General features: G+C 40.6%; 6 protein-coding genes and 1 long non-coding RNA gene across 11 annotated transcripts; 4 read left to right on the top strand and 3 right to left on the bottom strand.

Annotated features, from left to right (window-relative positions):
• Positions 1–780: 780 nt before the first annotated feature.
• On the bottom strand, positions 781–13,276 carry gclc (glutamate-cysteine ligase, catalytic subunit). 2 transcript variants are annotated; one of them, XM_082557269.1, is made up of 16 exons: positions 12,595–13,276; positions 11,184–11,296; positions 7,609–7,791; positions 7,352–7,465; positions 7,028–7,086; positions 6,678–6,814; positions 6,489–6,563; positions 5,834–5,950; positions 4,554–4,692; positions 4,343–4,455; positions 4,147–4,239; positions 3,926–4,030; positions 3,738–3,819; positions 3,545–3,654; positions 2,089–2,209; positions 781–1,989 (listed from the first exon to the last, which is right to left on the bottom strand). In XM_082557269.1, exons 1-16 carry the CDS (start codon positions 12,742–12,744, stop codon positions 1,808–1,810), a joined length of 1,893 nt encoding a protein of 630 aa, XP_082413395.1. In that variant the 5' UTR covers positions 12,745–13,276; the 3' UTR covers positions 781–1,807. The 2 variants fall into 2 exon arrangements, with proteins under 2 accessions (XP_082413395.1, XP_082413396.1); XM_082557270.1 differs by lacking the exons at positions 11,184–11,296; positions 12,595–13,276 and adding an exon at positions 9,656–9,895.
• A 581-nt stretch (positions 13,277–13,857) lies between these two features.
• On the bottom strand, positions 13,858–15,383 carry LOC309720799. Its single transcript, XR_014280566.1, has 3 exons — positions 15,143–15,383; positions 14,731–15,012; positions 13,858–14,594 (listed from the first exon to the last, which is right to left on the bottom strand). It is a non-coding gene; the product is annotated as an uncharacterized lncRNA (long non-coding RNA).
• Positions 15,384–20,259: 4,876 nt separating this feature from the next.
• On the bottom strand, positions 20,260–24,666 carry klhl31 (kelch-like family member 31). 2 transcript variants are annotated; one of them, XM_082557408.1, is made up of 3 exons: positions 24,584–24,666; positions 21,898–23,103; positions 20,260–21,812 (listed from the first exon to the last, which is right to left on the bottom strand). In XM_082557408.1, the coding sequence occupies exons 2-3, from the start codon at positions 23,070–23,072 to the stop codon at positions 21,080–21,082; spliced, it is 1,908 nt and encodes a 635-aa protein (XP_082413534.1). In that variant the 5' UTR covers positions 23,073–23,103; positions 24,584–24,666; the 3' UTR covers positions 20,260–21,079. The 2 variants fall into 2 exon arrangements, with proteins under 2 accessions (XP_082413534.1, XP_082413535.1); XM_082557409.1 differs by having other exon boundaries at positions 21,898–23,100.
• A 1,284-nt stretch (positions 24,667–25,950) lies between these two features.
• Positions 25,951–31,920, top strand: eloal (elongin A, like). 2 transcript variants are annotated; one of them, XM_082557152.1, is made up of 11 exons: positions 25,951–26,096; positions 27,029–27,085; positions 27,181–27,293; positions 27,375–28,182; positions 28,259–28,355; positions 28,431–28,607; positions 28,694–28,791; positions 30,290–30,470; positions 30,711–30,825; positions 31,398–31,501; positions 31,677–31,920. In XM_082557152.1, the coding sequence occupies exons 1-11, from the start codon at positions 26,019–26,021 to the stop codon at positions 31,736–31,738; spliced, it is 1,890 nt and encodes a 629-aa protein (XP_082413278.1). In that variant the 5' UTR covers positions 25,951–26,018; the 3' UTR covers positions 31,739–31,920. The 2 variants fall into 2 exon arrangements, with proteins under 2 accessions (XP_082413278.1, XP_082413277.1); XM_082557151.1 differs by having other exon boundaries at positions 28,256–28,355.
• A 3,558-nt stretch (positions 31,921–35,478) lies between these two features.
• LOC309720343 (leucine-rich repeat-containing protein 1-like) lies at positions 35,479–57,616 on the top strand. Its single transcript, XM_082557182.1, has 14 exons — positions 35,479–36,335; positions 45,026–45,143; positions 45,570–45,648; positions 46,458–46,547; positions 48,914–48,970; positions 49,063–49,126; positions 49,600–49,674; positions 49,866–50,010; positions 50,987–51,105; positions 52,197–52,280; positions 53,745–53,860; positions 54,380–54,546; positions 55,576–55,718; positions 56,188–57,616. Exons 1-14 carry the CDS (start codon positions 36,177–36,179, stop codon positions 56,344–56,346), a joined length of 1,575 nt encoding a protein of 524 aa, XP_082413308.1. The 5' UTR covers positions 35,479–36,176; the 3' UTR covers positions 56,347–57,616.
• A 2,538-nt stretch (positions 57,617–60,154) lies between these two features.
• On the top strand, positions 60,155–65,639 carry LOC309720709 (disks large homolog 1-like). The gene is made up of 8 exons (XM_082557846.1): positions 60,155–60,601; positions 60,850–61,092; positions 61,277–61,366; positions 61,614–61,691; positions 62,724–62,996; positions 63,144–63,242; positions 64,667–64,765; positions 64,796–65,639. The coding sequence occupies exons 1-8, from the start codon at positions 60,584–60,586 to the stop codon at positions 64,817–64,819; spliced, it is 924 nt and encodes a 307-aa protein (XP_082413972.1). The 5' UTR covers positions 60,155–60,583; the 3' UTR covers positions 64,820–65,639.
• A 4,443-nt stretch (positions 65,640–70,082) lies between these two features.
• Positions 70,083–116,190, top strand: mlip (muscular LMNA-interacting protein). 2 transcript variants are annotated; one of them, XM_082557801.1, is made up of 12 exons: positions 70,083–70,236; positions 76,853–76,978; positions 85,013–85,138; positions 85,672–87,216; positions 87,869–87,940; positions 88,384–88,464; positions 88,542–88,625; positions 88,750–88,785; positions 91,130–91,177; positions 92,189–92,251; positions 92,366–92,488; positions 113,038–116,190. In XM_082557801.1, exons 1-12 carry the CDS (start codon positions 70,207–70,209, stop codon positions 113,257–113,259), a joined length of 2,556 nt encoding a protein of 851 aa, XP_082413927.1. In that variant the 5' UTR covers positions 70,083–70,206; the 3' UTR covers positions 113,260–116,190. The 2 variants fall into 2 exon arrangements, with proteins under 2 accessions (XP_082413927.1, XP_082413928.1); XM_082557802.1 differs by lacking the exon at positions 76,853–76,978.
• Positions 116,191–121,176: the final 4,986 nt, after the last annotated feature.

Raw genomic sequence — 121,176 nt, 5'->3', positions numbered from 1 at the left:
TATGCCTTTAAGAAAAGCCTTACTCTTTGTTGTTACAATCACAGGATAGAATGTTGTTGTATTATCACAACAGGAAGGCTAGAAAAGCTGCAGTTCAACCGATGGCCACTATGATTACAGCTTAAAACATCTTTCGTCATCATTATGGTCCCTTTTAATTTAATCCCCCCTAATAATCATTTTAGAAGTTTTTCTGTTTAATCACTGGTCAACCTGTAATATTTTGAAAACCTGCTACTGGTTACTGAACGACCGCTGTTTCCACAAAGAGACCTAACATTGATTGCAGCACATCATCATGCCAACAGCACATTAGCTGCAGATTACTGTCAGAAGAGCATGATTGTCCTCTTGTTATGAGTACACAGTGTGAACCTGATATTTGTGCACAGCCTATAATCATGCATCAATTCAGACCAGGGCATTTTATTTTAAAGAGAACATTGGGTCCTAGGGCTTTGATTTCTTTTGCAGGATAAGTAGGCCTGTACCAACCACAATCGTTATCTTTATCCTGGAGGTCAAACCGAGGTAATGCTCTCATCTGTCACTGTTGTGTGAAACGCTGGTTCAATACCACCATCTTGTGGGTGACAAGGTTCAGGACTTCTACAACAGAAGGTGACCAAAACAGAAAAAATATTGAAACACGCACTATTCCTTAAAAGGTCAACTCTAGAGCCGTTATTAATTCACTGCAAAGTGTAGGTTGGTTCCAAGGCTTCTGCATCATATTTGAGCAAAATGAAATGGGACTCCATTAAATAGAAACCCATGAGCTTACTGTTGCACAGATTTATTTTAAAACAGCATCAGATTGCAAACAATTGTTTACCACTTGAATGCAACACCAAATTTAAAGGTCCCACTACAACGTCAGCCAGTTCATTCTCATTCCACGGGGGGAATCTGATAATGAGGTTTTTGTCAAAGTTGGCGGTGTGTCACATGAGACAGGTCAGTCACATCCAGTCCATCTTTTTTTAAAATTTGCCTCCACATTGCAGGATTACCACTGCAAAGGGATTCACGTCCTCCCAACACAAAAACAGTTTTTAATGCCCGCATATGATCAAGTAGTTTCACTTTAGTGCCTATATGCGACAGAGTACTGATTGGTTCTCACTCAAACACATCCCCCAACCAACAAGTGATAGTAAACAAAACAAAAACAGAAACAAGTGAAAACAAAGTAATCTGAGTGGGGGGGAAGAAAGTGAACTTCATGATCTCCAGGCTGACAAACCTGCCCCAGATGTTGTAGATCTCACGGTCCTCTCACATTGAGTACCACCACCAAACAATACATTGTGCGTTACTATGACTGGCAGTCAACGGTATCTAATTTATGACCTCCCCGGGATGAGAACGCATTGGGTCAGCAGCGCAAAGCAAACATGTCATATAAATGTATTTTAAAAAGGCAAAAAGAAAAAGTTGTGTTAATGTTTTAAAGAGCTGAAGTACAGTATTTACAGGAGATTAAAAGCAGACTACTGTACAACTCTTTGCTACATTTACATTCTCACAGATAGGCTTAATTTCCAGATAAAAATAAATACACATCTGATTTCTATTACCCTTTGCATGTCTTATTGCTCATCTATTAAAATAACATTGTAATCATAAAAATCTCATACAGTATATACACACACATATGTCTGAAGCAGGTGCATTTCTTTACATTACACACATGCCGGTTTGCATTCTCATATGATTGGACCTCTTCTGTTCCGAGCCACACCTTTGGTCTTTCTTTACATGCATGTTTGTATCATCTACAATATGTTTTGCCCTCCTCTCTCGTTTACTGGGATCTGTTAACTGGGTTGCCAATGAGCTCAGGGCACTGCTCCTCTCCTTTAGCAATCCTGTCGCACTTCCTGAGCAGGTCGTAGTTGATCTTGTCGGTTATGATGCTGTCCTGCTTGTAGTCGGGGTGCTTCGCGACAAATTCCCTCATCCACTTGGCCATGGTCATCAGTTCACCTATTTAACATCAGGAGAAGTCGTTTAGGGAGCGTTACAAGGAGAAAAATGCTTTTGCTTATGAGACTACTCAGTATTAACCTTTTAATGACACTTTACCTGAGGCACGTTTCTTTATGAGCTTCAGATAATTCAAGATGGTGCACCTGGTGTCCACATCCACCTCCATGTTTTCCAGGTAGCAGTTAAGTATTGGGATAAGCCCTTGAAATACTCCCTCCTGATGATTGAAAAAAGAAAAGAAAAAAAAGAAACAAAATGCTGAAGTCTCCTCAGCAGGATAGAAAAAGAAAACTTAAACTACTGCAACTACAAACCCTTCCAGATTATTTCAAGAGATTTAAAAACAGATACCCTTGCGGCCAAAACTTTTAATATTGTAAATGTCTCTCTTTTATTTGTATAACAAAGCTCCTTTAAAATTGGATAACTCAAGTCTGCGGGTTTCATTTCATCTACATGCATCTGCAAACAATGTTTTCTTCACAGGCAGAAATATTGTTCCTCCATCTCCATCCCAGAGTTTGGCTACTAAAATACATCTGCATGTTAGTTTTAATCAATACGATGATAACTGAGGGCAGCTTTATTGTCTTATCACTTGTATAGTGCTCCATCCAAAAGCTGGTTCATGAATAATGACAACTTATAGTTGAGAACATCATCAGGTTTTAAAATCAATAAAATTCAACTCTGTTCAATTCATTTTTATTTGTGTAATAGTCAAATCAGTGCTCTGTATACTCTAAGGTAAAGACCCTATCAGAAAGAAAACCCCAATAATCCTCTAGCACTTGGCGACAGTGGGAAGGAAAAACTCCCTTTAACAGGAAAAAACCCCTCTGGCAAGACCAGGTCATGGAAGGGACAGACATCTGCCATGACCAGACCAAGGTGAGGGGAAAGAAGAGAAAAGGAGAGCAGACGGGAGTGTACATCTGCTTCTGCCAAATATTTCTTATGTTAAAAGATTCCCAACACACCACTGCCAACTGCTGCTGGATGAAGATCGTTAGGTTTCTATTTGTTAAATTGCATGGCCTGACAATATTAAGTGCCTTGCAATAACTGCTATTGGAGTTTGGCATCGTAAATCTAGGAATCCCTTTTCTAATCTTCTGAATCAACTTCTCAGGGAAATGGCTAATTTACTGGGTTTGTTGTTGAAGCAGTGGTTATCGAAGCAAAAATGAACTCTTCTCTCTGCAGGTCCTCATTTTTGTCTAGAGATACAATCCCCCCCAGCTCAGTCACGGTCTGATGAAAGTCAGTTGTCGTCTAATGCATTTTTGCTCTTCACAGCAACGGTTAACCTGCATGCAACTAATGCCTCAAACGTGACTGGCCTATACTTGCACTACAAGTATAAATCTGTCATTACAGACTGAAAACAGGATTTAAAAAAAAAAAAGTTAAAAATAAAAAGAAAGAAGGGATCGTGACTTAAAAAAGGTGAACTGAAATAAAATGACAGATACGGTCGTTCAACATCATTTTCCTATTGAGTCATTACTACCAGCATAGCTCACACGTCATGTGCAGGAGAATGACTCACCTTTCCATTGATGATTGTGTCAATGCTCATCAGTGTGTACTCCTCATTGGCACCATCAGACTCCAAGCCGTTTTGAGCAGACGCGGTGCCATCGAGCACCGGGTTGCAGCCTGCAAAATAAATATATCAGCTGCTTCAGTCTGAGGCCTTGACAACAAGCGCAGATCCAAAGATAAACTGTTTTTTTAAGCACCTTTAAAGATGTCCTTGCGGAAGTAAAACATGCCTTCCTGGACAGCGTTTCTCTTCTGCGCGACCTTCATGTTTTCATCCACCTAATAAAAGACACTTCCTGTATCAGATCACTGTGTACAAAAATTCACAACCCTACTCACTGGTTAATTTCCTTTTTTAGAAAAAGAACTGTGGGGTTGTTATCACCTTTGACAGCGGGATTATGAAGTCCAGTTTGTAGGACAGGATCACACGGGTCAGCAGGACCACAAACACCACATATGCAGCGTTTTCAAAGTCAGTGAGCTGCACCTGGAAAGAAAGGGCAAAAATAAAAAAAAAAAAATAAAAAAAAAAATAAGACAACTCACCACATCACTGAATTTGAAAGCAGATTACAACAAAACAGTCAAAGAGGTGAGCAGTACCTCCATGGGGCGGAACTCGACTCTCCAGCCGATATCAGAGTTTGGAGGGGGAGGTTTGAACCTCATCGTCTGCCAGTTGGTTGATTGGAGGTTCTGCAAGAAGTCTGAATGAATATTCGTGTACACTGCAGCCATGTGTATACTGCATTTTTACATGCAGGTGGCCCTCTTCTAAAAAAATCATTTAAATTCTCACCTCAAAGTGATCGGACTCGTTCTCGTCATCCAAGTGTATTTTCTCCTCAAAGACAGAGAGTGGGTCTCGTATAAAAAGATGCGCTATGTGCTGGGCCAGGAGCTTGTCGATGCCTATTCACACAGAATGCATTATTCATTTCATTACTGCGCGATCATCTCGTTTAGAATTTCCCCCGTGGCTAAAACGTTTGTATTTTCAGAATCAGTACCTGCACTCAGCAGCTGCTTGTAGATCTCCTCGTCTATCGTCAAATCAATGTCATTGTACTTTTCCCCACAGCAGGACAGGTAGCTGTCAATGGAATCATACCTCGACTTGAAGATCCTGTATTTGTTGTTTTTTAAAGGCTGCAAGGAAAGAAAAACATTTCGTTACTGCTTCACTTTCACTTCAACAAACTATAATAAAAAGTAACTTAGTAATGAAAATAAAAAGTTGGCTCTTTACAAGGTTAGATGAGAAGCATCATAAGCATAAGAAAAAGGGGGGAAAAAAGCAGTTAGTAAAGTAGTAGTTGATGACAAGAAATTTACGGCAGAAATTTGTGTTTGACTAAAACCTATTTTAAATCCACTACTGCCACTTGATAGGACTCAGCACAACACTCAAACTGCATAGACCATCAGTGGTCCTCTGGCCATTTTACTATACATATTTATCATTTAAGTTACAACAGCCATCATTACAAATTATTTTTAAACACATGTAAGAAAGTCTGTATAATCTGAAATCTGAGCATACTCAGTCACTGCAGTGGTTATAATACAACTTCCAGTGTTTTGTTCCTTGCACCTTTATGCAAAAGCATTATGCAAAAGCAGAAATGCATCTTAGTTTGGCCTCTACACACAGATGTGACACTGCACTTCATTATAGGAGGAACGACGAGAGATTAGTTTCCAGGAAGCATGAAAGCACATGATGCAACACATGACTGACATAAACTTTACAAATAAAAGGGTCAAGCCATGATGTAGAGTGCCTACTGTCACTACTGACACCGGCTGGACTAGAAATACTAGAAATACAGTGAGTAAATAAAGCTACTCACTTTCATTCGAGGTTTTTAAATCTGATCAGTACCCTGAACTAAAATGACGGCCTGAACTGGGTTTTCTGAGCTCAGCTCATCTGGCATCATCAAGCATGAAAAGGTTATGCTGACCTGCAGCTCACGCACTCTTTGCAGTTAGTTTCACAGTCTCATATCATATTAAACTGCTTGAAAGCACTGTCAGAAAACTGCACTCAAAAGAAAAAAAAAACATTCAAACTTTGTTGGGAAATCTCCCTAGTAACTTAGTTTCACCATTGCACTCGGGTTACTTCCGTGGATCTCAAGAGCTAATGACTTTAGATGTCAGAAACAGGAACACAAAAAGCCCCTTTTAAATCCAACAACTCACCAGAAGTCTGCCTCTACAAATGAATAAAACACATTTATAAAGTCATGGCTACTCCTGGCCGTTTTCAGGTCCACCTGCTCACCTTTAGCCCGCGCTCCTCCTGCGTCCTGTCGTCCACCGAAGCAGAAATAACTCCCCAGCGACAGTCGATGTCTGACACATGGCCTCTGTAGAAGGGTGAGGCTGCACTCAGTGCCATCTGGTAAAGAGTGAAAACTCTCTTTAGTGCGTTTAAAGGAAATGTGGGTTCAAATAAATAAAATCGATGCAAATTTGTTAAAAAAAACAAAAACAAAACAACCCAACAAAAAACGAGCAACCTCTTTAAATAGCTGTTAAGAACCCAACAGCGCTTCAGAGCTTCTAACAAATCAAATGAATGCATATCAAAGAGGTGACTGCATCAACAAAATACCAAAAATTTGCATAAATATGTATTTATAACACTTGGTTTGTTTGCAGGTTTTACTATTTGCATTCCCCTGCATGGAGTGTGCATCTACTGTAGAGCCACAGACAGTGTTTATTTACAGCATCCATTATGTCAGTGTGGTCTGTTTTTGGCTTCTTAGACGTCACATCTACTATAGCACAGCAAAAACTGCAGGTTCTAAAGCTGCTACAGCATCAAGCACATAAATAGCTTGATAAGCAGTTGAAACAGTCCTGCTGAGAATGAGGTCAGTTACGGAAACATAATATATGACAGGAAGCAAGTGTTTTGTTTATCCACTCACCACAATGGGGCAGAATGTTGCTAGTTGGTCATAAAGATACCTTGCCTCATCAATGCTGCAAGCCTGGAATGTCACCTGCAAAAGCATCGTAAAAATAGGATGAAGTACACTTATAAGTTACTTATTAGGAATGTGAAGCTGACAAAGACAACCAGACGTGGCACGCTGCTCGGTCAGTTCATTCACTACCTGCAGACAGCAGTTGCCCATGCCGAAGCCCATGGCATCCATGTAGATATGGTCAGGCAGAGCCGCCCTCGCCGCTTCGCCATCATCCTCAGGAAACTCTTCCACAAACGGAGATGGAGTGCACTTGTCTTTGAAAACTAAAGAAATTTGGTCACATGCATTTATTCCACAATGTCTTAAAGGCAAATGAATCACATAAAAAAAACAAAAAAAAAACCAACACAACTTTAACTCCATTTACAGTAGCTTACAGATGTGTTCGACTCTGACCACATCTACAGGTCGCAATTGTTGCTTATCACAAAAAAAAAACAAGAATATAAAAATATCCTCAATTCAGTCAGACTTACTTGGCACATTTATTACAACTTTTTCTCCCCTTCTGTGACGTATGTTTCTGGTTAGAGTGCTGAAAAAAACCCGTAAAAAATGCAAGTAAAATGTATTTATTTATACAGCACTTTTCACAGATTAAAAAAATAATAATAAAGTGCTACACAATAAAAACACAAGAAGCAAAAGTATGACATCACAATCTAAAAGGTAATAAAAATCACATGTAACCATGTGGATATTTCCTGCCCATCAGTTTCTGATCCATTTTGCTCAACTAACTCCAAAATTTCTAATTAAACACATCTAAACTGTACTGACATTACAACCATGAAGCCTACCTGAATCTCGGGTGTCTGTTGATGGCTTCATCGGGGAAAAACAGCGACTTGGACACTCCTGTTTCAACAGGAGTTGGTCGGTACTCTGGTTTGGTGAAACCCGGGCAGCCTAACCTGAACAAAACCATCACATAACGCAACATTAAAAAGCTGCGGCTGACATTTATTAGAACAATCCCATATCAGCTTATAGATTCACATTTGTATTGACTTCCTTTATGAGGGTAAAAACCTTTGATCAGTATAAACTGAAGCACCTTGGAAATGCGGTGACGGTGCAGAGCGTTTCTCTGGGGTTCAGGACAGACGACGCCTCGCGCCGCCTCTTCCTCATGTTGCCCTCAACAGTGTTGAACTCTGACATTGTCCCGCCGTATGGCTGACCTGGAGTTCCCTCGATCATGTAGCTACCATACTCGGGTCTCCACAGTGTGGGGTGACTGCAAAAACACACAAAGTGTATTATTAAGCTACAACACTTAGAGGTCAGGCTGGAAAAAAAGCCCCTGGTTTCAGTATCACGATGACCTTTCTGATTAAATAAACGGACCGCTCTCCCTTTATCATACGTCGGGCGTAATCCTGGCAGGGGCAAATGAACGCGACACATTTGTGCTTCTGAGCCTGCTCTTTGGTGTGTGCGACAGAGGGGCAGTAATGAGGAATGCATCGGCTCTACTATTCCCACTGTCACTGGTATTTCCCCTGGGTGAAGTTGGCTACACAGATTTAGACCGATGTCATGGGCTGCAAGCAAACATAACACTCAGGAGCCTGTACAAACACATTTACAGCGACTGCAGAGATGGCACTACAGATTAGACATGCAAACAGTATTCCCAGGAGGAGCTCATCAGGGGGGAAATACCTTGGCATCACCTTGGAGATGTCAGTCAGTCATCAACAAAACTTTTGTAACAGATTAATTTCCGCGTCACATATTTTTAAAGCCACCTAAACGACGCTAAAAAAGGGCACATCACAGAAACACTGTGCTGTACATTTTTTTGTTTTTAACAAGTGTGCTACGCACCCTTTTCTTGTGCTGCAATATTAATTGAACTATTGAGCAGAAAGACTGGAAGATTCAAGCTTTGGTACCATGTGCAGGGAGCCTGTGGGGCTGTGCCAAAATCAAACAGAATAACTCAAAGCTCTGAGTCGGGGAGATGTGTCTCTTCCAGTTAACTGCTTGTGCAAAGACAATGTGATCAACAGAGAGTCTCTGTGCATGTTCTGTATGGACACTTTTTTTTTTTATAACCTTAGGTTAAAAACTTCTGATGAGATAAAACAAGACAACCATGTTTGACTGTTTAAGACTGTAGTTTTTAGAGTGTATAGTAAAAAAAAAAAAAAGTTAATCTGAGATCATATTAGTAAAAAAAAAACAAAAAAAAACAACTACTGATCTCAGGAGCGTTTCACAGCAAAAATACTCAAGATTTCTGTTAATGGCACCAACTTGTGTGATTTGAGGAAAAACAAAAACAAACAAATACTCAAATACAGTGAATGGAAACAGCTGATTGAGAGTGAAAAACAGGATGAGACAGGAGGGTCTGACTCCTGCCTGCACACTCAGAATGGGACATTCAACTCAACTGCACTTCTCAGGTGCTTTTGTTTAAGTGTGTGTGTATACATGTAAATAAAAAACATGTAAAAAACGTTTAGCATTTTATTTTTGTGGGAATAAGCTGCCACAGAACTCTGTTGAACATTGCACATTAAACTAAATGTTCTGCAACAGCTGGAGGAATAGGGAGCTAGAGCAGGGCGATATGGCCAAAAATATTTATCACGATATAGATTTGAAAATTTGCGATAACGATATAACTGACGATATAATTGATGCGAGACAAAATACAACTCCACAACATTACTAGCGCAAAAAGACAACCTTCCATTTATTTTCACTTAAACAAGAAGCTGGTTTTTATGTACATTAAAGCTTTATAAAAATGTAACAGTGCAAATGCAAATTCCTTGCTGAAAGTTTAACCAAAAGGCATTTCCAGTAGAAACGGGCTGACATATCCTGAGCATAACCATGTATAATATCCACTGAAGTTAAAAAGAGGTGCTTTGCAACATTAAACTGCAGTGTGCAGTACGTATTTTTCGGACCATAAGGTGCACGGGATTATAAGGCACATTAAGCGAAACAAAGCAGTCAGATAAATCAAACTTTATTAAACTCATTCTTCTTGCTTCCTCCACTTCTGTACCATTGATTCATTAATGTTGAATTCTCTGGCAGCTGCTCTATTCCCATGTTGTTGCAGTATATGAATGACTAACCTCGTATTGTGGATGGATTATCTCAGTTGTTCTCCTGACTGAAATTTGGTCCGTTTACAGCATCCTGCCATGCGATTGCATTTGTCTCTAACCATGAGGAACCTTCACGTTAACTTTTATAAGTGGAAAAGTGTTAAGTGTTCGTCCTCCAGCTTCACTGTTTATGTTATGCTAACATAGCTGTGTCGCTAGCGATCACGTAGCACATCATTATATACCAGCTAGCCCAACTTCAGTAACCCTACAAACGTCACTGCTGTTTAGTTTCCTGTCTTCATTTATGTTGGAAGTGATAGCAGAGCTGTACGTTTGAATTTTTTCAGAAATCTCTCAGTCAGAACGTGCAATATCATTCTTGGGTAACTAGCGAAACTAGCGAGCTAACTTCCGCTAGCTTCCTGTTAACTTCTAACTCCGTTAAATGTAATAAATTTTGTTTTAATGGATGCCTGGAAGTTAAACTTCATAGTTACACCTGGTAAAGCAGCAATGCTGATCGTTTTATTAAAGATGAAAGACTTTAGACAGTTTAACTCTCAGTGATGCTGCAGTGTTCGTTTGACCTGAAATATACGGAGTTTAGGACCCAGTTTACTCCCAGATTTAAGAGCATCTTAGTCCGACAAATACGACAATAACAACGGCCGCTTGCATGTTCTGCAAAAAAAATGTGCTTTGTCGTGTATCTGACGGACAAACACAAAACCAGTTCCACATCACTGAAGTTGCACCATTTGTACAAACCAATTCTGGTTCATCTGTTTCACTCAACAATCGGCCATGTGCGTATGAAAACAAAGGCACTGCGCATGCGCGTTTTACTCATATTCTATCGCGATATTTCATTTTCCTATCGTTGCCTAACATTATACCTGTATTACCGTGAACGGTATAATATGGCCCAACCCTATAGGGAGCTGTAATTTCTAATGCATAAGACCTCCACTGAGCAGCTATAGCATCTGTTACTTTAAGTCACATTGATGCATATCAAAAAGAAGTGTTTTCTCTTAACTGCTGCACTTCCAATTTAAGTTATAAAAAAGCCGCCATGCACCAACTCAGGAGCTTTCACTGAGGCTGATAACAAAACAAATACAAAAAGAAAGTGTCCACCTGCAATGCATGCTGATTTAACCTTTATACAGCATCTCATCTCACTCCTCCTCTTCTTATTATCCCACTGTGTCATAAGCAAAGCAAAATCCGCCATTAATCTCTCAGCTTACATTTATTCAAAACAAACCGACAGCCTTTTTGTCACAGCTCCTGACATTTGAGGTGTGGCATTTATTCAAATGTTTTTCATATTCTAGTTTTGTGTGTTGCCATTTCAGTGCAACAACACAGTGTCTCCTCCACAGTGTAGTGGTTTACACATTCGCCTAACGAGTAAAAGATCCCCAGTTTAATATTGGGAGGAGACACAAAGGAGAAAACAACACTAGCCAAGTAAATTATGAGCATCTTTCATCTTTTAGTAGCATATGCAACTGAACACACACACACACACACACAGTGTACCTACTTGGGGTTTATGTTTTCTCCCTGGTCCTGCAGAGTTGCTAAAACATCTCCACCATTCAGGACGAGGCGAACCTTCTCATCCTTGTCGTCAAACTCCACCAACATGTATTCAACCTAAAAGCAAAACGATCAAAGACAGAATTAGACAAATACTGTATTTAAAGTACTTGCCTGATTTTTTTTTATTTTTTTAAATAAACACCAGACTTTCCATCGGCGCTATAGATGCCATCACATCAATTCCAATTCATCAGTTACATTTCCTTGACTTTTGACTCTGCTACCCTGTAATCCCCTGTCTGAAAGAGGGATTAATCTATAACAACAGCATTCCACATGGTTTGAAATCAAAATACTTTGTTCAAGCTGTACAGATTTTTGTGGCTGGTGACGGATGAAGAGATGTGAAGTTTTGAATGAAAATGTAAGAAAACCACAGCGAGCAACAGACAAACCCACATACATTGCATAGTAGCCATTAAGTTACCATCCACACAATAAGGAGTGTCCTCATGTGGTAGCAAGCATGCCAGCAGTGTAAGCAGTAAGGGAAAATAAATGAGTGTTGGACCACCACCAGTGACAAAGCTGGACTTCTGTTTTGTCATGTTTTTTGCTCACGGCTCTTTTCAACTCTTATTCAACGCTCCCCAACACCTGACTTAAAAGTCAAAACTGGCTCCATGGTTACGGCCTTGTCATGTCAATAAACTCAAACATGCTGGGAATTACATTGCTTCACATATTGCAAGGAGGCCAAACTAGTTTTACATCGGGGCCCATATACAGCTGCCGGAGCGGTTGGTGCAAAGAAGCACGATTTCAACAAGCACATCTTGGTTTTTCTACACGATAAAGAAATGTCTAAAATTGCTGCCCATAAAGCAGGAAACCTTTTCTTTTAATTTACAGAAAATGTCCTGCTTTATTTATTTTATGGTGGACACATGAAAAACTGAAAATTCTATATCAGACAAACACGAACTTTTCTGTCATTTAATTGTTTATCTATTACTTAATTACTTGTGTGTAGGCAGAGTAGGGCAAGCTGTAATATATGTAAAAATACAGTTAAAAGTCCAAAACTTATGCCTTCCTTTGAAATTTTCCAAATATGGCCAGAGGGTCGGATTGGAGTCTTTGCCTGGCCAATTCTGGAACCCGGGCCTTATGTTTGCCACCGTTGGTATACAGTATCAAAGAGCTGCAGGATTTGTTGCAGTTACATGTGTATGTGCTGCAGTCGGTCAAGGTGCGCACACACACACACACACACACACACACACACACACACACACACTTAATTAGTCTATCAACACAGGACCACTGTTGCATCATGCCCAGCCGCATTACTAATAGATTAAAAGCATTAACAGACAACACCAGCATTAATATTATTCCACAATCCTTACCTCATCGCCCCACTTTAGCACATCTTTCTGACGATCCTTCAGTTTGTTGTAGATGTTGAGAAACTGGATGATACCGTGTTTTCTAATGTGGTCAGCATACTTTCGGGTTTCTTCCCAATTCAGTGGAGATCCCTGTGACAGTAGACCCATCGCACACGCTGACTGCAGGTATAAAGTGACCGCTGTTCGGCTCTTGCTGCCTGCTTTCTATTTAAACGGCACGCCGGGCGATAGCTAGCTAGCTCGTCTGTCCAGGTGGGAGAGCTCGCATGAAGCGTCGGTTAAAACAAGCGGCAGAGTATGGAGGGCTTTCAACAGAGCCGCGGGCTGAATGAAGGATCTCTTGGGGTTTCTAAGCAACAACGTGCCCTGTCGGTAACCTCAGCTGGACGTCCAAAAGAAACAGGCCCCTGCTCATCACTTGCTAATGCCTCGTTAGCTCGGTACCGTGAGTTAATAACTCCGCACCCGCTGCTAAACGGACGACTTAGTGCCTGGTGACACCAGCTCGGTAAACAGCTACGGACTGAAGCCAGTAAAAGCGCAGCTATATGGGGGGGGAATGACAGCGACGTGCGCCGGTAGAGAAGTCTGTGTTTCGGAACCACTCTGCCGCACGCAGTCGCTCAGTGTTGTTCATATGAACGCCCTCCTACTTCAACACACGTGACATCTTCAGGCGGAGCGTAGCGTGGAGTTGCGTCACTATGACTCAGCAATCTTCGCTTCGAGTCTCCGCCCACCAAGCCGTCAATCATAGCGAGCACCAGGGCACGTTCAAGAGCGAGATGCCGTAGATATAACATTCGTCCATATTACAGTTTTTCGCAAATGCTAAAACAGATTTCACAAACGTTTCCACCATGTTCCCCAATGTCTAAACACAACACCCTTTTCTAAAGCTACATAAATACAACCACACCTTCCCACTGCAAAACTCAAACTTTCACGCCAAAAGAGCAGCTTGAAGCTTTCAAAAAAAATGTAAACACTATACACATCATTACCCACTACAGCAAAACAATTGAAAACACAATGCTCAATTTGTGAAAAGGTTCTTTGTTTCATAACTGCCAATGCATATTTTTTATAAACCATACAGTAACGGATTGTCGTAGATCTCTGCAGAGGATTAGGCATTTAGATTTGTGAGTTTCATATGAAGAGTATAAATCTATAGAAAATCCTGCATGTACGTACACTACTGTAACACAACTGAATGCAAAAACAGAATCTATTGTACACAACAGTACTCCTGAAAACATGATCAGGGTGTGAAGCTTTTGGTTTTTTTTAAAATTTATTATTATTTTTTATTTACATTATTCACACCACAATCACTGTGCGGCATCATGTCGCTGAGCTGCATTGGGCCACATCACCTCACCCACATCGCAGGCTATATTGTCTCTTGCCAGGCACCGCAGGAAAAACGCCCTGGAATGGCAAATCCATCCTTGGAAGGCCTCCGCTGGGATGTCAACACAGGCCAGCTCCATTGCCCTTAGGAGGTTCTCTCTTGTGTATGGTTGTCTGTCATAAACCTTCCATCTCCACGATGAGAAGAACTCCTCTATAGGGTTCAGGAAAGGGAAGTAAGGTGGCAGACAGACGTTTAAAAAGTGGTCACAGTTGGTGGTGAACCGCTCTCTGATTTGGTTTGTTCTGTGGAAGCGGACATCGTCCCAAATGATCACATAAATGTGATGTGCGGGCCCAGGATGGTGTTGGTGGTGGTCCAGGAGGATGTCTTTTAGTTCTTCTAGGAAGGTGAGGAGACGTTGGGTGTTGTAAGACCCAAGGACAGCATGCCGGTGGACAAGCCCCTCCGACCCATGGCTGCACAAAGGGTAATATTACCCCCCCGTTGGCCAGGGACCTCAGTGATGGCTCTTTGGCCAATGATGTTACAGCCTCTTTCGTTTCTGCAGGCTGAAACCAGCCTCATCCAGGAAGAGGTACTCATGAGGTCTGGCCATCGTTTCCAACTGTAATATCCTCTGTGAAAATGTGAAAGTGCACAGGTGTTCAGAACAACATTCAATCAGGTAGCACAGTATTGTCCAGAAGTAATGTAGGCCACTGAGCAACACAATATGTCCACTAACTGTACTGTTAACATGGATGTATACTTACTTGCACATACTCGTAACGTAGGTCTTTGTGTCGCGCAGAGTTGCGCTCAAAGGGAACCCCATAGACCTGTTTCATCCGCGTCTTATTGCGCCGGAGAACTCGATCCATTGTGGCCAAGCTGACATCGTCAATGCTCTCAAAGTTGACATTATCGGCAATGACTTTGTCTCTGATCTCCCGGAGTCTGATGAGGTTGTTCCCAGAACCATATCCACAATGAGGGTTTCTTGTGCCGCTGTAAATATGGCAACCCTCCCATCTCTATGTGGCATTCTTTCAACTCTAAAGAAAGAAACATGTGTTGTCAATTGACATGTGTTACAATACAGTCACAACTGATATGAAACCAATAGACTACTTTCACAGGTTTGTAAAACTGTATTGTGACAAAGAAAGCAATCGAGTACAATACCTATTGTGTTGTCTGAATGCCCTGATAATGGTGGCCACGGTGAACCTACTCAGGTTTGGACGGACTCTTAGTCCTGCTTCAGCCATTGTCATGCCATGGACAATGACATGGTCAATGACTGTTGCTCGCATCTCATCTGTAAAGATGGTGCGAGGTTGTCTTGCTCTCCCTCCTGGGCCTGCTCCTCTTCTTCCAGGGCCAGCTCTTCTTCCAGGGCCAGCTCTTCTTCCAGGGCCAGCTCTTCTTCCAGGGCCAGCTCTTCTTCCAGGGCCAGCTCTTCTTCCAGGGCCAGCTCTTCTTCCAGGGCCAGCTCTTCTTCCAGGGCCAGCTCTTCTTCCAGGGCCAGCTCTTCTTCCAGGGCCAGCTCTTCTTCCAGGGCCAGCTCTTCTTCCAGGGCCAGCTCTTCTTCCAGGGCCAGCTCTTCTCCCTGCTCTGCATCAAATTCCTCTTCCCCTGACTCTGCCTTCATCCAGTGTGTTCGCTTGACCTCTTCAGCATACTGTGCACTCTGAACTTGCTTTTATACATGTAGTCACAGCATTAGCAACAGGTGTCTTCAATTTTGAGTCGTTGTGTGTAATGAATGACGCCAGGTGTGTTCATTGTGTTCAAATATTGCTGACTGTGGCAAGCATGTTGCATCACATGAGCTTTCATTTGAGAATATGAGCAGAGTTCTTTTGCAACTTGTGTTTTAGCAAGGAAAGATGTGTTTAGATTTATGACAACGGAGGATTGTGTTCTGTGAATTGTGTCTGCATGTGTTTATGATATTGGTAAATGATGGCTAGATTTAGTAAATGTGTTTAGACAACTGGTCATTTGGTTTAGAGGACTGGCTTTTGTGTTTTAGCATATGAGAAAAACTGTAAAATACTTTAATAATTTAAAAATTATTTTTTATTTCTAATTTTAAGATTTTATTTTAGTTTCATTTAAAAGAAAAACAAGCTACACAAAGAAGAAGAAAAAAATACCATGACAGTGAGCAACACCAAAATAATCAAAGAACTTATTTAAGAAGGTCTATTTTTTTCTATAGGGTCATCGGCGAGGCTCCACAGGCAACGTCTTTCATCCTCTGTGTTTCTAGCCAGGAACAGATTTAGCCACAGTCTATAAATGGTAAAATGATAATGGAAAAATGGGGCACTGAACTTCAAAGAGAGTGAGTCCTTCCTTCCTGTGGAAATCAAGTTAAGCTATTGAATTACTGTTATTGTTGTTTAATTTAAATGTAATTATCTAATCGCGCTTACGCTCGAGCAACTGTTAAAAACAATTGACTATAGGGAAATCGTTCATATTCTCTTTACATTGACCTTTTCTAACGCAGATTACTGTTTGCCATTGTCTTTTCCATAATTATGAACTGATTATTTTGGTAAGACCAGAATCCACGCCAACTTAGGTTAACCTGCTGTATGGCAAAGTATTAAACATTCACTTTAGGCTTAATTATCAAAACTGGTATTATGTGACTTTCTGTCTTGACAAATAAATAATGAACATATACATTTACATGGAAGATTTGGTTTATTCTTATATGAAAAAAGAGGGTTATTACATTAAGAACAATGACTATTAAAGACAAAATATCATTTTGCCAGAGTAAATGTGCCTCCTTGTATACACAGAACACAAAATAAAAACACTGTTGTTTATCTGACATAAGGCAAGCTTTTCGTTTCTTTAGTTTTTTGGTTTCATGTTCGTTTGGAGTTTTCTGATTATTGGCTCCCTCTTTGTTTTTGTTTTTTAAAGTAAAGAATAGTATGAGGAAGACTATGGAAGACAAAATCAAAAGCAGCCATGTCCTGTTTGTTTGTTTTTGCAGGGTAACTTATTTACCCTTAGTTTCCACAGCACTAAAATGAACGAGTCATGTTTAGGGTAGAGTGTTCATACTAAGGCAAATTTGCAAAAGTAAATGTAATAATGATACAGCACTCTCGTGAGAGGGCGAGGATAGGCCTATTGTATATGCATGAGTTGACAAAATAGCTTGTAGGGTTATTACACTCATAGCCAAATAAGGATTTGAGGATGTGGTTTAACCAAACACAATCGACTGCTCGGGTCACACCCCCTCTGTGTCGATAAAACCTGCACAGTCACTTAGAGGCAATCACTACAAGCGATGTCACTGTCGATGTAATGTTTTTGCCCAAATATTAAGAGTTTCTTAAGTTTTATTCACAAATATATAGTAAAATACATTTGTGAGACTCGGTTTACAGCTACAACCCACATGTATTTAAATTTAAATACATGTGGGTTGTTTAACACATTCTCCACGTGTATGGTTACATACTTATATAATAATTATTTTGTCTCGTTTGTTATATTAATTACTTGTTTCTTCTTTTTTGAGTGTCTGGAAAGCAAAAAGGTGTGGCAAAGGCTGGAGGATTGTGAAGTACTGCAGCTAGATTATAAAGATTAGATTATTAAGCCAAAGCATGTGCTGCCACTGTATGGGGTTTAGAGAGGTTAGGAGAGGGTGGAGAGCTCCCACTGCCCCCCCAAGAGCACAAGGCAACGTTAAAAACAACCATTCAGACTTTCTGTTTGAATTGCTGTTGTCTTCAGGCAGAAGTTTTAGGACATCAAAGATAAGGACAAACATATTATAGATAAGTTTCCAAAAACCACTAAACCACTTCAGTTACACTAAACTCTGCTGGAGAATGACTCATGTGATCAATGGTCAGGGAGACTTTCACTGTATATTGTTTTCCGTGTATGTGCAGAGATTCAAAATGATGTGTCAAAGACATTGCAAACATCATGGGACCTATAAAGACTGAATTAAGACCAGAAACAAAAGGTGCATGTCTCTTTCATATTTTAGAAGACAGGAATGCCGCTTTACTAATCCAGCCAGTTTACCAACGACGCTGTGAAAACCACGCACTACTAAATCCCGCTGATAATCATTCAATTTAAGGTTTGTACCGTCAAACAATCCAATTCAATGTTATTTATGAAGCATTTCTTTTTTTAAAAACAACAGACTTTGACAAAGTGGTGTACAAAGCACCAAAACAACACAATAAAACAATAAAAACATTAATAATTACAAGATAAGAAAACACCACTCTCATTCTCAGTAAAAGCCAAAGAGTAAAAATGAGCTTTAAGACGTAGTTTAAAAACAGGCAACGAGGGGACCGATTCTAAATCGGGCAGGGAGATTGTTCCAAAGTTTGGGGGCTATAGCTGAAAAAGCTCAATCGCAGCTGTTTTTCATTTGAGTCTTTTGGGACTAGCAGGCCTCAGTGACCTCGAGGGGACATATGGAGTCAACAGCTTAGATATTTGAGCAAACTCACAGCTAGTTTGGAAATAAGACATTGTGCTACAGGCAACGTAGATGAGCATGTCATATGCCTAACTAAGGGCTTGTCATAAAGGCCAGTGTGACTTTACAGACTTAACAGTGAAATATTCAAGTTATGAAATCAGTTCTCTTCATCAGCTTTTGACTGTGAGTTATGATCTCTTATCTTATCAAGTTACGCTCTGTTCAAACACATTCTACTTTTGCTTCCATGTGAGCTCTTTGTGCTATTGTATTACAGTTTTTTCTGAATGCTTAAACCCTAACTGTGATTCCTGTAGCACAATCTCTAAAACTATTCAGACTTATAGCAAAACCACTCACTGAGTTTGCAAAACTAAAAGCACAAAAACTGCTTTGCACTCAGTTTGCAATTTTGTAACACACACTTTGCAAAACTGTAGGCACAATTCACTGCACAACACTCAATTACCAAATTTCCAACACACTCCTAGCAAAAGTATACACATGTATGGCTATCATTAACACTAATTTGCCAACTGTCTGGCACACTTTCACATGTGAAAACTTTTTTAGATAATTAGTTCACTTTGCAATCAGCCTAAGCACTATAATACAGGTAAGCTGTGTGTGCGGAGTACAATGGAGGGAGCAGAAAGAGTGAGAAGTAGAGGAGGCCGAGGAAGAGGACGTGGAGGTGAAGAAGTAGGATGAAGAGGACGACAAGGACAAGGAGGAGCAAGAGGAAGACGAGGAGGGGGGAGAGGAAGATGAGGAGGGGGGAGAGGAAGGGTAGGAAGAGTAAGAAATAGAATTGCTGATGACATCAGAGCTACAATAGTGGACCATGTAATCAACCGTGGAATGACCCTGAGGGTAGCTGGCCAACGGGTCCAGCCTAACTTGAGCCGCTACACTGTAGCAAGTACCATAAGGACATCTTGAAATGAGAATCGGTTAGTACAGTCACTTCGCACAAAGATTTGTAGCACTGCCATATGCCAATGAGAAACACACCAATACCATTGATGTAAAAATACTGAAATTGTTACTTTACAGAATTGCTAGATGACCAGATGCTGGGGGCAGAGGAAGCATGTTCACTGCAGACCAAGTAACCCATATAGTCATTATGGCGATTGCAAATAATCCTATACTTGGAAATAGACACTTGTGTTCGTTTTGATGTGTTTGAATAAACACCAGTACTTGAAGTTTGGATCCCTCTATGCTTATGGATCTATGACAGAAGTATGAGCTCAAACTGACATAGCCTACCTTGTGCACAGAGAAAGCAAAAGCCAGATGTGTTTTGTATTCATACCATCAGTGTGCAGTTGGCGCATTGTGTGCTTAGTAGATGATGGCTTGTGTGTACTGTTTGATACGGAAACACCATTTTTACGAAGGTGTGAAGAGTTAATCCAGCTGTGTTCGCTTTTGCAAGAGAACTACAATGTTTTGATTATTGGGTGACAGGTTTTCTTATTTGTGTGAAGAGTTTTGCAAAATTAGCCAATAGTTACAAAAAATGTGCTTAAGCAATCAGAAAAAACTGTAATGCACATGTTAGCCAAGTTTTGCTGTAATACTTGCAGATGGTGCCCACCAGTTTCTGACTCATAAATTCAAACTTTATGAGTTGTATTGAAAGGTCATTGGACTTTTCAGCCCAGTTACAAAGCACAGAAAGCTGTAAATGCACATATAAATTTGCAAACACAACACATTCTGATTTGTTGATTTATGCAAAGTGTGCCCAAGAGTAGCAATAAAAAATGGTTTTCAATAAATGACCACAGCTCAGACTAGCTTATCCTTATTCTCTTTAATTAAAACAAAGAAAAAAAATGGAAACACATGAGCAGTCAGGGGATCCATAAATAACGATTTCCAGCAAAGCTCAGGCTCTGAACATCATTCCCGAGTTAACTTGTTCCTTTTTTTTTGTCCTTTTTACAAAAACAGTGTCTCACCATCACATCTAAACTCATTCAACCCTCATTGTTCCAACACGTTCCTAACCCCAACCTGTTTTCTTTGCTGCAATAGTGTTTATGGTGATCACACAACATACAGAGCAAAGCTGCAGAATGCTGCACGTGGCACACAAGCAGAGAATCTGCAGTCTTGCTCCGTGGTGCGTTTCAACACCAGTCACGAGCGCCTACTCCTGGTAGGTGACACCAACACTTATTCCAGCTCCAGCTTCTTCTTCTTTTCAAGTATCTGAGAATCACAGTAGCTATAATCACCATAAACAAGACTGTCAGACCATACATTGTTTCCATGGCACTGGGCCAAATAAAATTGTTGTGCTGCAAGTGAATTTTAACAGGAATCTTGAAATTTATATCTTATATTTGATTTTTAAATAGCACTCCATTTGCTGTAGAAAAAAGGCTAACAAAATTAGTCTGGCTGAATTGGCCCCAGAGTTAGATTTGTCAAAAAAAAGGAAAAAATAAAGAAGATAAATTAATAATTTACTACATCAATTTATCTCTTTCATAACCATTACCTGGCTTTACTGATGCCAAATATAATATGAAAGCTAAGGACCATTTTCAGGAGCTTGGACAAGTTGGAAACCTCCAGACATGTAAAGTACAAGGTTGTTATGATCTAATTCTTTATATACTGACAGGTGCAGATGAAACTGAACTGGCTCTGGACTCTCGTGTTTTCCGTGTCGGTATGGTGACGACACAGCATGAAATTCCGACTGTGGCTTCTGGCAGCTCATCATCCTCAGTCCATTCATTGAGGTCAGGGTTGTAAACCTGAATGCATTTCTTGTACTTCTTCTCGCCCTCGTTCCAGCCACCGAGGAGATAGATCTTGCTATTCAAAATGGAAATCCCTGCTGTGCTCACCCCCGTGTGAAGAGGTGCGCAGTAGCTCCACTGCCCACTATGAGGGTTGTAAGATTCGACAGCAAGGACGTCCACCCTCTCCCCGCGCCCTCCTAGCTGGCTTCCGCCGATCACATAGGCGCGGTCTCCCACAGTGGCGGCACAGTGCCAGCCTCGAGGCGTGCTCAGACTGCTCTTATCCTGCCAGGTGTCAGTGGAAGGGTCGTAAGAGCACACAGACCTGGAGTAGGCGTTATTAATGTAACCTCCAGATACAAGTATTTTTCCGTCGATCACAGAGCTGCCGTGGCAGCAGCGGGGGACCTCCATGGGTGCTTTCATCTGCCACTGGTTGGAGGAAGGCACGTAGCACTCCACGGAGGCCTGCACACCATCAGCATTTCGCCCTCCGATGGCAAACAAGAGGCCATTGAATGTGTTGAGGCTGAAGTGGGTGCGCCTCTGGATCATGTTGCTCAAGTGAATCCAAGCATTGAACCGGGAGTCATACCTAAGGAATGCAAAAGGGATTATTTTATGCTACACATACACTAACTAAAATGACAGATGGTGGGCTTACCTGTCTTAGTTCTTACCTGCAGAAGTTGCTCACGGCATGTTTTGCCTGGTTTCTTGCATCATTCTGGTCCTCACCCCCCGCAACATACAGGAATCCGTCCAGGACTGCAACACACTGATTGAAGCTCTTTGCTGGCATCTCCGTCAGCTTATTCCACACATTATCTGAATCTCTGTAGAGAACGTCTTTGCTGAGAGATTTCTCTGTCAAGGCAGGGCGTCCGCCAACTGTGAGAATCACTTTGAGACCACCACGTACTTTTGTTCTGCGTGACTGGAGGATGTTCTGTTGGTACGGAAGCAGATGGTAATTCATAGCATCGACGAGGAGGCGGTGGCACTCGGGGTCCTGCATCATTCTTGGCACACCTTGGACATGATTCACCAGGTCTTGGGGAGTGATAGTGCCAAACCTGATGAGAGTTAGCAGATCTGCCGCATACTTTAACCTCTTCTCATCAAAGTCCAGCCATTTCATGGCAATCTGGAAGGCTGTAACTTCAGAAGGTAGCTGCAGGGAATCATCTGACAGAAATTCGCTGATCTGCTCATAGGTTAGCTTCAGGAACTGCTCCATCTCAGAAAACTCAATGAAGTTCTCTCTCATGAACTTCTGAGTCGCTTCCTTGGTTTCTTTGAGGTCATAGGCATCAGCGATATTGGCTACGTACATGCAATTCTCCACACTGAGCTCCTGCATGAGGAAGTCACTGCACATCTTCACTAAGGTGCCAATCTGCAGCAGCATGGCTGCAGCAATAGTGCTGCCAATGCTGTAGAGCGACAGAGTGAGCTTTCCTGAGTATGCGTACGTAATTGCAGTAGCGAGGCCAACCGGTGAGAGGTCGTTCAGGTCTATCTTCTGGAGGGTCGAGTCCTTCTTCAAGATGTTTCTAATGTACTCACTGCAAGAGGCCATGACAACCTTGTGCACATCAAATGACTTTGATTTGGTGGCGACTGTTAGATCACAGAGGAAGCTTTCGTTTCTCATGGTGCTCAGACCTTCAAGGAGGTTCGGGGCATACACAGAATCAGTGACTTCAGTCGAAATGCAGCTAAAGCCATTTCCGCCTTCAAGCAGAGTGTTCAGCCCGTTAATCTTGTTGATGGGGCTGTTCTCAACCATCAGGGCCATATCATTTATGTCTCCCTTGCTCTTTTTGGTTGCCTTGTTCTTTTTGGGTGCCATGGTTTTAGCAGCAGAACACAGCCCGGACCTTCTGAAAAATGAGCACATAAATGTTAGCTTTTTTAGTCTATTTCAACTTGAATGGATAAAAAAGTGTTTTATGAGCGAACTAGATAAAACCAGCTGCAGATAAAGTGCGACAAATGCAACTTGTGACAGAAATTAATTTTTCTGGGTTATCTTATTGATGAAAGCAACTCATTTTAAGCAGTGGGGACAGGGGCAGCAAAAGACACAGCTACCCAAGCTAATAGGTAAAATAACTGGGTAAAAAAGAGCACCCGAGAAAGCAACTGAAGAAAGTGTTCAGCTCTTTGTGAAAGACCATAAGGACAAATAGTTATAGACATTCAAAGACTTTAAGGAAGATTCAGATAACCCTCAGAGAAATTCCTGCACAAAAGGGACAGGGCGGAGGCTAAAATGAACTGAGGCAAAGCAGAAAAACTGATTGTTAAAGATTTGAAATTCTGTTTGGAACTCATTGGTGCCCCGTCCCCAGGGCTAAAGAAGAAAAGGGAAAATCTAGCTTAGTGTCACAGTGTGGGGTACGAGAGCCAGCACGTGTGAGGACATGAGGGTTCAGGAGGTGCACATGGCACCCTTTATCCTGAAAATCACATAGTCAGGCTTTTAGGGCAACATATATTGCCATCCAGCCAACTTGTCTTTTGGTAAGAACCTTGCTTATTTTAACAAGACCATAATGAACTGCACTGAGCTCACCATACCCTGTGTGAACACTGAAAATGAGCTTATATTTTTCAATGAACAATAAAGTTTTTACAGTTTTAAAATGTGATGTGTTGTCCTCATAGTATCATCAATGAGCGAATAATTGCTATCTGTTTTGTATTTATATTTTATATTATCTTATTATATTTCTAATTTATATTAATCATTTTCTTGTCAAATATGTAAGATGTCTCCACCTTCAATGTTGGTTTTGTTTTGGAACTGTTCAGATTTCTTTTGGCAGATTTGAAAACGTGTGCTACCAGGTGAGCCAGGAGTGTTTAAGTGCATCAGCATGCTCCCTCGTTGCATCTGTCACAATTTATCAGCAGCATGTCCAGGAATAGCAACACTGGCCGGCTCACCCATGACGTTCCTTTTATAGACTTTGAGACATGAACAGCAGGCCTAATGTCCTCTGACTGTTTGCTTGTTCTTTTCTTTTTTGACACTTTTCTTTCATAAATTGTTTCAAGTTTGTCTTAAAGTCTACAATGACGACCGTATACAAGACAAAACACTATCAGAAACGTCATTGCTGGCATTATTTACCACAGGCCTAGCAGACACAGATAGTTCTTTTTCCCATGCCTATGTTTGAAAAATGAAATTACAAGTTCTACTCATCAGACATTTTTGATATTTTGAAGCACAATATTTGGAGCGAGAAAGCAGATTTTCTGTTCTGTAAAAGCTTACAAATGCTGATGTACGAGCTTCCTCTGACTGCCTCCTGCTTTGTTATAATGCCAAACAATCAAGCTTTAGAAACTTACCTAAAAAATGAAGTTGAGGCCGGTGAAGAGGGAGCTTGCACCTCCAGTTACTGGAGCAGGAGAGAGACCAGCCGTCACCCCCGTGGAAAGGGATATGCAGTAAACTCCTCCTCCAGGGGAGTGGGTTCCAATCAAGTATTGTGCAATACCAGTGGCAGAAGACCCTCAACGTGAAAGTGTCCCACAATAGCCTGTAATCATCTGATAACAACATACTGCCGGGTGGCTGTGTATCCTCAGTGGGATGCCATGTGTTACGTGATTAGTGCAAACAACTTTGTACACTTTTACAATAAAACTATTAAAAGTAAATATTCATTTGCAGACACGATGTCGCTGCCAAATAAAGGTTTAATTATAGAGAGGCACGTGCAACATTTAAGCAACGTTAAAAATGTAATTGCAAAATTCACAGTGACCATACTGTCATTTGTTTTACAGCTTTTTTTATTGTAATATTTTTTTTGTTTTACAGAACATTCATGTATTCCTAAAATACAGCCAGCTTACATTAAAATGATGTTGTAATATTTACAGCAATTAGTGTCCCAGTACAGCACATTTAATGATCTGCATGCTAAAAGGCTACAGCAAAAGACAGAGACAGCAGAAGTCTGAGGAGATGTTGAATAAAGGTGAATTCTGCAGCTTGAGAAAGCATAAAGATGAAATATTTATTAATAATAATAATAATAATAATAATAATAATAATAATAATTATTATTATTATTAAATACTCATTAAAACATCAGCATGTAATTGTGGGGACTTTCTCTTGTCAGGTCTTAACTTTACAGTATAAAGTGACTTGAGGGGATTGTTGTGATTTGGCATTATATGAATAAAACTGACTTGAATTGAATTGTTCTGAATCAAATAAATTATTTTTTCAAAACTAACCTGTTTATAGATACAAAACCTTCACTTTTTTAAATCACACCAGCATGGATTATTGCTGTTTGCTGATTTGAAGGGTGCTATATCCATTTTATTGGCCTTACACGTGTGTTCAAAAGGCCAACAGCTTCCAGATAGGCGCCTGCAAATGACCAAAATTGAGTTAAGTCAATTTTAATTTAATTCAGTCAGTACCAAATCTCCACGATAGCCCGTGGGCACCTCTGATTGTAAGACCCACACAGTAAAAGGTCCCATAGCAATAATATTCTCAAGAAGCACTATATGTTACCGGTTCATATACACGTATTTATTATAAATTGTTGTAATTATAGGACCCCCCTCCCAGTAAATGCTTTAAGAAGCAGCTCTTTAAACAATAGGCTTAAGATGATCCAGCATTAGTGGCATCATTTTAAAAGCCACACCTCACATACCATTATATCATTTGTCACTAGTTCCGCCCATTACTATAATAGTGTCATCAACGAGCGCGCGCTGCCCGCTGTGTGTAGACGGCTTCACGTGAGTCACCGTGATGGCCAGCAGCTCTGATGTGGTGAAGAAAATCATGAGGCTCAAACGTCAGCTCTCAGACAAAGCAGATCCTGCTACGGTAGTTATCGTTTGATTTAAACGGTTTAAAACGTTTTTATAATCCCAAAAACCCGGAAAGTTTTGAAGAATTATTTCACCGCTGTTTTATTACCGGCTGAACAAATCCCACCTGCTTTAGTCATGGCTTTGTCTAATCATTGGCTCACAACACCTGCTGCCACATCGGGCGCTATTTAAAAAATGACTTTGTTCCCTTAATGAAAATTATGAAGCTCAATTTGATTTTTGTTTTTGTATATATTTTGTATTAGTATATGTGTGAACAGAAGCTGAGCTGGCAGTGTTTCCCTGCCGCTTTCACACAGCACTGAAAATCCTTTGATTTGGAGTGTGTGTGTGTGTGTGTGTGTGTGTGTGTGGGGGTGGAGGGTCAGGCTGTTTAAACTGGAGGCGCTTGGCTGCTGCTAAAAATGGCAGCTCCTGCAGTTGTTCAGCTTATGGCTGCTGTCCATCATCAGTGCACTGCAGGCAACTTTAACCACCTATGCCTGTGCCGTATAAGCCTTCTCATATCGTCTTTGTATCCCGTGGATCAATTTTCAGTTGAGGAATTTACACGCAAAATCTGTAAATGACCAATTTAGCTTTAAAGACATAAGCTGGTGCTACTACTACTACTACCACCTCCCATCAGCCAGCCACGGCTATATCCATTTATAGTTCAGGGTAAAAGGAGCAGTCTAAGTGGGTGTGTAAGGTCCCCATAGGTTCTGCTCTAAAATGCACAGTCAGCTACTGTGGCAATCCAAAACCAGGACTGCCATATTTGGCAAGTCAGTTTATCTTCGACAGAGGTCCCATTCTAGGTACTTTTTAACCAAAAACAATCAATCGAATCACCTTTATGTTGACAAAAATGCTTGAACATTATGAAATGCACCACAGCATGGCTGCAGGCAGTGGGGATAATATGCTTGTCACTCTTTCCAGGTTCTAAAAATCTTGCAGAAACTCAAGGATCTGGATATCACTTTAGATGTTCTTGCCGTGAGTCTCTTATTCACAGACTGTTTTTTTTGTTGATGTACATTGTGGTTGATTTTCATTTTTATTCCCCTGATAATGGTCTGATCATCAATTAGGAGACTGGAATTGGCAAAACTGTTAACTCCTTACGCAGACATGAACAGGCTGGAGAATTAGCAAAGTCTCTAGTAAAAGGTTGGAAAAAGCTGCTCTCCAAAGAATCCACAAGGTAAAGTGCATTTAACAATAAAACATTGCTTCTTAATTTTATGTGTTTAGCGGCTTAATCTTGAATTTTCATTCTCCGCAGCCGTGGAGAAGATGGGACTTTCTCTGAGAGCCTTTCTGTGAAAGACAAACTAGATGATCAAAGCAGTCCAAATAATGGAAATTTGGAAATGGAAGATGTGAACAATAATCTTCTAACATCTCATCACAGTAAGAATAGTGATTCTTCAGATGACGGCAACTTTAAAACAGGGAAAAGGAAAATGGATTCACAGAAAGGACAATGTGAGGGACGGAAAAGAAAAACAGACTGTGAGAAAAGTCCAGAAAACCAGTACGTCTCCCGGCACGACGTGTTGACACAGAAGGACAAAATGGACAAGAAGAAGAAAAAGGATCGGAGCGACCGAAAACCTGGAGACTGCGATCGTCTGCTCGGAAACAAAAACTTGAAGGAAAGCCAACAAAGATCCAGATCTGATTCCAGAGAGAAATGTAAAAGTGCCTCTGAGAGTGGGAGGTTCGGGTCAGACAGGGAGAAGAACACAAAATCAAAGCTTTCGAAAGAGTCGAGGGGAGGCAAGGAGGATGACAGAATGTCAGGAATGTTGAGAAGCTCCGACGCCCAAAAGAGAAAAACAAAGCATATAACTTCGCTGGAGTCTGAAAGGGAACATTCAAAACACAAGAAGGCGAAAACGAATGAGACTAAAAGTGATCCAGAGGAGCCCTCTATGTCTTTTGAGTCCTACTTGAACTATGATATGACTGTTTACAAGAGAAAGGAGCGATCTGGAATGAGAAAGCCGCCCAAAAAACCCAAGATGATTCCCAGTGAGCAACAAATAAAAGATCCTGTAATTAAAAATATGGAGTTGGCCCCAAAACAGGTATATTTGTCAAGAATCTTTGCTTACGGAGAAAAGGCCAACTTGCTGATTAACAATGCCTCATTATTTATAGAAGTTTCTGGAGCCTGTAATGCACCTGATGAACATTCCTTTGCCTGCTGCTTTACCTGAATGTGACAAGCCCTCCAGCTTTGACTACTATGAAAGGAAAGGTACACGTTCAGTAAATGCGGGTGTATTTTCAGCTTTATCATTTGGCTCTTGACACCTCTGCTTTCGTTTTAAAGTGGAGAAGGAGCCTGTGGAGCCTGATTTCTGTGACGTCTCTGAGGAGTCTGCAGTCTTCACCGGCCAGCGTCTCAACAGGAAGATGCAGGTGTACTCTGGTGCCAAGACCGTTTTTCTCCCAGCCATGCTGAGCTTGTACCAGCAGTGTATCCGCACCCTCCAGAACAACATTAACTGTGAGTGAAGCCCAGGAAGACATTTTTTCCTAGGCTCTGTTGGTTTATGTCTGATTTAATAATTAGGTGCAGGCATCTCTTCTTAGTGCTTTATGAAACTGGCGGGGTCCCGTTTGAAATCCTCGAGCCTGTGTTGGAGAAGTGTACCCCAGAGCAGCTGCTACGCATCGAAGAATGTAACCCAGTAAGAAAGTGACACGCCAACATGTTTAGTGCAGAACAAAACCTTGTGGCCACTTTAATAGGTCTACCTGACCAGCAGTGGGTTTACTCCTCCCAGTTTGTACCTGTAAATCTGGGTTGAAAGCCTTGTTTATCTGCTTTTCCTTAACCACCTAATCATTACTGTTTGTGATATGGATTAAGAAATCAGTTTTAAGAGTTTCATGCCCCTTTCCCAAAAAAAGCAAATATTTACCCAATAGGAGTCAGGTGATCTACCACATAACCTGAATATTTGTGGATATAATTTTTATGATAATGATCTAATGATAAGTACACAAATATAAATCTGGATTTAAAAGGTTAGCATTTTTAACTGCACTACTTGAGGCAGGGCTGTGAGGAACTTTGATTTTCATTATACTTCCTGGTTGGTTATTAATTTATTAAATACTTTTCAGTCTATCTGGTATCAAAAGGTGAGAAGTGCACAATTAAAGTTCCCATTTTTACATCTTATGTTTGTTTAGAGAAATGGACCCTACAATAATGTGAAATTGGAGAAAAGCAGAATACCCATGAGCTGGGATTGTGAAATTGGGCAATCGGTTTATATTTTATATGAAAGGACAGTTACACAAATTCTTCCAAATTAGTTTTTTGATCCTCTAGTCAAAGTTTTTTTTCAGTCGTCCTCCTTGGCTATCAGTACAACAGATGATCTTTTTCATATAGGCAAGATTCAACATGTTTTTGATACTGCCTATGTGTCTTCTCTGGGCTTTGGCTAATAAGGTGTACACCTTCAGTCAACAGAGAAGTCTAAACTTGCGTGCCAATGGAAAGTGCATCTTTGTGAGAGGGCTCCCACACTTGGCATCGATGATCGAGCCACATTCAAACTTTTAGACTGCGCACGTCATGCAGAACAATGTTTATTTGAATAACCTAACCTTCTGACCTCATTATGCTTTATTTATTTTGTTTTGTTTGGTTACAAAGTATGTAGAGGATGTTGTCTCCTCCAAGGAGGTTATATTTTTCATAGCGTGTTTGTGTAATACTGTAAACACAATAGCTTGAAATATTCTAAGTGATTTCTAATAAAACTTTGTAGGGGTGTAGATTTGGGGTCATGTTAACAATTCATTAAAATTTGGTTTGGCCACAAGGTCTTCAAGGCCTGGACAAAAAAAGGACTTGGAGACGTGATTGTGACAAATGTTGTTTTGTCAATTTCACATCTGCCGTTCTTTCAAATTGACCCCAAAATGCTTCTTATCTTTAAAGTATTGTTGAGAGAGAATGAGCTGCCTAATTAGAAATACACTGAAATATACTGTGTATACTGTGGTATATTATAGTTTAATAAGGTCAAGGTATTTATGTGAAGTTATTTACAAAATTAATGCCCATCATCTATTAATTATTCCAATGTAATTGTGTAAACATCTGTCGTGGTACTCTTACTGTACTACAAATATCTTAATTTTTCCCCCCCCCATTCATTAATTTTGCAGATCTATGTCGGCGTGACAGACCATTTATGGGGCAAACATTGTCAGAGAGACTTCAAAGACTCCAAACTTCAAGAGTATGAATCATGGAAAGAGATGTACATCAGGCTATCTGAAGAGAGAGAAAGGAAACTGAAAAGACTGACAAAAACTATTGTCTCAGCACAATCTCAGAAACCCAAAGGTGACTGCTCTACACTGAATGCAACTCGGGTCATTCCTACTGGTGATAATTCAGAAATAAAACAGCCATATGGTCGATGTAAGACATTTTATTGATTGATATTCATCCAGAAGTTCTGTATGAATTAAAACTCTGAAATTTGTAAAAAGTAGAAGAAAAGTAGTCTCTAGTGAGGTTTGTTTTGTGTACTGGCTTTCATTAGACCTTTTTTTTTCTTTTTTTTTTTTTGGCATCTCTTAGGTCGGCAGGTGAAGATGGCATTTATTCACACGGTTGCCAAGCCACCGAGAGATGTGCGAATTCAGCAGGAAATTCATGGAACTGCTGTTCAGCAGCCTCATCAGCCCAGGAGCAGGTGGGTTTCAGCCTCCTACATACAGATGATACATCTTCTGACCAGGTTTTCGTAAAATCACATTAGAGCATATTTTTCTAATGTTTATATATTCATGACATTTATATTATTGGTCTCAATATTAAGTACACGAACAAAAAGCCCATAAAAGAGCTTTTCTGGGGGATTTATATGCATCTGTTTATCTTTGGCAAAGTGTGGACACCTGGCTCGTTCTGTTCCTTTTCCACATAATAGCCCTTAACCACAACGTGATCACTAAACAAGAGCAGCTTAGCGGGGTCATAACCCATCAGAGATTCATGTGATAACGGTGGGCGAAATGCTTTTTGGGTGAGCTTGGCTAAACACAGGAATTAGAGCAATGTGCTGGATAAACTGGTTTTATTCTAGTTGTAGAGAGCCTTGGGTGCTTTTGTTGTGAGTTGTTGCAACATGGGATGTGCTCACCAGCAGTGTGTAACACCGATCTTTGGAGGTAGATGGACACTAATTTTGTAGTTTCATCTGCATTGTTTTTTTGTTTTTTTTTTTTACTCTTTTAAATAGTTCAGTTTATTTCCTCTGTTCAGTGTCAAGATTCAGGACAATCGATCGAAGCAGAGTTATGAGCCCAGCAGGCCCAGCAGCACCAGTTCAGGGGGAAGCGGAACACAGGACGCGCGCAAAAAAACAAGTGAGCTGGTAGTTTATGGCTTTCCAAGCCTCCCAGATTGATTGCTTCAGTTGTTTCTTTTATGCATATTTTTCACTGATCATCAGGCTGGAGGTTAAATGAATACATGTGCCATGTGCATAGTAATCCTGACATCATTTTACCTGATGATTTATACTTTTCTTTGTTCTCACAGGAGTGGCTCCAATGATGGCGAAGTCCTTGAAGGCATTTAAGAAACAGCTCGGACGTAGATAAGTGTTTATACAATGCTACGGTGTGGATGTGCACAACATGAACTCGATCAATGATTAACTCTGGGCAGTAATAAGCCTGTGTTCACTTTAGATTATTCTGTGTTGCTTGTCTATATGTACTGTGATCAGGCAGTGCCATGTTTCTTTTCTGCAAGTTGTCTTCACTATTAAATGGGCCATGAAGTCAGCAAATTTACTTGGCTTTGATTTTGTCTCTGTTCTTTAAGGGGAACAAGGTCATCCATTTAATGGCATTTGGTGCCCTCTAGAGGATATTTTGTTAAATATTTTTCTCTTTTGAAATTGGAGAGTTCATAGTCATATTATATGGGCATTTTGACATTACTGATATCATATCTCTCAGCTCTTGCAGGACTATAAATTCAAAACTGAATCCAAATGTAGCAAACGTGTCAACTTTATGTGCGGTACTGTGCAGTCTTGAGATATCCCTGATTTATTAATATTTTGCTCCAAAGAGCTAAAGCTGGACTCTGTTCTAGTTTTTTTTTTTTTTCTTTTAAAGTGGTCTTGAGCAATAGTTGACAGAAGCCATTTCAACAGACAAAAATAATGGCTGCTTTCTTTGCTCATTTTGAATCCAGTAACCACTTTCAGAGGAATGTTTTGTCTAAATCACTTAACGCTGACCTGTGACTCATCCAGTTACAAAAAAGGCAGAAAACTCATGGGATGAACCAATGTTGTGCCTGCACATAACAGTTTTAATTTGGGTCTTTAGGCACTTTTCTTTGGTCAAATCTGCAAAAAATCCAAAGATGAGTGTGATGGGGGAAAATGGTATTTATGCACAAGCAAAGGTTTCCAAAATATTCTTTGCTGAAAATGTGGTATATCACTGCATGGCGTTCTTATAAAACACACAGGATACTGGACAGATGGAAGATGGCCCTTCAGTTTGATTCATCTGTTTACTGAAGCCTCACTAGGCATGTCTGTGCAAAGGGTGTCTGTCAAGAAGTCATTAAGAAAGGGAGATGGGGAGAAAAGTCAAGAATTGGACTGCAACAGGTCTTATGGTGAGTGCAAATGTGAAACTTTTGGATTAAATGGTCAGTATATACGGAGGTCAAAGAGGTACGACAGTTACTACAGTCCTCTGTAAAACAAGGTGGAGGATCTATCTTGGTTCAGGGTTGCATTTCAGCCAGTGGTGTTGGATCTTGTCAAGGATGAAATTTTCATCACAGCAAAGTGCAGATTGTGATCCACCACGACCAATGATCCCAAACATACTGCCAATACGGTGAAAGCATACCTGGATACAAAAACACACAATGGAGCACTGAGTCAGGAATTTACGTCCCCAGAACCTGGACTTTATAGAAGCAGTGTGTCAGTGCGCCCCAGGGCAGCTGTGGCTACAATGTAGCTTGCTATCGCCAGTGTGTGAATGTGCGTGTGAATGGGTGAATGACTGAATGTAGTGTAAAGCGCTTTGGGGTCCTATGGACTAGAAAAGCGCTATACAAATGCAGGCCATTTACCATTTACCATCATCTTGGCAGAGAACGGCACAAACGGAAACTCTGAGGGTTAATGAAGCAGTCCTTCCACAAGAGGACCAAATAAATAAGACAAATGGAGCTGATGCTGACCCTTAGAAGGATATAATCAAGGGATTATTTGTCGTACTCCGCACATTCCTCAAGTCTGACCTCGGCGAAGTAGCAGAGGGCAAAAGATGGCTGCAGCACAATGATTCACACTTGTGCAAACAAACTGTTAATGTTTCTGCATCTTCATCAAAGTCAAAGTGCACAAAGCCATTGTAGTTGACCTAAACCAGGTATATAGCTGTCAGTGGGTAATTGGTTGAACAGGGTTTATATCCTATTGGGTAAGGCAAGGCAAGGCAAGTTTATTTGTATAGCACAATTCAACAACAAGGTGATTCAAAGTGCTTTACAGAGACAATACATTTAAGAGTGGGAGTTGCCAAAGTCAGTGCATTAAGTGTCACACCTCCAAAAGTACAAAATGACAAAATACAGCAAGTACAACCACAATTCCAAAAGTTTGTATACTGTGTGAAATATGGGGGGGAAAAAAAACCTGGAATGCGATGATTTGCAGATCTCACAAAACCACATTTTATTCTCAACAGAACACAGAAAATATAAAACGAGAATATTGTTTTATTTCTAAGAAATAAACTTCAAATTTCAAAATAAGCTACCTTTTTTTTTTTTTTTTTTACAAAATAGTATAAAAATGTCTCAGTGTAAAGATTTTTCTATGCCCTATTGTGAATACAACAATCAGTTGCCCTCCAATTTTATTTACATTTTACATAGTATCCCAGCACTTTTGGAATTGGGGTTGTATAAACATCTGCCCAGTGTGACAAATTTAGATATTTGTTTTAAGGCTGCAAAGTGTTTAGAGTATAAATCCCAGATGTCTCTTTATGGAGCAGTGACTTGCGGTGACATGAAGAAGGTAACTGCTTTTTAATAATACAGTCTGTGAATAATGCTATCCAATATTATGATCTATGTTTTTTATACATTTTTCAGTCTGCATGTCTTAAAAGTTGCACAGGGGCATCTCAAAGTAGATGTTGTGCAGCTGCAGTTGATAAAGATGTAATGGAGGACTTGCCCAGTATGTGGTTGCATAAGTACCTGGTATTTGACAATTAGAACACTGTGCACAGTGGCCATGGCAAAACAAACAACCATGCAGACTGGTTAGACAGCCATGTGAAGGTATTTCTGCATACAGCGGAAAATGCTGAAAAACTCAGTTACTTTTGGTGCTCTCGGGTGGCGCTTCATTAATAACAGAAGTGAAATTTTGATGTCAGTGTCAACTTTAATCTTACAGGAGATTTTGAATGATTGATTGTCAGACTGTTTTATTTCAAACATGTACAGTTATCTGAAATAGCAACAAAATACATTGTAAATAGAAAAAAGTAAAGAAAATAAAATTGCCACAAATATCAATACACAACACAATGTACATGTTTAAAAAGGAGTACGATGATCCGAATCTTTTAAATCTATTTCATTAGATATGAACTCAACACAGGATAAAAAAAACAAAGGCAAAAATAATAATAGGATTTATTATTAGTTATATAATATTTATATTAGTTATTGTGTGTAGGCTTGTAAGAATAAAACTGTTTTAAGCTCGCTTTTGAATTTAGCTGTAACTGACCTCAGGTCAGCTGGCAGCTTGTTGTGAAGAACAGGATCAAAGTAAGAAAGTCAAGACACTTAGATTTAATTCAAGGAAGGAGTTAAAAGATCTGCCCCTGATGACCTGAGAGGTCTGACTGGGTAAAGATACCGAGATGCACTGGGATTTTATCAACTATAATAAAAGGATTTTAAAAGGTAAGTCTGTATTAAACTGGGAACCAGTGAAGTGGCTTTGTCAGTTTTAAGACATTGTATTTGTACCATTTTAAATGAGATCTAAACATTGAATATATTATGTGAAATTCATTGCTTTCTGTTTTTATATTGAGTTCACACAGTATTTCCACGCTTTTTTTGTTGAATGAAATTGAATGAAATAAAATAAAATAAACAAAGCAGGTTAAAATAGTACAGGATAAAACACTGGAACCCTTTAAACCTGAACCATGGACTAATTACCAGAAAATTATATTTTTTTAAACTAAAGTACTTATTGAACCCAATGGCATTTTAAAAAAAGGAAATTAAATCACAATTTGCATATATGAGTAGTACAGGTCTTAAAAACTCATGTATCAAGTATGAGTACCTTGCAAGTGAGTAACAAGTTAAAGTTGTAGACATAATACAGGTTTGAACTCGGATAATTCACATACTTGAGGTCCGGGGTTTACACTGTGGGTGCCCTTCCCCCGCCCCGGGCCGCTGCCAGTCATCTGTGCCCTATCATGGCGGCCCCGTGCGGGACGGGATCCAGAGGAGGGACCGGAGGGAGGAGCAGCCTGGAATGATGACGTAGGATTGGAATGAGGGAGTGAATTTTCCGGGTCAGAAACAGGACGGGAGAGGAAATTAACTCCAGGACGAGACGAAAAAAAAAGAAAAAAACCACACGAGAATGCCGCCCTCCTTTACACTGAGATGTAGCCCGTGTGTTTAACGCTTAAGAGGGGGCTTTAAAAAAGGCGGACGTTGGACGAGGAACCGAGTGGAGAGAAAAAACAGGTGTCTGCAAACTACAAAGTGAACCTACGACGGGGACTGGAGCACCCATGTTACTCGCGACCTGCGGAACGTTAGCTCGGTAACGTTACAGCGGCTGACTTACAGCGGGAGTTTCGGTGTTTACTTGCCTGCGAGTTTCGCCTCGCTTGTGTTTGTCGGTGGCTGTCCCGCCATAGCAATCTGTTGCATCTTCCACCATCTCCTCCTCCCCGCTGCTTCTTTTATCGCACGGGTACGAGATTTATTTCCACCTTCCCCGTGATGTTTAACTGTATACCCCTGTGGCGGTGCAACCGTCATGTCGAGACGATCGATAAACGCCACTGCTCCCTGCTCTATGTGCCCGATGAGATTTTTCGCTACGGACGGAGTTTGGAGGAGCTGTTGCTGGATGCCAACCAACTCCGAGACTTGCCCAAGGTAAGGAGAAAGCAGCTTCCGCTCGTTTAAATTAAATGGCAGGTAACTGAGCTGATCTGGCACCCCGTCTAGGTGGGATCCGGGCACGAAAATTACACAAGATCAGTAAAGTGAGACACCGTAAGGGTGGAAATTTCCCCCAAAGATACACATTTACACCGCAGGGTAGCTAGAATTATGATTCACAATCTTAAAACTTAAGCTCTCAAATATTCATCGCGCTGATACTACTATCTGAACTGCTGAACCTGTTTGGGCAGGTTATGATGACCTTTGTGTTTGTGCTTTTTCCTTACATGTAGTATCTTTCTGCATGACAGAGAGCCATACATGCAGATGATGTAGCTTATGTATATTTTCCCCTGGGAGTATAGAGTTAAACAGCACTGCTGCTCCAGGCTGATATTTATCCATGAGTATGGATGTCAATTTTTAATTAAGAGAAATGCAGTCATCATTTATGTGGATGTGGTTGCCAAGCAGGAAGAGGCATTCACTTCTTTAAACGAAACAGCTGTTTTTGCTCTTCTCTAATGCAAATGCTGAATGGCCTTGGATATATGTTGGCGAATGAAGCAACCTGTCTGCTGATAAAAGCACTGAGACCTCTATAAAAATTCCAGCGAGGAGATCATAATTTTCCGTCTGTGGCAATAAGGTAGCTTGTAATAAAACCAGGAATAGACAATAGATAAATGATAGGACAATCAACACTGTAAGTGGGTATTGTACTATGACTACTAGTCAAGAGACACTGCATGTACAATGAATTGTTTTAGGGCTATCTGATAGCACAACTTGGCAGCACTAACTAACATAAACGGGTACTTTGACATTAAAAATAGCAATCTTTGCTGTGGGTTGGTCATGATCATGGCTGATGCTTCATCTGCTGCTAATACAAATTTGAAAAAAAAAAATAGCCCTATCACAAGCTTGATATCACAATTTTGCAGAGACCAAGGGGATGCTGTCAGATTACTTTTCCAAAAAAAAGGAAGCAGAATTGAGAAACAATCATGCTGAGACCACACATCCACAAAGTTTTACTAATATGTACGTGAATGTAATCACTCAAGTGAGTCACTAATGGATTGTCTTGAAAAGTTCTGTAAAGCCAAACTGCTTTTCCCCCTGACATTAGATATTATGACTAAAGTCCTGGTCCTTCATCCTTTAAGAGCAACCACGTATTTTGATTGCAGGCTTCTCAGTGTGACTTACACTCTTGGTGAAGTTGGGATACACAATCCTAGTCTGTTTACATGTGACCTTAGAGATCTGGATTACTACTCAGAAGATTTACATGTTTTTTCCCAAGCGCATGAATGGGTCATGTAGACTTTTCTGGCTGAAGATACCTCGCCTGACATTAGTATTCTCTTTAGCAGAAAAGTTGGTTTTTAGAAGGTGCCCTTGGTTCAGCTCTGAGTACATTTTAAGGTGGAGAAATTGTTACTCGTTCATGCTGTAACCTAGGAGTAGTAATTCATTGGGTTTACAGCTGTTCCTGACAAGCAAGACCTTCCTGAAGTCACGGTGGGTCAGATGGAAAGCTTTGGTTCTGGAGGGCAGTTTTCTGCTCAACCTTTCTTCCTTGTGTCAAAAAGCTGAGATGTAGCCATTTTTAAAGCTGATGAACGTTATCTAAACAGGATGTACAGTGATTTGGTCTGCAGTTTTCAGAGAGCCACGCAGGAAAGAAAAGACCACAGAAAGAATATTTTTGGGTCTGGCATGAGCATAGAAACGTGATGGAACAGAGATAATGTGAGCAACCTCCCATGGCTGTGCCACACTGCTTACTTTGTCCATCGAAGAAAGCACAGGAACAGGTATTCTGTCTGAAAACAAAGACTGCATTATGTGTTTTGTTGTTGCTTCACTAGAGCAATTGTGTGTTCTAGCATTTTCTAATGAAGTCATAATGAATCAATGACCTGAATTGTAAAGTACAGACTGATAAAGCCCCAAACAAATGCACAAAAAAGAGAAAGGGGAAAAAAAAAAATCCCCAACACTTGACAGACTGGATATTTGCACCAGACAGGATGCAGTTAGCAGGTGTAATCTCACTGTGACGGTGGAGACAGAACTGTGTGACATTTAAGCTATTTCTACACTTAGTTCACAAATATTTTAAGCATGTTTAGGGGATGGAGGGGTTGCATCATTTGCGTGGTGACAACTGAAAGTGTTGTCATCAATGCTTGCCAAGAGAACCCAAGAAACGCTCGACTGGGCAAACTGTTGTATCCGTCCAGTCCAGTGCGCACCTCGCAATCTCATTACATTTGCCTCGGAGGTGGCTAACTGATCGCACTGAAGCCTCCCCAATGTTATCATTGTATTGACAATGGCATTACAGAGCCTTGACAGTAACGTATTTCAAGTCGCTTTTACACAGCAGGCAGATAAAAACATGCACGAGGCAGTTTTAATAGCAAGATACAACGGCAAAGGTGTGTTTTTACTGTGACAAGATGGGGCAAGTTGAGCAGATGGTTTCATAGTTTTACCAAGACAGATCAGCTGACTAAGTCAAGGAACCTGAAGCGTGGGTTTGTGTGAGTAGGGTTAATAGTTAGGCCCTGCTTCTCTCTTTGTTGTTTTAATTGTTTTCTGTGTTATTTGTTGCCCAGGTACACGACTAAGTTGGCAAACTGTAACTCATGACTGTCTGTGTATTCAAAGTTCCCTTTGAGCAGCTGGCTCTTAGAGTACACACATCAGGCTGGCTGGTAAACAGCATTCAAATGAACAAACTGCCTGCAGAGACAGAATAGGAATGCAAGACTAGCTGGCTGTTGAAATGCACTTGCCTGTTTATCCAGTTTAAAAATGAATGCAGTTTCCAGCATACTGAGCTTCACTGAAACTGTAAGACACAGAGGTAGCGGTGACTCTGTTAAAGGTCTTTGAATGTTTTTGTTCTTTACCTGTGTAAGCATCAGTTTGTAATATCGGACACAAAACCGAGACTATCAAGCCACATGTAAAAAAACAAACAAAAAGCATTTAGTAGAGTAGAAACTATGATGACAGCCGTTGATATGAAAAGCTAAGAGCGGTCGATCTGGCCTTTACTGGGAAATTAAAATAACAGTTTTGCAGTTTAACAAGAAAGTTGAGGACAATGCTGCCCTGATGGGTAGCTGAAAATGAACCTGCGAGGACACGTACAGGAGAAGCCAGAATACTTGATGACTTTCAGGCTACTGTTAAATCCGAATAAATGAAAGCAGATCGATTAATAAGTCAGTCAACTTTTAGTCCAGTGAAAATTGGTTCTTGTTTTTGATCACTGTGAATCTGTCACAGTAGCATGGTTCACATGTTTTTTTACTGTACATAATCAGCAGATTGAGTGACAATGTGAAAATAGGCACTAGTTTTTGGCCTCTGTAACCTTTTGGAGATCTGGTGTGCATTCGTTCAGAAAATACAGACACGGTGACTGTGGTGATGGAAGGAAGAAGCAATATCCGGTCTGAGACAGGAAGCTGCAGGGTTTATGACCCGAGTTAAGTGGTAAAGAAAGTTGTGCTCTGAGTATCCTGTGATCTACAGGAAGAACTGTCATAAAGGTAGTGCAGTTGTTGGCTGTCTGACATGCGGTTGAGACGGTTTTAACTCTCGCCTATGCTGCGATATATAATACTATAGCCTACTTTGCAGTGAATTAGACTCCACAACACATTTGACACTCATGTCTTTCACTTAAGCTTCTGTGCTTATAGGATTGTGCCTGGCAGTCAGTTTTGCTAAGTGTGTCAACATGTAATAGTTAAGTTAGTTTAATGCAGTCTGTTGTTTGTATGGACTAGACTAAAATAAACAAAGGTATTGTAAAGCAATTGTGTGATTATGTTTCCCAATTGCAGTCATTTTACCACAAAATCCCTTCAGACTGCTGCTTATGTTCTAACTAGCGCTGCTGAAGGTGAACCTGAGGATTCAAACGTCGGTTTGGACTGCATGAGAATGGTTAATGTTTTCTTGACTTGCCCTGTTTTGGTTTTTTGCGTTTCATACATGGGTGATTGTTTGGGGCGGAGCGTGAAAAAACCAACAGGAAGAACAGGTTTGTTGTCAGGGTTTCAGTTAATGCAGGACTCTGTCACAGTTAAAATAAAAGGTGGTAACAACACTGGTACCGGCTTTGCATTGCTCCCTTTTAACTCTGATTGTCTTTATTGTTAAAAGGATTTCCATGAAGCTGTATCTGTTTTGTCCTTAGCTGTTCTGAATCCTTGACATTGAACCTGTATGTCCTTCCCGTGTCGATTGTTGTGTCATAAAAGTTACACAGGAGGAAGTCGGATAGAGAAAAACACACGCTATAATTGAGTTTAAAAAATGTTTTTTTCCAAACGTGTTAAACTTTCAGTTAGTTTCCTGGTTGGAAACATGACAAATCTCCAGGTGTCCACTTGTAATATAGGAACTGGCTTGGCAGAAAAAAAAATTCACCCACACAAATGTGTTTTTTAGTGAAAGTGAAAAGAAGGGATTTAGGATGCAAAAGATCAGACATATATTGGACATCAGCTTTGTTTGTGTGTTGAAAAGACAGATTAAGAGGTGTTTAAATGTCCTTAAGAGCTTGGAATAACATGTGCATTTTGCAACAGGGTGGAGTTTGACTTTTGGACTCGTGGGTTTTATTTATTGTGCACGGATTATTACAGTGTGATCTGTATCTGGATTTGGTCTGTAGATAATGAGCAACACATTTACACCTCACTGACAGTAACTCAGATCAGATCTGCTGCTGATTTGGCAGCTCAATAACATTATCATTGTATTTGGTGCTGCCTATGGTTACAGCTTTTTATATTGCTTATCCACATAGATAGCATCTGTAGTCTTTATGCAGTTTAAAGGTGGTGGTGTTTAACTTTGAGGAAGTGGCACAATTTATTAAGTATTAGTCAGGAATCATTAAAGCTGGTAATGTGCTGGACAGGTAAGTTTAACTTGGTAATCATAAGCTGCAGGCATTGCAAACAAAGGGGAACAACTGTCTAGTTTCCTCTAAACTGCAAAGACAAATTTTTCCCATAGCCTGCAGGGTTTCTCTTCAAATAAGAGAATTGTTATCCTAAATGTTTTGTTAATGAAATGAGTAGCCAAAAAGTTTGTACTAAGCAGCTGCAGTAAGAATTCATGTAGTTTTCAGTGGATTACAATTGTGAGGCATTTTTACATTGAAGTTCAAATACAGCGAACCTAATGTGTTTGGAACAAACCGGACATGCAGCTCAAAAGAGAAGAAGTGGTTGGTTGATTTAAATGATATGTACAAAGTGGATGAAACCCTCCTGGCCTCTTGGCACACCTTTAACTCACAAAGCCCAGGGGGGAAGATCAAGAGTTATTTAGTTCATGCCAAAACATTAAGAGACCCCCCCCCCCCCCCCCCCCCCCCCCCCACACACACACACACACACACACACACACACACATTCAAGGCTCTGCCTGTTCTTGTTATGGCTGTCAAGTATGTGCCTGTGATAATTGATTTTTGCATTGTAAAGAAGTGTGCTGGCTGGATCTTTCTTTCTTTTTTGACCTCATGTCTAATATCATAGTCTGAAGGACACAAAAAAGATCGGAGGGGCCTGTGGTGAACGTAGCCTGTCGGTATTTTCTATTTTGCTTTAACTGTTTTAAGGTAATCAGTGTTTTAATAGTTGTTTATTTTATTTCTTTTGTTAATTCATATTGTGTTTGGAGTTTTTATTTCCATTCAGTTTAGGACCAGCTAATTCATTACTTTCAGTATTTGTTTTAGTCTTTTGAATTATTTATGTGAATGGATGGTATTTGTTAGGGGTGAGTTGATATTACAGTGCAAACAGGCTTACAGTCACACAGACATCCCAAGTTTCAATAAACGTCTGTACCAAAGCAGACCTGCACCAGAAAGCAAAGTTAACAAACCCGGAGTCTGATCCTGAACTTCTGAGCTCGGACTCTGCTTTTAGTATGATCACCCTGAGTTAAACAGCGCGGGGGAAATTTTTAAAATGGAGCTCAAGGATTGACTGTTTGCAGGTAAATAAACATCAGAGCCTCCATTTTACTCCTGTGAAACTGTAAATGTGACTGTATGTCAGTGGGGACCACAATGTTTATCTTTAAAATACAAGAAAAAGAGTTATATAATTTATTTCACCTCCGGTTTTTTGGTGCAGCTCCCGTTTTGCTGCTAATTTCACCTAATGACAGCTAGCAACCACTCGCCAACCCGCTGGGGATTACACATTTTTCCTTAGTGACCGGACTTTGCCAAGGGTAGGCTGACTGGTCTCTAGGCTTGCGTGACCAGGATTGCGTTACATCATCTTCAACAAAATTCCTACTATGACAGGAATTTATCCAACATGGTGACAGGTCACAGCATGAAAAATGGCTCCTTATCAGTGTTTACGTGTCTGAAGTTTCATATAGGTTTGTATTATCTACACAGCGAATAACACATAGTCGATTGTATGAATGTGTTTGTACACCACTTTGCATTTAATCTTTAGTTATTATTAATCTCTGGCTCTCTGCAGTGTCTTCTGTGCTGTCTTCCTCTCCTCATCCCCAGCCGATCATGGCAGGTGGCTGCCCCTCCCTGAGCCTAAGTGGTTGGTTGATTGCTGGGGTTTTCTCTGTATTATTGTAGCATGTTTACCATACAGTATTAAGCACATTGAGGGGACTATTGTTGTGATTTGGCACTATATAAATAAAACCTAACTGAACCGAATTGAATGAGGAAATAAAAACAGTGGGTCAGACAAATGCATCGGGAGGAGTTCAAAAGAGTTGTAGTTTAAGTTAATACTCTTTCTGGAAAGTCTACAGTTCTCTTGCCAAAACTCAAAGTTTAAGCTAAACCTGCTCTCTGGAGCAGACCTCAGGCAGGTTGTGTTGACAAATGTGACTAAAGTCACTAAAACATAGGCTTTTAAGTTATTTTCATTTTAATTTGATTCAGTTTTGTTACTTTTTCTGTGTCAGGGAATGTTTCTACTATGTAACAAATTTCTAACAATGAAACAATTATTTTTCATTAAGTTGGACTAAAATAATAGTGTAAATAATTTTTTTTTACAGTAGCAAGTTGATGGAAGAGTCATAATGAGCAGCACATATTTTTCATTGTATTTGAGTTCTCCCTCTTTACAAGACTTTTTCTGAGTGGTTGCTAGTAGCCGTTTTGTTTTCGTTCAAGTTTCTTGTCATGTGCTGCTTACTTTTCAAACACCTCAGCTTAAGTAGACACATGACAAACAATAAGCAGACATTTTGATGTGTCATACTAGAGAAAACACAGATGTTAATACCATTAACCTCCTAAGACCTGAACTCTTTCATTGCATGAATTTTTATTTTTTCTTTGCTATTTGGGTTGATTGGGACCTAAAGAATGTAAAAACAAAGAATTACCAGTTTGTTTGTTTGTTTTTTAAACCTAATTTTTGTTTTTGAGAAAAATGAGATCCACATATGAGGACATTCATTTCAAATTTTGATTGAACAGTGGCAGTATAATGTTCTCGTAAGTGGATATCAGGCCCTTATAGAGAAAAATTAAGTATTTTGGTGTAGATGTCTACATATGTGGACACCAGGTCCTAGGAGGTTAACGTTGGCTCTATTCTGTGTCCCAGTAAGCCCCGACAGTGAACCACCATAACAACCCAAAGTTCTAGAAACCGCTAAATATGTTCAGCTTTCTTCATTTTATTATTTACAGCTGTGACACAACCCTGGCAAAGGTCTGTAAAGTTGTTTGTGATAGGAGAGCCGTATATTTATCATGACAGACTTAAGTCATCAAATATTTCAAGACACAGAAAACTACTTGATGTTAAGCGTGGGGGACAGGGATAGTGGCTTTTGTGTGAGTTTCTGCAGTACAAAATCAAACATGTGAAAGATCAGAATAACAGATTTTAAAGGATTTAACAATTGCGTTCTTGAAAATAAAACCTCCTTCAGTATTCAGTTTTTCCTTCCTACAGTTGCGTAGTTCGTCCTTATAGTGATCATCTGATTGTTGAGGTTTTCTCTCTATTGGGGTTGAGGTTTTCTCTTTATCTTACAGCAATTGAGGAATGAAGGCAACATTTGTTGTGATTTGGCACTATACAAATTGAACGGAAGTAAAAATGCATTTAGTCTCTTGTTGTGACATTGTGGCAAAAGTAGCCATCTTCCAAAAATAAAAAGCTCTCTGACTGTTTTTGTTTCTATTAATTTTGTAATCCAGTGTCGTACAGTTTAATCATCACTTATTATTCATCTCTGGCTCTCTTCCACAACATGTTTTTTGTTCTGTCCTCCTCCCCTCACCCCAACCGGTTACGGCAGATGGCCGCCCTTACCTGAAGGTGGTTCTGCTAGAGGTTTCTTCCTGTTAAAAGGGAGTTTTTCCTTCCCGCTGTCGCCAAAGTGCTTGGTCATAGGGGCCATATGATTTTGTTTTCTCTATTGTATTATTAAAGGGTCAACCTTACAATATAAAGCGCATTGACGCAACTGTTGATGTGATTTGGCACTGTATAAATAAATAGAACTGACATGAATTGAATTCATACAAGAATGAATCTTTGACCAGGTTGTGTAATTTGAATGTTAAATATCTTGAAGCCTATTAATAAATCGATGTTTTCCTCCCTTCCATCTTTCAGCAATTTTTCCAGCTGGCGAAACTTAGAAAACTTGGCCTGAGTGACAATGAGATCCACACAATTCCATCTGAAATAGCCAACTTAATGCAGCTGGTAGAACTGGATGTCTCTCGAAATGGTAAGCAGAGTAAACACTGGTATATCACATGGCTAAACCACAAAATAACAACACAAGTAAACATGTTCAGAGACGTTTCATCTGTCACTGCTAGAACAGGTTTTTACACAGAAGAGCTCAGAAAAAGAATTGCACTCACATATTTAATTGCCATTACAAAAACTAATGCCACAAACAAATTTAAAGATTAATTGACTTATTCTTTTTGATACACTGGTGAGGTTCCTTCTGTAACAGAGCAAGCCTTTCTCAGCTGTAGCTGTAAAGACCTCTTAAGTTCAGAGACAGCTTAAACAGCTTTGTTCTACATAAAAACACTTATTATTTCACTTATGTACTTTTCTTTTTTTTTTTAAGTTGGCACATTTTAAGACCCAATTGCAGTCAATGAGCAGTGTTATAATTAACATATTTTCTCTTGTTCAGATATTTTGGGCATTCCAGAGAGCATTTCAAACTGCAAAGCTCTCCAAGTGGCTGATTTCAGTGGAAATCCATTAACAAAGTAAGAATTTGACATACTTTAAAAAACTTTACCTGTGATTATTTTTAATACTTTTACAACAGTCTGCATTCAAGGCTTTTCAAATGGTACATTTCATATGTGTTTATTTTTATATGAAATATATATATATATATATATATATATATATATATATAAAATTTCATTTTCTGCATTGTGTGGTGTTAACCTCTCTGCTGTTAGTAACATTAGTAATATTTATATACCTGGCAGATTGCATATTTCCCATACTCTGCTTTTCCAGATCATGTCTAATTTGCACCTCAGCAGGGGCACAAAGCCACACAAGTTTAGGAAGTAATAGTGACGCTTTGGTGTTCAATACTGTTAAAGTACACACACACACACACACACACACACACACACACACACAGAACACTACTTTCCAGAGTAGTAACCTAATTTCCCACTCTTCATTCTACATCAGCCCTATTTTAACAGGTTAATAGTAACACCCCAGGGATGACTGGACTGTGGACTGTGGCTTTACAGGAATGTGACATCATTTGGTTATCAGTCATAAATTCAATGGAGCAATAAAGCCCAAACTGGTGTGTGTATATTTTGGATATGCATACACATAATAACACCTAAGCTTAAGGTTGCATATGGTCTTTTGTTTAATATAAAAAGAGCCAATCTGAGGGCAGAGATGATAAGCAGCAAACACAGATAATGGCATCAGGGTCATCAATGCTAAACAATACTGTCTGAATGATTGAAATGTCTGGATCAAATTATACTGTTAATTCTCATGGATTCACTTTGTGTCTTGTTGTTTGTTCATCCAGGTTACCTGAAAGCTTCACGGAGCTGAGGAATTTAACCTGCCTTTCCATCAATGACATTTCATTGCAAGTGCTTCCAGAAAATATTGGAAAGTAAGTGATTTAGCACAAGTATGTAAAAGTTAAAGTATATAGATTTTATCATGAAATCTGAAGTGTGTCTAATGGTAACATACTCTGTTAAGGATGAACCTGAATCTTTCTAAGCCCACTGAGGGTTCGATGCACTGGTAGACTGATGTTTATCCAGTTTAAGGGAGACTAGTGTTTGATAATATCTCACCTGCCTCCCTTTGCATTTTCAAGTCACATACCTTGCTTTAGTCTTTGTGATCTTGCCAGAAAGGAATTTGATAATTACTGTAACAAAAGGCACATATTTCTGTTGTTTTAATGGCAACTTCAATTATGGGGTTTGTCAGTTACTCTGCTCAAACAAAGCACTTAGCATAAGCAACAACATTTTTACTTTAAAACACACAAAGCTCCAAAGTATTCCTTTAGGGTGCCACTTCTCTGCGTGATAACTTTGTCTAGTGGCAAATTGTTGAGGTTGGCCTCCTACACAGCTAATTAACACACAGTATGTTCCTTCTGGAAAGCATTTCAAAATCTGTGATGCTCCCAGGTCATTATTCTACCTCCCACTGTTCAAAGGTTACACAGTAAACACCATTAGAAACATAGAAGCAGGTTTCATTTTCAATATCTCCTTTTGCTGTCATTTCGCCTTCTTCAGAATCTCCTCCATCTCACCGTATCTCACAGGCGAACATACCAACCACATTACTCCTTACCAACTCATCAGTTAGCGTCTTTTGCCTTTGTTCATAAAAGGCAAAAATGCTTGTTTGGAGATGGCATATAATCCAGAGTAGTTAAAGGCATGCCTGTCAACATTCTCAGTCCCGTGGGGTCCCCTTTTAAACATTGAGATCAGTTCTAATTGAATTTAATAACAAAGCTATTTGCTTTCAGGTCAGAGTGCCACAGGAGATATTTTAGTAGAGGTTTGGTATTTTAAGGTAAACTGAATTGGAGGCCTGACAGGGATAGGATTATTCCAGATGTGTGAAGCTGTTTGACTGTTTTTCTCAAGAACGGTTCTCTGCCAGGTTTTCATTTTGCATCTCGCTCTGGGTCTCAAAAAAAAAAAAAAACAGACAAGAAAAAAACTTTCCAAATTCCAGGTGGCGCTGTGGTGTCTTCATGCAATTAGTTATTCCTTTAAGATAAAGAAGATGAATGCTCATATGGTGATGGTCTTGGGTCAAAGCCTGCTAGGAGTAACTCTTAAAGCTCCTTTGTGAACTGAGCGGCTTCTGTCATATTCCAGGTCTGCTTATAACACACAATGCCTATGCAGCAACCCAGAAGCTTTTCAAGTGATCAACAAACCGAGTCTTTGTCAATACAGTTCATATTGAGGTGTCAAACTTGTTTTTGAGGGTATAGGGGAGGCAATCAGATGTCATCTTTATGGGAAAAAAGTTAAGAATTGTGATTGCACAAACTCTTAGGATTGCCTCTCCCCCCTCTTTCTGCCTCATGGTACGGCATGTTCCGCACATATGTCCAATATTTTATCTCGCTTAACACAATGGCTTAAGGCCTGCTCTCTGTCAAAAGGAGAAGGTAATGAAAACCATAGCGCAGCTGGAACAGGATGCCTTGGTTTTTTAGAAGTAGATAAGATAAATGTCCAAGGGGTTACACGGCAGCAGCGGTTTATCTTGTGAGATGGGAGTGTTTGCTGATGTGAAATGGCACGCACAGAAATCAGAGAGTTGAGCAGTAAGGTGGCGTGTTTTAAATCGAATCTCAGACACAGTGTGCTGGAATTGGGAAGATTTTCTTTTGTCTTTTTAATATCTGGTTTTAGTGATCTGCTGCGGTGGAAGCAAGGTGAATGAAAACTAGCAGCAGTATTGGAGCTTTGCATAAATTAATTTATTTGCTGCTGTGTCTGTAGTTTTCCACAGTGAAATTGCTAACGTGCAAGGAATGCCGGCTTGGCGTTTCAGTCAAGGGTGTGCTGTAAAAGGCGTCGTCTTCTTGGTCCATCACTAATAACACACAAAGTCTAACCTATTTAGAGTTACTTCTCGTAAACAACATAGACTTTGTACTGTTCTAGACGGCTACTGTTATAAAATCCTGTATCAGCTAGGTGCATGTATAGCACAAAGGCATACATGAATGGCCAGATGACAACCCTGTCCTTTGGTCTGCGATGTCTCTGTTTTTTTGCTCTTCATTTAAAGTATGCAGACGTTGTTTATCCTGCTGCAATTTTACAGCCTCGATAAGATGGACACACCTCCAAACTACTTCCTGTTTTCAGATGTCTGATTGCAAAAAGACTGTCTGTGGCCATTTTTAACTGTCATTTAAACTCATTGTTTTAAAAACACTCAGAGTAACATGTAATCATCTTTCTTTTTTACCTGTCATTGCAGCCTCACCAATTTGGTATCACTAGAACTCAGAGAAAATATATTGCAATTCCTACCAGAGTGAGTACTCATTGCTTTATGTGGATATGCATGCGTTCTTAAGCATTTTTCTATTTTTTTTTTTTAACTTGTCTTGCACGTGTCATCCACAGGTCATTATCACAGCTTCATAAACTTGAAGAACTCGACCTAGGCAACAATGAACTCTACTCTTTGGTGAGGTTTTTTTGTTTTAACCCAGAAGAATGCCAAAAACACAACTTTTCTCTTTGCCTCGTTCTTGTCATGTCCGAGCAGATTAGCATCCCTCGAGAACAGCTTTCACCTCTTATCGTGCAGATGGGAGGATGGCCATCTGTTTTCAGCTTTGGTTTTAAGTTGTAATCTTATGTGAGAGGTTTAACTCCGATGGTGAATGAGGTACTGGCAGATCATGCAAGGATGAGCTGCCAAGAATTGTCTAATGGAGATTGTGTTTAGAAATTTGAATGGGCTCTTTGCTATTTTGCCAAAAAGCAGCATAACAGGTGCAGTCATATTAAAGCAAGCAGCATTGTATCGGAGGGAAACTCATGTTCAGTTTAAAGCAAATAACTGAGATGGCTTTTTCTGCTTTGTCCCTTTTTTGTCTCTTTCTCTTTTATATTTTCCTGGCTCTTATGGTTCCTGCATTTCTTCCTCCCACGCAGCCTAAGTCAATAGGCCACCTTGTCAGTTTGAAGGACTTGTGGCTGGATGGAAACCACTTGACAGAAATACCTGCAGTAAGCTAATCATGCATTTCATGTCTATGTTTTACAGTCTGTTCCAGTCTTACTGCTAATCATAAAACCACTGTCATTTGCATACTGTTACATATATAAAGTTTAGAAAAAGACTGTCTCTGTTCCTACTCCTTGATCAGGTTTGCCGTTGTATTATTTTAACATACACAAGTTTTTGCTGTGAATCTTAGGAACTGGGCAACATCAAAAGCCTGCTGTGTCTGGATGTATCAGAAAACAAACTGGAGAAACTTCCAGAGGAGATGGGAGGCCTGGTGTCACTCACTGACCTGCTAGTATCTCAGAACAACATTGATTCTCTACCAGAAAGCATTGGTATGCATATGAATTTGTCAGCATGATTGTAATAAATCTGAAACATAATATGTGGTTCACAAATGTTCTTGGGTCTCTTATGTTTTTAAATGTATAATAATAAAACACAATTAGCCATGACTTATGATCCACCAGAGGTGTGTTAAAGCGAGCAGAGAAATCATCTTTGCCTGTCGTCGTATTCTTGGTGTGTTTGAGATGTTTCTGACCTTAAACCTTTTGGGCAGTAGGTGTGTCACCAACAGCCAATAACAACTGTAGGTCTAACTCTAACCCTGTCTGTTTGACAAAGGTGGGGCTGAGCTACACACACACGCAGAGCAGGATGAAGGGTGACTTTTGTCCGCATTTATACCAGTTGCCTTAGAGCAGCGGTCCCCAATCTCCGGGCTGGTCCTTGAGTCGTTTGGAACCAGGCCGCGAGAGTTGAGGCTCAGATGTGAAATTTATGGTTATCAGGATTTTTATTGTTAACTCTGTTTCCCTGGGTCTTTTCCCACGTTGTAGTTGTGTGTCTTATTTTGAAAGAAATATTTACACGTTACCATAGCGACCAGAGAGAATTAAGGGGAAGAGAGGAAGATGTTACTCTCAATGTTGTTGGCGCATTTCAGGAGGACGCTGCTAATAAAGTTACACAATTACACAGTACATTCACCTTTATTATTATATTTACCAAAAATACCACAGTTTTTGTCTTGGTCGTATTATTTTATTTTGTTGTATTTATCCGCGACACCTTAAAGGCCACTCCGTGAAAATATTGTCTGACATTAAACCGGTCCGTGGTGCAAAAAAGGTTGGGGACTGCTGGATTAGAACATGACTATCATGAAGATACAGATAAATATGCAAACACCAAGATTGATGTTGATATAAATGCCTCAGTTGACTGACTGCCTTTCAATGCTTACAGGGTTTATATTGTTTAATGTATATCATGTTCAACATATGTATATATTTTCTCTCTCTGTAGGAAAACTACGAAAACTTTCTATACTGAAAGTTGATCAGAATCAACTGGCGTATCTTCCAGAGAGCATTGGCAACTGTGAAAGTCTTACTGAACTTGTGCTCACAGAGAACCAGCTACAGGTTTGTTTGGGGTCTTTTTCAGCTTCATGCATCCTCTTTAAAAACAGATTAATGAGCTCATGGTCTAATGGAAAAATGGCTACAGCCAAGGTTATTGTACAAATGTTTAAACTAAGTATTTACCAATAAATATACACTTAGTGGTCACTTCATTACGTACACCTTGCTAGTACCAGAACTGTCTTAATTCTTCATGGTATAGATTCAACAAGGTACTGGAAACATGTGCCATTGAGATTTTGGTCCATATTGACATGGTGGCATCACACAGTTGCTGCTGAATTTTCAGCTGCACGTCCATAATGAGACTCTCCCGTTCCACCACATCCTAAAGATGCTGTATTGGATTAAGATGTGGAGACTGCGAAAGTCATTTGTCATCAGCCTGAATAAGGCAGGGTGGACTTGTGCTTGTGCTGACAGCCTTAGTTTGCTGTTCTTAGCTGTATGGAGCGGCACCTGGTGTGGTCTTCTGCCGCTGTAGCTCATCTGCTTTGAGGTTCAACCTCAGATGCACTTCTGTATACCTTGTAACGAGTGGTTATTTGAGTTTGTGTTGCCTTCTTAACAGCTTGAAGCAGTCTGACCATTCTCTGTAATCCATAGACATTGGTATGTGGGAAATTCCCAATGGATCTGCAGTTTCTGAAATACAGCCATGCCACCTTCAAAATCACTAAAATGATCTTTCTTCCTTATTCTGATTATTATGCCTGAATGCATAAACCAGATTTAAGATATTTTTTTCTTTGGAGACATGAAGGAGATGGACAAACTGATTACAGTTAGGCTTCTCAGGATGCACACCCTGCACACAGTGGAAGCAACCAGTGAAACAGAAAGTATTGTACACATCATCACCACTGATAAGTCGGCCTGTTTTTATGTTGTTGTTTTGTGTGTAAATGACATGACAACGTGGGCAACACAGTGCATGAAAGCACTACATGGATAATTTGACTTTATTGTCCTTGTTTTATGGATAAATTGATAAGTTGCTTAGTATTGAGAGAAATAAATATTTCTATTTAATGTAAAACCGAGCAGACGCTGATGTTTCCTCTAATTTTTGTTTTGGTTTATAATTACAGAGCTTGCCGAGGAGTATTGGAAAGTTAAAGCGACTGTTTCACCTGAACTGTGACAGAAACCAGCTACTGTCGTTACCCAAGGAGGTAAGCGTCTTTTATGCCACCTGACAATGCTGGCGTTTTAAGAGCAAGCTGGCAAACTGCTTATTCAAGTTTATAGCCGCACTGAAGCACTTCCTTTCTTTGCTGGTAAGTGACACAGATATGGATCTCTTGGGCCTTTGCTGTTACTGGTTTTGTCACTTGTTTGCACAGGTTAGAGTGGAAATTGAAACCGAATCTGTTTTGTACACAATGATGTAATGTGGTTAAGCCAGACTGCCATTATTGTAATATGATGCTTTTCTGCAACTGTTATGAGGGAGTTAAAGCTCAAACCGAGGTTCATTCACATTTGACTGGACAATGCTCTTGCTTGTGGTGCTCTCTCATTTCATTTTTACTGCTCGGCCCCCCGGTTTGTTCAGCTTCAGCTCTGTCTCAGTGTGTCCTTTGTGTTTGCATGCGACATTCTTCTCTAACCTCTTGTCTGCGTAAGTGAAGGCTCGCTTGGTTTAAAGCTTCATCTGAAAGGCTTCTTGAAATGTTGGACAATGCCCCTGTGTCTAAATGATGCAAAGCCTGCAGTGTTTGGGGAAAAATAACAGTAGGCACACTTGGCCTAGATAATGAATCCATGGTATCACTGTTTTGCATTGCATGACATGTCTAACAGGGACAGTGTTACTGTGGCGTGTGTATTGATTTGAGCTTTGCTCAGCTACTTGATCACTGGCTAGGGCTGGACAATTAATCAGATTTTATTTTCAATTAGGATGTTGGCTTCAGTCGAATATAAACACAAGGTGATCGATAATTATTGTGTCACGTTGTGTTTCGTCGTCATGTTCTTGTTTTGCACCGGATTGTGTGTGTGTGTGTGAATAGCTCCACCATTGGCCCAGTTGTATTAACTTTATTGACTCTATTAATTGATTATTAGGTGCACAACCCTTTCTCCTGGATCTGCTTGGATGGAAACCAGCACATTTGGTTGTTTTTGCTTATTCTTGCTCACACATACGCAAGTAGCTCAGTAAATTTGAAAGTTTCTTACTCTTCTTGCGTGTAATTGCTTTTAGCACCTTTAGCCATTTACTTTACCCTGCATCTTTTAGCCCGATTGGTTCTAACCTGTACTGGTTAGTCTGTGCTGATAAATATATTGTAGCTGGAGTTCAGCCGGCACATTGTTTTCTCTGGCTACCAGGCCTAATTGTTCCTAATTTTAGGCCACTCTGCCACATCTTATTGACATGTAATTGTTCTTCCATCAAGATCACTAAACTGGGGACAAAGTTTCCAAATGCTGGCAAAAGATCTATCGTGCTTTTTATTACTGTGGCATTGTTGAAAAACATCAGATGTGCATTTAGACTGGATTCATAAAGCTATTAAGACAAACTTGTATTGGCAGTCTTGTGTGCGTGTGTTTACTTATGATTAACCATTTTAACTTTGAAGTGCCGGCAGCCTAATCACGTTGTTGTTGTGTCTCCTGTTATTAAGATTGGCGGCTGCAGTAGTCTGAATGTCTTCTGCGTACGAGAGAACAGGCTGACGAGGATACCGTCAGAGCTGTCGCAAGCCACAGAGCTGCACGTGCTTGACGTGTCTGGGAACCGGTAGGTTCATTTATCTCGAGCTGGCAAAGTCAGATTGTTAGTTTATTCCATCTCGATTAAAAAAACAAAACAAAAACAAAAAACATTTCATAATAAGTAGCAAAAACATGGTTTGTGTTTCATTTTTATGATGCTGTTTTATAATTAAATACTTGGTTTCGGCCTGCTAATCCCTGAAGATCATCCTGATATTTTGACCATGTTATTCAGTTAGTCAGAGGTTGTTTTGACCTTTATTTCCCTGCCTGTACCTGTATAGCTCCCAGCTTTGTCTAGAATGAAAGCTGCAGATATCTGCAGCTTGAGTCACACAAAGACACGTTCACCTCTGTGTCTGGAGAGTGTTTTCCCTCCTCCACATAAATAAAACAACTGCCATGTACCTCATCCAAATGTGACACCTTTACTAATTCACACTGTGCCCACAGCAGTGTGTATGTTTTGGAAATAATAACCAGGAGGTATCTTGGAGGTGGGGAGGTTGTGTGGGCAGTGATTTATTTCCTGTTTATTTTTCAGGCTCACCCACCTACCGCTTTCTCTGACGACGCTACAGCTGAAGGCCTTATGGCTGTCAGAAAACCAGTCGCAGCCGCTCCTCACCTTTCAGACTGATCAGGACCCTAAGTCAGGCGAGAAGGTGCTTACCTGCGTGCTGCTCCCTCAACAGCCAAGTGATGACAAAGGTAATGTTATTCATCGAGTATAAGCCTGAGATAATTATGGAGGTTTGAGTGTAGAGAAAAACATTTTTCTCACTGGTTGATTGAAATCACTCTGCTTCTTTGCATGTGAGAACTTTGTGTGAATAAACATAGAAGTGGATCAGCGTCTCCGTGCTCTTAAAGTGATGGGCTTCGTCCAGAGTGAAATAACTCTGTGCTCGCTCTGAGACATTTTTAGTAATGTTCATCGTTAAGTCTTGTACAGTCTCCTGCAGTTTTCGTGACATTATCACATGATCTGCTCGGAGGAGCACAGTGTGTTCTGCAGCCTCTGATCCCTTCCTGCAGTATCTGTCGATTATAAGGTCCTGTAAGGGATCACAGCGCCTATAACAGGTCAGGCCCTCTCTTGTCCCTTGAGGCCCTCTTTCAATATGTTTTTCAGAAATGTTGTGGATTGGACAGCTAAAGAGGCTTAAAAGCGCCTGGCTTGCTGCCATTAAAAGCTCACAAACTGGGTACAGACATGCTGCTGACGGCTGGCTCTATCGCTGCCTGATACAGCAGATTATTGTAATTTTTTCTTTTTTTTTTGTCCTGTCATTGACAGATTTTCACACAGATTTGTAAATATTTGTGATATGCTTGCTGATCACTTTATTTTTCATGTTGTTTTCTGCCAGCAAAAATAATTAGCAAATTCATCCATCCGTTGATTTTGAGAAGTGCTGCATGTCTCCTGTCAGAGAAATGCAGCTATAAAGCTGGCGGAAGTGGGGAAAGTGAGGCTGAGGTTGGGGGCAGGGAAGATTGTGTTGCTGTAAGCCTGTGACTAAGCTCAGATTTGAAATGGTGATCTGACAGTTTCAGGCTCACTCATTAGCACTGGACAGCTTTTATTTCTTGTGTTTGCAGATTGCAAACATTGCAGAAGTAATCGTAGCCATACTGATTTTGATCTATTGACATGTTTGCTTTTAGCTTGTACTAACATTTTTATGTGAATTCCAGTAATATTAAATATGCTGTTTGTTTTAAAAACAACCCCAGGCTCTGATAATCTTGCTCGCTGCGGAGGTATGGAGAGCCTGGTGAATGACATTGCTAACGAAACATGGGACAACAACGCCGTGAACAGGACCAGCGTCATTCACTTCGTAGATGGAGATGATGTCGACGATGACGACGATCCGGTGAGTCCATAGGCTGCATATAAAAGATGGATGCAATCTTAGAACTCCCATTTTTAAAGCAAGATTTGAACATTTGAGCACAATTTAATTATTTAGCAAGCTTTACCAAGAAGCAAGCTTGGTTAGCTTAGTTTCCATAGATTTTAATGGGTATATGTCCTCATCTGTATTAAATATGCCATAAATAAGGTTATGGGGATTGCCTCAAGCGGCTTTTTCAGGAACTCTGATCGTTTTATATCCACAGCCTTGGGGTAGGACAGTCATGCTAAAGTGCTACAAATTACTGCAAATAATAATAATAATAATGTTTTTTGGGATATTATTTTGACAAATCATGAATGCAAGGCACGTGCATCGAGCATCACAGTCTGCTGTCATGTAAACATTGTTCTTCAGCTCTCTCCAAGGCAATTTAAGCAGATTTTAAAAAGCATCCCACTAATTAGATTCTGTTTCATCTACACAGGGAACACTACTTCGGCGGGCCACGCCTCACCCCGACCAGCTGAAAAGTATGAAGAGAGCAGCAGAGAACCTCCGCAACGACATGAATGCCGCCAAAGGGCTGGACTCCAACAAAAATGAGGTCAATAACGCTGCGGACAGCGTGACCACGTCTGTGTGACCTTTACTTCAGAAATGTCTTTTACCTCCTGTGTCTCGCCGTGTTGTCCTGCACAACCCAGTTACCCCTTTTCTCCTTTACCTACAAACCCTGGTGTGGCCTACCCCTCCTGTGATTAAACCCTAGGGCGCCTGTAACCTTACTCTATCTCCAGTCCTGTGTAAATCCCACTCAGTCTACCAGGGCTGCTGTGCCTTCAATTTTTAAAAAAATTATTGTCCACAGGAATTTTCTGCACAGAGAGACTCCTTTTAAAAGACATTTTAGAGATTTATTACTTTTTTAAATGGCTCATTTTAAGAATATAATTTAGGTAGTTGCACTATTATAAGTCTTTATCAATGTGGTCAAACCTTTTAAATGTATTATTATATATATGTTCTATATATTTTTTAAAACACTGGGTGAATACTTCTTTTTACCTTTTGGGCAAACAAACCAGGATTTTTTTTTTTTTTTTTGGACCTACTGATTAAGGATTATTGTACATACTCTTGTGAATATTGATACTTTTATACTTTTTGGCAGCTCAGATGTAAATAAAATGTATAGCAAATTTCTTAATCATTTGCAATTTCAAAACTTTTTTTCCCCTTTTGCAAACGTGGTACATTTGTCTTTCTTTGTTTTTCTTGGTTTAAATCAAAGCAATGAACAAAACACAGTCACTTATGTCTTATTCAACCAATATAACTGTGATCGGATGAGTGGATGGCCTTGGATCCTCATATTAATCTATGAAACATCTAGACCCATAATTTTGGAAATAAATAGATTAATTTAGTTTGGATTTAAGTACTGCACACTAAATTTGAATTACGCATCTGCAATGTAACTATGCAGAAGTAAAAATGCTATCTTATTATAATATGTGCTGTGCTTCACTGCTTTGCAATCTTTTTCAAATAGATGCCAAAAACAGATGTATTTTTCTTTGTCTTTAACAAAGAGTACTGTCAAGAATAATCATTGGAAGTTTGAGGTTTTTACCACAGTGTCGGCATTCTTTACAAATGTAGTTGATAAAGTTCCTTTTCAATACACTTTTCAGCTTTGCTCAAATCCTGTTCTTGAGATGGTACACGATCAGCTGTATCATTTTGTTTTTAAACTGAAAAAAGTGGACCAGGGAAATTGGTTCAAATGTTGGTTTTAATGTTTTTAGCTGTTTTCTGATCAAACTGCACAAAACAGATCTCAAATAGGTGGTGAGCCTGGGGATTTGGATGACTTTCTAACCACTGATCAATAAAATGAGTGCAACACTAAACGATATGTTTGTTTTTCCTTTAATTTCATTAGTCACCCTGTATAATTCAGATTACAATTTAATATTTTCTTCTTTTTTTTTTTTTTAATTGAAATACATTTGGTGGGATCCATCTCCCTGTCTGAAAATAATATATTTTCAAAGTAAGCTTAGAGTGGACCCGTCTCATTCTTGGCCCTTTCACGCTTGTTCTGTCTGTCCGGAAGTGCATGATATTTCTGTAATGCTTTGCAGGCATGACTTGTTTATCCTGCATGTGCTGCATGTTGTTTTGCTGCTGGCATGCTTCCACTTCAATGCATATATGTTTTAAAACGTTTAAGGGAATGCTGAATCATCATGTAACACAAAGTCAGGTAAACTTGGGGGGATATCAGCCTGTCTAGTTTATACACTAGTCTAAGATTTATAAACTACTTTGAATCCATTTCATACTTTGGTTCAAATGAAAGTGACGTCAGATGACCTGGAGAGGCAACAAGAATATAACCCCCATTAGGTAATGTCTTTGTAGGTGGTGGCCACAGATCATTTCTCTCCTTATCCCCACTGGACCGATGTTTCTTCAGTTTTGCTTTCTGTGAATGCCCTCACCATGACGGATAGCGTGATATGGTACCTGCAGCCCAGTCATGGTGCACAGATAGACCAGCTCTTCCAGGATGGCATATACGTTGCAAGAAGGTTTAGTGTGTCTCCTGGCACAATCTCAACACCGTAGAAGAGGCAACAGAAGACAACCTATATACAAGAACACCTGGACAGGGGCCATGGAAGGGATCAACCCAGCAGCAAGACCGGTATCTACTCGTACAAGAAGAGGACAGCTTCACGGTCTCTTCACGTTGCACAGGTCCTTGTACAGTGACAAGGACACTAGAAAAAAGCACATCTAGAGAAAAATCAGTCAGGAGGGTAAAGAGTGTCTCTGGTGTCCCTCAAGGGTCAGTGCTGGGACCATTTACGATTTATCTCCTCTGTCCAGAGACAGACTTTCATCATTTTGGTGTACAGTTTCATTTTTATATTGATGACTCTTTTTCTACAAAACCAAGAACCTCTCTTTCCTCCCCCTTTTCTTATCTCCATTACCTCAATCAGACCAAACTCAGTGACAATAAAATGCAAGTTTTTACAAAATTACGCCCTTTTATTGTCTCTATAGATGGATGTCAGGTCCACAGTGTCAAAAGTCTTGGAATCATCTTGGACAATACTCTCTCCTCTACTGCCCACATCAGTAATGCCTAATTTCACCTATGTAGCATTTCTAGACTACACCCTTTTCTCTCTGAACACAGCACACAAGTCTCCCCCCCCCCCCCAAAACCTCTCCTTAATCCATTTCAAATGGTACAGAACTCAGCATGAGTCATCACCTTCATCGAGTCTATTACACCTATTCATATCCAGCTTCACTGACTCCCTATTCCTCAGTGTATCCAGTACAAGATTTCTCTTCTTACTTTTCTCCTCCTTTCCAAGGCACTTAGCACTCCTGTAACTTTTAGACCTCACTCCTCACATCCCTTCCAGCAGCTTCAGCTGCTCTTCTGATTGCTGCTCACTTCAGGCATCATGGGTGCCTTTAACTTTGCTGCACCTTTGCATCTGATTGCCACTTCACCTTTGTCAGCTAGACTCTATGACGTAATTCAAATCGAAACTCAAAAACAATAACTATTTTGTTTTATGTTTTAAGTTCATATTATTTGTGTCTTTAAGTGTCTTTCACGGTCGTTCATGTTTTAATATTTTGTTATAAGGTGACCTTGAGTGCTTTGAACAGCACCAAAAAAATGGATGTATAATTATTGTTATTAGGGGGAGAGCAATAGTCTGTGGACAGCACATATGGATCCGCCATGGCCTGCAAAACCATCCTCTTTTTCGAGGTGTTGTCCTGTTTTTGGCTCTTGAGTATAGCTGTTGTCACTTTCATTTGCACCAACGGAGGTGAAAGAGATTCACAATGGTTTGTTTCCTAATTAAATAGATTGACATCCCTGAAGTTTGACTGACTTCATGCTATATTGAGATGACAAAGTGTTGTCTTAATTTATTTTGAGCAGTGTATATACAGTATATATAGTGTTCTCCAGTCCACACCCAAACACAGTGAAACTGGAGCTACAGATCAAAGGGGCACACGTATGTATTGATCTGTTATCTTAGTTCGAGGCATCAAAAAGTAAGCTAGTACTCATGCACTTTTAAATTGGATCAAACATTTAAAGACAAGTGTACTAGCCTTGGTACTGAAAGAAGTTTAAATCTTTTTTTGTGAGTTATTAAAAAGCTTTCACTGACCTGTTTGTATTGATACATTTAGCACTGCCTCAAGTGACCTTCTACTGTTTTAAAGTATGGGCTCCATAAGTGAGACCAATGTGTTTAAAGCATGTCATCATTCTTTATTCCTTCTTTGCCTTGCTTCAGTCATACAGTCATGGGAAGGAAAAATTGTGGCAAAAATTAGAGAAAGAAAGATGAATTCAGCTTTTGTCTTTGTGGCTCTTCAGAGCTTTAAAACTATGTAAGGGGAAAGGTACTGCAGTAGGATACTGACTGTTTTGATGTACTGTGGTGCACAAAATCCTAATGGTCTCTCCTAGCAAGTATTAACATTGTCCCAGGACCAGAATGGCAACCACGTTGGTCCTTTGCTACAGACAACTGTACATTTGCATTCAAGGTTTACTTAACCCTGAGCCATCATTGTCATTAGATCGTTTCTACAAAACATCTCATTGACTTTCAAATTTTCAGCAGCAGGCACTGTCTTCTGACCAACTCCAGGAGTGTAGAAATCCTCATACTAACCAGCCCCTCAGGACCACTTCAAAAACCTGGGTCATCCCAGGCTTCAGCTGGGTGGCAAGCAGAGAGCGTCTACAGGAGGAATCTCAGGTGCTGCCACCCAGTGACAGTGTGTGCAGTCGCTTCACAGAGGAGGACGGAAAGGAAATGAAACAACCCGAGGAGGTTTGTTGTCCAGCCTAGATATCTCAATCAGATGATATTGCTTAATTTGTTATCTCTTAAAGCTTCTCTGCTCCCCTTCTTCACCAATTAAAGATTTTACATCCTGTGCCAAGAAACTTTTGTAACTGGAGATTTCATTCTTCTAATAATCAGTGTCTTTCATAAGCCCAGTGAATAAAATTTAAATGTTGTCATCTATATATGTCACAGAAAGCCAGTAAAACCATGAAATTATTTCTTATCACCAGGCTGGTGCGGGCGAGCTGTCAGAGTGTGATGCCTTACCTCGTCTGTTTCGCCACCAGAGAGTTGAAACCCAAGAGTGCAGGAAATTTCAGCATCACAAAGCTCTTATTAAAGTGGGCTCTTTTCCCCATGGAGACCCCGTCCACAGCATAAACATCCCATCAATCACAGTGCATCAGAAATCTTCTGTGGTGACCGAGAAGTCCCTTCTTCAGGAATCATTCATCTCCCAAGTGCCATTAAGAGTAACTTCAGTCTTTCTTAAATGTCACATTGCATCTGCAGGATTACTGTAGTCACTGCAGAGAAGTGTGTTCATTCTGTTAAATTGTTACTAATTGATTTTAAATATACCAGGGAGTGTTGCTCCATCAGGCCTCAAATTACAGGATTTTAGCCTTTTAGCTCTAACAAAACTATTTCCTTTAGTTACAGATCAAAGTGTCTGGTCAGAGGGGTAGTTTGGGAATCAGCATAGCTGGTGGAAAGGGCTCACTGCCTTACAAAGATCACGATGAGGTGAGTGCTGGTGGAGAAGCGTCGGGTATTGCTCAATCTCTTGCAACACTACATTTATAGCGCATCGTTTGGCTGCCTGACTGAAGATGATGAGAAGCAGCTGCCGAGGTTCTCATGGATTTGCTGGTTTTAGTCAAACTCATATAGATCTGTGTGCAACTTGAAGAGATTACCCAGTCACAAAAGGCTTTTGTTACATACTTAAACAATAATTTCATCCAAGGTTATTGTGTCTGTTTCTTTTCAGGGCATTTTTATTTCCAGAGTAACTGCAGGGGGGCCATCTGAAAAGGCTGGAATCCATGTTGGAGACAGACTGCTGGAGGTATTTGTAATAATTATTAATAACTTCTGATTTAATCAATATGTGCAAAGGTCTTGAGCCACCTCTCATTTCTTTATATTTTGCTTCCAAGCAGCCTTTTTAAAAGTGGTCAAGCAATAATTCTCCAGGCTTTCTGAAGGTCTTTTCAAAGTTTTTCTTTCCCACATTTTCAGCCCTGTACCTGAACATTTTCAGTTGTCACACACACACACACACACACACACACACACACACACACACACACACACACACACACACACACACACACACACACACTTCTTTAGTTGATTCTACAAAAAAATGTCCAAAATTATAGTATATAAGTATTTTGGCATATCTCTGTATGTTGTCTGACAGTCGTGTCCTTAAGAAATAGGAATAATCCAGCTAAGAAGATGGATCTGGTCCTTCAGTTGATCCATCCAAAGTTCACTGAAGCATATCAGTGAATGGATGGCTGTGAAAAAGCCATTCCTAAGGAACATTCGGCTCCTTCAAACGCTTGGAGAACTATTCCTGAAGACTACTTAAAGACATGAAGAGATAAGCTTGCCTAAGAAATTTCAGACTCCTTTGAAGATTAAAGGTACATGCCAAATATTTTGATTTAATTTTTACCTTTAATATGGCAGAGTACCGTATTTACAAGTTTCAGTAAATTGCTACACCTTTTTCTCATTTTCCTATAGCCAATTATAAAGAAAGCAGTGTTGGCTCAAGACATGTAAGGGTGCGGTATGTGCAAGTTTGTGAAATGTGAGTGAATTTAAATAACACACAGAGATAAAACTCAGGTACTTCCCATTGATGTTCCTCTTCTGACCAGTGGAGGGCATCATAAGACTAACAGAGGAGACAATCACTGCTGTGAGAAACAGAAAACCGCAATTAAGAAGTGAATATCTACCTTTAGACATGCTATTTCAGTACTTATGGTGTGTGTGTGTGTGTGTGTGTGTGTATGTGACTCCTCTGACTCATGCTCCTAGTTTCATTGCTCCTCAAAGTGTAATGTGACCATCACCCTCCCAGGTCAATGGCATCAGCATGCAGGGGGCGACCCACCACGAAGCGGTCAGCGCCCTCAGGAATGCTGGGAGTTGCATCAAGATGAAAGTGCTCAGAGAGAGGCTTCTACCTCGAGTGGTGCGTGACCTGGATGTGTCTCAGGATCCTCGGGACGTGGCTGGACGGCAGCTGTGCAGCCAGCACGGCGGAGGCCAGAGTAAACAGCTCAAGCTGCAGAGCGCAGAAGACTGTGTATCCAAGAAGATTGAGGCGGTTGTGTGCAATGGCAACGGCATTGTGGGTGGTTTACAAATATATATTATATAGCGTACAAAACGCACTTTTTCCCCACCTGCCATGTGTGGATTGAACCTTCAGGAAACAGCACTCCTTGAGTAATTCTTTTGCACCTCTTCCCAATTTGCTCTGTTTCTCTTGTTTCAGTCTGATTTGGAGAGTGATCTGAAAAGGACTGTTTCTGAGCTGGTGGCGGAGGCTTTAACAAAAAACGATTTCCTAGCAGGGGGGAAACAGACGATGACAGTAAGCAGATTTCTTATCCTTCCTTCTGAAATAAAGCCTATTGTTATTATTTTTCAGGGAAATCTTAGTGTCTTGAGACACATCAGGAAAAGCTGAAACTGCCCCACAAGTAAAAATATTGTATTAACAAAAACATCACAAGAAAAAAATTTTTTTTTCAGTAATGTCTTAATGACAAATGACAAAATCTTTTGTGGAAAAACTAAATACATGACCGGCCTTAGACACTAGTTTTGTGCTCTTAGGAGAAATGGCTTTTTTGTCCTTATTTTTTATCATAAACACAGAGGTCACATTCTAGTAATGCATCTGGTCTCCATCCTGTTGAAAGCTTCATTTGATTTTAACTGTCACGCAGATGGACTTACATTATATTCAATCACTCTTTGATAAGAGGCAGCTTACTATGTGCAAGCTGCCCAGTCGCAGAAGCAGCCAAACAACCTCCCAAACCATCAAATTTCCACTGTTCTGAGCTTCCCAGTCGTTAGAACTTTTCTTATGAAAAGCTGTTTTTTTTTATCTGCTGAGAGCACGTCTGCTGCTACCGTGGCTGCTTAATTTGCCTGTTCTGGTCAGACATACTCATTAGTAAGCTAATATTTCTGCTCTGTTGCTCTTTTTGTACAGCAAAGGCTTCTTCCTTGTGTGCCTGCAACACATTTTCTTTAAATTGTAGCGCGATGGTTGCAAGACTTACCTGCAGATCTTGGAGGCTTCCTTTTGCAACTAGAGACTGTGTGTGTGAGCTGAATGTCTTAGGGCAAACTATCTTGGCAATATTAGCAGTCATTAAAAACCTGCATCCCTTGTTGATGATGTTTTTTCATTGTGTAAAGACTTTCAAACAAATTGACTTGCCAGATGTCTGCACAACCATGAAGGCTTTGGGGAAAATGCTTAACATTTGGCATAATGTCACCAAACACTTCAACAGAAAGCAGAATGCAAGAATCGGAGAAACCATATTCCACCTGTCTCTCACTAAGGTAGTGCTGATATTGGACACCTAATTTGGAACTCCTGACTCTAATCTTAATGGATTTGAGGATGTGCACTTAAATAAACCTTTGATTGGATTTTTTTCAGTTGGCTTTTGCTCAAAATTATTGCTTCGTGTTTATGAGAGCCAAGAATAAATTTTTAGTGTACTTTCTCAATTAAAAACAAGCAAACAAATAATAAGAAAATGGTTGCAGGGTGTAAATATTTTATGTCTTGGCCGTGAGTAAGTCTCAGTCAATTGATCAAGTAAAAAATGGGACATCATCATTTTTCCACCTGAGTTTAAAAGAATGTCCTGTCTTCTGGAGTAGTAGATACTACTATTCTTCTGAGACTTCAGCGTCTTCACATCATATCACCTGATAGCTTGCCTCTTTCCTTACTCCATCTTGTTTCCTTCTCTAACAATCATGTGGCAGATCCCCCGGATCATCCTCACTCATCCCTCTACCTCAGATGAAGATGTGGAGCTCTTGACACAAAGCCCCTGCAGAGAACTGCTACGTGACTTTGAGTGTCCTGGCAAATGAGTGCACGCTGACCGCTGTGACAGTGCTTTCTGTCTGCCCTGACCACAGATTGGTGCTGCAGAGATGCAGGACACAGACTGTTACTCTCCAGCTATTTGCTTTATTTCAGTACTGAAGCTTCACTGATGTTACTGTGTAGTCTAGGTTTGAAACAGACTGTTGGATTGTGGTTTTTACTGTCACTGCAAAGCTTGTTTGCCTGTCAGTTTCAACTGCTGCTGATAGTGTTTAATATTTTTAAAGCTTTAAATGCTTATTAGAAATGTTTGTTTTTTTCGTGCAAAGCTGAATTAAGACGACTGTACAGCTCTGCAAAGTCCACATAAAATACAGGTTGGAATGTCAAATGTGATCACTTAAACAGCGAATGATTGCTGGATACCTCTGCTTCACACCACGGAGTGTAAGTAATGGACGGAGAGGCACACAGTGTCTCCGCCCATGACAGTGTGAAGCCCTTAAACCTTTTATAGCCCACGTTGTGATAAATTGCTACATGGATGAACAGAGTGCACAGCAGGGAGTCTGAATCCCACAGAGACCTGAGACTGACTGAACTCCGCTTCTCATCTTCACACACCTGCTGTATGAGCAAAACGCACACTTGTGAGATTATACGCAGAGCTGAGGGAGAGAACGGACACATCGCAGGAGGAATCTGCAATCTCGCTTCCACAGCCCTACAATGTTCGGACCGTAAATGCATAATTACATCGTGTTACTTTCTCAATAAAAAGCAGCAATATCAATATTCCAAGAGGCTTTTATCTGAGTCGCAGGAGGCGTGTTTACTTGTGCAAATGTAAGATTGCACAATGCTTCTGTTTCTGTTTTCACTCTTCCTTTGCTCACAAAAAATTGTCTGCTTCTTTAACATATGGTAGTGATGACTCCTGGGTGATATTCCTTTAGGGATACAACCTGTTTGGAAAGCACACCCAGTGTGCGAAATTCAATTCAGAGTCTATTGAAACTGTCTCAAGAGGCGTTTGTTTAAATTCGCAGAAGGAGATGAGGAGGATGAACATGGATTTGGAGGACTAGATAATAAACTGTGAATCTGGGACGATTGTCACAGTGCATATGTTTTCATAAGTGCCTTTACTGTAGGAAACAAATTCCTTTGACAATGTCAGATTTACTGCAGTGATTTTTAGTCTTCAGATAATGAAAAACTTTAGGTTTACGTGATTCAGGATAGCTTTGAACCTTGGAGAGTTATTTCTTATTTTAGCCTTATGTATACCGTATATATATATATAGGTATATTATATACTTATTGCTTTCATAACAGGCACATAATATTACCTAACTGCAGACTTGTTGCCTTGCAGGCTATGTCTAAAGACACATCTTTGCAGTTAATATAGTCATATTAGTTATATTAGTTCTTATTAGTTGAATTAGCTGGCAAGCTTTTTCCGATATATTTTGCCAACAATTATCATTTTGACAGCAAAAATAACATTTCTGGATAAAAATGACATACTAATTGCCCATTTTAACCCAAGTCTTGAGGTTTAACTTTGTCAAACTATGTTCATCACTTGACCATAAGGCAAAACAAAATAATCTGAAATGCATTAGTTTTAAAAATGCATAAACATTTTTGAATATTAAACTTCCAAAATATGTCCATACATTTTGAGAAACACAATCAAACTATGGCGTTATTTTTCTGCCACTATTCTGAGCGCATGTAAAAAATTTTTTGCAGGTGCAAGTGTTGCATTTTGAGAAGAAATTTATTTTGAGCGAAGAAAAGCTAAATTTGAGTGAACGAAATTAATTGCTGCAGGCAAAAAATGTTTTTCAGTGTTTGCTATTGTCCATACACACACACAATAGCAGCCCCTATCGCTCAGTTTTTGCATTGGCGCTTGCTCGCAATGTGTTGCTTGCGCTCTCAATACTTCTGCCCGTGAGCGTTCAACTCTTTCTGTACACCGTTATATTTGTGCCACAAAAGCAATCATTCACAGACTTACGGAAGAGGATTAGGGCCACTGGAAAAAAAATCAGAGAAAAAAGTCAGAATTCTGACTTTTTTCTCAGAATTCTGAAAAAAAATAATTTTGATGAAAAAGTCAGAATTCTGAGAAAAAAAGTCAGAATTCTGACTTTAATCTCAGAATTCTGACTTTTTTCTCAGAATTCAGGAAAAGAAGAAAAAAAAAAGACTTGCCCACTTTTTTCCCCCAGTGGCCCTAAGTACAGACTTGGATGCAACTAATTTGATTGACTGTTTTGGTCTCCAATCAGCTCGAAATGACGAAATGCAATATCCCAGAATGCATTTCGTTCACAACTCAAATGAGGTAAAATAAATTTCGTCTCAAAAAGCAACACTTGCACCTGCAATTTCTTTTTTTACGTGCGCTCAGAATAGTGGCAGAAAAATAACGCCATATTAAACACCATTTGTAAAATTTACAAGACATTTCGCTTGAGTCCAGACAACATTTACTATTCTTGAGCTCATTCATTCATGTGTAACATGAACCAGTGGGAAGGGAGACGCCTCCACAGGCAAGAAAATCTTATTCATGCATTTTTTTCCACAACCTCGACTGAGAAAGAGCCCAAATTTGTGAAAGCTTCAAAGACGTCAAAACGCTAAAACACAGTTTTCTTGTCTGCTATCCAGTTCCATCCGCACGCATTCATAATGTTACAGAGTAATGAACAACTGAACACGCATGTCTCAGCTGGGTCCATCATTAGCACACGTGGAAGCTTTTTGCAGGGAAGACCTTTTTGCTTGTGTTTCAACTATTGTGCCGTCATAATCAGCGTCCCTTAGTGGCTTCAAGAGAAGAAGAATCCAGTGCTGTTTGTTTGGATTAGCCATGATTTTTTAAATTTCCTTTACTATTTATCTCCTCCACATAGTGCAAACGACTGCAACCACTAACACAAGCTTGAAGATGTTCACTGTCGTCAAGAACAATAACTGTGTCTGAAGCAAAACTGCAGCCGTGCGTTCGTGTCCGTTTGAGGGAGAAAATGTAGTTGTGGAGACTCCATCTGTAGCAGGAACTACTGAAAAAAAGCAGTTTTGAGTATTTTGCAGGCAGATCAGAGTCTTGAAAGGCGCAGGTGTATGGTTGACACCAAATAAGGAGATAGCATTCAGGGGTACACGAGGTTTGACATCTGAGAGCTGAGTTAATGTAATCATGTAATGCAGTAATAACTATGATGACAGCATTATGTCAAGATAATTGCTAATTCAAATGCTGATTTGCTGTAAGTGGATTAGACACACATCTCTGCTGATGTTCACTTATGCCACCCAAATCGATGTGTCACTACACTCGTAAGAAAATCTCCTCAAAGATGAAAGCTAAGAGTCATGCTTCCTGCCTACATGTGACTCTCCCCCACACCCTCTTATGATGGATGCCAGATGTCAGGTGAAACGATAAAAGAAAATGCCAATATTTCTGAGAGTATACAACAGTTTGAGTAAAATAGAAAGGAAGAGGAAGCAGGGTTGGAGTACGCTTTATCTTAATGTGTTTTTCTCTGCCGTAGACAGGCAGGAAGAGGGAGACAGCAGGGTGGAAATGGACAAGAACAGCTGTGACAGGAATGAAGAATGTAGTGTACGTAAAGGATTAGCATCCACTTCAGAGGTCTGTTTTCACTCACTGATAAGGGAGCCGGGAGGTCGATGTTGCAACAGGGTAATGAATTCTGTTTCTGCTTGATATCTCATTATTGCAAATGTCACATTGGCCTGCTGGCTTACAGGACTCTAGGTTATCTGGACACTGTAAATGATCATCTGATATTATATAGAATTTTTATTTAAAAGTATATAATTGTTGTTCATTCCAAAAAATGACAGTAATTTTATAATGCTGTCCTCGGTGCACCAAACTGCTGCATTCTTGGTGGTTACATGTGAAAATAGGACAAAGGCGCTATTATTCAGTGTTCTCTGCTAATACAAAAGCTTTGCCAAACAACAACAAAACGTTCAGAAACGCCTTCCTTTGAATCTTTTTTTTTTCTAAGACACATATTTTTCACAGAATAATCCATTTCACATTCATCTCTTTTTGTTGTAATCTGGCCTCTGTCAGACAATATACTTTTGTATATTCAAAGGAGCTTGCAAAGAAAAGCGTCAGTTCTGAACTGAAGAAGCTTCTCGGATGAGAAGTGAAAAGTCCAGACGCCTTTCATTGCAAGCTCCTTTGACTACGATGACCTGGATGACTGAGAACCTTCACAGACATACTTTTTTATATGTGTAACAGATGATGTCTGCTTCACCCATCAGCCCTCCAACCATCCACTTCAACTCCACACGCACACACACCCACAAAACTGACTTGTCCTTATAAGATAATCTTTATTAGTCCCATTTGTGGGAAATTTGCATGCATGGGAAACACAGAAACATGCCAAGGAAAATCCACAGAGGATCACACACGATGAAAGACTATAAGGGACTTTAAGGGTTCAAGAAACTGATGAGTGATGGGAGAGAGGAGGGGGAGGACTACAGGTGAGCACATTTAACAACAGACGATAAGAAGAAACACCAACACAGGAAAGGAAACAAACCTTTCAAAAGCCAGACATGAATACTAACACTTATCAAGGAATCGGAGAGGGGCCAAGGCATAAATATGGAAATGAGACAGAGGGTTGCACAGTGAAATACTAGGAAACAAACACTTATACAAATTACAATAGACACAAGCTAAAACAAAAGATAATGTAAAACCTATTTAATTCAGTTCTATTGATTTTGGTACTTTATATTCTAAGGTAAATGCCTTGCAATCATACAACAATCAGAAGCAAACACTTGGGCCATCCTCAGCTACCAGTTGGGTGTGAAGCTCTAAAACAATAAAAGTAAGAAAAATACTGAAAGAAAGCTCCCACTCAGGACAGTTTCTTTTGTGTGTCTGACTGTGAAGCAGTAATTTTAGTAACAGTAATGCGATTACTGAATTTTTTGAAAAGTAATGCTTTCTAAAACCGTGTTACGGACAAAGTAGTATTATTACAGTGAAACTGTAAAGATTTGTGGGTGACAACCGGATCAACTCAACTGAGTTGTGAGAAATGTGAGGAAAAAGAGAGAGTTTATTTTAAAAGAAAGTCAAAAGCAAAATGAAACAGTTGTGGCTATTTTTCTCCCGTGTGTGTGCTGCTCCTGTTGTGAACATTGTTACCACTGCCCAGCAGGCAGATTGCTGTCTGCAAGCTATTTGTGGCTATTATGTGTCTATAAAAGGAAATCTGCAGGGTGATACACACACCAACAGTAATACACTTTGAACTTCATGAGAGGAGCTGAAAAGTGGGCATCCTGCTTTCCATATCTACTTTGATTTCCATGTGAAGTCATTTATTAAGTCTGGACTCAAGAGAAACTTCTGGATGGGGAGACATTTGAGACCGAAATGGACAGTTTAAATCTGAGTACGGGAGAGGTAAGATGGTTTGGAAATATATATACTTTTTTCTCTTGAAGACATTTAAACTTCTTCTTGGGTAATTGCTATAAAGCTGAAGTGATGCGACTGACCCGCCTTTGCCTTCTTTTGACTTTTGTACTTCCAGTGGAGCTAGTTTAAAATGACGTTTTTAGAAGAATATTTCCCTCAAGGCTATTTTCCTGCTAGAAAAAGGAAACCAGGAATTTAATTTGAATGCATTAACACTATTCTGTCTAAACAACACTCTCTCTGTGCTCTCTACCAGCCATCACCACCCTCCAGGCTTACACACATAAACACTTAGACGCAGTTTATTTTCAGTGGTCCGGTGACTAACGGTTGCCACATTTTCACTCAGAGTAATTTCTCAGTGATTTAATGCTAACTTTTACTACAACAGAACTATAACTTACAAGAATAGAACTTATAGTAATGCTAATATATAGCTGGAACTTTATATATGACTTTTATTAGCTACAGTATCACTAAACTTTCATTTTTCTCTACATGCCTTTTTATCCATGTACATGTTGCCCTAAAATTTTCAGGCGTTAACTGAAATGCCTTTACATGCTTTGCTGTTGTTATTGTATGAGATATGTAATGATAATATTTGTTTATAATCTTGAGCAACAGCCTAGTGAGCTCTGAAGCAGCTGGCTGTGAGCTATATTTGCACAGACTACGCTGGAGGGGTTGTGTGTTTGCTGTAATTAAACTCTTTGCTTAGTGGCACACCCAACTCCTTATGCATGTGCTGTGGCGCAGCATGTACTGCTTTGATATGGATTTTAGCATCTGTGGAACACAGCAGTCTGGGCTTTACAGCTGTAATTATGGAAATTAACTGAGCACTGTGAATAACAAGGACTGATAACAATATGTGAGAAGTTAACTCTAAATTTTTAGATATTAAAGAAAAAAATGCAAAAAGTGCACAATATTGAGGATATTAAAACTGTGATAATGTTGAAGAAGCATAACATCCTTGGCATTCATTCATAATGCTGAGATTGCTCAAAACAGAGTTTTCATTTTGCAGGAGGTCACTTTATGGGAGTCCCTGAAGGCTCCCACACAGGGTGGTCTCCTTCAGGAGATGATTTAATGCAGCTTTTATAAGGTCTTTGGGACGGGTTTGACAGACCACAAGACATAACTGAGTGATGGCACTCGCACACAGTGAGGACACACGCAGCACACTAAGCCAGTGGTGGCTGGAAATGTGATCCATGAGGACATCATGACCTCAGCAACACTCAAACATTCACGAGGGCTTCGCCAGGCAAGTAGGAAATGCCTGTTTTAACCTTTCACCATGTAAACTTACTCTGCTATGACTACAGAGGACTCACAAACAAGGGGGTTTCATAATAACACAAGTACATAAACAAGTTAATGTGATGACTCAGGATTATTTTAGCCTGAGAATTTATCCAGGTTGTTTATAAAAAGCTGATTAGTGGCACGTTGGATATAACTGAACCTCCTCACGGCCACAGAAGTCTAAGATGTCACAAAACTCAAAACAAAATTATTGTTGTTGTTTTAATGGTAAATTGCACTTAAAATTGGACTATTCATCATAGAGACAGAAAAGGTACTGACAGTGTTAAACTTAACCTTAATATTGTTTCTGGTAAATATGAAAAAAAATCATCAAATGCCACTATTGATAACTATTTTTACACACACACACACACACACACACACACACACACACGCAAATTGAGAACCTTGTTTTATTGCAGTTTAAATAAATATTTCCCTCTCTCTGCTCTTACTGCATACAATTCATCATTTGCTAGTTCCACAGCTTCTGTATTCACTAAACATGCAGCCTAAATATGATCAGAAGCATTTTCTCCAAGACACCCCCCCCAAATAAAATGTTATGTAATCATTTATTCAGTTTCCTTATTAATTATTTATGCATAACACCCACCAAAACAGAGGGCATCGCACCAGGAAGTGTTGTTCCAGCAAAGTTATACTACTATATATGCATATATAATTTTTACCTAATATATAGTGCTGATAAATGGTCAAAGAGTTTTTAAAATTTTAACAACAGCTTATCAAGCTTAAACGTGCTGCTGTTGTTCAGCTGCTGGTTTTCTCTTTCTGGTGCGAAGTGGGCAATAAACAAACAAGAGAGACGGACATTAATCAGTTTCGTGATTGAAGTAGCAGCAGGAGAGGGAGGGAGAGAGAAGAGGCACTCGCACCATATATGGTTCGATCCCAGGCTGCCTCCTGGTTGCATGCCAAATATCCTTGGGCAAGATACTAACCCCATGTTTGCCTACTGGTGGTGGTCAGAGGGCCCGGTGGCGCCTGTGTCCGGCAGCCTCGCCTCTGTCAGTGCGCCCCAGGGCAGCTGTGGCTACAATGTAGCTTGCCATCACCAGTGTGTGAATGTGTGTGTGGATGGGTGAATGACTGAATGTAGTGTAAAGCGCTTTGGGGTCCTATGGACTAGAAAAGCGCTATACAAATGCAGGCCATTTACCATTTAGCATGGTTGTTAAGCTTAACGCTGGAATGCTTTACAAACATTCAGAGATGAACTTACACACCTTGCAAGTTTTGTGAGGTACTTTTTTGATATTTAATGGTTCGGATTACATTTTTTATTTCTTTCTGATATCCGATCCAGTAATTTAGGTCAGTATTGGACCGATACCGATACGTAATATCGGATCAGTCCATCCCTAGTATATATCATATGTTTCTAATGGACTCTAGTTGGTTCGTGTAAACTGGGAGTCTTCCTCACACACTAAGGTCAACTATTCTGTGCTGGGACCAGTTCTGTTTACATTATGCATGCTTATGTTAGGTAGTATTATTAAAAGAATAGCATACATTTTCATTGCTATGTAGATGATAGATAATACCCAGATTTATGTATAAAGACAGCTGACATACACCAGTTATTTAAACTGCAGGACTGTCTTAAAGACATGAAGGCCTCTCATTTCCTGCTTTTATAATTCAGCCCTAATTTTTTTTTAGAAACATAGTGTCTAACCTAATACTCCATTAACACTGTGAGGAATCTTCGAGTCACTTCTGACCAGGATATGTCATTCAATGTGCATATTTACTACAAATACGAAGAACTGCTTTCTTACTGTGCAATATCTCTAAAATTAGAAACATCCTGTCTCAAAGTGATGCTGAAAAACTAGTACTACTACTATTACTAGATACTGGTTACTATTACTTATAGGCTGGACTACTCTCATTCCTTATTTTCAGGTTGTCTTAGTTGATCCAGAATATGGTGAGAGAACTGACAGGGACTAGATTGACAAAGCATATATATCCCGTACTGGCTTCTCTTCATCGGATCCCTTTTAAATTCAGAATAGAATTTGAAATCCTCCTTCTCATATATAAAGTCTTGTATAATCAGGACGTTGTCTTAAAGACCTCATAGTACCATATCACCTAATTGAGTGCTTTGCTCTCAAACTGGTGGTTAACTTGTGGTTCATACGGTAGAATAAAATAGAATGAGAGGCAGCGCCTTCAACTTTCAGGACCATCTTCAGTGTAACCAGCTCCCAATATGGATTTGCACATCCTCCTCTAAGATCAGGCTTAAAAATTTCCTTTTTTTAAATAAAACTTGATAAAGTGCTGGATCAGGTAACCCTGAACCACTTAGTTCTGCTGCAACAGGCCTAAAGTGCTGGAGGCTTCCTATGACACACTAAACACTTCTCCTTCACCCACCTCTTTTCACACTCCACAGTATTTGTTTATACAGCACTTTGCATGTAATCATTAGTTATTATTAACCTCCTCCACAGGGTCAAAGTCTAATAAGATATTTTTGAAGAAAGAAAGAAAAAACCTGTAGCTGAAGTCTTTATTTCCTGTAAGGAATTCAAACATCACACCTACTTACATTCCACTGTTTGCAATACACATCTACGTGACATACAATATAAATGAAATGATATCCTGAATAAGGGAATGCAGTTTTACATTTAACATGAATAAGAAATCTTGTTTTGTAACTATCTGAGTAAATATTCTATCCAAGCTCCTTTATAAAGTAGTTTGGCTCATTCTCCGAACACTGAACATTATCCATTTTTAGCACTGCCTCAAATATCTGCTACAATAACCTCCACTGATTAGGCAAGACGCTTCAGCGGCCTCGCTCTTCAGCTTGCTGTTTGCAGCTGACCCCACCACACTGAGCAGAGAAGCGCGATTACTGAGCAGCAGAAACACTTTTGATGACTGTGTATGAGCTTTGATTGCTGCAGACAAAAACACTTTCACAAACACAGAATAAGAAACGCCATTAAACTCTCATTCTGGAGGGAACTGGAACTTCCTCATATATATGCACAACACTTAGAGTGCCTCAACACACCAGGGTAATGTGTAGAATGACTTTGTGCAGTTTGATCTCAGCTTTGTAAGTGGAAATAAACATCCTTTTCTGCCAAATTTGAATTTGTACACCTCTCAACTGCACGAGTGGCCTCAGTGAGAGTCAGCTGATTATCACTGCTAGCTAATGTGATATGTACTGAGCTGTAGAGGCTCCAGAATAGTTGAGTCTTTGATGTAAAGACAAGCAGCACAGCACAGCATTGCAAGACAATCATCTACACCTCAAAATCTTTTTAAATGACAAATTAACAGAGACAAAACAAAAGTATTTTAATAATGGGCTTCTCTGGCTTTTTTTAAACATATTTTGGTAGTGCCATGTTAATCATTTTGCCTCTCTATATCATTTATGCTAAGCTTAGCACAAGAGTGATATGTCATTTAACTCTTGACAGAAAAGTCTATTTACTCTCGTATCTCTTTACAAAGCAGTAAAAATGAACGTTGGACGGCTCCACAGCTTTATTACTGTTTTAATATCCTGCTAAACTTTAAGCTTAACCTTCAAAAGAAGTGTCTGTGTCCTCCAGCGTGGATTCCAGGAGGACTTTTGCAGAATCTGTGACATTTCCATGACCAGCTGGTCCACCAAAGAACTTGCACTTAACAGCATTTCTAGCTGATACACTGTGGTATTTGTTTTGATGATAATCCCGTTTAGTGCATTCCCCTTCAGTGTTTTTCTCTCTGATGACACTGACATTTTGACAAGCACCTTCTTGTTTCTTGTTGTTGTCATGGCTCTGTTGTTGTTCAAGTTTTAGTTCTCTTGATAGATGCAGCTGCTGTTGTGAAATGGTAAATATCATCAGGATAACAGTGATGAGCTGATCACTTATATAGCAGGAACAATAAAAACAATGCCACTTGATTCTGTTTGGCTTCTTTCTTTCTTTCTTAGTTTTGCATTCATTTCTTTTTTCTATTATCTCCGTATCTCATCAGAGCTGTGGTGAGTGAACACAGAGCCAGACCTTATGAGTTACTAAATTATTTAACCGGCTTCTTTCGATGTAGTTTCTTTAAAAAAAATACATAAAATACGAGTGAAACAGCCCAGTGCGCGCATGTCAGTGTGGCCAATTGAATTTTAAGGCTTATTACCATTCTAACTACAGAGTTATATAAAGACTTATCTAGACTGTAAAAAGAAGCAAAGAAAAAAACCTTTAAAAGAATAAATACAATCGTAAAAGGTAACATTTTTAATCTATTATATTTGGTGAAATTCAACGTGTGGTTAAAATATGGAGAAAAAAAACAGCATCTCTGAAATATTAAAACAGGAAATTCATTCATTTTAAAATGGTACATCTTATTGAATATTTTCAGTGTAGATGTCATGAAGAGGGAAATTAGTAACAGCGACCAACATTTCTTTCTGCTGTAGAGTCCATGAGGGTTTCACTAGTTTTTGAAGATCTACAGCTCTTGGCACTTTTCAGACTTTTCAGACTGCTTTGTTGTTACACAGACACACAGAAGCACTGATTAGTATTTAGGCAATTTCCTTCCAGGCAGTCAATCTGAGGTTCTTGCCTCAGAATAGTAATTATGTCCAACCCACAGAATGTTCTGGACATTGACAAAATGCCCAGATTATCAGTCTGCCTCTGGTCCCTGAAGTTTTCCTGAGCTTTTTCTTAGTGGTCCATTAGTATCACTCACTGCAAAGCTGTGATTACATCTGTCACATGCATTTCAAAAGACCCGCTGTGCAGCGCTAAACCCATGAATATTCTCACCCAAAATATGGAAATAAAAGCCGGCCCTGTGACGAAAACTCCTGCAGTGGAAACGCTACAGTTTTACTCTCAGCTGTGTTTGTTTAACACAAAGGAGGATCTTTTGCTTATTTGATGCTGATGAGAACAGGAGCTGATTTAATTGCAATCATCACTCCTTGTTGAGGGTATGTGTGTCAGGCCACTGAGCTGTAGAGTGCTTAATTGCCTCATCTGTGTGAAAGTGTGATGCTGGATAATTAGTGGTCGGGCATAGTTACACAACCCTGTGATCAAAAAGAGATCAGAAATGGGAGCGACTCAACGTTTCGTAGGGCGCTCGGCATCTTTCCTTAAACTTGTTTTTGCTTTCTAGCTTTTAATTGAGAATAAGCCTCTTTATGCTTGACTCAGCATGCTCTCCCATACTATATGAATGATTTGCTCCCCTCCTCTCTGTTCTACAGGTTTCCGTAGGAGTGCCGTCAAAGCTTTCTACTTTCACGTTTGTGCCAGCAGTGCAGAAATTGCCAATTAAAAACATTTTTACTGAGAAGGGGAGATCTGGAGCTCTGACAGAAAAACCAGATAAGGTACAGCAGCACCACTTGTCCACAAGATGGCAAAGCAATAATTATATAACTAATAACTAATATTCATCTTTGAAACAATTTGATTGTAAAACATTGATCAAATTTTATGCCTGATTTGTATTGGTTGTGGCGCTGCTGCAGAGCAACGCTTTCATGCTTCATGCTTTGAGTGGTGAGTCACTAGCACTGAATATGAGCCCACTCATCTGACTTGTTATATAAAAACTTCCTCCAGCTTATGTCAAAAGTTGAAGTAATCATGTTTTTGAAATTGCAGACTCGGTGTTAAAACGAGAAGTTTACATTTCTGTCCTTACTTAAATCGGATGACAGCATAAAAAAGTCATTTAAAAAAGTTTTCATAGAGCTCTATGCAGCTCTGTGAAATACTAATCACACCTTATGATTTAGTAGCATGTAGAAGCATATTTAGCACTGCTAACTTGAAGTAATCTTTTTCTGTATAACTCTCTCTCGCATCACTGTGGAAGAATTTTGGCCCACTCTTCTTTAATGTTACCTCATTTTATTGTGGGTTGTGGACATTTGTTTACATCCCAACATGGCATTTCAATCAGGTTGAGGTCTGGACTTTGACTGGGCAACATTTTGAATGTTTGCTTTATTTGCAGCTTGCTGCAGTGCTTGGAATCATTGTGCTGTTACACGAACCCGTTTGCGCCAAGCTTTAACTATCAGACAGATGGCTTCACACCTGATTCTAGAATATTTTGGTATACAGAAGCATTCACGGTTGACTTGCAAAGCAACCTCACTTCATCTCCCCTCCACCACTGCTCCCGATTGTTGGGGTGAGGTGTTTGTGCTGACATGTTTGGTTTTCACAAAATGTGAAAATGTGTGGACTGCAATAATGTCCAGTTCAGTCTGTTCTGTCCAAAGGACATTTTTCCAGAAATCTTGTGGTTGTTCAGCTGCAGCTTGGCAAAGCTAAATCTTGCAGCCAGGTTCTTTTCAGAAAGCAGAAGCTTTCTTTTGGTAAACAGTATGGTCATTAACTTGAACAGGGAGCTGAGAGTCTGAGATGCCTGCTCTTATTTACTTTTTATTATTGTGCAACTCATCTGACCTTGCGATGAATTTGCTGGGAAGTTTATATCATTGTGTTAACACACACCTGACTGCTCCACACCAGCAAACTGCCAAATATTCTGCTTTCATAGAGGGAGTCACACCTGCTGATAATCAAGATTAATCAAGTGCATTTAGTTAATCTTACTTAACCTTTTTAATTCCTATGAAAACAGTAAGGGCATACTTCGTTTTTCACATGACTACAAATATATATTTTGTCAATGAATTACTCAACTAAATTTGCATGTGACTGTATATGTCATTGGAGACAAACCACACAAACCCTATTTTTTATTAAAGGAAATTGGAATGAATATGTCCCTTTTTTTCCATTAAACTCTTCCTGCATGGGGGACACCCCAAGTCAGTTTCGCCTTAGGTTAAGCTAGGATTAGGTTTATCACCTATGATGGCTTAGACTTCAGACAGAATATTAAATTCTTTTCAGTGGAAAATGAAACGTAAACTTTCCAAATGACTCTAATTGTAAACGACTAATAATGCCAGTCACCCGAGGATCAAAAGACACACCTTAGTTTCTGAGACTCTTGGTACTTCCTTCTCAGACATTGCAACAGATATCCGCATGAATCACCTTCCCAGAGGAAAAGGCTATAATTAGTTCTCAGGTTCACAATGAAAATATTTTACCCAGGTAGAAATTTCCTGTTACATTTCTACATCTTTAAACAAATTGATGGAGTCAAATTATTCTAAGTATTCCAGCAGCCAGACTCACACAGCCTATATCATGTTTGAAGATTCATATATCCACATCAAACATATGTCAGAGTGACCTCGGGCATTAAATTAGATGTTCTCTGACTGTAAAGGGCAGAAGAAATGGTTCTGCTGCTAATGACGCTCCTCGGCTCATTGCGTGAAAGCTACATTTTGTATAAAATAAGGAGCAAAAATGAATCAAATGTAAATAATCTCACACCATATACGTAACATTTTTTCTGCTGGAAACTACTTTAGTGCACACACACACACACACACACACACACACACACACACACACACACACAGACATTAGAAACACCAGCTGATCTCGGGGAGGGGGCTGATGCTGACCATCAGTTGTCACGATTGCTGAAGGGGTTAACGTGCTGTTGGATGTTGATGCAGCATCTAAATCACAGCAGCATCACAGCTCTGCGTGCCTGGAGTCAGCTTGCTGTCTGCCTCTATATAGACTTCAAAGTTCTTCTCACTAGGGGGGTGACACCATTAGTTTCTCATCTTCCTCCACAGCTATTACCTACAGGAGTGACAGCCCTTCATGTTATTAACTGACAACATATAGGCGTAGCTACGCTGCTGCAGTGCAGAGAAGTGCAGAGAAGCCTGTGTTCAGTCTTTTTGTAAATGAACAACATAGAACTCTGTGTGTGTGTGAGTGTTTGCATGCATCCAAATTTCCCTGCTATGAATCCAGCTGATCTTCTGAGTTTTCTTCTCTATTCAGTTGGACCTCTACAGTGATCTATATCTTCCTCTCATATGGTTGCATTTTTTTTTTCTGTTATTCAATTAGAAAATGATTAAACACCTGTGGAAGTTAGCTACAGAGGTTCTTCTCATATAGATTTAAATGATCAGGTTTTATCATCTATATTAAGAAGTAATTAAGTATTACTGCAATCAAGCCTGATAGCTTTTTATATAATGATAAAAAACTATAAATGAGAAATGGAGTGGTATATAACTCCGTTGTACTCGGTTAAACACTCAAAGTGCTTTCTTAATACCTTTACACACCAGAAAAATAAAAATCGTCAAATGTTTTATTTAAAAGGTTTTTCGGACTCACCTGTTCTTTAATGAAGTTGCTCATACATGTAATTTCACTGGACAAATTTGCAGCGTTTAGCTCACATTCTTCTTTTTTTTTCTTTTGAATTTTTCTCTTGCAAATAAACAGATCTGACCAATCAGACCAAAGGATTTGGCTGCAACTGAGCTAGAGGCTCAGGCGTGCACCAGTATTGAATATACAAGTAGTAAAATAATATTATTTTACCTCAGACACACAGCTAGACGCTGCACCGGGTCGATCGGCTTTCTGAAATTATTTCTCTTGCTCCTTGGATGTGGCCCCAAATCTGCCAGCAAGAGCTCAAACTGTCCCACTGACATCCTGAAATATATAAGAAAGTGGCCGTGATACGCTTCAACTCCTGGATCGAGCCATGAAATTGTCAGTGCTCCTGCCTTGTACTGAAAATTGGATGATGGACCCAGAATCCTCTCAGTAAGGCCCTTTACTACCAGTCTCATTCACACACACACACACGCACACACACACACACACACACACACGCACGCACACACACACACACACACACACACACACACACACACACACACACACACACACACACAAGCACTTTTATGTACACTTAATGCATGTATGCCCAAGCCTACTCTCGTGTGCAGACTGGAGGAGCTGAGGGCTCAATCCTCAGACGTTCCAGTTGGCAGACGACAGATGTTGGTGTTATTACTCAAGAAACAAATCATGTATTACATGATACTAATGACTTTTCCTAAAAGCAATGCAGTATGTTAATTAATTGCTTTCCGCAGAAAGTAACTCACCTTAATGCTGCAAGCTTGGCTGCTCATCACTGCCTTTGTTACCTGAAGTTCAGGGTCAGGCTGCCGGGTCAGCAAACACTCAGCCTTAACATCATTCTCAGTTCTTGGCTAGCTTTGTGTTGGCATGCTGTCTAGTTGATGTTGTGTCGGGAGTATACTGGATTTGTTTCTGTCCTGGACACAGTTTTCATTTCACCATTGCACTAATGTCCTTATCTCCACTGCTGAAAAGCTGTCGATCACTCCACCATTGCCCTCCTCCTGCACAGGAACCAAAATCAGCTGACCGTAAAAGGAGGCAAAAGGTTGTTTGATATATTTTCTTTTCTTTCTATTCTTAATGTGCAGACAACTGAAGAACCTTTGTAATGCAAGTAATGACATAATTGTGCTGTCACGTAATAACTGACTTTAGTGTAATAAGTTTCATTACTGTGTGACTGATTACAGTAACACCTTACACCCAACATTAAAGGGTACGTGTGAGTCACAGCCACCTCAAAAAGGAAAGAAATTTATAAATAAATGTAAAATTATAAATAATGAAAAATAATGCATAGAATTTTGTTACATGGTGGTACGCTGGTGCCTCACTGAGTGACATGCTTTTAAATCTTCAACACACACAAGTCGCCCCTGAAATAAAGCTCTCTTTGTTTCCTCCTTTAATTTTTCTCTCCCCTATTTGTTCAAGTCCTTGTCATCCTGGATAAAAGAAAGGCATTCGATAACAGTGAAAAAGGCTGCTTTCTGCTCTCAAATTATCCACTTTGTGAAGCCGAGTTACTCATTTTCACACCACTTTCCATTAAGCGCAGAAAAAAAGCCTCTTTGGTTCCACTATTGCAATCTTCCCTGCTCAGCCGCTGATATTTTACACTCAGGTTAACAGGGTGCCCATCAGTTTCACGCAGCGATCCGAGACCAGACTGAATGAGCCAGTCACATCTTTATTAATCTTCTATTCATTTGGGTTTTTGTTAAAACTGAAATCTAACACGAACAGTTGATCCCACCATTTGAAGTGCAAGAAAACAACTCCATAACACTCTTTCAAATCATTTCATTTTAATTATTTCTACGGGACTGATCCAATTCTGGGCTCCTTGTGGCCATTAATTGAGGGCTGGCAGCCCAAACACACAGACATTTGACTGGTATTATCTGCCTTCTGATCTAGTTCTTTGCTGGGGAGCAAAAAATTTCCCACAAATCTGGACAGATATCTTTGACTTGCTTCCATCCTTTGGCACAGCCTTTCCACACAATCCCCCAAATCCTTTTTTCTCTCCCTTTAATGAATTCAGTGTCACAGGATCTAAAGGTCCATCTGCGAGAGAGGCAGACTAACAAACGACTGTGCTCAGTTATCGCCATCCTTGATATGTCTTTCTTAATGAGATGTTATATGGTTATTAGAAGTGAAGCTGTAGTCGCTGACAGGCCAGAGTGCAGATCGGACTCTGTTTGGTCCATCACTCAACTATGGGGGGAGATTAATTAATGAGCAGACTTTTTCCTTTTTCCTCTGTCTGTGAAGACACCGGTTTATTAGAGTGGGTGCCTTGTTTCTGCTCAGTTGTAGCCTCAAGTTGCACACAGCTATCTGGGATAACTATGCCTTTCATAATATGCATAAAAATAACAGGCTGGCAGTGCAGTGCAAATATTTCATTGGTGTGGCTTCATCGCTTCATCACAGCTAAGTGCTCATCCTGATATTGTGCTTTCATGTCAGCTGTATATAAACACGACTCCAGCATCTACCTCCACCTGCTGTCTATAGCTCATGCTAAAACCCACATCCAGCCACACGTTGCTCACTTTGGCTCATCGAACGATTCCACTGTCTACACTTATTGCCTGAATTGAGCTGACTCCTATATTGACATCCCAATATACAGAATGTAAAGAATTCCTAGTGAGACATTCAAGAGCTCATTCATCCTTCAGTGTGATTTAGCACAGTCAGATTTAGAGGGAAGACACATGTCTTTGCGATCGATGGTGATAAGTTCTCATTGAAAGTTTGCCTTCTGATTGGCCAACATTAATTTGAAATGAGGCTGTACAACACAATACTCAGATTCTTCCCATAATTACTAACTCATTTTTTTCTTCATTTTTATTCCCACTTAATCTGTGGTGCATCACAGATTTTCTTCAACTCTACAATGAATGCACCAATGCTGAGCAATGAGCACATCTCTTTCTGAAATACTCTTCAGTTTCTTGCTAAAAGATGGGGAAGCTTAACTAAGCCACCATAATAAATAAATGTTGTTATATTAATTAGTTAAGAACTAGGCAGACCAGAGTAAGACATGTGAAGTTAAGATACTATATTTGTATCATAGAGGCAATAATTTATCTTATCACTTACATTAACATTACTTTTTTTTTAATGGCACTTAGTTTAGATAAGAAAAATCCCTTTCATATAGGTTCTAAATATAATGACATTTGACACAAGGTGTTTGATAAGCTTACTGACATTAGATGACATTTATGCTGCACACACTTCCAGAAATGAATGTCCTTCTGGCAGCTTTTCATTGCTTTGATTACTGCTCCTCTGCATTACAGGCAAAAGAAAAATACAGAGAATTTTTTAATTGGTTCAGAAATCTGAAGGTTGTCATTATAAGATAATGTTGTATGTATATTTAGCACCCTAATTGCCATGCCAGGGAGAGTGTGCTCATATCTATAATGATTCATATAATGAGCAGTTACACGTTTTAGCTCAACATGTATTTTCACAGATAATCCTGTTTTAAACTGGATTCCTGAAATGCATTTATAGTTCACTCACTAATATTAATTATATGGAAAACAATGAAAAGGCCTCATTTTTGGTTATCTGTGGCACTAGGTTTAAACAGTGTTGGCCTCTGCAACACAAAGTGAAATGAATGTTCTAAATAATGTGGACTTAACTTAATAGAGTTCATTTGAAGTTCTTCAGTGTCTAAAATGTATGCCACAAGGCTGCAGGAATATGTGCACTGCCGGTGTCGTGACTCAGGAAACTTAGCTTTACAACTTACCAGTTTGCCTGGAAATATGTGACTAACACTGTGAAACGGTGCATTTTAAACCAAATTCTATTTCTTTTCTTTTTTTTTGCTAAGTCTAACCACACAGCTTTGTTGCCCAACTTTAACCAAACACCAGAAAGGAAAAGTCAGAAATGAAAGTAAAACAAACAGGTTCAGTGCTGACTATATCAAAAAGATTAGCTGTCGCCTCACACCAAAAAGCTTCTTGGTTCAAACATGCTGGTCAGCATAGAGCTCTTCCTGCACCTTCGTGGGTCTTCTGGGTGCTCACGTTTCCTCTAACAGACATTTACTCAACATAATTAAACACCATAGAAGATTTTACGCTTCTAATATGGAATATATTTCTGAAATTGTAGCTATATAGTCAGAGATGTTTCTTATATAAAACTTCTATGTGCTTTATACAGCAGGCCCCATTCACACAAGCACTTTTTCCTACATGTGAGTGCTTTCTATGTACCATTTACACAGATTCACACTCTGGTGAATACATCAGAGACTTGGGGTTTAGTATCTTCCCCAAACATAATTAAGCATGCAGACTGGAGACTAGGGCAGCCAGAGACTGAACCACCAACCTTCCAATTAGTACATGACCTGCGATACTTCCTGGAAGTCAGCCTTCCCAATGTTTCCACAGGTTATTATTTGGATATTCAGTCCTGAATATAAACCTTAAGGATGCTCTGTTATCCTGATTGTTGCAAGCGCTTAATTTTTTGTTTGACTTCATTCTGTCTAAAATACACATAGCTATATATTTTGATTGGGTTGGGATCTGGAGAAATGGATTCAGAAGGTGCAAATCCTCAGGTGAGAAGGATCCTGCCAGAGCCTTAAAAGGTTAAACCTTTAAACCTTTTAAAGGTTTCTTTTGCTACTACCTCGTCTTTCTAATTATCCCCCGGTAAGAGGATTAAGGTCAAAAGGACACCACAAGCGCAAAATTTAAATTCCGTCTAGTGGCAAGCACGCCGTGTTACTGTAATACACAAAAACAACAAGGCTTTAATGTTTCACACTCTCTGCTGTCACTTTACATTTTATTAATACTTTGGCATGTACACAGACCCTGCGTCAGAAGCTCACATGACGCGTGTACTACGCCGGTGTCTGCAGGACATGTGCGTGCCCATGTGAGTTATATGTGTGGGGGGATGTGGCGTGTAGAAACCAAACACACCCCGAGCTCAGAAAGGGTCACTGATGATCACCTCGGGTTTCACTCGCTAAGTTTCTGTTTAACATTTGCTTCATTTTCCCCTGTCAGAACGGAGCCGTGTCCCACGAGAAGACCAGCAGGAAAAGTGTATCAGACGGGGAGATTATCAGAGCAGAGTGGGTCTTAATTAACGACTCTGTGGAGGGAGGAGCAGGAAATGTAACCCTACCGCAAGTAAGTACAACTCTCAATGTCACGAGCAATGTAGAACTAAAAGGATTTGACTTAATGTGATGTAGATATGTGTTTGTGTGTGTACATGTATACACACAGTGTGTATCTTTGAAGGGTCTTAATTAACAATGTAAAGTTGAATTTGGTAAGCTGACATTCACTAAAAAGGCACTGTCAGGAAATTAATTTAAAAATGAAACGACTGTGTGCTGCTTTTCAAATGTGACATTTTAATTGGACTCTAAAAATACAAGAGTTCTAGTGTCTATAATGAGTACATTTCAGTCGTGCTTTTGCAGGGGGTCAGATGGTGTTTTTATCAAAGTAATTTCATAAACCAGCCACAAGCTTGTTACAAACGCTATTTTGCAGGGGTAGCATTTTTGGTATATCTGGGCTTTTAAGAAAGTGGAGGAAAAGTCCATTTTCAGTAATTGCTTCCTGAGGTGTGAATTTTCACATAAGACGCAGGAAAGAAAACGAAAATAAAACCAAACCCCAAACTATCTTTTTTCTTTCTTTTTGTTTTTCAGTTGAAGACTTCTCCAGCTCGTGCCAGCCTCTCTCAAACCAAATCCTCTCTTTCAATCAGTGCCCAGTCTCAAAATACACCCAACCACGCAGCCGCAGAGACGGCCTCCATGGAAACAGGCGCTGATAAACACAGGGACATTTCCCAGCAGCAGTGTCACCACACCTCCAGACATGTTGAGGTTAGCTTGGGTTGCTGTGCAAATAGAACGCCAGGGTCAGAGGACATATTAAGCCCCGCAGACTCTGGAGACCTGCTTCCCACACTGGCTTCTTCCAGGGAGTCCATCCTCTCAGATGCCTCGGACAGAGAGAAGAGCTGGTCCGCCGTGCAGCTTTCCTCGGTCACTTCTCCTGCCTCGTTAAGCCGTACCATTTCTCCCTGCTCATCCGTCCCCTCTGGTGTCTTCACCCCTTCTGTGATCCAGGTCAAGAGGCACTTTCTTGCTCCAGGCTCTAGTCTGATCCACATCCCTCAGACCTGCTTCTCATCCTGTGAGAGCCTCTCCTCCTCTGTCTTCTCCCAGAACCCTCCTCCCCGGCATCGGCCTCCTCTCACCCGACTCTCTCTCCTCACTGCCATCCTGAGAAAAGGTCGTCTTCCTGTTCTGTCCTCAGCGCTGCAAAGACCTTACACCCCCTGCTGGCCTGTTAACCCCGTAACACTGTCCTTCTGTAACGCGTGCTCAGCAGCCTCCAGCGTGGCCTCCATTCCCCTCGAGTTTTCGTCTCGGTTCTCCTCACTGGCATCTATAGACGTTCAGAACCACCATTGCAGGGAACCAACATGTCAGTCAAATGAGCTCAACAGAACGTGCACGCCATCTCAAGTGCAAAGACGCTCAGAGCCAGTGAATTTCACGCTACCCCGAGCTCCTGTATTTTGCTCAAACTTCCTCTCTGCTTCTCCACCAAAGCATGAAGAAACAGTCTGTACAACTTCCAAAACCTTGCCCCTCACACACATCTCCATATCCAAACTCCCTGAGCTGAAGCCCGGCAGTAATCACACGTTCCTCAAGGGCAGTGCGGATAATAACCTTAAAAAACTCATCTCCCCGTCCCCCAAACTCATTAACGAGCCACAGACTTCCACGCCCCAGAAATGGAGTCGCAAGCCAAATTCATCTCTCTCAAAGCTTCGTTGGCTTTCTCAGCAACTGAGATCTTCGCCTGTCTTCCCCCCTCATCCTGAGCCTTCTCATTCATGTGCAACGATTTTCCCCGCTCGTGCTGACACAGCATCACCTCTCCCTCCTCCACGAAATCCCACAGGAAGGTACGAATTAGAGAGGAGCCACTTCGACCCCACAGGTGCCACACATTCGCAGGGCATTCGCAAAGCTCCCTGTCTGTCGCCTTCCTGCTACACACCCATTGTTTTTTCTGGATGGCCTTCACCCACCAGCTCTCCCACGCCAACGCCCTCTCCTGCTCCACCAATCAGAGATCTCACCCCTTCCCCTTTCTCCCTGCGCTCCACACCCTCACCAAGGCTGGGGAGTGGAATATCAGACTACAGTGACAGGGAGGGTAAAAAAAGAAAGGTAGCCTCTATCTGTGCCGTGTGCATGACTCGTTTAAAGTGAGGATATTTTTTACTGTGTTCCCTCTGACATACTGTTCTCACATGCTGCGTGGCTAAAAACAGACTTCTCGCACTTGACATGTGGATATCAAGCGGCATCGTCTATGTGGAGCTGATTTTAGATGTGTCTTTTATCCATTTGTCTTTGTCAGTGCTCATTTGTTCCTTTGCAACAGTTTCAAGTGCACTTTTCCAATGTCTAAAAAGGTTTTTTTTAAAAGCCGACATTAACCGAATGGGTGCAAAATTCAGAGTATTAACCACCAGGAATTCAATTTATTTCGAGCCAGCAGGGGCAAAAGAAGTTGATAACACACTCATCCAGTTTTCTTGCCCGTCGGTGAAGGAAAACTAAGTTTGTTCATAATGTAATCCATCAAACAGGCCTCCTCTGCAGCAAAGTGATGTAGTTTCCACAGGCTAACACACTTCGGCTCACACTGCTGGACAACTCTGAGTTTGACTGTTTTGCATGATAAGCAGCCAGCACTAACAGGAGACAGAGCATGCCTATAAAACAATTTCCACCAGACTGTCTACAAAGTTTATCTTCAATAAAATTTAAATTGTAATTACATTTATATTCATATTGTTTGCTCTTCTGTCTCCAGACACACAAAATTACGCTAAGCTACAAATCCCTCGCCGCTATTCCCACAAACACCCTGCTACTGGATCAGCAAGTGAGTTCATTTCTGGCTCTAATCCCATTAATTTGCCTTGTTAAATGGCAAGCCATACAGTACGAAGCGCTAATGATGCAGCCAGTGTTGCTATGGTGAGCATGATGTGAGTAATTTAAGATAAATCTTGAGATGCACTAATCAGATTTAGAAACTGCAAAAAAAAGACATTTTGTTCCTTCATTTCAGAAGGACTTAACAGCAGCTGCAAGGACAGTACTTCTTAAAGCTTTATTAAAAGTCATATCATGCTCAGGGAGACATGAAAACACATTCACACCTCTGTATGATACATGTAGACGAAGGAGTTATGCCTGTGAAGAATATAGAGTGGATCAACAGGAATTGTCTGGAGGAGATGTAATGAATTGCGTGCTATTGCTCCAGTGAAACCATTAGTGGTGGAGGGGAGCTCAATTTCTTTTCTCTCTTTGCATTCACAGGCCATAGATGAGCAGGTCGAGAGAGAAATGAGTTCCTGTGACACGCTGAACACAGGCATCGCATCAGACACCCACACTGAGGTACCACAGCACACATCGCCGCCGTTATTTACCGCACACGTTGCGAAACGGCATCAATAAGTCTGTGCTCTCCACAGATGTGCTCGCCTGCTCAGCTCCGGCAGCAGTCTGAGGAACTTTATGCCGTCATTGATGAGATATTGGCAAATTCCATTGCTGCAGTGAGTTTGGTGTTTTATTTCACTATTAATATGAAATTAAACAAGTATAAATGTGGTGCTGAAAGTCACTTAACAGGTTTCTTTTTTTTAATCCTTTAACTCCAACACAACCCTGCCACTGTAGTCCACCAGGTCATCAACAACCAACAATGGTCTGCAGGTAAAAGATCTCTTTAACAGCATGTGAGCTATTTTCCTTTGAAATTTTTACACCAAGATATTATCACTTTAAAACTAAGAAGTTGGAGGATTAAACACGTTACTTAGCTAACAAGTATTTTAATTTGCAAATAATGTGAAACAGGGAGGAAACGTGGGATCTGAGCCCACAGTGAAGTACGCACCTGTATATGATCATAACCTGTCTTATTTTCTGATTTCTTATCAAAATGATTAAAACTGTATTTTTCTGAGATTAGCATAGTGCTGTATCAAAGACATAAAAAGCTTAACCTGGCAGTAAATCCAAAAGTATGGTCATTTTTCCACAAACTTCTATTAAATTGAACTTGAGTTTGTTGCCACATGAGTCACTCCCGGATCCTATTATACAGAATGCAGCTTTAATTCAAATGTTTCACTCTCGGAGGCCATATCATTTTTTTTTCCATACACACTTTATGCTTAGATGGAGCATGTCTTTATACTAACCTAAGGTGACTGGCTGCTGACTCCAGCTTCATATTCAACTGGGACACATCTGAGAATGGTGTCAGATCAATCTTTGGCCCAGTCCCAGGTGAAATCAGTCACAAAGAAGTTTATTTATCTCCAAGGACACTGCTGCTCGCAGTCGTCGTTCACAGGCTCAGAATCGCTTAGTTTTTCCTCGTACACAACTAAAGAGCTTTCAGTCACTACAACTGCACTAAATCGACTCTGTGGAATCTTTTAAAAGAAGCAGTTAAAAACATTTTAGACTAAACACGCCTTCTGTTGGGAATTCTATTGATTGCATTTTATGTCTTTATATTGGCTGCTAAAATGTTCTTATTTATTTGACTCTTTTCCTGTTGCTCACTGCTTTGTGACTGTCTGTCTATGGAAAGTCTTAGCTTACCCTGCACTGGCTGATCTGATTGTTTTCTTCACTGGAAGATTGCAGCAATCAGTTTATATGGAAGATGTCAACTTGTCTGCAAATACTCACCAACCTGCTCACTGAGCAAATTGGAAACAGAACCCATTTGCAATCATCACAAAAGCTGCCCCTTTTGAAACACGTGGGTTACAGCTTTTACTTTGAAGGTGAACATCCTCCGTCTGTAGTTTCACATTCTTTTGCTTGGTGGTTAGTTAGCGAGTGTTTACAGACAAATGGCATCTTGAATACAAACTACAGATGACTGTCTGCTGGTGACCAAATCAATCATGAGCAGATTCTTGGTTTGCCCCCCCCCCCTGCTCTGCGAATGAGTTCCCCACTCAACAGCCAGATAGACAGTTTCCCCTAGCGACTGGTAGTTTCCATGAAGGTCACTGGCTGTTCTCTAGGTCTCTGGGACTAGTGGTAGCTGACTGTGTCTTTGTCAGCTACCACTCTGAAACGACATCATCTTGTCCAGTTTGTGATGATTAACAAAACTTAATTTTTTCCTCTTTTTATCTTTTTTTTGTCTTTCTTTTTGTAAAAACTGTTAAAAGTTCACACTGCAAATTTTGCACACACAGTGATGCAAAGCTGACTAAAGCATTGTCATCTCAGTTCTTTAGTGCAGAATTTGTTTAGGTCAATAAAAAGCAAACGAGTAAACACATGCTCTTTGCACCCAGAATAACAATGTGAATCAGTGTCATCATTTTGCATCCTAATTGCAGTTTCATCATTTTTAAAAGGAGCAGGCAAGCAGCTTTCACACAAAAACACACCCAAAAACAAATAAAAGAGAGAAAGAAAATGTATATTTGTGTCTATATATAACTAAAAGTGTGAACCATTGAAGTAAAAATGAAATAGAAAAGATAAATAAAGAACTGTAGTAGCTTTGGAACTGAAGAAATGAGTCCTCTGTATACTGTTTTACTGAAGCACAAGCAGGAAGTTGGATAAAAGTGAATTTTAACTATATGAGCACAAGAAATGAAAGGACATCTGTCCATTATTTATCAAAGGAGAATGCTTCCTATAGTTTGCAGAGAAAACAAGTGTGTGAGAGAGAGAAAATGTCATCCATGGGATGTGTGCTCTTAAGCTAGATGCTTGTGTAAACTCAGCAGGGGGGAAAGTATTCATGAAAACATCAATTTTTCAATCGCTAACAAGAGAAACTGTGTTGTGTAACAAGAAAACATGTTAAATTCAAGTCTGAGAAAATAAAGAGACGCGTTCTGGAGAGACCATGATTCATGTTCTCCAAGGACTTCTTTAGATCATTTTTTCATTAATTTCTTTTCTAAAAAATGACCATCACAGTTACAAATGAATGAGTCGTTTGATGATTCTTTCTTTTTCCCTGACATCCAGCTTGTGTCATTCAGTTTCTGTTATTCTTCTTCATTTCCAGCCAAAAAACTCATCATTTTCAAAATCGTTGGGACGTGAAACCAAATATGTGAGTAGAGGTCAGGTAGTTTTGCACGTTGAATTAAAGGCAAATGCTTTCTGTTTTTCTCAGCTTTTACCCCACAGGATAAACAACCTGCTGCTGACGGTGCTTATTCTCAGTGTTGTTCAGATGCTTTTATTCCAAAATTCACAGGACATGGCGAGCAAATCATTTTTTCACTGTGAGGTGTTAGGTGAGATATTTTTCATCAGGAACTTGAAGGTGGCTCGAAGATTTTCCAAAACATTTGCTCTTTGAATATTATAAAATAGAACTTGCCAAATTTCAACCAGCTTCAAAAAACTTGGTGGCACAGTGGTGCAGTGATTAATGTCGCCTCACAGCACAGAATTTGAATCTGAGATTACATGTTTTCCCTGTGCCTACAGTGCGTCGGTTCCCTCTGCTTCCTCCTACAGTCCACAGACATGCATGTTGGGCTCACTATTGATTCTAAATGGGCTGTAAGGTGTGCTCTTGCACTAGGACAGCAGGGATAGACTCCATCCTCTCGGTCTGTGTTTGTACTGAGCTTCTGACAGATTTCACAGTTCACCAGGAACACGGGTCATTTATAAAGTAGCTTACTGCATAAGTATGCACGTATAAGAGGTTCAAAACAGCGTGCTATCATGTGTTGAAGCTACTTCAGCTCATAGCAACAGTTTATTAGCAAGCTCACAAATAAAACCTTATTCCTGGGTTCATTAAACTCCAATTTAAAACTTAATTTTCCTCTAAATTGTATATCTTCTTGCATGAACAGAATAATTTTCCGTTATTTTGAGTAAGAATAATTAATCTGATTTGCAACCAGATGTTTATGTATTTATGCTATCATAAAAACTCAAAAATAAATTACTTCTCCCAGTTGTGTATGTTTTCTCTCTGATGGCAAATATCATAATTAATTGAAAGAGAAGGCGGGAGTGCTTTCGGTTATCAGTGTTTAACTTTTGTGAGAGGCATTAGTAATTGTGTTAATATTTCTTTTTTTCCTCTAACTTATTTATTCAGGCATCTTTATGCAGCTTGCACCCATCCGCCGACGTGGAGAGAAAGCTGCTGGGTCGCAAACAGGTACACATTCTTTATGTGATCACGCTCCTTCATCTGCTGAATTAGGAGAATTTATGAGCTGCTTATCAGAATTAATTCCTTTGTGCTGTCAAATGTCTGAATTGTACTATCCAGACAAAACCGGTCATTCGCCCGATGACGGCCATTCCAAGACTGACAATAGAGGATAAAGATGAATTTCATCCAAAGCCCTTCAGGCAGTTTGCCAGCAAGCAGACCTCAACTGACAAGAAAAGGGTAAGCTTGTGGCATTCAATCAGTTTTTAATTTAAGTGATAACAAGACTTCGCAGTCTGCACAATCCTCCACATTGACTTGAAATGTGTCTCATTGGTGCCAGTTGCACTGAACTGCAACTGTCAGACTCACAGTAAAAATAAGCTTCCAGAAACTACTCAGACTATATTCCAATCTCCATGTCATGGATAGCATGGATACTTTTTTTTTGTACATTTACAGTACAGAATATACATCCATCAGGCATAACATTATAGCCACTGACAGGTGATTATTTCTTTATCGTGGGAAGTGGTTGGGATATATTAGGGAGCGTGGAGTGAACATTTTGTTCTTAAAGCAGGAAAAATGAGCAAGCATAAGGACTGAGCGAGTTTGAAAAGGGTCAAACTGTGATGCTAGATGACTGGGTCAGAGTTTTCCCAGTCTGCAGTGGTTAGTACTGTATCTGTTGAAGGTGGTCTAAGGAGGGAACAGTGGTGAACCAGCAACAAGGTCATGGGTGGCCAAGGCTCAGTGATGCACGCGGGGAGTAAATATGGAACAGAAGAGCTACTGTAACTCAAACTGTCAAAAAATGTAATGCTGATTCTAAAAGAAAGGTGTCGGGACAAACAGTGCATCGCAGTTTATTGCGTATGGGGCTGCATAGCTGCAAACATCATGCGGATGGCCCAGTGGGTTTGGCACCACAATGAAATCTGGGTAAAAAAGCAAACCAGTGGAGGCAATGTGATGCTTTGGGCAAGCTCTAATAGGAAGTCTTGGGTCGTGCCATCCATATGGATGTTACTTTGATGCTTAGCACCAAGCATTGTTGCAGACCACCCTTTCAAGCGAACAGTGTATTCTGAATGGCTGTGGCCTCTTTCAGCAGAATTGCTCCCTGCCACAAAGCAAAAGTGGTTCAGAAATGGTTTGAGGAGCACAACAACGAGTTTAAGGTGTTTACCTCTGCGGGATGTGCTAGGTAAACAAGTTCAACCCATGGAAGTGCCACCTCTCTTACGAGACTTAAAGGATCTGTTTCTAACATCTTGGTACCACAGCACACCTTCAGGGGTTGAGCGGAGCCCATGCCTCGACCAGTCAGCAAATGAGGGACCAACATGATATTAGGCAGGTGGTCGCAATGCTACGACTGACTGGTGGACATTTCTAGATTCACCATAATATAAAATCACTTCAAACACAAGAAGACAAAAAGTTTTAGAAAAAAGACAAATTCTGGTAAAACTTCTGAACTTGACCGTATCCTATCTCTCGCCCTTCGTTTCCCTGAAGACACAAGGTAATTTGTCTAAAAGCTCTTACCAATTTTCCTTATGCTGAGAAAAAGATAACAAACTTGAACACCTTTGCCTCTATTATCAGTGTAGATACCGGTTCTTGTCTTCCTTTGTTGTTTGTTTTTTTCATACATATACATATATTTTTTCATACATACAAAGATATTTGTAATGTTTCCCCTCATCACTCTGTCATCACCCGGTCTTGTCAGATTATCTTAGGAGTCCCTTTCCTTCACGAGCCACTGAGCGTCTGGCTTGTTTCCAAACTGTCTCTTTCTCACATTAAAGAAAAGTGAAGTGATGCAGAAAGCGGTAACTGCTTCACTCAGCATCATGCTGGACGCCCAAAAAGCCATCTTTTTAGTGAAGTGATTTTTCAAAAGAAATTCACTTTTTTGTTTAAAAAGTATTGTGGAAAAAACATTAAAGCAGAAAACACAATTAGCTTGAATGTATCTAACAGGAAAGACTGTGGGGAAACACGTTTAGATATTACTGGAGCATGGATAAATGACACCTGATCAGTCCAAACTCATAATCATTCTCTGTAACAACTAATAAACTGTCCTGCTAACTGGAAATGGAGTCAACCTGGTAATGGCTTTCATTTCAATCACTGTTAACATTTTCTCTTAATAGTGTGATTGGGTTTTTGTTGCATCCTCAGAGAGACATGACTCCATTCTCCTTTTTGCAACTTTATTCTCCTCAGTTCAGTTTTGGAGTTTACAGGCAGCATAGCGTATCATCAGCAAAACATTGCTCCCACATCTCAGACACTGGCTGTATCCCAATTCAGGGTCTGCAGCCTTAAAGTACGCATTTCAAGGCCGATTACGTCACAGCGGCGCGCCGAAGGCTGTCCCAATTCAAAGGCTGCTCGAAATGCGGCCCTGAAATGCGTCCTTCATTTCCCTGAATCTTAAGGCTGTGGCAGTGTAGACTTCGTGGTCCAACATATCCCAGAATGCATAGCGCGGCGGTGGGTGTGGATAATTTTGCCGAAAAAAAACGGCGGATGAGGGGCAGCCGAAGAGTAAATTTTAAGTAAGTACTGAATATTATGTCACTTATTTATGTGCAAATGTTTAATAACGAAGAACATTAAAACATTACTGTTGGCCACATGTCTGCAAAGTTATGTGACATTAGTTGTCACGGCTGGCGGAGTGAGCCGTGTGGTGTGGAGGAAAGGGAGGACCCAAAATGCAGCAGTGACTGATGATACGAGTGATGTTTATTTACAAAGTGACAATGGCAGAAACAGGCAGTGAGGCATGACAAAACAACTGAAGAAACCTAAACTGGGAGAACTAAATGACAAACCTGAGACCATACAAAAGGGGTGCGGGGCAGAGAGACGCAGAGACAGGAACACCATAGAACGCAGACGAGCCGACAATGAACACAGACCGACACCCACTAAATATACACACACACACACACACACACACACACGGTAATCAGGTAATCACACACAGGAGGGAAGAACAGCTGAACCTAATACACATGAGGACCGGAGGACACAAGCTGAACACAATGACAACAGACACAGACCTTCAAAATAGAATAGGAAATCCAGAACATGAGCCTTCAAAGTAAAGCAGGAACACACAGACTGATTTACAACACAACACGGGGACATGAACAGAGCACCAAGGACAGACACAGGTAGGGCTGAATACACACACACACACACACACACCAAACTACAGGTTCAACCCTAAACCAATACAAAATCAGAATAAACACAAAGCACAAAAATGAACTTCAAGGAAACACAAAACGCTGGGCCAAAATGACCCAGGACCATGACAGTATCCCCCCTCCAAGGGCTGACTCCAGACAGCCCAAAACAAAAACAGATGACCAACCCAGGGCGGGCGGCGGGGGCCCAGGACGGAGGGACCAACACCGAACAAAAACAAGCCCCAGCGAACCAAGTGACCTGTCCAAAACAAACACACATGCCGGAGCACAAGGACAAAACACAGTTCAGGAGGCCGGCCCGGAGGCTGACACAGATCCAAAAGCCGACCGAGCGGAAGGCAGCGGTGGCGGAGTGGAGGCAGTTCAGGGGGCCGACCATGCACACGGCAACGGCGGCGACGGGCAAACAGTTCTGGGGGCCGACCGTGCACACGGCAACGGCGGCGACGGGCAAACAGTTCTGGGGGCCGACCGTGCACACGGCAACGACGGGCAAACAGTTCTGGGGACCGACCGTGCACACGGCAACGGGCAAACAGTTCTGGAGGCCGACCACTTGGAAGGTAGTGGCGGCCACCGAGCAGGTCCGGAGGACGGCCGCGATGCCAGCGGTGGCGACGAACTCTTTCCGGAGGCCGCCCCCGAAGGCCGTGATGCCATCTTAGAGGCCCGGAAAACGGCCGGCAGAGGCGAGGCAGAACGGGTCGAGCTGGCTCCGATGGCGGTGTGGCAACCGCAGGATCAGACGAGGCGGGACCAGACGAAGGCGGAGCCGAGGCCGGACCAGGCGGCGGCGTGGATGACGACACGGAGGCCGGACCAGGCGTGGATGACGACGCGGAGGCCGGACCAGGCGTGGATGACGAGGATGGTGCAGAGGCCGGACCAGACGAGGGTGCAGAGGCCGGACCAGACGAGGGTGCAGAGGCCGGACCAGACGAGGGTGCAGAGGCCGGACCAGACGAGGGTGCAGAGGCCGGACCAGACGAAGATGATGAGGATGCAGAGGCTGGACCGGATGAAGCCAAAGCAGATGCTGAAACCGGACCAGGCGAGGATGAAGCCAAAGCAGATGCTGAAACCGGACCAGGCGAGGCCGAAGACTCTGAGGCCGCAGCAGGCGAGGGTGATGAGACTGCAGCTGGTGATGAGACTGCAGCTGGTGATGAGACTGCAGCTGATGGCTGGACGGGCTCCTCGGGCCCCCCAGCTGACGAGGCAGAAGGCTGGACGGGCTCCTCGGGCCCCCCAGCAAAAACAGTCTCAGACCCAGTGGGCACTGGAGCCCCTGGCACACACAGAACAGAACCAGCAGGCACACGGGCAGGCACATGGGCCTCTGGCAGGGACGCAACAGAACCAGCAGGCACACGGGCAGGCACATGGGCCTCTGGCAGGGACGCAACAGAACCAGCAGGCACACGGGCAGGCACACGGGCCTCTGGCAGGGACGCAACAGAACCAGCAGGCACGGAGACCTCTGGCAGGGACAGAACGGAACCAGCAGGCGCAGAGACCTCTGGCAGAGACAGAACGGAACCAGCAGGCGCACAGGCCTCTGGCAGGGACAAAACAGACTGCAGCTGCGCGGAGCACCAACCCTGCTCAGGCAGCGACAGCCGGGTGCAGTTCTCAGCTGGGTTCTTAGCCTCCAGGGGTCCAGAGTCAGCTGAGGGCTGTAACTTAACCTCTGGTGAGGCCCTGGAGCAAGTAGCAGTCTCTAAACTAGCCAGCTATTGAGGAACGATTGCATTTTTAACGTGTTTGTCTCTCTGCAAATAATACGTACTAGAAAAAGAGTCAAAAATGGGAGGCACAAGCGCAGCCTCCCGTACAGAGGGAGTCTGTGAAGACGGAGACGGCATGAATGACTGGGCTAGCGGAGATACCGGAGTCCGAGTTGCTTGCGGCTGTGCAGCTAAACGAGGTAAAGACAGCTCAGCAGGAGAATGAGCAAGCAACACACAGTTCTCCTTGTCGTCTGCTGCACCAAACAAAGTCCCTGGATAAACTGTTCCACAGTCCAAGACAGAAAAAGGGTCCTTCTCACTCACCACGGCCGGCAGTTCTGAAGTTCCAATATCCGGCTGTGGGGTGACGCGCCGACGGCGCGATCGTCGCTTCCTCCCGGGCAAAACCTCCGGCGGGCCGGGCAAAACCTCCGGCGGGCCGGGCAAAACCTCCGGCGGGCCGGGCAAAACCTCCGGCGGGAGAAGCTGACGTGGCTGTTCCGGGGTGGCCGTAATCCGCTGCTGCTGGACAAAGTCTGTGGATTCCCGAGCTCGCACCACCCCCCGGGCTTTATGCAGGTTGCAAATTAAGCCTGAAACTCCCTTAAGCTGGCAGAGGTAGGGATTTTCTTCCAGGATTGCTTCGATGGCTTTTAACCCCACCACTTGTGCCCTTGCGTTGGTGGTGTGGGTTACCCAGTCCATCAGGCGTCGGATGCGTGCGAGGTCGCTCTCTCCAGACAAAGCTGCTGGGTCCATGTTTGGTCGGCTCGTACTGTCACGGCTGGCGGAGTGAGCCGTGTGGTGTGGAGGAAAGGGAGGACCCAAAATGCAGCAGTGACTGATGATACGAGTGATGTTTATTTACAAAGTGACAATGGCAGAAACAGGCAGTGAGGCATGACAAAACAACTGAAGAAACCTAAACTGGGAGAACTAAATGACAAACCTGAGACCATACAAAAGGGGTGCGGGGCAGAGAGACGCAGAGACAGGAACACCATAGAACGCAGACGAGCCGACAATGAACACAGACCGACACCCACTAAATATACACACACAAGGTAATCAGGTAATCACACACAGGAGGGAAGAACAGCTGAACCTAATACACATGAGGACCGGAGGACACAAGCTGAACACAATGACAACAGACACAGACCTTCAAAATAGAATAGGAAATCCAGAACATGAGCCTTCAAAGTAAAGCAGGAACACACAGACTGATTTACAACACAACACGGGGACATGAACAGAGCACCAAGGACAGACACAGGTAGGGCTGAATACACACACCAAACTACAGGTTCAACCCTAAACCAATACAAAATCAGAATAAACACAAAGCACAAAAATGAACTTCAAGGAAACACAAAACGCTGGGCCAAAATGACCCAGGACCATGACATTAGTGACGTTTGTACTAACTTGGTTTTAAAGCCTTTACTTTAAAATATACGCCGTTCAATAGCTGAGCTTAATCTTACAGAGAATGATCAGAGCTCATGTAGAAAGAAACAAACAAATGAACAAAAGATTTTCTCCTTCATTTCTGTCAAACAAAGCTGTATGACACGTTTCCAGCTGTTAGTATCATGGTTGCTAGGCAACCTGGGCAGCGCAACGGAGGCTAGACCGTCCCATTTCACAAGCCTCGCACTTCCGGCCTTAGCGGTCTTTGAGTACGCGGCCCTTGAGGATCGTTGAGGCTGCGTATTTTAAGGCTGCAGACCCTGAATTGGGATACAGCCACTGTTTGTTTTTCTGCGCTTACTGATGACATCACACGTCTGAACTCTGACCTCCTGGAGCTAGTAAACTACAAAAATTAACTAGAAATGTGTCCAAAAACAAAACACAATTAAATAAGAATAGTCTTTAAAGATTTTCCCAACGATTCAGAAAAATGTACGTTTTATAACTACTTTTAGAGCGCAACATTTTGGCACAAAAAACATTTTAATGAGGGCTTTTTTGTTTTAAAATATACCCCTTTATATTGTCACACATTAGGAAGCTTCATTCTGTAAGCTTTCCAGGGTGGCGACTTTAACCTAATCTCCACCTAAAAGTTGATGATTCCACACTGTATTTTCTGTGCAATTATTCCTTTAATGGTCGGTTAACTTTAAAACATAACGATAATTTCTGCCTGCACAAATGGCTTATGACCCATGGCCTCTAAGGGCTGCAGTAACAGCTGTTAAAATATGCAGATTTAGACGGCTTCCCAATTGGTTTGTTACATTTGCAGAAAGAGTCATATTCACCATCCGGCTGTATGCTGTTTATACGACTGCTGCCATTTAACATGCTGGTGTTGTTTACCCATACAAACACCCACATGCTGCAGCAGATTGTGAAGAAAAAAAAGGTAAATGGCCTGTATTTGTATAGCGCTTTACTAGTCCCTAAGGACCCCAAAGCACTTTACACAACCAGTCATCCACCCATTCACACACACATTCACACACTGGTGATGCCAAGCTACGTCATAGCCACAGCCACCCTGGGGCGCACTGACAGAGGCGAGGTCAAAAAAGGTCAAATATATGTAATAAAATATTAATTTCTTCTTACGTTTAGGTGTGGGACCTGGAAGGAAGTGTTTCACATTTTGATTGTTCCTGCAATTATGTCACTGCAGCTGCAGTCAGAAGGCTCCAGCCACCAGTAAAACAAGCAAACAAGAAAAAGATCACTGTATATAAAACTCAGCCATTAGCACATTTGAAGAAAAAAAAACAAAAAAAACCAACTTTTTTGTTTAATTAGTACTTCCATTGAAGCATTGTCTAGAAGGCTACAGGTGGTCCAGCGTGTCACATTCATCCAGTTATTCTAATGGTGTACTGTGTTGGTACAAAAATAGGATGTTGCTGTCTGCCACAATACTTTCGACAGGGTGCCTTTTTGGTCAATTTCAGCTGTCATTTTTGAAGACTTGTGGCAACAACAAGCAGTTGCGTCAGTCTGTATTTATTGCCACATAACAGAGGCAATTTCTGTGACTATTTTCAGGGTGTATCTTTGGCTCTGTCACAGAGAAAGGATGCCCCCAGCTGTGACTTTTGACAGCAGTTTGGAGTTTTGAGGTCTGGCTAGCATTTATGATCAGAAGTGTGCAGTTGAACAAATTATTATATCAGCAAATTGTGAAAAATGAAACATTTGACATTTGAAAATGCTACTCACAGACCAGATTTATTGTATTCATAAAGAGAATAAAGATGCTTTCTTATAGTCACGCAGAGAGGTGTAGTGTGGAAAACAGCAGACATCACTCTTACTTGACTGAGCAGCAAACAATGTTAGTTTATTGTCCTCTAATCATCACACAAGTAGCAACTTCCAAAATGGCAACACATCCATCTCCCTCTCTGTCGTCCAGCAGTCCACCTACACTTTCAGACCCCGCCTTCTCATTTCAAACTGGCCTATCAGTTTGAGGAAAAAGAAAAACAAAGAAGATTCATTTTCACAAATAATCCTAAAATTATCATTCATTTGGCTGCCACAGTGGTTTGAACTGAGTGACTTAAGCCAAACATTTTGTTTATACGCTGGTGCACAGAGGTGTGTTTAGCACTCATTATACAACATTTTAAAAACCCACCATAGGGGACATGGGGAAGCTTTCTAACACGTATGCATTCCTATTTGAATCTGGTCACCAGAGTTTTTATATTGTCGTAATCTGAAATAGGATGACATTTTTGATTTTTAATTTGAGTTTAGTGTCAGTCATTTTCCAAATACAAAAAATTATAATAATAAAATAAATAAATTTTTGCAACAGAGGTTATTACAGACTTCAACAAAAAGAAAACAACAAAGAAGAATTTTACCCAATGTGAAATGGAGACACAAAAATCACAAACTGAAGTAAAACTACAGGAGGAAAAAGACCCTCTTAGAATGTCAACAAATGGTTCTGACTAATAACACTACATTAAACTACAAAATTACATTAATTTATACAGGGAAAGTATACACAATTGAGAATGTTAACAATATAAATTAAGAAATATGTTAATTGTAATAAATGAGATAAAATGCATGATTAAATTTACTACGTGTTTAATTATTTGAAAAGTTTGTGGATGATAATTAGAGCATACTAATATGCAGCAATGTGAAAGTTTTCACATGGCTCTCTATAATCCCATGAAAAACTAAGCAGAACCCATAATTTAGTAGCTACTAAAACCATCTTTAGCAGAAATAACTTGACTTAATTCTTTTTTGTATGATTTGTCAGACTCTCACACTGTTGTAAAGGAATTTCTACCTGCTGTTTACAATGTTGCTTCAGTTCATCGAGATTTGTTAGCATTCGTCTGGAGGTCTGGACTTTGACTGCATAATTGCCAAACCTGGATTCTTTTCAGGCTCTATGATATAGATTTGCTGTTGTGCTTGGTATCATTGTCCTGTTGTATGACTCAGTTTGGCCCAAGGTTTAGCTATCAGACCGATGACCTCAAAATATTTTGGTATACAAAGGAGTTCACGGTCGACTCAATGACTGCAGGATGCCTAGATCCTGTGGCTGCAAAACAAGCCCAAATCATCATCGCTCCATCACCGGGCTTGACAGTTGACTGAAGGTGTTTGTGCTGATATGTTTGCTTTTCACCAACTATGCATTCTGGCTAAACATCTCTATTTTGCACTAGTCTGGTGTTTTGTTAAATTTTACTTTGCAAACCTAAACCATGATGCTATTATTTTATTCAATTCAATAAAACTTTATTGATCTCAAAGGTTGATCCCGAAGGAAATTGGGTTAAAATTGGCTGTTGACCTTTGCCAGCGCCATCTTTCCCTCCGACCATATGTACATTACACAACATCACATGGGGAAGACAGGTCAGAGAGGTATAACAATGGAAAATGCACAACATGAGGTAAGACGAGGAGAATAAAGGACTCCCCCCAGGCTGAGCTCCAACAGGGAGATCAGTTTGAGAACAGAAAAAAAAAACACCTCAGGACATAGCACATGAATCATCACATCTCACAATGTAGAAGGCATAAGCTTCGAAGGCGTTTCGAGGGGGTTGGGGGGGGGGGGGGAGTGTAGGTCTGTGTCAGAATTTTAGGGAGAGAATAAGCATTTTACTGGCAACCCTTCCGAATAAGATATGCCTATTCAGTAGAGCTGGGCGATATAAGATTTTTTCATATCACGATATGTTTTTTTCATTTCAGGCGATAACGATATCTATCACGATATAAGCCAAATAACTATATTTGTAAGATTTAAATGTGCCGTTGCTCACAAGTAAAATGTGAAATAATCAGCAGCTTGTTTTTATTTAAATATTTATTTCCCATAATAAGTTCAACAGGGTAGATGTACTTAAGGAACATGAGACTTTTTCAGATAAATAAAGGCAAATATTGCAAACTACACAAAAGGCAGCCGCTAAAGCGTTTAAGTTTCAAAATAGAACAAACGAAACAGACTAAATTGTCAATTCCACTTAGAAACAAAATATTAATTCTAAAAATAAATCTTAGTTTGTTTTACAGAAGAACAGACAAAACTGACTAACTTTTGTCAATATCAAATAAACAGAACTAAAAGGAAATTCTCAATCTCTCCTTGTTGTATAGCTGAGCTTTTCAAACAGTTTTAACAGTTACTTTAGTCTGACAAAAGCCGAATGACGAATTAGCGCTTCCAGTCAGAGACTGAGGCTACGTCCACACGTACACGGGTATTTTTGAAAACGGAGATTTTCCGTTTTCGTTTTAAAAAAATAATCCCGTCCACACATAAAGGGAGAAATGAAGGAAAACGCTGCTATGAACATGCCAAAGCAGCAGGTGGCGCTAGATTCCTAACCGTGCAGAAATGTTGGCCAATCAGAAGTCTAGAAAGCTGGGGCATAGAAGCAGAACCGAGTCGTATGTGTGGAGGGACAGTAACTGTGTGTATATGTAAGCATTTAAACACTGCAGAGAGTAGAATTGACAATAACAGTATTGTAGAAATTCATTTCACCGAAACAATAACGTGGCGCACAGTGTGACGTCAAAAAATGCGCACATCTTTGACGCTGCATTTTCTCCGTTTTTCTAGTCCACACGTAAATGCAAAAACGGAGTTTTTAAAAATCTTCGTTTTCAGTGACCAAAAACGCCGTTTACTTGTGGACGAAAGGCGCAAACGCATAGAAAAATCTGCGTTTTCAAAAATACCCGGGTACGTGTGGACGTAGCGCATGCACCAGTTTATTGTATTTCCAGACTTGCTTTCGGCACAATTTACAGTGCACGCTACTCTGTTTTTTGTCAGACTTGAAATAGCCGAAATACCTTCACACTACGGAACTTCTTTGGCTCTTCCGTTCGACAATCTCTCCGGCATTGGAACCATCATCTGTTTTCTCTTCGGTCACGCTCGGTTGATTTTTCTAGTCGGCACACTCATTTCCTCCATTACCCGGGCAGTACGGTGGCGGGCTGCTTCCCAAACAAATACACATGTGCGGCTTGGCACTTGTGCTGTACGTAACAAGTCACGTGACCTGACGCTGCGGCTGTGATTGGTTCGGCTCTGCGCTACTTAATTTGGATTGGCTGTTCTTTTTTTTTTTTTTTTAAGAGGACAAGAGCGGCGAGGTCTATCGCGATAGTTTAATTTTTCTATCGAGAAAAAGTTATATCGCGATACATATCGTTATCGTTCTATCGCCCAGCTCTACTATTCAGTCTTCTAACTGTACTGTCAAGAGCTTCAATGTTTAACATGCTAACGGAGACCTGCATTGCCTAAATTATAGCTCTTAAGTTTTTTGCAATTTCTTTGAGCAGGTCTGAACTTTATATGAGTTTGTTGGAAGGTCCACTCCTGGGAACACTGTGGTACTGTGTTAACACACCTGAATACTTCAGATCAGAAAACTGACAGAATCTCTGCTTTTATAGAAGTGCTCACACTTGCTAATGATCAGTCAATCAGATTAATCTGATTAGCAGCACCTGGCTGCTACTTACCTTCTCAATTCCTATGGTGAAAGTGCAAGTCCTTAGTCTTTCACAGGACTTCATAGAGTCCTTTAAAAACTTTGTTCTTCACATAACTGCAAAGCTGGTACAGAGTAGGTGTTTTTGCAAACTTAAAAACTTAAATTCAGTCTCACCTTACTTGCATAATATGAAGTATGCATGTAGAAAACATATTTTTACATCAGGCTGCAGAAGTTTATGTAACAGCAGGGGAAAACCTTTTTTTTGGGGGGGGGGGGGGGTTCTATTTGCTTTAAGGCATTCAACAAACAAACTTTGAAGTAAGTAAGTTGGGAACATATCTGGTAATTAAAAAGAGTGACCTCCTTCGCTGCAGCCATCTGTTTAGCCTTCACATGTAAAATTATTCAGATAGTCAGATACACAAAATAAATTACTGCTGTTCAAAAATTTCACATGTTTTTGGCTCCACTAATAAATGTCACACCCTGTGAATGTTGATGATTATGTAACTTCTCTTGCTTTGGATTCCATCCATCCTTTTCCACTTATCCAATTCAGGATTGCAGAGGGGCTGAAGCCTGTCCCAGCTGTGACAGAGCAAGAGGCAGGGTACACCCTGGACAGGACGCCAGCCACTGCAGGGCTGGAGAATGACAACTAAATTACCTAATTTTGAAGATACAGACAAATACTTGGAGGCTGGATGCATCAGGGATTGAACCACTGACTTTCCAGTTAATAGACCTCAAGAGCGAGGCACCCAGAACAGAAATCTTAAAACGTACATCATTTGTAATTTTAGTAGCTTCCTCAAAGAGTTTCAAACACAGCACAAGTCAGAAAAAAGGTGCATAAGAAAATTTAAATGTTGAGAGCCAGGAGATGATTAATCGCTGCTAATATTACAACCTCTCTGCATGATGCTCATTATTCTCTTTACTGATTTGCCGGTGTCCTTTCACAATTCCCGCTTCTTTGCCTGTCTGCTTTCTTTCTTAATCCTAATTGTGTCAACTTGTCAAATCTCAATTGACGTCACTGTATATGTATATTTCATATCTGAGTTATATGCATCAAACCAGCTTCATGTGGAATTGCTTCACAGCGCTCCCTAGGAAATTTTATCCTGCTTTGATTTAACTGGGGCAGATTTTAAATGCCAAATGCAAAAATACAACCAAATTCTGTACGACATTATGTCTGTTTGGTTTTCTGTAAACCCACCACATCAAAGCAAATCTAATATTACAATCGCAGCCACAGCCTTAGATCACCATCATCATAATGTCAGAATGAAAGTACAAAAGATGTGAGTGTTGCATTTGCCAAGAAGAACTGTTTAAAGAGTGAGTATTTGACTGACAGAAGAAAACCAAATACGACGGCCAAAAGTCAGTTGTTCAATTTGAGAGGCAAAAAGATTTCAGATTAGCTCCTTGACAGATACTTATGTGCTTATACTGTATTTAAAAAACAAAAAACAGACTGAGGAAACTGAACAAAAAAAAGAAAGAATACTGCAAAACAACAAGCATTGTCAAACATTTCTAAAAAAGAAAGATGAGTGTAGTTATGTTTCAGTGACAATTCATAGTGTGCCTAAAACAATGTGTTTTAAACAAACAATAGCACTTACCCCAAAGAGCAAGGGCTATACTAAAACTTTAATGCTTCACGATGTTGTTATCACAACATGCTGATGTCGGCCTGTTGTTATTACAATATGATGACATCAACCTGTCATGGTGTCATTGTGATGTTGTAATGATGTTGTTGAAAAAAATAAAAATTGTGTCAACAACTGAATAAGTGTTAACATCCCTACTAAATCTCATTGTCTGGTTAAAAGCAAGCAGTTTAACTCCAATCCTATCCTCACTCACAAGTATTGACGTGCTTAAAGGTAAAAGTGTCCTGTCAGACTATTTTTATTTGATATCATTAAAGGTGACGCTATAGAGCTGTGTTGTTGGTGAGTGTATAAATATACGTGTACACAATGTACATCAAGAGATGCAGCAGTGCAATGCAGTTACAAAGACTGGTAGCTGGTAATTATACATGTAACATACAACAAACAAAAAGTACAGCTTTTATAAGGGAACACATTTAACGTTGACATTAGACCTTAATGCACAAAGTGCATTAGTTAAACATTAAGTAAACACAATGCAGTTCAGGACAGGTCTCCTTCAAATTGGTATAAAAACAGAGATGAAGACAGTCAGGTGCTGTGAGTTTAAACACAGATGTATCAAATGTGTTTGCTTTAACCGCCCTGGCAGAGGAGATGTGACTCCCTATGTCAAAACACAACAGAAGATTTGAAACAGATCACTGTGCTGTGTTTGATCAAGATGATTCCATCTGACACCTGTGTGTGTCAGTGTTTTGTTTTTGCGTGACTGTTATGTATTTCCTGCTTTACTTTGAAAGTCTGTGTTATCTTAGTGTGTTCAGTTTACATTTTCCCTGTCTCGTCAGTTCTAATTTGCCCCAGCTGTGTTTCCCTCCTGTGGTCCATTCCCTGATTGCTCCTTCTATGTATTTAAGCCCTGTGTGTCAGTTGGTCATGGTCGCGATCTCCCCCGTGTTGTAAATAGTTTGGTGTTTTTGTTGTAAATAAATAGTCTGTTGTAAATACTTTCGTCATGGGATATTTTCGTTTTGGGATTTTGGTGGAGGGCCTTCGTGGTTTTATTTTCCTTATTTTTATTTTCCTGCGTTGCACCCCGGTTGCCTAGGCCGGGGTGTAACAAATGGGGGCTCGTCCAATCGCTGGGGGGTCCGAGGGAGGGACTGCTTCGGCCGTCTGTCTTCGCTGGAGGGTCCGAGGGCCGCTTCGGCCGTCCGCCGTTGCTGGAGGGTCCGAGGGAGGTCCACTTCAGCCTCCGTCTGTCTTCGCTGGAGGGCCCGGGGACCGCTCCAGCCTTCATCCGCCTTCGCTGGAGGGTCCGTGGGACCACTCCAGCCTTCGTCGTCTGCTGGAGGGTCAGGGGGACCGCTCCAGCCTCCCTCGGTTTCATCTGCCTCCGCTGGAGGGTCCGTGGGACCGCTTCAGTCTTCGTTTGCCTTCGCTGGGGGGTCCGAGGGACCGCCCCAGCCTTCGTCGTCTGCTGGAGGGTCCGTGGGACCGCTCCAGCCTTCATCAGCCTTCGTCCGTCTTCGCTGGAGGGTCCGTTGGAGGGACCGCTTCAGCCTTCGTCTGCCTTTGCTGGAGGGTCCGAGGCACCGCTTCAGTCTTCGTTTGTCTTCGCTGGAGGGTCCGAGGCACCGCTCCAGCCTTCGTCGTCTGCTGGAGGGTCAGTGGGACCGCTCCAGCCTTCATCAGCCTTCGTCCGTCTTCGCTGGAGGGTCCGTTGGAGGGACCGCTTCAGCCTTCGTCCGCCTTCGCTGGAGGGTCCGAGGCACCGCTCCGGCCTTCGTCTGCCTTTACTGGAGGGTCCGAGGCACCGCTTCAGTCTTCGTTTGTCTTCGCTGGAGGGTCCGAGGCACCGCTCCGGCCTTCGTCTGCCTTTGCTGGAGGGTCCGAGGCACCGCTTCAGTCTTCGTTTGTCTTCGCTGGAGGGTCCGAGGCACCGCTCCAGCCTTCGTCTGCCTTCGCTGGAGGGTCCGTGGGACCGCTCCAGACTTCATCCGTCTTCGCTGGAGGGTCCGTGGGACCGCTCCAGCCTCCACCAGCCTTCATCCGGTTTTGATCAAACATTTCACTTGGGGTTACATGTTTGATTTTTGGGTAGGGGGAAATGTTACGTTTCGGTGTGTCAGTGTTTTGTTTTTGCGTGACTGTTATGTATTTCCTGCTTTACTTTGAAAGTCTGTGTTATCTTAGTGTGTTCAGTTTACATTTTCCCTGTCTCGTCAGTTCTAATTTGCCCCAGCTGTGTTTCCCTCCTGTGGTCCATTCCCTGATTGCTCCTTCTATGTATTTAAGCCCTGTGTGTCAGTTGGTCATGGTCGCGATCTCCCCCGTGTTGTAAATAGTTTGGTGTTTTTGTTGTAAATAAATAGTCTGTTGTAAATACTTTCGTCATGGGATATTTTCGTTTTGGGATTTTGGTGGAGGGCCTTCGTGGTTTTATTTTCCTTATTTTTATTTTCCTGCGTTGCACCCCGGTTGCCTAGGCCGGGGTGTAACACACCAGTTTCTTAATCTACCTTTTATGATGCCCTTGGTTGGTCTGTGCGGGTTCCTCTGAGAAATACTAAACAGCAACATCTTGCGGAACATTAACCCTGTGGAGGTCCAGGAACCCTTGTTACCCTTACTCTGATCTGAACATAAAGTCTGGAAAAGGTTAAGTAATTCTGATTTGGCGTTACCAACCGCCACGAGTTGGCAGCACCTCATAAATGTTTAAACCTTCTAAACTGTTTGGGTCAAATTTGACTAACCTGATCTTTTCAGATTAGATTTTAGATCCACCAGTGCAGTGTGGGTGAAGTAAAGGAAAATTGTGGTTTTAGTAGTGACAGAGTTTGAGGGAGACCTTCAGAACGTCATAAGAATTGTCTGTGCTCCCAACACATTCCTTAGGTTGCCACACAGACAGGAACCTGCTGGGTCTTTGAAGGCTCACAAAACAGTGAAATAGTAAAAGCCAAAAACTCTGAGTGATGATAGATACAGTAGTGCACTTCATGAAATGAATTATACAGATGTCTGAGAGTACCTTCCCACAGATGTGAGATCTGAAATCGAGCAGCACAGTGATGGAGAGGTCAGCAGTGTCAAGTCACAGCAAGACAGTTCCCAGCAATGGTCTTTATGTGCAACATTTGCCTGTGCCTGCTTGGGTTTCTGTCTTCCTCCCACAGTATAAAGGCATGCATGTTAGATAAATTGGTGATTCTAAGTTAGCCCTCTTGGACTCTATAGAATAAAGTGTTGCATGCGCTTGTTACATGGCGAGTATATTACATTTGCTCCTGCATGCACCCACGATGTAACTAAATAATCTAAAAATAAATTAATTAGAATCCAGCCATTGAGCTAACTGTGTCGGGCTAAGAAAGAGCAAGCACACCAATGCAGAGTCAAAGGCAGGCTTGAAACTTAAAACAATCATTTATTGAAGGTCTATATCAATCTGTGAAAGTGAGAACACAGATATAAAGGAAAATTAATACCGGGAACAAAGATTGGGCGAACAGTATGACACGACTAGGCTAAGACAGCATAATGGGTGGGAAAGACAGTGGGAGCAAATCAGAAATAAGTAGACTAGGGAAGTAAATTTAACACAATGCACACGAGACAAGAGAGACTAGCACAAAGTATAAGTAATACTGAAGCTTCAACTAAGACACGCCACATTTACATGGGCAGAAAATAAACACGGATACAGAACAGAGAGAACAGATAGACATTATGACAAGACTGAGGTAACAATAGGATCACTAACGACGCCAACTAAATATTACAAGGCCAAGAAGAAGAACCAGAGTATAAACAAAGACTACAGACTACGAACTTGATTTGAACCTATAAGTAGACATAAACCAAAGGTAAACAAACACAGAGACAAAGGCTGACTGCACAGAGATGAGACACAGGAGAGGATGAAGAACCAAGGTATATAAAAAAATAAACCCACAACAAACAAAACTTAGAAGCAATAAGAAAATAACATTAAACTCAAAAGACTAAACACCACCAAAACTAGAATATCAATTGTTTTCACAAACTCAAAAATAAATCCAAACCACCAAAACTCAAAAACACATGGTCAGAGAACCTAAAATCCTCACAAACTGACTTCAAGCTAAATGCAAAGTAGCTGAGATTGAAAGAAAAGAGTGCGTGGGAGGTGGGGAACTATAAAGACTCCTGAGTTGCCGTTTCAGAGAGTCTAGGGAAACACATGTGCGGATCCCACACAAAGTCTACTACTACCACTTTAAATGCACTAGTTTGCCATGAATTAATAGGGATATTATAGATGTTAGTTACGGAGGTGTTTCTGGTATATACTATAGCAGTGAAGGCAGCTGTAACTTAAGGTAAGACAGACTGTAAGGCCAAACTATGTTAAACTGCACTGTCCCTTTTAAATAAATAAATTCAAATGCAAAAACAAATGTGGTAAAAGCTAAAAAAACCCCAAAAAACCACACTTTCTCTGACCTCTGAAACATTATTAATATCAGATAGGCTGTTTATACATTTTAAATCGATCTGTATTTCAAATTTTCATGAAACTTGAAATATTTAAAATATCAAAAGTTTAAAAATGCCCCAAATCACATCATTTAAATTCCTGTAGCACAGGGTTAATTGCTATGTTATGTTAAAGCAGTGATGCTTACGCTTGTTAAGGAATATATAAATACGTGTGAATGTTGTCGATAAAAAGGAAAACTTACACATATTTTCGGATATGAAGCAGAATTTTTGAATGCATGGTTGGTAGTCCTGGCATTTTTCTGTTGTTCATCATGTTTGACAGTGTAATGATCCTGCATGAAAAATGATGAAAAAATGATGTTTTTCCTGTAATGAGACAACATAAAATTCAACACTCGGTATTGAACAATTAGACTGACTTTCAGTGAATTTTACATCTCTGACACCAAACAGTCTCTTTCCTGAAAATTCAGACACAAAACTTACAAAGCTACAAATCTTTTTAGATTGCGTTTATTGAGGATAATGATGTTGGTTTTTCAGTATGCATATAATATGTGCCCATATAGAAAAGAAATGTTTTAATAAACTTAAAGATTAATCAAGCAAACAATATCTCTGATAAGCATGGAAACAATTACTTTATATGTCATATAAAACAAACATTGATTTTTACAGGTACTCTGAAAAAATTTTTTTTTGATAGATATTTCTCCATAGGTATGGATTTATGTGATCACACATCATAATACGTCAGCTACCCAGGAGTGAACTTTATAGAAAGTGTTGCTATTTTTTTTTTTTTTTTTTAAAGAAAGGGTAAGAAAATAGACATTGATTTAATGTCTGTCCTTTTAGCAGAAAAAAGAACTAGTCAGACTGCACTGGAGAGAAGAAGCAGTGGGTGGTAGCTAGTCAATAGGGAAGAGGTAAATCTTTCAACAGCTCCAAATTTGTCTCATTTAGATTCTTGTTTTTGTAAACCAGAGATACAGCACTGAGTAAAGGCAGTTCTTTTGATCAAAATCACCTTTAACACAAAAACTGCTTTGAAATTGCTGTCCTATTATTCAAGGGTTTTTTTTTTTTTTTTTGCATATTTCCAAAAACACAAGTTACAACATGTATTTATGAAAACTTCCAACTGAGAATCACCTTTGATGGTATAGATACTGGCTGACTATTTCCCCCTGCATCCAGCCTCTATGCACAGCGTGACTGAGGCTCTGCACCAAATACAGAGCAAAAAATAACTTTTTATTGATTTTTTCATGCAGCTTCTCAGTCAATCAGAGGATTTCCAAATGTTGGAGATTCTCTTGAAGATGGCAATCAATAGATTTTTAAATAGTTCTGTCACCACAAAAATGTTAGCAGAAGCACAAGTGATGTGCATATACAGTAGACCTTCAAAGGTCTTTATGTAATTTGCTGGGATTCATTTATGCACAGGTCTCTTAAGGTCCCGCCACTGCATTTCATTCGGGTAGAAGTATTGCAACACCTTGATGCATGACCTACCATCCTTGTCAGTTGATACGATCTTCAATCTTCTTCTTGTACCTTCATGAACTTGAAAACCGAACATGATGACAGTGGCCTGCAGGAGTCCGAGATGTAGCTCTTGGGTTTTTTGCAGTTTCTCTGAGCGTTGAACCTTGGGAGGGATTTGCTGAGATATCCGCTCCTGAGAAGATTGTGGCATTGAGTTAGCACATATCTTAAAGCTGCAGACACGGAAACGGTCAAACCTCTGTTTTTATATAAATTGTTTGAATTTGCATAAAATATTTGTATATGATATTGATATTATCACTCACATGCCCTGAGCAATGTTCCTGTTTATCAAGATTAGTCCACTTGTCTAGGAGCAAATAGGGAACGTACAAAGATACATATATCATTATAGCATGACATCAGACTTCATTATAGTAGATATGATACTAGGTTTCTTTGAGTGATGTTGACTTGTTTTAAAGTAGGGATCAGTTCATTCTCCATTTGAAACAAGCTGTTCTTGTTATTCTTTAAAGCCAGTCTCTCTAAAATTTGCAAACGAAAGGTTTATGGAGCAATATGGGTGGGGCTTACATATCCATCGCCTGAGCTGTGACAAGTCTGAAACAGACAGTTTAGAACAGTAGGACGTTTTTGCCTAAATCCACCGACCTCATGTTTTGAAACTGTGCACACGGCATGACACCGGTAATTATAAATAGCAGAATATGAAGGGACAATAGGTGCACTCTCATCCCTCAATAGTGTACAATCTTCTTTTTGAGAGACATATTTGTTGACAAAACAGGAAATTGTAATAATACATCAGCTCAAACACCAATAATACAATGTTCAAACATTTCCAAATGTGTCATATTTTGGCATGTAAATTAGCTCAGGTGATTCAATATAAATTATTTATTTTTGTAGAACTACAGACAATATACCGGAGCATCTGACCAGGAATCAACATTCAGTACAGGGAGATCTCTGTCAGTTAGAATGAATCACACAATGAATATTAATGCAGGAACAAAACCCAAGTGAAGTATCAAGCAGCTTCACAGTGGGATGAAATTGGGCTCAAGGGGGGAAAGTCTAAATTGAAACTGACAACTAAAAAGTGCAGAAAATTGCAAAGCCTGTAATTGCTTATGTCGGCCATTCAGGACATTAAAATGAAAAACATTGTATTCTCATCTATTTCAGGTGGAAAACAAACATCCCGACGAGGTGGGGAAAGATTCACACGCAGGTACAAAGGGCAAAATGTTGAGAGAGGAGAGGAAGGCTGAAAGAAGAAGTCCATTCTCACTATGTGATCTGCACATTAAAGAGCCCGACGAGCAGCTCAGTCGCCACGGGAAAGGTGCTTCAGCAAGTTTCAGCTCCACCGAGAGGCATATGGAAGGTTTTGAAGGTCATATTTAAAACAGTGAATAACTCTTATTGAATTTCTGATAAGCCTCACTCGGCATATAAAAAACATCACATCTAAAGGATGAAAAATTGTATTTCATCTTTATCTATACAGGTAAATCTCATTGAGACACAAGGTCTCATTTTCAGGAGCAATCTTTATTTTACCTTTCAAGAATGATAAAAAAAATTACATCTCCATATGATTGTTTACAGTAAATAACGCTGGTTTAGTATTCCTTACAGAGACCTTAAATCTGTGTGCAATTGACCCTTTGCTGCTCGTTCTTTCCACAGCACGTGTGCAGCTGATAATTAAGTGCTTGCAGATTAACCACCAAACAAAACGCCTTTAATTTCAGACATAGTGGAGAAAAATTGTGACCTGATTACTCATGTAATTAAGCTACATGCTCCTAGCTCTAACCAAAGTATTTTAACCAAATTTTAATAGAAAGCTAAACTTAAATATAAAAAAAAAATAAATCATGCAAATAATGCAGACACTTTGTTGTTGTATTGCACCACTGAGCTACAGTATAACCAATCTTGTAAGTATGATAGGGAAGGGTGGTGTGTCATGGTTGACTCGGTAAATAACATGCAAACATCCTATTGCTCATATTTTATTCAGCATGTTGATAGGAGTGCAGTGCTATGTCATAACGTACTGACTACAGGAGACATCCTTAAATCTAGTTAAAAGCTCACAGAGCTGCTAAGATTTACCCTAAAGTTGGATCTTGTAGCATCCTGGATTACAGTTGTGAAATATGTGACAGTTGCAGGTTTTTTTGTTACTTACATCATCCGTTAAACTCTTTAACTGTAGAGAATGAAGTTTATCGAAACGTCACCTGAATCCGTCAAATAATCAAGAGCTTGACTGATCAGCAGTGCCTAGATTAGCGAATAGTCAATTGCTGTTTTGCAGCTGTTCAATTTACCAACGGCCTGCATTAAATTAATGCAAATTATGTAACTCACCGGAAGAAAATATTTTATAATTTCTAATTCGTTTATGAAAAATTGTTACATTTAATAAAGAAGCTCTCTATTTTGATGTGTGTTTAATTTCTCTATGCTTTGGTCATGTGAGACTTTCTATGAAAATGACTAATGGCTAATGATGTGAAACTCTGGTTAACAACAACACCACAACCACCACCATCATCAATAACAAGGACATGGGCTAGGAGCTTTAAGAGAGAAAGAAGGAAGAGTTTCATTTCCAAAGTGTAAGTCTTTTTATGGATCCAAGCAAACATATAAACACACAATCAAATGTTATCTACTCTATATAAACATCTTGAACCTTGAATAGCTCAGGGCTGTTTTCGGCATGTCATTCATCGCTCCATCTCTCATCTGCTGCCAATTTAGAATCACCAGTTAACATAACATGCCTTTGGATGGAAAATGAGCTGTCATCATGTGACTCTGACTGGACCGAAAGAGCAGACTCGAGCGACAGTACTTATGGAGACATTTATAGAATGATTGAGGATGAAGGTGAGAAAGAAACTTCAGTTCAGGCAAGTTCACATGGGTGTTAGGGAAGAGGATAGGTTATTGTCTATTCCAGAAGGTGAGATAAGCGTAATTGGAACTGGAGTTGAGTGATCTGACGTTTTTGCACTGTGGAGGCTGAGTGGGGAAGGAGCACTGGGTTGGCAGACATAGTTCTAAGATTTTCAGGTGGATAGAAGCAGGCAGTTTGGGGGCTGAGAGACTTCTTACTGAGATTTTGAGGCCAGAGAGGATCGCAGAAGCAAGAGAGCTGTGTGGTCAGCTGAGCTTGCCCAGGATTCTCTGGCAAGAGTCTGCGAGGTGAGTAGAGGCAACAAGTTAGCTTAATAGTTTTTCCAAAAGCAATTTCAAACAAAACAAACCTAAAAGTTACTATAATGATATGAGCAGTCTAAAGAGTCTTAAAGCCACACAACCTTGATATACCTGCTGCTTAATTGCTTCATTGTGGAAAGTTATAAGGAGGACGGCTCAGCAGGAAAGGCTCCATCGATAGATTGAACACAGACCAACGACTCCAATTAACAAAAGAGAGGAAGAAAAAGAACAGAAAGAAAACAAACTCCACCCCAGTCCTAAAACCATAACAGGAGCACCCAGTTAAATAAATGCCATTTTGTTATTTTACATTTCTGTTTGCAGTGCACAATAATGTGTCTGTCTGCCACACTTAAAACATGAACAACAGGGTTTTCGTTATTAGCTTAGTTTGACAAAAACACATTTTATTTTGAAATTAGCATTTGCAGACTAAGACCAGATGGATGCTGGATAGATCAGAGAGACTGTGTGACTGTAGTGTAAAGATCATGTTTGTCAGGATCCTGGGTCTCCTGACCCAGCGTTTTTAGTTCTTTGTGATTCTTGTATTTTGTACTCGTGTGATTTATTCTATGGTTTCTAGTTTTGATCCCTTGCCCTTCGTGTTTCTCTGTGCCCCCTATGTTCTGTGTACATCTGTGTCTTTGCATGTTTGAGTTTCTTGTTTTCTGTCACTCTGTATTGTGAATTCTCATGGTTGGTCTTTTGTTACTCCCTTGTGTTCCATGCTTAGTATTTCTCTCTGTGTATTTTGGTTCTTAGAGTCTTCAGCTTTATGGTTTATGTCTCTGTGTTTCTTAGTTGCTGTCTCCACCGTGTCAAGTTCGCGTCTCTGTGTTATACTTCCTGTTTTACTTTGAAGGTCCGTGTCTTATGTGAATGTGTCCTGCTTTGCTTCCTTGTCTCGTCAGTTCTGATTTCTCCCAGCTGTGCCCTCCTTCTGTGTCCCATTCCCCTCGTTACTTCCCAGTGTATTTAAACACTGTGTTTCTATGAGTCAGTGTTGTGTTGTCCCTCTTGCTGTGTGGATCTCCCTGTATGGTTAGTTTGTTATTTTTCCAGTTTAGGTTAGTTTGCTTTGTATACTCGTTTTTCCTGTGCCAGCAATTAAAGCTGTGGTTTTGAGTTCATCCCTTGTGTCGGAGTCCTGCCTTTTGAGTCCTCATCTCCTGCCTGCCACACAGCGATTCGTGACAATGTTAGGTTAAATATAGTGATCCAATTCAGGATCATTGTGGGGCTGGAGCCTATCTCAGCTGTCATAGGGCAAAAGCTGGGGTACACCCTGGACAGCTAGTGAGTCTGTCACAGGGCAGACATAGAGAGTCAGACAATCTGTCATGCTCACAAGTTATAACTAATTAATAATTAATTACTAATTACCAGTGTTGGGACTAACGCGTTATTAAGTAACGCGTTACAGTAACTACGTTATTATTGTGGTAACGAGCACGGTAACTAGTTATTATGCCAAAATCAGGAACGCGTTAGTCGTTACTGGGATTTAGATAGGCTCGTTACTTCGTGTGGTGGCTATCGCGGAGCCTCCACAGATTCAGTAACATTAGCAAGTGGTGGAGGCCAGCAGGTGGATGAAGGAAAGGGGACGCAGAAGGAAAAGAGACCCGAGGCGGCCGCCGGTCCAAGTGTGAACTGAACTTCAGGTAAGAAGTTATGACCTGCAGTCTCTCTGGGTCAGATATAAACCGAGTTTAGGTGGAGTTTATTTTCGTTATTCTGACTTTTTCCATACTGTGTGCTAGCATGACGGAGTTTCTATACAGCTGGGTGGTGCTATGTTACTGATGTTGAACTTTATTTTGTTCATAAGTTATTAGAGTTGCCAACCGTCCTGTCTGGTATTCAGAGAAAATATTACGCGTTTCTTATTATTGAGGTGAAAAGGAACAGTTTGTCCCGTAATTCAGCTACAATGAAAAAGACACAAAGCTGGAGTTATTCTGTCTTTGCTGCACAGCTGCCTCTTCTTCTTTCATTCTCTCCCTCCCTCTCCTGTTTCTACTTCAATCATGAAAACTGATCAATGATCAGCTGATCGGCTCTCTTGTTTGTTTATCGCTCACTTTGCGCCGAAAGAGGAAACCAGGGGATGTCGCGCTAAACAACAGCAGCACGTTTAAGCTTGATCAGCTGTTGTTAGAATTTATTTAATATTAATTTCTAGTATCAGCTGATGTTTTCTGGAGCCACAGCTGCAAAAAAGCTGCTGGTCATGATATGGTTTGGTTATCTGGTGAGAGGGAAACATGAAGATGAAACCAGGAGATGTCCTTACTGGATCGTCAGAGCTGTGATGAAGAAACAGGTTTACCTTTTAGGTGACATGAATGAGTTGAAGGGAAGTTATGAACTGTTTCTGAGAGACAAATAACACCAGGATCCTTTTTTAGGTAGCTGACAGCTGGTAACTGTGCAGGGGCGGGTCTAGCAAAGTGTTGCCAGGGGGGCATGTAGGGCATTAACAGGGAGAGGGGGGCACAAAGAAATACTTTTCTTTCTTATTCTCATTTAAAATGTCTAGCTTTTTAAAAAATAATTATCTGAATCTTACAACAAACGATTGATAGATTGATGCATATATACCATCAAAACAGTGTACATCACTGTCACAACAGCGTTTATTTTCATTCAAAGGCTTTATGATTTTTCCTATAATGGTGGACCAGTCTCTAGTCAAAATACCCGGGCCAATTTTCTGTCCCAGTCCAGCCCTGTATGCAGCTCATCTGCAGTCTGGTGTTACCTACATCTTCCTATTCAGAAGGCAGAATTTCAGAGTTCTGAGTACAATCGAAAGCACCACGACTGCAGTTTTTGTGTTGGATGTAAAAGGCGCACATGACGCTGTGACGTAGGCTAGAATCATGGCAGCAGTCAATGACGGTCCAGGCGTGGGATTTCTCTCGTGGAAATATGCACATTATCTTTTCCTTGCTATTGGTAGGTGGCACAGTGCACTTGTGGCAAGTAAGCAAGCTAGAAGACTGGCAAAGTTATGGAAGCAACACATTAACAAGAGAATTCTGAGTAAAACCAAAGTTACTTTCCCTAGTAACTAGTTACTTTGAAAGTAACGAGTAACTTGAACTAACTGAGTTACTTTTGAGAGAAGTAACTAGTAATGTAACTAAGTTACTATTTTAAAGTAACTTACCCAACACTGCTAATTACCCTAACTTGCATGTCTTTGAAAAAAGCAGAAGAAAAAGCTCCAGATAGTCCAGAGAGAACCCATGCATGCACAGAAAAAACCTGGAAGCTCCACAAAGAAAGGTCCTAGTCTTAAATCAAACCCAGGACCTTGCTGTCGTCCCAGACCTTGTTGTGGGGCAATAGTCAACAGTGCTAACCACTGCACAAGTATGCTACCTAGTTTAATACAAGAGTAGGTTCAAAAAATAAAAAGGCATTTAAGCTCAGACGATAAAACCTGAACAAATATATGCAAGAGAAGGTCCGTGTGGAGTAGATATCTCAGGGCACTTAAAATGCACATTTTAAGGTCAAGAGGATAAGGAAAAGTCAAGAGTCTGCCAAATGCCCAGAACAAACACTTGACTTCCCCTTTAACATACATGTGAAATCAAATTATTATGAGGAAAGACTGCAGAGATTGAATTTAGTGTGAGACAGGGGAAGAATCGTGGCCAAAGAAGATGAAAAACTCAGGGTGAAGCTTGAGGCCAGGGGGTGGCGGTGAAAGGTCTTCAAAGTCAGTATAAGAGGTTTAAGAAATGTGAAGGGCTGCTGAAAGCAAAAGAAGAGAAATATGAGTTCGCAGTAGGGACTTGAGGCCACTCGAAGGGCATGGAGGAGATGCGGAGTAAGGCAGGAGGTTGCTGAATATCAGAAACAACAAAATTAAAGTGTGTGTGCGTCAGTGCAGGAAAAGCAGAAAAGGAATATAAAGATTTTGAGAAATTTGGTTAAATATGAGTAACCAAGAGCCAGGTTTGATTAGATTTATTGTCATTGAAAAGTAGATTAGTCAAACAATAAAATAATGTTTGGCATTCAATTTGACATGCAAACATGCAGTGTAGCTTCGTGTTTGCAACTGGTCAAGACGCTTAGGATGACGTCTCTGTAGGAGTTCGTGACATTTCAGGTAGAAAGCTCATTTTTCTATAAAGTCTGCAGAAAGTACAACCATTTCTGATTGTGTTGGTGCGCCAACTGAGGACGCCCAAGACAATCAGCTTAAGGACACACTCCACCTCACTGCCTCTGAAAATGGTTAAATTGAGTGTGTGAGCTGCCCCAGTGTTAGTCTACAGTAAGCTCCTTGGTCTTCTTGGTGCTAAGGGTCATTCATATCTCCACACCAAGCAGCCAGCTGTTCCACCTCCTTCCTGTAAGACTCCTTGTTGTTCCTGCTGATAAAACCTGGCACCATGTGGTCATCTGCGAACTGGTGTTTGATTCATGCTCATAAACCATTCAGAAATTTTCAGTTTTTGTCCTTTGCAATGTTTTTTTTACTAGAAAAAATAGACTTTTTACAGTGCTGGGGTCCGTTCTTCGTACCTCGCTTACTACATCCAAGATCAAATGACACATCCAAGATCAAATCATCGCGCTAACTTTGAGCTCGCTATTCCGGTTCTCCGAACACCCCTGTTGTTGACGATTAGTATAGCTGGATGAAGTAATGTGAGATCACTGGGTGGCTTAACAGGGGCTACGCATCGATAGTAGAAACATTGATCGGCAACCCTTTGATTGGTCGGCGAAAATGTCGAAGGAGCGCGCTCGGTATTTTTCGGCAGCAGAGCAAGAACTCTTGAGTGAGGGATTTCAGGAGTTTCAGAGTTTAATTAAAACGCAAGGGAACACTGCAAAAGCAAGGAGAGAGGGCTGGCAGAAAGTTGCTGACAAATTAAACTCGTAAGTAATTTAATAATAATAATAATAATAATAGATTGGATTTATATAGCACTTTTCAAGGCACCCAAAGCGCTTTACAATGCCACTATTCATTCACTCTCACATTCACACACTGGTGGAGGCAGCTACGGTTGTAGCCACAGCTGCCCTGGGGCAGACTGACAGAAGCCAGGCTGCCATATCGCGCCATCGGCCCCTCTGGCCAACACCAGTAGGCGGTAGGGTAAATATATTATATTATATTACATTATATCCTCTTTCAGATTAGAGCCACGGCAGGACCCACTAGAACATGGGAACAAGTAAAAGTGAAATAGAATATTCTACAGAATGGTAATATTTATCACTTATATTGCTTTTTGTCTCTTGGAAAGAGACCCTGGAATACTCTGTTTGTTTATAACAGCAACCAAGAAAAGGGCAGAGCAAAAAAAGACATGTGGTGGTCCTGCACCCCCTCGTCAACAAGTTGGTTAAGTAAATAATACCCTCACGGGAAAATCGATATCTCTCTATGAGCACACTGTCGCGCTGGGCTAAAGGATCCTGTCTATCCCGCAATATACGCTGAATTCTGAGGACTCTCCTTATCAATCTTGCACCTTCTGCAATGGGTGGCTCGCGTATACGGACAGGACATGGCTGCGACAGGCTTCCTAAATCCACCTTCGCTTTTATAGCCGTGGTCTCTCATCTTGATTACATGAAGTAATTTACTATTACTACTCTGAAATATGAATTACATCTGAAATAATCACATACATGTAATAGGATGTTAATAGTACATTTCCCTTTTTTAGGAAATGACCTGTATGTATCTGTGTGACATCAATAAAAGGATCAAGTGCTGCATTATCTTCAGCTACATTGATGTTATTTATTTATGGTGAAACAGTGGTGGAATATCGCTGTTGCTTTCGTATAAATGAAGCGGACATACCTGCGTGGCCGCGATCTAATCCTGTTTACATAAAGTAAACCTGCTCCCGAGCAGGTTTACGCTTACGGCTCTGTTGCTATGACAGCAAGTCCCGGATGAGCTTCGGGGAACCGAACGATCCAAGATCACGCGAAATCGTCAACAATCAAATCCAGCTAACTCACTTAGCGAGGTACGAAGAACGGGCCCCTGGACTTTTTTTTTTTCTTCATATTTTATCTAAGGCAACA

Source organism: Aulonocara stuartgranti (assembly GCF_965226115.1).
Source record: "Aulonocara stuartgranti genome assembly, chromosome: 13".
In the NCBI taxonomy this organism is placed as follows: domain Eukaryota; kingdom Metazoa; phylum Chordata; class Actinopteri; order Cichliformes; family Cichlidae; genus Aulonocara; species Aulonocara stuartgranti.
The sequence above is the reverse complement of the archived record's forward strand: the minus strand, read 5'-3'. Positions and strand labels throughout refer to the sequence as shown.

Excerpts from the sequence above, each read along its gene's own strand:
- LOC309720709 (XM_082557846.1), top strand. Across the intron at positions 61,093-61,276 it reads TCTCCCAAGTGCCATTAAGA|TTACAGATCAAAGTGTCTGG; the intron begins GTAACTTCAGTC and ends TATTTCCTTTAG. Across the intron at positions 64,766-64,795 it reads TGCTACGTGACTTTGAGTGT|GACAGTGCTTTCTGTCTGCC; the intron begins CCTGGCAAATGA and ends GCTGACCGCTGT.
- klhl31 (XM_082557408.1), bottom strand. The coding sequence starts at position 23,072 with ATGGCACCCAAAAAGAACAAGGCAACCAAAAAGAGCAAGGGAGACATA. Across the intron at positions 21,813-21,897 it reads GCCGTGAGCAACTTCTGCAG|GTATGACTCCCGGTTCAATG; the intron begins GTAAGAACTAAG and ends TGCATTCCTTAG.
- LOC309720343 (XM_082557182.1), top strand. The coding sequence starts at position 36,177 with ATGTTTAACTGTATACCCCTGTGGCGGTGCAACCGTCATGTCGAGACG. Across the intron at positions 36,336-45,025 it reads AACTCCGAGACTTGCCCAAG|CAATTTTTCCAGCTGGCGAA; the intron begins GTAAGGAGAAAG and ends TCCATCTTTCAG. Across the intron at positions 52,281-53,744 it reads TACTGTCGTTACCCAAGGAG|ATTGGCGGCTGCAGTAGTCT; the intron begins GTAAGCGTCTTT and ends CCTGTTATTAAG.
- eloal (XM_082557151.1), top strand. The coding sequence starts at position 26,019 with ATGGCCAGCAGCTCTGATGTGGTGAAGAAAATCATGAGGCTCAAACGT. Across the intron at positions 28,608-28,693 it reads CCTCCAGAACAACATTAACT|TGCTTTATGAAACTGGCGGG; the intron begins GTGAGTGAAGCC and ends ATCTCTTCTTAG. Across the intron at positions 31,502-31,676 it reads GGACGCGCGCAAAAAAACAA|GAGTGGCTCCAATGATGGCG; the intron begins GTGAGCTGGTAG and ends TTGTTCTCACAG.
- gclc (XM_082557269.1), bottom strand. The coding sequence starts at position 12,744 with ATGGGTCTACTGTCACAGGGATCTCCACTGAATTGGGAAGAAACCCGA. Across the intron at positions 7,792-11,183 it reads GGAGAAAACATAAACCCCAA|TCACCCCACACTGTGGAGAC; the intron begins GTAGGTACACTG and ends GTGTTTTTGCAG. Across the intron at positions 4,693-5,833 it reads AGGAGGAGCGCGGGCTAAAG|CCTTTAAAAAACAACAAATA; the intron begins GTGAGCAGGTGG and ends CTTTCCTTGCAG.
- mlip (XM_082557801.1), top strand. The coding sequence starts at position 70,207 with ATGGACAGTTTAAATCTGAGTACGGGAGAG. Across the intron at positions 70,237-76,852 it reads TAAATCTGAGTACGGGAGAG|GTTTCCGTAGGAGTGCCGTC; the intron begins GTAAGATGGTTT and ends TCTGTTCTACAG. Across the intron at positions 88,786-91,129 it reads CAACCAACAATGGTCTGCAG|CCAAAAAACTCATCATTTTC; the intron begins GTAAAAGATCTC and ends CTTCATTTCCAG.